This window comes from Leguminivora glycinivorella, chromosome Z, assembly GCF_023078275.1.
Source record: "Leguminivora glycinivorella isolate SPB_JAAS2020 chromosome Z, LegGlyc_1.1, whole genome shotgun sequence".
Classification (NCBI taxonomy): domain Eukaryota; kingdom Metazoa; phylum Arthropoda; class Insecta; order Lepidoptera; family Tortricidae; genus Leguminivora; species Leguminivora glycinivorella.
In genome coordinates this window covers 31,413,151-31,531,620 of record NC_062998.1, presented here as the reverse complement: position 1 = coordinate 31,531,620, position 118,470 = coordinate 31,413,151, and the positions used below count along the sequence as shown (strand labels likewise).

Here is a 118,470-nt window from a genome sequence, read left to right as displayed (position 1 = left end):
GGTTTAGTAGGTCAGTGGCTTGGGTCGACCGCGCACCGCTTATGACATAATATAATTATGACGCAACATACTGAGCAACTGAGGTTTCGCTGTCTCACTCCTCCCTATCGGTTCCGTGATTCACTGTCTCAGATCTCGCAACAAGTTTTTTTGTAAGTTGCATTGTTTTCAAGCAAAAGATCCATAATTGCCATAGAAAATGAAGAATCTGTAGGTTTCTGTGCTATTGTTACTATAGCCGTAATGTACAATGACAGCATTCAGTTGGGGTCAAAGTTGACCGCCTCACTGCAATGCGAAGATGCTTGACCTAGCCCTAAATAACAATTTCGAAAATGAGCATAATAATTTCATAAGGTCGCTTGTCTGTGTCTGTCTGTCGCGTTTAACATTGTGTTCACTCGTTATACTTACTCGAACATTACTTAAAGGTTCCATTTTTTTATTAATTATATTTGAATTGAAAAGTGACAGTTCCCTTTCTTTTAAAATATAAAATAGCCTAATATTCTCCGTCGAGGTTAACTATTCCTTTACAAATTTTCAATTAAATAAGGTGTAAATTATGTAAGATTCAACTGTTAGACAGATTGTGAGATTAGATTAGACACATAGTACTACAAATGGTTAAAATTACTTTCCATTCGTATTGCCAATAACTTGCAATGCATATTATGATTGCGTATGAGTGCCGTCAGATGGTCTGGGATCAATGTGACCTATGTGTTTTATGAGACACTTAAATATGCATGAATACAGTAAAATAAATCGAAGAGTAAAGTTATAACCTGTGAATGAATAGAAGAAATTGAATGACTGAAATGATATTATTATGAACAATTTTGAATTTATATTATGTAGTTGCATACACTAATTAGAATAGAAACGTGTTTTTATTACATAATTATAATATGATCCCCCCAAAATAGGGGAAATATCACACAAGCTAAAGAAACAAAGCTATATACCTAAGATAAAGATTAGGCTGAAGAATCGATCGCCCTTTGAAATATACTAATGTATTTTTTATAATACTAATGTTTTTTTTTTCATTTTATAAAAGTTATTTAATTTACTTATAAAGTAACTTCCTTTGGACAATGAAGCATTTCGTATTTTACCAACATCCCTCGACGTCGCTAAAGCTGATGTAGCAAGCTGCTGCCACGTTGTAGAGCGGCGCGCTGACTGTACGGTTCCCATACAAATGGAAACTGAGACGGACTGATCTAAATTCTTAACTGACCCTTAGTTGAAAGAAACAATAACATCGCTCAGCCAGACAAACACTATGCGATATACGTGATAGTGTCGAGATGTTTGACCTAGCCCTAAATGGGCATTTTTGCGAAAAGTTTTTTTTTTTTTTTTTTTTCAAAATTGGTAAATTTAATGTTTTTCCTACTCAGAATCACTAGCCCTTTCGATCCTACTGGGTAAAAAAAAGAAATCTCTCAAATTAAATTTTTTCACTTCGTTCTTCGTTACTATTTTTCAAACACTTTGTGCAGCGGTTACAAAGTGGAAAGTATGGAAAATACAGTCTCTTGTTTTTGTCCTAGATCGAAAGGGGTCGTGATTCTGAGTAGGAAAAACAAAATTTACCTACCTTAGAAAAAATAGTTTTGATGATTGTTCTCGCGATAATGCCCAAATAACAATTTTGAAAATGAGCTTCTGATTTCATAATGTCTCTAATCTGCGGGCCGATTTTTGAGTCTCACACGTTCGAATTCAGGAAATTGTCACTGAAAATAATAAGCAAGTCACCGTTTTCAACCGGTATTTTAGTGACAAAATCCCGTATGCGAGATTCAAAAATCGCCCCCCTGGGGGCCGATTTTTGAGTCTCACTGTCACTAAAATACCGGTGAAAACGGTGAATTGCCTATTATTTTCAGTGACAATTTTCTGAATTCGAACGCCGTGAGCTTCAAAAATCGGCCCCCTGGTCTGCCGCGCTTAATATTGAGTTTCTTCTATGTATTTGAAAACATCTTGAGGATTCTGTATAGAGGTGTAGGTATTATCTTTTTATTAGAAAAGAGGTCGTTCACATTCCTCTCTAGTATCTGATGATGTTTCCGGTTCACTTGAATCTAAACTCAAATTACCCTATTGCACAGTACAACATAAGGTCAAAAATACATATACTCGTTAACACCTAAATTCAATATAAACTAACACCAAAACACCTTAGTCCCGAAACACCCTAAAAACAAAACGAACTTATCTTGATTATGTACTACTCCGGGCATCGCCTAAATGTCATAAGAGTTAAAACTCGGATCAAACGAATCCCATAATAGACTAATTCTAAAATACACCATTCTCTAAAATAAAACAGTTTTAAAACACGCTAGTATCAAAACACCCTAAATTTTTAAAGCTCATTCCTAATTCTAGAACACTTAGTACAGTCAGTAGCTGAAGTTGACACAACCTTGTTATATTTATGAATCACAGTTTTTTTAGTATTGAGCGTTACGTCCGTATAATATTAGGTCCATGATGTATGTATGTATGTATTTTATTTTATGTAACATGGTTCTAGTTCTAACACATGGAATACAAATATAAGTATAAGTACCTAAGTAATAAAAAATGAATGTTTATAAGTCATAAATGTCATAATCCAATGAAAATATGCAAACAAAATTCTTGCTAATATAATTATCTAAAATAAATAAGAATATATAATAATGTATGATGCCATTTAAAGCTCTGTTGGTTGAATAAGGTATTTATTTTTATTAAAAACTGGGACGGGTAGTTAGGCGCATAAAAACTAAACTGTATTTCAATAAAAATAAATATAATCTTAATCACGATCACAACTGCCACTAAAATAAATAATCTTAATCTAATTACTTAAACCTACGCTGTGTACTTTCAATTACCAAATGCTTCTGGTTTGCTTTGTTGTAGATTTAAAATTAAAGACAATTACAGTACATTAAATTCACAGCGAAACATAATCATGTTCCAAATAGAGAAAAAGGTTTTATAAACAAACAATTGACTAACGGCTTACTCCTGAATCGAACTTGAAAATAGTCATAAAAAATTAAGTCTTTTGTTTCTTAAAATAATATAAGTTGTTTAAATTTCGAACGGCGTTGGTGCTTCTGGGTCAATGACTTTTCCAGCGATGACGACCAAGTTGTCGAGGCGGTCGATGATGAAGAACATGAACGGTCGGTCGACGCTGAAGCGGCGGGGCTCTTTGATGCTGGACAATGGGATGTTCTTGAGGGACTCTTGAACCGCGTTGGATGCTGTAAATTAAACGCTTAATTATGAACTTTTTTTTGTATAATCCTTCAAACATTGACTATAAGTAGTAAGCTTGGAAATTTACTGTATGACACAATAGAGAAAATGGTGCGAAAAAAAAGTTAGTGCACTGATGTTTCTAGTACTTTCTGGGCATTTTCGCGAGAAGAATCACCAAACAAAAAATTTTTTAAGGTAGGTACATTTTATGTTTTTCCTACTCAGAATCACGAGCCCTTTCGATCTAGGATAAAAAAAAACGAGAGACAAAAAAGTAGTCTCAAAATGTTCTATTATTTTGCATACTTTCCACTTTATAACCGCTGGGTTTGAAAAATAGTAACGAATAGGACTTGTGAAAAGGGCTTGTGATTCTGCGTAAGAAAAACATTATATTTACCTATTTCGGAAAAAAAAAACATTTTTTACTTTTTTCGCGAAAATGCCCTACAATATCGGGTGATCTCTTCATACATTTGCCATTACTTTCCAACTAGACGTCTAGGCAAGTACGATGTAACAAGTACCTGAGAGTTGTGTCGCAGACGTGTCGGTGTTGTCGACGCGAACCGCGACGTGTTGCACCAACTCCTGCACGAAGAGTCCCTCCGCTGAAGACACTCCTGACAGCTCGGCGTCACGGCTGAAGATGCTGCTCACTCCAAACTGCAATACATAGATAGATAGATAGATAAATAGGATACTCTTTATTGGCACACCTCAGCAAAAGATACAGTGGAGACAAAACAAATAATTATAAATAGAGGCAGACAACAGGCGGTCTTATCGCTAAAGAGCGATCTCTACCAGTCAACCGTTGGGTAGCGGAAATAAAAACATAATCAAAATATAAATTTATGAAAAAATACTTTCAAAAAATATAAATAAACACTCCATTCTTTCACAAGTGCTAATCGTTAGATTGAACTTTATATAGGTGTCAGGTCGAAAACACAAAAAAAATATATTTTTTTGAACAATAGCCGAAATTGGTATACTTTGGCCCAAGCTCAGCACAATGCTTCAAGATGGTAGTGACAATCCTGCACGGTCAAGCTGGTCATCGATTAGTAAAATACTAGTATATTTAGAATAAAGTCGAGTCTAGATAGTTTTCAACATTAGGATATTTTAGGGTATTTTGGGACTAGCTTGTCTTGAAACTATTGTATTTTGAAAATCGTGTAGAACATGCTTTTATGACAGTAGGCGATCGTGATAATAGTATATAATAGAGATAAGTTCGTTTTGAATTTAGACTTTTAGGGTGTTTTGGGACTTGGGTATTTCGGTGTTAGGCTATTTTGAATTTATGTTTATATGAGAATATGTGTTTTTGACTTTATGTTGTCCTGTGCAATAGGGTAATTTGAGTTTAGGTTCAAATGAACCGGAAACCTGATGATCTTTGCAAGGAAAACACCAACTTAAATACCTGTTTGTTATTTAAAGTTCTTGCTTTGACAATTCAATTCAATAATATTTCATTTGTTTATCGATCAATGTTTAATAACCTTTGACCTTCAGTCAAAGTTTAATTCAAAATTAAGTGTTTTTCGATTGATCTTAAAAACAAAACAAATAAATAGATTCGTGTCCTACGTTTTTACCGTGCTACATAATAAATCAGCAATTCCCGATAAGTTTGTAGTTTGTACATTTGGATCACGGAGGCGATTTCTGAATCTCGCATACGGGATTTTGTCACTAAAATACTGGTTGAAAATGGTGACTTGCTTATTATTTTCAGGGACAATTTTCTGAATTCGAACGCGTGAGACTCAAAAATCGGCCCGCACGTCTCCGATTTGGATAAAAATCGGTAGGCTCATAGGGTCCATGATGCTAAGCAAGATCCACTAGGTTTCCCGAAATGTCCTAGGTTGAATGTATGAAACTTTCCTTTTTTGTTACCGAAAATGTATAAAAATCTGGTAACAAAAAAGGAAGATTTCATACAAACTACATAGGACATTTTGGGAAACCTAGTGGATCTTGCTCAGCATCACGTACTCTATCAGCCTACCATTTTTTATCAAAATCGGAGACGTGATCCAAATGTACAAACTTTTCGGGAAGTGCACAAATTATGTTTCGGTATGTTCTACGAGTATAAATATCTAAATTAATTTCAAAATTAAGTATGAAAAATTTACATGGAAATTACGTGTAATATATTACGGTAGGTCTATATTTTCAGGTGCGTGGTACGAATAGATCGTTTACATTACGATTAACATCAATCTTCAATACATTGAAGTGTAAATAGGTAGTATTTGTGACTGGATTGCTAAGTAATGTTGGACTAGACCAACAAGAAATCTACAAATGTGTTAAGACTGTTCTGAACTTATATTGACCGGGATATAGACCGTGATTACCTTTTTGATTTTTGTCGAGCTCCCGATATTTCGACGCAGTTGCATGCATCATGATCACGGAAAACTGACGAAGGCGGGTGGATGTTAAAGTTGTATAGACAGCGCGCGATCTACCCTCCTTCGCGCGCGTCGGCTGCGTTCACTTTCAGCGTTACCACTGGTCGCGTTCACACTCGATGGTCTGTCCAAACACACTACACTCACAGTGTCACTACGTTTGTTCAATTCTGACTTCACCGGTTTTTTACACAAACAAATCACTGGATTCCATACATTAGATAGTTTGAAGCCATCCTCACGATTGAAATTTTTATATTTGTGAATCTCAATGGCTTCTCTTACCAATCTCTGTATGTAGTGGCGTTCCGTCGAAATTACCTTAGGACTATGCAACTCGATCCAATGATTTGCACCCGACTCAATGAGATGTTGAGCAATAGCAGACTTGCGAGTATCGTTCTTTTTGACTGCAGCAATGTGTTCTTTAATTCTGCAGGCAATAGTGCGCTTGGTCTGCCCTATGTAAGAACTGCCACAACTGCACTCAACTTTGTACACACCAGGTTTTTCCAGAGGAAAATTGTCCTTAGGTGACCGCAAGAACTGTGCAATTTTCCTGTGTGGGGTGAAGATAGTTTTTACAGAGTAATTGTTTAGTATTTTAGAGATCTTATCTGTCACTCCCTTTACGTACGGCATAAACGCTGGTTGTCTCTCTACGCGATGAGTGAGGTGCTTGGGTTTTGCATCCCGTTTATTAACGTTAACTCGGTAACCATTTCTCCTCAGGACTCTCTGAACATGGTTCAACTCCTGTACAAGATGAGAGGAGTCACACAAAGCGTGTGCTCGATTGGTTAGTGATGTTACGACCGAGTTTAACTGTCTGGGATGATGGTGTGAGCTCGCATGCAAGTAACGATCTGTATGCGTCGGTTTCCTATAGACAGAGTGTCCCAGCATGCCCTCGGCTCCAACCTTCAAGCTCACATCAAGAAATGCAATACCCCTATCTTTTTCCATTTCCAATGTGAACGACATGGATCGATGCACGCTGTTCAGGTGTCGTAACAACAGATCAGCTTCCTCCTTGCTACCCTTTATTACGCAGAACACGTCATCCACGTACCTCTTCCAAATTTTAACGGGAACTGGGGGCGCAGCGAGGGCTTTGTGCTCAAAATGTTCCATCCAGATGTTAGCCACAACTGGTGCCACTGGACTGCCCATCGCTACTCCCTCTGCCTGTATGTAATATTGCCCGCGAAACAGAAAATAATTTGTAGTGAGGCAGTGTTCGAGAAGCTTCACGTATTCTGATGGGATGCCATTCTCCTGCATCATATTTCGTACTACCTCAATGCTGTCAGTTACAGGTACATTAGTGAACAGTGACTCTACGTCAAAACTGACCATCACTTCATCTGGTTCAATCCTAATGTCCTGTACAATCTCAATAAAATGGCGAGAGTCCTTCACATACGATTCCGTCCGCCCAACCAACTGTTGCAGCACCTTCGCGACGTGTTTTGCCAAATCGTACGTGGGTGAATCAATCTGACTTACAATGGGCCGTAAGGGAGAATTAACTTTGTGTATTTTCGGCAAACCATATATTTTAGGCGATAGAACATTTCTGGGTCGCAATAGAAACTTCACCGTATCCTCAGTTAATACCTGTTCACACTCCTTGACCAGTGTCAATGTGGCACGATTGTACCGGGCTGTAGGATCGTAATTTACCTTTTTATAGGTTGCTTCATCACTCAGCAGTCCATTTATCTTGCTCTCATAATCGCTGACATCGAAATCGTCGAAATATCGGGAGCTCGACAAAAATCAAAAAGGTAATCACGGTCTATATCCCGGTCAATATAAGTCTAATGAAAATAACCGTGAATCATTCAAAACTCTTACTGTTCTGAACGTCTAGTAGCGCCCTTATTAGTTAGGGGAATTGGGTTTTGTAATAAAACTACTTATTTTCGTATGATTTGTAGGTATTAGGTTGTATTAAAATATAAATAAATAATCCGATTCGTGAAATTCATTAAATCATACCTCCACTACCGGCGATTTAAATTCTACTAACAGAATTGAAAACGAGTGATCAATAGCACTAGATTTCAAAATTCTAGCGCTCGTTTTACAAAAATTGTTATTCACCGTTTTCTGCTGACTTTCGAATGGCGAAATCGTGCAATCTAGATTCAGAAATCGGCCCCCAGTTTTGCTGATTTCCATTTTTTTCGTTAATCATCTAAAAGCAAATGTTGGGCCACAGTTTTTATTTAAGTTTTAATCACAAATAGTATTATGAATCCTAACAAACACAATTTAGGGTAATTAATTAGGATTGCAGATTTACAGTAGGTACCTATTCTTGATTTGAAACGTAATTGTTCAAGGCGATGTAGTTAAGAGTAGCTTAAGGAGGTTTTAATACAAAATTAATCAGAATGAGACCCCCCAAGTTTTATTATAATACCGTTAATAACTTTTAACCGGACTAATTCAATAAGGTCTAGTTTACCCTTCGGGTTGGTCAGATGGCAGTCGCTTTCGTAAAAACTAGTGCCTACGCCAAATCTTGGGAATGGTTGTCAAAGCGGACCCCAGGCCCCCATAAGCCGTGACAAATGCCGGGATAACACAAGGAGGATGATGATGATGACCATTAATAACTTTTAAAATGATGGACTTCATACAAACATAACCACGCCTGTACTCCCAAAATGGGTAGACAGAGCACATGAAACTGCTCGTTTCAATAATACACTTTTTTTTTGTATGAATAGGTAGACGTTTGACCACGATCACACCTGATGGTGTGATGGTGCGGTCTACGGTAGAGCACGCTTACCTATGAGATACCTATTTACTCTTGCTTTACAGAGACCTGGCACTTAGCAATAAAGGAGTTAAGACGATACGGTAGGGGTCAATTCTCCATACAAACGCTCTCGACTATTTCCTCCCTGGTTTTTGAAGATAGAGCAATGTTTTTTTCAACACAGATTGTTATTATTTTTATCTGTGTCGGACCGTTTTGATTTTTTTGATATTCAGCTTTTTTAAAGACTCTTAGAGCCAATCAAAAATTTCCAAAAACGGCCTTTTTCATTGTGGCGCAAAAAAAGGTGTGATACTCAAGATTGGTAACAATTAACCAAAAAAGCTAAACTGTCCGACATAGAATATTTCATTGTTATTCTGATTCTTAAATTTCGTTCCGATTGATTAAGTTTTGACGGAGGAAAAAGTCGAGAGCGGAACCTCGATTTTAAAGATTTTTTTGAAATATCTTTTGACTGAGTTGTTCTTAATGGACAATTGTTTTTCGATAAATCTAGTTAATAACACTTGTATATTTAACTAAAATTCCCAAATTGAAAGGGGGGCTCCTTTCCATTTTAGCATTTTCGCTACCGTATCCTCTTAAAAGTAAAATAGGGTGCCACTGGACGGACGACGGCTGCTTAAATAACACTATCCTGTCATCAGTGTATCGCAACACTAGTTGTAATTTGTTTAGGCACTGGCTTTCTGTGCACCTAGACGGGAACAAGAAATAGTGTACAACTATTTAAAATTGTTTAACTTTTAAGTTTAGTTTTATTTTAATATTAAGTATTCCTTTTGGCTATAAAAATCTAAATTTTATTGATATGGGTGTACAACTGTACGTGTTGCCTGAAATAAAACTTTATTTATTTTATTTTAAGTTCACAAGAACTGCATATAATGACATGACATAGGTAGTAGATGTAAGCGAATTTAGCGAATGCATCTGCATGTGGTAGAACATTCGACAAAATTTGCAGTTGCGATATTTTCCTAATTTACTAAAATGTTCATTTAAAAAAAAAGGAAACATGACACATTTTTAGTGCCAGCGTGCTCTACGCGTTACGAATGTGGGCGTAGCCGATAACATGGAAATGTATACAAGGTGCTCGCGAGGAACCCAAATAACTTTAACAGCGTATTCTTGGTCATATTTTAAGACTAAAATGTCATATAAACTTTTCTAGATTTCGTCTAGTTTCAGAGTTATTGCCAATTAAAAAAAAACATTTCCGTATTGTTACTCAGTAAAAAAGTCTTCTTAACGGCGCTGATGCGCAATTGTGCAGCATAGTCTCACAGTCGTCATTGATAGATGTCAAAATGTGACAAGAAAAACTTCAAAAAAAATTCGTTTTTAGAAAAAGAAATTAAGAAACTCATTTTAATTGCCAACTTTATGGATAAAATTTACTTTTTATGTGAAAATACGTCCAAAAAAGTAAAAAAAAACCAAAAAAAAATTTTTTTTGGCGAAAAATGTTTAAATTCATATAACATTTTGTCTCTCTTTTAGCCTCAGAAACGCGTGGTTCAAGTTATGCGGGTTCCTCGCGAGCACCTCGTAGCAAAAGACGCTTGTGCACACAGAACCCGATTCAGCCGCACTGAATGTGTTAAAGTTACGATATTATAATGAGGGACGAAGGACGACATTCAAGAAAGTAATAAATTTCGAATATAGAAACCACTGAACCAATTTAGTTAAACAGCAAAAAAGTAAGTAGTTTAAGTCAGAATAGGGTGATTGTTATCCTTTTTATATAAGGATACCAAAAGGGGTCGATAATTGTATAGGGTTAGGGGAAACAATGTAGGCTAAACCTAGGATAATTTTATCCCAAAAAACTAAAAAGCAAAAAATAATAAACCTTTGAATTCAGATTTCTTATCGGATTGCAATAATCTAAACATCCAAATTATAAACAAATCAATTATTTTTGTAGTCGGTACCAGACCTGTTCGTCGCCTTGCTATTTCCTGTTTGCTCCGCCCAACCATACGCAGGCTGGCCCCGACTCCAAAAATAATTGATTTGTTTATAATTTGGATGTTTAGATTATTGCAATCCGATAAGAAATCTGAATTCAAAGGTTTATTATTTTTTGCTTTTTAGTTTCTCCGTGTTTTGTAACGCGCTTATTTTTAAAGGCGGTTTTATTTTTTGTTAAAAAGTTTATTTATTTGTTGACGTAAAGTACCTAATGTTAAGGTAGGTTTCTTTTTGCTCAGTGTTGCCTAGCAGAAATTTTTACCAGCCGCCACTGATAGGAATAGGAACTGATAGGAAAATGTCTATGGGAGATGGAAAAGCCCAATCTGTTGTAAAGACTGACTGTAAAGTTACTCTGAAAATGGTACAGCGTACACTTTCTAAAAGTAGCTAAGTGTGGCATAGCATACCTACCTAAAAAGCTGGTTTTTAACTGTATCCTTCCAGGCGACGCGGGATTATTTTTAATAATAAATGTACAAATAATTAAGCTTCATGTTTAGTTTATTTTCAAATACCGTAAATGGCCGCCTGGCGCTGGTGGCCTATCGGTAAGAGCGTGCGACTTTCGATCCGGAGGTCGCGGGTTCGAACCCCGGCTCGTACCAATGAGTTTTTCGGAACTTATGTGCGAAATGTCATTTAATATTTGCCAGTCGCTTTTCGGTGAAGGAAAACATGGTGAGGAAACCGGACTAATTCCAATAAGGCCTAGTTACCCTTCGGGTTGGAAGGTCAGATGGCAGTCGCTTTCGTAAAAACTAGTGCCTACGCCAAATCTTGGAATTAGTTGTCAGAGCGGACCCCAGGCTCCCATGAGCCGTGGCAAATGCCGGGATAACGCAAGGAGGATGATGATGACCGTAAATGGCCGCCAGGGTTTAACAACCACACAAGTCCCAGTTGGGTCTACGGGTGGATAAAGCGGTGTAAACCCTATTTTTTAACAGATCTTGAATTACTCAATGAGTGATATTACGAGTATAACTCTTTAGGGCGGCAAATACACCCAGCCTATCGCAATTTGCAAGTACTCATAGAGCTGGGTAATGTTTCGCAAAGGGCTGCGATGCACGAAACGTACACTTAGGTCTGTTACAATTTCCCACCAATTTCCGTCCACCAAATCATGGTCGGCCTTAATCGTCTGCGCAATGTCTCGACTATTATCTAACGCGTGTAATAGATTACCAGAGGCTAGCAACCATCAATTTTCTTATTCGCACTATGCCCATAAAGCATTAGTGGAGCTGAAATTCCGAGATAACCGCAATTAGTGATGCACTAGAAACTTGTTACTTGGCGAGCTTGATTTAGATGTGATAAAGGTAATTCATACATACAAAATGCCATGGTACTTTTTGAAGTTCCGTGCCAACCATTGACACCCCTAGGACCTTAGAAATATGTAATAAAATTAATTTGTCAGTCTATTTCACTGTTAGGTCTGGTAAAGCCAATTTTGGGACAACTATAAAAATTTGTGAGCTAATGATGGACATGTAACGTAAATAAGCCTTTTGTTTAACTATTGGGACCGTAAGATTAATAAGTTACAGTTAGTTGTGAGCGTCAGGACCCCTGGACCACTACAGATATTTGATGTTTAGTACATACTAAAATTTAGTACCTATTTGATACTATTTGGTACCTGAGTACATATATTTGGTACCTCCACTGATATCGAAAAATCGAGCGAATAAAGTGGCCAGACATTCTGACGTCAGGATGTCTGGACCATTTTTGGTTTACATAGTTCTAGACAACACTACTAATTGATATCTTAGTCAATATTTACTACCTATTTGGTACCTGTCAATATATTTTTTTCAAATTTTTTTGGCATACTTACCAGAAAAAAGTTATGATGGAATTTAAAGTTGTGAGCCCAGCCGTGGCGTTGAAGTATGTAGCGCCTGTCAAAAGAATAGAGGCAAATCCGCCTGCCCTCCTGCGCGTCAACTTGAGACATCTCCTGGCGGAGAAATTTGTAAATCAGTTTACCCCTGACAGCCAATCATTTTTGCGACTGTTCAGCAGCTGTAGAGCTGTATGGAAGATTGTGGTGGCGGCATTGTGGTTGTATGTACTGATAGTAGATGATTGATTTGATGTTTGTATTTAATTCATAATTGACACTAATCGATGCAAAAAACAAATGTTACCGAAAGCAGTGGTTTATTTATATGATAAACCCCTATAACGGAGCTCGTGGACCATAGACTGGTCAACATCATCAAAATACGTCCTATATACCAATATTACCAATGACGATGACGCTGTTAATTATAACAGTTTATGCTATTTCCCCCCTAGAAATTGCCCAACTGTTGCCACGTGTTTAGGTCTCTCAGGAGGAAAATGGAAAACTAGTGTAATTACACTAATTACTTTTATATTTCGACTATATTAATGCCACTAGTCAGTAGTAGAGATGATGTGCGAGTGCCTAAAACTAAATTCCTATTTAAGTTGACGCGCGCAGGAGGGCAGGCGGATTTGCCTCTATACTTTTGACAGGCGCTCACGACTTTAAATTCCGTCATAACTTTTTTCTGGTACGCCAAAAAAATTTGAAAAAAATATATTGACAGGTACCAAATAGGTAGTAAATATTGACTAAGATATCAATTAGTAGTGTTGTCTAGAACTATGTAAACCAAAAATGGTCCAGACATCCTGACGTCAGAATGTCTGGCCACTTTATTCGCTCGATTTTTCGATATCAGTGGAGGTACCAAATATATGTACTCAGGTACCAAATAGTATCAAATAGGTACTAAATTTTAGTATGTACTAAACATCAAATATCTGTAGTGGTCCAGGGGTCCTGACGCTCACCAGTTAGTTACATTCATTAAAAGTTTTAAATCTTTATGTTATGTACCTATAATACATATATTCAATATCCTATAAAAAGCTCATCATGTAATTTAAGCAAGCATAGTGCATCACAAATGAAAAAGCTCGTAGTTCAGATTCCAAACAGACGTGGATATGTATAGGTATTAATTTTAATGATAGGACCTACTACCTTCCTATCATATTTAAGGTCAGTTAATATTTAAAGGTTACTACTGAAAAAAAAAACTAATCCTTTAGGGTTTAGAAAGTAACATCATGAAATTTCAAGCCTGAAAGTAACTCAAAATCTGGATCAGAATCATTTAAAATATATCTGTATCTTCGTGTAAATATCATGTCAAATTGGTTTTGAGCTCTTGTGCTTATATCCTTAAGATTTGTGTTTTCAAATAGAGGTACACACGTCCCATTCTTAGGGTTCAAAGGAACCCTTATGGTGCGACTCTGTCCGTCTGTCATTTTTTCTTTAATTTCTTGCATCTAAGTATATCAGTTTAAATATAATAATTTTACATCAAAAAATGTTTCGTACCCCTGTGACATTCACTACAATATCATCACAGTCGCAAGTCCATAACGCAACTTTAGCAAAATACAGTGTAACTGTGGTCCACAGTCAGTGTCTGCCAGAGCGCAGTGGTGATAGCACGCGCTCCTGTCGAGCTCTCGCATTGAAGGAATACCCCACACGTGAGTACCAATTTACATATAAAGTGCATATGATCAAGTGAACTTTGTAAACATTGATTTAATTCACAAAAACTCACGCTGTGCGAAGTGCGTTGCGATAGTGTTTAAGTAAATAAAACTTTACAGTAAGTTTAGTGCTTTCAAAGTTTTAAAAACAAAAGATAGTGATCTTCGTTTTTTGTTTATACTCGTAATACTAAATGAAAAATCAGCGGTTCTCAAAAAGTTTGTACAAAAATTAAGGAAAAAGTTAAATTTGTTTTTTTATTCCTATTTTGTTACCAAGATTTTTCTGATGAATTGAGATTTAAGTAAGGTTTATTTCGTCATTAAGGTTCTCTAGTATCTATATTTTCTTAATTATAACAATTATCCTGTATATATCTTACGAAAGTCGACTTGTATTTAAAATGTGGTAACAAAATAGAATCAATTAAAATTTGCTAACGTAGCTGTATGTACTTTTTGAGAACTGCTGAAATATGTATTTACGAGTTATGGATAATTTCACTGAATATACTAGCAGTGAGCTGCGAAATTGCATGGAGAAATTATGAATGAATTCGTTGATAAATTCGCCATGCAATTATGCTGTACAGTCACCATCCGATGTTTAGATGTATAGTGGAGGTCAAGGTTAGGTTTTACAGCAGCGTTAAATGGCAATATTTATATTACTTACGATAGATAAGGCCTTTAATATCGGACGTAAATCGTCATAAATTTAGGAGCAATGACTAAGTATTTAATAAATAAATTTGTAAACATGTACTTTCGATCAAACATTGACTTTCGATCCGGACGTCGCGGGTTCGAATCCCGGCTCGTACCAATGAGTTTTTCGGAACTTATGTGTGAAATGTCATATGATATTTGGCAGTTGCTTTTCGGTAAAGGAAAACATCGTGAGGAAACCGGACTAATTCCAATAAGGTCTAGTTTACCCTTCGGGTTGGAAGGTCAGTTGGCAGTCGCTTTCGTAAAAACTAGTGTCTACGCCAAATCACGGGATTAGTTGTCAAAGCTGACCCCAGGCTCCCATGAGCCGTGGCAAATGCCACGTCCCACGGAAAAGTTCAATAAGGCTTGTGATGTTGGCACTTAAACAAAAATATATAAATACTGTATATAGAAAGTACCCAAGACTTGAATATAATAGTAATTATAACATTTTATCAGAGAATTAATTCGTTTTAATCCATAAACAACCCTATCGTTCGACTCTGCGCATGTGCGGCTCGTTTCTTTGTCAGAATTTTGTAGGCATTTAAAAAGGCGGCATTTCGTGAACATCAAAGAAGTGGGCCTTCTGTACTTGTTATATTCTGTGGTATCATACACGGATCCTAAATAAGGCGAAAATTTTGGTGAGCATCGCCTCCCCCGTGAAACTTCGTATAAGTGGTTAACGTAACGACCTTTCAGTGTCCAGCAGCAGCAGTCAGCTGCCATATAGACCAGAGTGCACTCGAGTGGTTTGTTGTGACACTTGTGACATTCATAGAAGAGTGTGGACTTGTCATCGTGACAATATTTATGTCTCCTTCTCCTTCGCAAATCGGACTGATATTGTTAACTAATGAAGTCGAGCGAGCGTGCAGCTATAGTTCAGACGTGTTTCAAATATTTTTAAAATAAATCAAAAATACAGTCGTTCTACAGTGAACTTTATTTCAAGCGCTTTAAAGCTCATGTCTAACTGACCAACAAAGTATTCCTTATCTCGCTAACTGCAGTTCGGCACCTCAAGCTCCAAGGAACTACAATGAGTTTACTACTACGCTCACCGGATGGAGGCGGTATTAGCGGTATCCAGCCACTTAGCGGATCGCAGCCCAATCTCCCAGCGAGTTCGGAACTAGATTACCAAAAGGTAACTTTCCGTAATAAGCGAAAGATGACAGATGCCTCAGATGACATATTAATAGAAATGGCAGACCTAAAAAAACAGCTGGCTGAGATGATGTCGCTTTTGAAATCTTCTACCAAAACCCAAACAGAAAATATCGCAACTCTCTGCCAGGACGTAAGTGCTATTAAAAACCAAATTACTAACATATCCAACAGCATCGACACTATTACTATTGAGCAGAGTCAGCTAAAAACGAATATAACAAATTTGACCGCTTCCGTTAACGCTGCCGAAAATAAAGCAAAGCAAATTGAATCGGACTTGCAGTCGTTGAAATCAAATATTCAACAAGGTTCCGGAACACTGACACCTGACTGTTACAACAACGTTATCGCAGAATGCCAACAGCGAACCATTCGAGGCAGAAACCTTATAATAGTCGGAATCCCAGAAGCAGATCCTGAGACTTCAGACAGAGATGCTTATGACAAAAATGAAGTGGACAAGATTACAAAAATAATATGTAAGGACTACCCCGAACCCTTGAATACCATACGCCTAGGTAAACATGTGGAAAATAAAGTTCGTCCAATAAAGGTCAGCTTCTCATCAGAGGCGACGGTAAAAAGCATTCTCCGGAACAAACATAAAATCATAGCACAAAAGGTTAAAATATACTCTGACCAAACTCCTTACCAGAGAGACTTTCTCAAAAAGGTCCAAGAGGAACTGCAAGCCCGAACATCCAATGGTGAGACCAACTTGTACATTAAATATGTCAAAGGCATACCAAAAATCATGTCTTCACGGCCAAAAAACTAGATAGAAACGGACACGGAAACGAATATTGTTAAACATTAAAGATATCAAATAAAAGTATATATATATAATATAGTTTCAACAAAACGTCTAAATTTAATAATGATAATATTGAATAATATTTAACGCGTGTGTATTTGTTAGGCAAATATCATGTCCACAAATAAATCATACATTACAGTATTGAAATGGTTTAATGAAGTATATTAATGTAAAATTTTCTATAAAAATAAAACATGTATATTACTCAAGAAATTGCGGAAAATAAATTAAAAAAAAAAACATACATACATACATATACATAATATAAGACAAATACATATACAAACATTTTATTTGAAAATAACTAACTGTAAATTCGTAATTCCTTGAATATGTATACATACAAATTAAGTACACCATTGCAACAAATTACCGACTCCACGCTATCGTTTCGTAGCTCACTGACACATATCAAGTTATTTGCTCGGCGGCTGCGAAGAATGAAATGATACCAGCATAACTTCACACCGAAATCTGTATAAATCTTGCCTAACTAAGGACGCCTCTATATTAGTCCTTACAATGTCAAATGGAGAATAGATGCGTTCTGCAAATGTTGGGAATAACAGGCTGGTTGCCAACTATAATTTGTGCGTTTTAAGTTATCTGAGCCGGTTCACTAGTTATTTCTACCTACATTCATTAGAATTGTAACTATTGTTGAACAGTAGTATAAAATAAATGTTTGTTATTTTTACTATGCATTGTCTGCACGTTAGTTTTAAGTATTTATAAAAATATTGTGTTCTCATGTAAGTGAATTTTGTAAATTCTTTATGAGAATAAAGTTCTTAAACCATATAAACCATAACTATACTTTGTACTTTTAGGTATTAAAAAACTGTAAACACAAGGGTTGTTTATCAACTAACGTTTGGAATTTGGAATTTTTTTCGTATTTAGTAGGTACCAATGCTTCAGTCATTGTGACACCTACTGGGTCACTGTCGAGAACTGTTGATTTTACCCTATTTACTAGTAACTCATTTGTAGTAGAAGTCTATGGAAATTCCCAGACAAAAAAAATACGAACGTGCTAAATTCGGCAAGGGACGGTTTGGTGCAACCGACCCTTAAAATTGATAAATATTCATAATATTTATCGAGATAATACAATTAAAAGTAACATAACAACATAAAACACTATAAGTAATAGAAAATATATACAATAAAAAAATACATTAACTAAACTAAACTATGTACTACTTAACTTAAAATTAACTTACAAAAAAATACTCCATAAGTCGTCACTATAAGGTTATTTTGGATAGCCAGACTTAATCTCTGGCCGAAGTAGCTGCCAGCTCTCTGGTCACCAGAAGCATCGACGAGGTGCTGGGATACGTGGTCAATTTGTATGGCCAACCTAGGCTCCAAGGGGGCCATGATGACCTTTCGTATTTATGTTATCATAACATTAATTACATGAGCTGGTTGAAAGTTTTACGGAACCCTCGGTGCGCGAGTGAAAACTGGCATTTGACCGTTTTAATTTATTTTTAGAATCCTAGTTTTATTTAAAAAAATAATTAATAAATAATAATTCAGACCTACGAGTACCTACACGTTCCGTTCATAATTAAAATTAAGAAACTTCAAAAATGGTAAATGTTAAAAACATCAGTGTGTTTTGATATGACCACAATTTATATTTTCTTACTTAAAGCAGAAAGGAATATTTATCATCACATCGTACCTTTATTTTTAGGGTTCTGTACCAAAAAGGTACAAAAGGAACCCTAATGGCGCCGCTCTGTCCGTCTGTCTGTCGGTCCGTCTGTCACATTACTAAATATCTCGAGAACTACTTATGCTATCGATTTGAAATTTGGAATAGTTATGAACATTTTTAACCTCTATAAACTGAAGGTATTTTTTATTTTTATTTAATAATATTAATTATAGAAAATGTCCAAAATAAAAGGGGGGGAAACTGTATATGTCAAGTTACTAGGTCAAGTGGGGTATCGCTAAAAAGAGCTCAAATTGTGAATATCAAAACTATTTTTTATAACTTTTTCGTTGTGGGAAAAAAAAGAATTTTGAAGTAAAATGTAAAAAATAATACCGTCACGTCAATACGTCCGTTATTTTAACTATTGAAAGTTCGTACGGAACCCTCGGTGGGCGAGTCCGACTCGCACTTGGCCGGGTTTTTTTATCTGATAATAACATTCGCATCAACACACCGCGCAATATACCTACAAGTAGGTATCATAGTTTATTGGTTGAACTTTCGCTCAATATGGTTTTTTATATTATGTTACTGTAAAAGCCCGAAGTACGGTAACACTAGTATTTTATACAATCGTGATATAATACAAAGCTTTTAAGCTTCGTGGCCTAATAGTACGGTACGAGAGTGAAAAGCTTAATTATATTACTATTGTATACAATACTTTTTCTACGAGTCATCATCTTCATCATCAATGGACGGAAATATCATCATTCATGCAAGTTAAAATTAATGTTAATAGAGTCGTTCACCGTTGTATCAACATCGAATTACCTAGCAAGGTTTGTAATAACCGTCTCTGATTGGCCGATAACGCGACAGATAAAAAAAAATGTGTTTCAGATGCAGGAAAATTTGCCAGGTATCGCAAATTAGTATAGAAATTGTATGAAGTTCTATTTTTTAAATTATTACAGTTAACTAAAGTCAACTATAATGAGCTTATTATAATTGAGTTGGAACTGCCATAGAGTATCCAACACTGAAAAGTTAGCACTTATAGTTTAGTCTGTGGTGTCCTAATTGACAGATTACAGTCGACAAGTAGAAAAAAGTTTTTTATAGAGCTTCCCTAAAACTTCTACCTGATACAACTTTTCCCGACCGCCGTGGTAAGACCTAGGTTTTACCAAATCGATGTCGTTAAAAGTCCGAAGTAAACAACAGATATTTCTCACTTCGAGATTTATTTATCAATCCGCATCGGTAAAACCTAATAGGATTTCAGTTTTGAAACCTAGGATTTGGACCGTTTTTTTTTTCAAAGTTGTCCACCCCTTTTTTTGGACTTGGAGAATTTTATGTGGTTTCCACTCAGAATCGAGAGCTCTTTAAATCATTCAGAGTATGAATCGCGTAAAATATACCCATGTTACAAAAAAGTGGGGTGGACAACTTTGAATTCCATGCCCATTTACTGGTAATACCTAGGTTTTAACGTACTTCTGTGAAATTATGTCGTGCTGCAAACTGATAAATAAATCAATATATAAATATATAGGACAACTTACACAGATTGACTGAGTCCCACGGTAAGCTCAAGAAGAGGCTTGTGTTGTGGGTAGGTACTCAGACAACGATATGGGTATACACAATATACAAATACTTATATGTATACAAAGAAAACATCCATGACTCAAGAATAAATGTCTCATCATCACACAAATAAATGCCCTTACCGGGATTCCAACCCGAGACCGCGGCTTAGCAGGCAGGGTCACTACGCGCTAGGCTAGGTCATGAAAGTAATTTAAATTTGTTTACATCGTGTGTTATTTCATTCAACTCGACTGTTAGTGTTTGACGCACATTACCTAGTTGAAAAGATAAATTAAAGTTATTTAAATTTAAATAATATTTTCTGAGTAACTAAGTCAACGTACTAGCTACATATCAATTATTAGAAATACTAGTAATTATACGAACATACGATTCATCATTTTGGTTCACTATTATCTGGCAGAAACTTTTTACGCATATATTTGATTAGTTCTTGGCAGAAGTCAAGTTTGGCAGAAACACCTTACGCAGAATATGCTTTGGCACAGATAATTTCGCAGATTTTTGTAATACCGAATCGTCTGTTGTCATAATGTTGATGAGCATAATAGTCTTCTAGTCGAACAATATATTTGCAGTTAATATTTGTGCATAATATTTAGGCGGCATAAAGTTGTAATTTGTTATTTGATAGCGAGTTGGATGTGTTGGGGATGCAAGATACCTAACACTCCTCCTCGCTTCGCTCGTCGTCGTACCTAACGGTGACTCTGGGGCAGTTTTTCTTTTCTGATAGCGAGTAATAATTCTGCTAATGTAATATTATGCTATAAGATTATTATGGTACATACAATTATGCTAAACCAAATTCGACCAAAGTAATGTTCTGTAAAACAATATTCTGCCAAATGTATCTTATGCGTGGTAGTAATAATGCCAACTAAGTTTTCTGCAAAATTACCATTCGACCGAAAGTGTTTCTGCGAAACATGTTATGCGAAGTGTGTTTCGGACTAAAATTATTCTGCCAGATGTGGGTAACCCCATCATTTTACATAGATATTCAAACAAGTGTGAGCAATCCAAAATCGGCTGCCAGTCTTTAAACATCCAGGAATAAAGTTATCAACTTACCAAACATATTGTTACCTTCAGTAAGAGGATGCGACGAGGACGTTACTGAAATGTAATAACCCTAAAGTCTTGCTGGAGGGTGAGCCCTTAGAAGTCGTTGATAAGTTCTGTTATCTTGGATCGTCTGTGTCGAGCAACCTATCCCTAGATGGAGAGGTCAACGTTCGCGTCGGCAAGGCGGCTACAACGTTCGGCAGGCTGCGTACAAGAGTGTGGAATAACAAATACCTTACCATTAAGACCAAAATGGCTGTATATCAGACTTGTGTCTTAAGCACACTCTTGTACGGCGCCGAAACCTGGACGTCTTACGCTAAACATGAACGAAGACTCAACGTGTATCACATGCGCTGCCTTCGAAGTATTCTTAACATCACATGGAAGGACAAGGTTACCGACCAGAGAGTGCTGGAGATCGCACAGGCTGCATAGCATCACCGCAATACTCAAACAGAGACGTTTGAGGTGGCTAGGGCACGTGCACCGCATGAGCAGCACTCGTTTGCCCAGGCAGACTATGCTAAGCCAAGTCGCGTTCGAGAAACGTAGCGTAGGTCGACCCATACTACGATTTAAGGATTGCATAAAGCGTGACTTGGTTGCGTTCGGCATCGACTGTAACACGTGGGACGAACTTGCATCGAACCGCAATGAGTGGAGAAGTATCGTCGCAAAAGGTAGAGAAACCCACGACAACACCTGGTTTCAAGACTTAGCCGTAAAGCGTTCAAAAAGACACAGTCGCGATTCTCCTCGGCGGTGGGGCCTCAATTTACGTGTACGAAATGCGGACGGGCATGTCGCTCCCGGATAGGTCTATATAGTCACGCGAGGCGTTGTCTCTCGCATTCAGACGCTGCTTAAATCATCTGTCAAGATGTAAGAGGCCTTATGATGAAAGTACTTAAGTATTTATTACTTTATGAGGACGACATTCCTTGTGTATATTTGTACAAGTATTCATGGCCGTTGTTTCCTGTGAACGCATATTATTTAAGAATGTTCGAACTGTGTCTTTCGAACATTCTTAAACAATATATAGTAAGTAGGTACAAAATCATCAATATTCACTTGTTAACTGCTAAATTATTATTACATACTATTTAAAATTGGGAGAATTGCGTACGCACTGAGTTGTGAAGTGTTCAGGAACTGATGTTTGAATGTCGACCATTCGATTTCGTGAATTCATTAAATCATATCTTCACTATAAGCCATTTAAATTCTACTAACGAAATTGAAAACGAGTGATCAAGACTACTTAGATTTCAAAATTTTAGCGCTCGTTTTACAAAAAATGCTGTTTACCGATTTCCGCTGACCTGAATGGCGAAATCGTGCTCTCGAGATTCAAAAATCGTCCCCCAGTGCGTTAAATTAGAAATCGTAACGAACCAGATTTTTTGTCAACACTGTTAGAATGTCCGGGTTCACCGAGTTGTTACATATTTTGAAATGAATATAATTTTAATGATATTCATTTAAAAAGTGCGTAACGATACGGACTAACAAGCTTTAACAATTTCTTAACTGGTAGGTACAACGATACGCATTTTTATCGAGATAATTAGTCTCAAGAGCAAGAGCCTTTACTCGTACCATGAATTTTAACGTTTACTACCTACGTTACTCGTTAGCGTGACGGCAGGGACCGAACAGAACCGAACGAAATGGTACATGGAATGCAAGGATTATTTATATAGGATCTAGATTTTCATACTAAGAATCGTACCTCCATTTTTTAGCGCCACCCATTAAATACTATCATAACTACACTGATGATGCCTACAAATTTATTTTTTTCAAAATGTGTATTGACGTGATATCATGATATTAAAATGACGAAATATGTCATTTGTTCTTTAGGATAAAATTTAACGTTCCAACTCTATTGACGTTTGATTTTTGCCATGAGCAATTGAAGGCATGTTTACAAAAACAACATAACTAACATTTTTTGCGGATTTGAGTTTTTGGTATCATAGCATTCGTCTAAGCAGGATCTATACGTAGAGCAAAAGATAGTGTCCAAAAATGACCCCAATTGTCCACACTCAGTCCCCAAAAATATACCCATTTTGCAAAAACTACATATCTACATTGTTTTTTACAAAAAGAACATAACTGTGAACTCTTTTTAGTTTAAGTAACGTTTTAGGTTATGTAACTGGCAAATAAGTGTACGATTTTAAAAAAATGGAAACAAAACTATCGCGTTTGATGTACGTAATAACCTATCCAGAAGTTTCTTTCACATCTTAAAAATGAGTGGAAATAACATTTCATCCCCAGAATCGTTGAAAAGTCTTACCCTAAAGAATATTGCTAAAATTTTTAAAAATTAAGAAAATGCCCAAGAACTTCAATTTAAAACGTGCTTATGAGTCTTCACTTCCCCTTAATCCTCACAAAGTAGGCGACTTGAGAAAATTGATGCAGTTTTTGGTCAAACCATCGAGCCATCAATTCTACCAATCAATTTTGTATAATACGTGTCAAGAATCGTCGTCTCTGGAGGTAGATAACGATGACAACAGCAGCGGATGTGAAGATTAAAGTAGATCCACTGGTTTAGTAAGATAAATGATAGAATACAAAACATAATTTCTATAGAAACTTGTTTTATTTTCTAACAAAAAGAACATAACTAACAAAATTTTACAAAAACAGCATAACTGACGAACTTATTTTTCATATTTTTTCTAAAAATAATTGTCTTTGAGATGTGTAATCGTGTGTTTCGGAACTAATGGCCACTTACTTAAATAACGTATACAACGTTTATGTCCAATAGCTAATATATAAGAAGACATTTAGTTTTTTTCGTTTCCTGTAAATTCATGTCTAGTGTAGTTATGTTGTTTTTGTAAACATGCCTTCAATTCCGCCCTCTGATTAAAAGACAAAAGCACGCAAAAATATTTGTGAAAAATATGATTTTGGCCTATTCCAGGCTCCGAAACAGCGCCGTCCAGTTTTAAGCCTAAAAAGCCCATACATTTCAGGGGTACGTTTTTTTGTATGGGCTTTGTCAGTCCCGTACCATATCGTTCTTGATGGAATGTATGTATTTTTTGGTTCTACTTAGTATGCAAGTGGCACCTAACGGATATGAACCCATTTCATTTTCTGCAAGGTACAATATTTGACATTTTCCGTGTCGTTTACGCTATCGAGTAACAAATTGTAAACCGCTTATAAACGTGATGGAGACTCAGGCGGGGGCCCCTTGGGGGATAATTTAGGTACTTTTTTAGTTATTATTTTTCCCGATATCTCAAAAAATAGTATTGTAATTATTATTTAGAAGTTCTGTGTCCTGATACAGCTGAAAACTGTTACATAAGATTCACCCCATAATTTTCTCAATATAGAGCAAAAATGTCTATCAAGCGCAAATACTGAACCTATCTACAGTAGCCGTAGCACTGTAATCAACTGTAATACCTATTTCGTAAAATAGCACGAGGTCCCAATGTTAATTCTTACATAACGTAAAAAATTATAACGTTGCAAAAGCTACTCGACCCAGTATCTTGTTACTCAACGTCGGGCGAGACGAGACAAGTGGGAGAGCAGCTTGGCTACTCGAATATCGCTCGCCGAAGGAACCAGCCGGCCGCTTCATAAACTTGCTTAGGTACCGACATTTTGATAAACCAGTTTAAATTTCATTTCATACTTGTCTTTGTGCCTATCAAGTTACTACTAATGTTATGATAGCCTGGACCAAAATAACAAAAGATTTATATACGTAGCGAGCAGTTATAAAGAGTTTTGCGGATTTCTTAACATGCGGTTGCGTGCCGTGATATTATCTTACGCCGACGGGCGTGTTGAGAAACGCAGTTGCCGCCGCTGACTCGACGGATGACTGATGTTTCTCTTGCAACTTCCATGACCTAAACAACTTTGATAACTTGGGTATTCATAAGTCGCATGCTTCGTTTCAATATCATTTGTATTAAACACATACTTTATTGATTTTTTTTTAAATTATACAATTAGATTACAATGCAAGCACCCACTTAATTGATACTCTAAATTAAAACTCTTCGTTTACCCCTGCAGTGACGTGCGCGTTATAGTTTTCTTTAAAGTTCTGTTTCATCAATTGATTTTAAAATGATGCATCTTTGACGGGTAATGCGAGTCGGATAAAGCGGTGTAACCAAGATCAACATCCAATGCTTTTTATTATATTAGTCTTATGAGTAAACACATACCCGTCACTTTTACGTTAGTTGATCTGTGTAAGGTGTAAGGTCTCCCCAATATTAATTTATTCATTTATTATATAAAAAAACCGGCCAAGTGCGAGTCGGACTCGCTCATCGAGGGTCCCGTACAAACTTTCTTCCAAACTACCTAGTTAAAATAATCTCATGTTTTCATATAACTCTAATGACTTGACTAGAAGACAAAATTATAGGTACTAATGAGCATTATTGTGTATAGCGCCATCTCTCGGTGAATTCGCTAACTAATTTGCGCGACCTGTATACTATGTTGGTTTTTAGGGTTCCGTAGTCAACTAGGAACCCTTATAGTTTCGCCATGTCTGTCTGTCCGTCCGTCCGTCCGTCCGTCCGTCCGTCCATCCGCGGATAATCTCAGTGACCATTAGCACTAGAAAGCTGAAATTTGGTACCAATATGTATATCAATTACGCCGACAAAGTGGTAAAATAAAAAGTGGAAATAAATGTTTTGTTAGGGTACCCCCCCTACATGTAAAGTGGGGACTGATTTTTTTTTCCATTCCAACCCCAACGTGTGATAAATTGTTGGATAGGTATTTAAAAATGAATAAGGGTTTACTAAAATCGTTTTTTGTTAATATTAATATTTTCGGAAATAATCGCTCCTAAAGGAAAAAAATAGTGCGTCCCCCCCCCCCCTGTAACTTTTGAACCATATGTTTAAAAAATATGAAAAAAATCACAAAAGTAGAACTTTATAAAGACTTTCTAGGAAAATTGTTTTGAACTTGATAAGTTCAGTAGTTTTTGAGAAAAATACGGAAAACTACGGAACCCTACACTGAGCGTGGCCCGACACGCTCTTGGCCGGTTTTTTTTCAGGGATAATTCTTTATAATGTTAACCGATTTAAACAGTTTTTACTTTATTGGAAAGAAGACGGTTTACGTAACATCTCGTATTAATTACGATATTATATTATTAAAATTGAAGTACGATATACATTCGCAAGGGTGGGTAAATTGAAAGTAAAAATATGAAAAGTTTTTTGTAAATAAAAAAAGTTTCCAAGATACAAACACGATTATATTTTTCCTGTAATATTTAGCATAAAACCAATGTTTCCTAAAATTTTCATAATTTTTAGTTGGTAAACTTCGGAGATAAGGGGGGGGAACGGTATTTTTTTTTACATTTTCCTTCAAAATTCTTTTTTTTCCACAACAAAAAAATTATAAAAAATAGTTTATTTACGTTCAATTTGCGCTCTTTCTAACGATATCCCACTTGACCTAGTAACTTGAAATTTACAGTTTGCCCCCCATTCATTTTGGCCATTTTCTACAATTAAAATTCAAACCGGAACCCTAAAAGAAAACATTTTGACCCAGGTTATTACAACCACCCAGAATATCTGTTTAAAAAAATTGTTAATTAAAAACCCTCTTTTCCTTATTTCCAGTAAACCATCAAGATGTCACGAAGACTGACGAAACGCTACCTCCTACCCGCCGACGACTACCAATGCAAGCTGTCAGCGGAGACGCAGGCGATCGCGGCAGAGCAACTGCGGGAAACTGAGAGCTCCCGCTCGCAAGCGCTCGCCTCGCTGCGGAGCTGGATCGAGCAGAACCCCAAGTTCATGACCATCCGGCTCGGTGAGTTGCATACCACATACGTTACTTAACTACTTATGTAATTACTAGCTGACCGTAATAACTACACTAGCCAAGAGGAAGGATAGCAGATATCTATTGGTAATGCATATCATGTTTTATCCATATCAAAGACATATATAACTCGGTATAGACAGATAAAGTCTAAGAAAAAAAAGTACCTCAGTACCATACAGAAAAAGGTACGGTGACCTAGATGGCATTACACCTTCGGGGTACGCTCAGCTAGATGGCGCTAATATTAATAATTGACGTTTTAAATTTTAAAACACATATCAAGCTAAGAATATGGGCCAAATTTTCAAAACTCAGGTTCAAAAGTTTTAAGCCTGTGTCAAGAGATGGCAGTCTACTTATGCACTGTGATTACACATTTTTACTTCGACAGTAACTCCCTATAATAACTCAATCCTCTTTGATCCATATGATAAGTTCCCATAACATGTTTAGAAGCTATAGCTTAGGCCTATAGGTAATGGCCTATATTAACAGACTTTTATATCTCTGCAACCCTGTCTGTATGTCTGAGGTTGTCTTGTAAGGTTTTCTATAAGGTACCGACTATTGATAATAATTAAGTGATTCGGTACTTACATTCTTTAGAACAATTTTCAATTCTTGATTCTCATTCCATGATCAAAAGTGGATTATTCTAAACAGCGACCAATCTTGAATACTGGGAATAACTGTAAATTAAAGTAGGTAATAAATATTTAGCATACGTAAATACATAATAGAAAACCCATTAAAAAGATGACCTACTTAGATTTGAAGTCTGTTAATAGTTTTCATGTGTAGACTAGGAACCTACATTATTTATTACCTCAAGTAACTTATTGTTTCGATGTTTCCAGATGCAAACTATCTTCTCCGCTTTCTCCGCACGAAAAAGTTCAGCGTACCTATGGCCCAAGAGGCCATCGAGCGATACATTCTGCTGCGTCAGTCTTGGGGTATTGCCTTCAACCAGCTCGACTATAAGCTTCCCGTCATGATGGAACTTATAGACCTGGGGTATGGATTTATTTTTGTAATTTTTACTTTTATATCGACAGACGAGTGAGGGAGAATAATGCACGATATCTAGGACAGCATGCATGAACAAGGTAGCAAAGTGCAGAACTAGAAGAGTCATACAAAGCATATTATGCTTTGTATATACATATTCTGTAATATAGTATTGGCTTCGCACTTTTACATGCAAAGAATGCAGGGGTATACTTTGCACATGTCTGTGAGTAACTGTCTATACAAGGAGTCCATCTTCATGTTAATATGACAAGAGCAATTTTTCACTAGAAGGGCCAAATCGTACTATGAAACAATTGCTTATCAACCATTTTAAAATCTCTTTATGTTTCAGGTACATTTTTGTGAGCCCATTCAAAGATAAGAATGGTCGTCGAGTTATCATATACAGGCCTGGTAGATATTATCTAAGACTATCCTAATATCACCAGTTATGTTATTCACGTAGTATATCTTCATCGCATAATATGAATTATTAATAATTATTTTAGTATCAGGATATCGCTATTTAATATTTAGTAGATACTTTATTTATTATTTACTTGTGAAATGTTTATACACTATTCAGTTGGCTTAGGTTTCGGTTTGACGCGTCGAAACTGCTAGGGCCCAATTTTATAAAAGGTTTCTTACCTCTAATCGATGCCGACGTCTGTTTCTAACAATATATATTTGTTATTATTCTAGTAAGAGAGTAAAATAGGGCTTACAGGTAAAATGTCTTCTTACCACTGTTGGTTTGTATGATTTTCATATTCGATCACAGCCTGATAAAACAACCTCTATTTATGGTAAGCAGTTTTGATGATGATGATACTTAGATGATTTTAGACATTCCAATTGGCCGTGAGTATCGAAGTAATTGCTGTCGAAAAAAATATACAAGTTCAGTACCTACTAGGTACTCTACTATCTTCGAGATATTACTAACAAAGACAAGCACAAATATCGACGGTGAAGCAACAAGAACTCCTAAGTACAGTCGACTACAGAGATATGTATCCACTTTTTCACCTTATTGCATTGTAATAAGGTGAAAAAGTTATACATATCTTTGTAATCGACCTGTACTTAGGAGTTCTTGTTACTTCACCGTCGATATGTAAGGTGCGTTGTATTCTATGGCCATCTCCTGTGTCCATTGCCTGGTCAACTCGTTGGTTGGTACAATTAACATTGCATTGTCAATTTGTCACCCAATTTGATTTTATCGTAAGTTTCTTACCTACATATTATAAGCAAACAGCAAGCTAAATAAAATTCTGTAAAAATTAATCAATAGCGACCCTATAACGCCCCATGCGTTAAGTTAAACAATGAACAGTTATAAAAGATATATAAATATAACCAATCATGAAATATTATTACCTATTTATATTGAATCATTGACTACATGCCACTGAGAATTATGTAATTTGTAATATAATAATATGTTTCAATATGTATATAAATTACACACTTCATGTATATACATGTTGTACATTCACGTGGTTCGAAACTCGAAATAATGAGGAGAATATTTATTCAAACCATAACTAAACATACTAATTTCTCCAAGCGTAGCATGGTGTCATTCATTAATTTTATTTCGAGCGTTCGAAACATGTTAATTGCTACGTTATGAAAATGTCACTACCTAATTATTCGCTTGTATAATGTAAAGAATAGCTTTACGTCGATTTATAACTACCTCACTGCTTTTCACCCCATTGCCCATTTTATTGCAGCACAAGTGGATTATAATGACTAAAACATGAATACCAATTTTTTCGCGATGACAATTTTTAAAGTGGCATTGTGTTCGTAGGTGTATTCGATCCTTATAAGTACACAAACCAGGACATGTGTCGGGTGATGGCGATCTGCTACGAGACCCTGATGGAGGACGAGGAGGTGCAGGTGCGCGGGCTGGTGCACTACGCGGACGGCGGCGGCGTCAGTTTCCCTCACCTTACCCTCTTCACTCCCAAAGAAGCTGTGCGAATTGTCAAGAATGGAGAGGTAACAACATCAACTGTCTTCCTTACCTTAACGGCACCTCAACTTTGGTTTCATATATTCAAATATACGATATACGCACGGTAATATATCAACATACCACACAACATGAAGACCCCGTCATCCGACGTGAGTGCTCGCGACGACTACACTTCGTGCACCGTCCGTGTCTGAATATGTCGCATGATAGTTTATCATTCTGCTTTCGTTTCATGATGACTTAGAATCTTGTGGATGATAGGTATATATAATGATTCACTTGCCATTTTCCATTCGTTTTGGGTCAGCGCAGCAAATTTTCGTCTTTCTTATCCCTCGCCCGTCATCTAACCATTTACTTGCTTTCGTTTCATATCATCTCTCACTATGCGATACATATTTCTTGACATACCTTTAAGCTAGATGGCTAGTTAAACCACGTGTATAATTTCAGAGAACTATCCCGATGCGACACAAGGAGATCTACGGAGTCAATGTTCAATCAACAATCAAATTCGCACTGGACTTTGGAATGGGATTAATATCTGAAAAAATAAGAAAGCGAGTAAAGCTGTACACATCACCCGAAGAAGTAGAAATCGATAAGAAGCTGCTACCTCAGGAGTACGGCGGAGAAATGCCAATGAAGCAGATGATAGGTAAGTTTAATATACCTAATAAAATATAGGTAATTTGTACATTACCGGGCAATCCAATAACAGTTAAAACAGCTATTTAAGTAATAGAATGTGGATTACGATACAATGAGGAAAGCTTCAGTGTAATACTTTCATTTAATGGCCTATTTTAGATTTAAGTTAGTCTTTCCCATCACGGAACAATGGTATTCCGGACCTTTGGGAGGCGTGCGCGGGGCCGAAGCCAACACGTAGAGGCCCTTTCGACATTTTAATGAAATGTAAGGGGTACACCGAGCGGATGTTGCCCTTGCCCGTATCATGGGACACACGCAGAGGCAACACCCGCCAGGGTGTAAGGACTATTTGAGAGTTAATGGAATCTAAAATGAACTGGTCTATTTAACCCCCGACGCAAAAACGGAGGGGTGTTATAAGTTTGACGTGTCTGTCTGTCTGTCTGTCTGTCTGTCTGTCTGTCTGTCTGTCTGTCTGTCTGTCTGTTTGTCTGTGTGTGTGTCTGTCTGTGGCACCGTAGCTCCCGAACGCATGAACCGATTTAGATTTAGTTTTTTTTGTCTGAAAGCTGAGTTAGTCGGGAGTGTTCTTAGCCATGTTTTTTGATGAAAGTGATGGACTAAATACTGGGCTATGGATAAAAAACCGGACGCCTGCCTAATAAATAAGGCAGTTAGTTATTATTATTTTAATCACACTCCCACAGTAAATGTTCAATTACACGTAGTCGGAGCAGGAGGTAGAAAAATCATTCTTGTACGTTGCACAATGTGCTACTGTAACTTGTACAGATACATAAGAAGATATGGTAAACCGTTCTTGTAACTAAATACATAAATAAATGAATTATAAAAAACTTAGTAAATCGTTTTATGAATAACTCTATTACTCTCAAAATGAACATCTCATATAAACATATTGGTTATTTATAGAATTATGGAAGGAGGAGCTGGCCAAGCAACGCGACACATTATTGATGAATGACAAAATGGCGGTCCGGCTCGAGCTGTACAGCGAAGCGGCGCGCGAGGGCGCCATCTCCGCGCTGCGCGCCGGAGCCAGCACCTGCGCGGGCGCCGACGCCGTGGGCGACGCCATGCGCGGCCTCACCGGCAACTTCAGGAAACTCGAGGTCGACTGACACCCCTGCCTTCCTACCTTACTCATACTCCAGACTGAACTTAGTGAATCGTGAACAATCTCGTTGTTTAGTTTTGTACATAACTGAATCATTGATGAGTACAAATCGTAAGCATGTTCTTTTTCTATGAAAACTTATGAATTATTGTTAGACAGTTTTAGTATTATTACCAAAATAGATGATTTAATTAGTTGTTATGTTTTTGCCTATTAGTTTGTTTATTTTATTGAATAAACAGTTTATTACTTTACACGTGCGTTTAGACGTTAAGGGTAAAATCTGGTGAGAATTACTTAAATTGTAAAATAAAAACTTTACCAGTTATTGTGTTATTATTTATTAAAAAACTGTTAACTACCTAAATGGTAGAAATTAATACAGGATACGGATTTTCACATCGTCACTTATGTCATTTTTATGCATAACAATGGTCAAACATAAATGCAACTCTTAACCCATTGTCTTCTTAAAAAACTTATAAAGAATCCTGAAGTTAATTTTTTTAAACCGGTTTACTTACTATAACTAGCTATCACTATACTAAACACTGCAGGCCACACCAATATTAAAAACGACTGACAAAAATCTTCAGCAGAATTCAACGAGTAATAAAATATCATAAATATATTCTTAATTCTTTGTTGTTAATTTTTATTAAAAAAGCAAATGTATACAATCGTCTCTAGTCATTTAATCTATTTCATTTATAAGTGTGCCTACATTATAGACTGTCAAAACTGCAACTATCTACAACGTCGGAATTCATACATAAAGTACCTACGATACTAATATGGATTCATTACAATTTGAGCGTTATAATCATACTTAATTTATAATCTGAAATATTACTATTTCAGAGTAGGTAACGAGAGCTAGATAGATATCACAAACCAATACCATAGCGTAACAATGTCAACAAACACCCAACCACAAATAGCTCTGGAAGCAGTGGAGCATAACGAAAAGTTTCTTCATCATTTCAATAATATATTTTCACTGATTCGATTGTCACTGCCATGGCTCCCTCTTTTTATACTTGATACTTTAGTACCTATACTAGTGTGTACCATAATAATGCATACAAATATGAGCGAGATCATTATGAACATGTCAGTAACTATTACAAATTCACAAAGACTGGTTTGAGGATTATACTCATAAAGTCCATCCTCAATTCCCCATCCATAGCCTGTCAGACATTGTGCACTAGAATATTGGTCTACAATAAGTACCTCTGTCTGAATGTATCAGTCATGAAAAAGCAATTAAAGGAAAGATTAAACTTATTTTTAAAATCTTAGATATACGTTTTCTTTTTTAGACTATTATTATTTTTCGTACATGCTATAAATTCAAACGAACGATTAGTAATCGAACAATGGTACTACATTTTCTGGTTTGGCATATAGCTTGGTTCTACAAAACGAACGGACTTCCGTAACGGACAATGAAAATAAATTTCAAAACTTGGCACTTCGTTTTATATATAGTAAGATAACAACGTATAGTAAATATAATAGAATAAATTCTTGTGAATTAAATGATTGTATGTATGTAGGTAACGAACAATCATTTCAGGTAGAAAAAGGTTTCATTGAACTAATATTGGCAAGAGTTGATACTGTCGTTTGGCACAAACGTTTTTTTTTTATTCTACTCACTCGTTTACATTTGATACGAGGTGTGTCGAACAACATGCAGTCAAACACTAACTTATTTTTTTATAAGGAAAGTTTAAACTGAAATTCCAAAGATTGATGCTTAAAAATCAGTGAAAACCATAAACCGTATATTTTACGAAGTGATAATTATTATGTCAAATAGTATGCACTTAATCCGGAACACCCTGTATTCAATTTTACAGGCTACAGTTCTTTACTATTCATGGGCGCGTACTGAAATTTTATAGCGTTTATTTAAAATCATACACAAATGAAGGTTTATCAAATATATATAAAATTATGTTATATCACAATATTTTTTTTTTGTTGTTATTGTATAATTTGGCAACATTCTATAATTTCAGCATTCAATGGAAAATAATAATCCAATCTATACTAGAAAGTAATCATTTCAGTAATCTTTCTATCTGTAGACCCCTCTTTGTAAGTGGACTAAATTAATTCAGATACAATAATTATTAATGCAATGCATTTTAAAATAATTAAAGCATTAGTTTAACTGTACTGTCGATAATTGACATGTGATTACTTTTCGAAAATGTTAAAAAAGTGCTACAAGACAAGATTGAAAGAAAAAAATTAGTTATCTGTAAAGTCGGTTTACGGACGGTAGTTTGACGTTGTCACGTCAATGTGTATTTAGCGGCAATATAGGTAAGTAATTCATGCATTTAAAATTCTCATTGTTTAATCTATACTACTGTAATGTTTAAAGTTGTCACGTCAAACTACTGTTCGTAAACCGACTTTACCCTTTTAAATTTTAATAAATAATTATAATACAGTTCTTATAACAGTTTACTGTGTCCATTATAAAAAATATTGGTAAGGTTGACAAAATAATTATAAATATGTGAGGCGATGTCTCAAACAAGATCGGTTTTTATCAACACCACCGAGTGTGGACATTTTAATGGCTTATGCCCACCATATTGGCCTTAATTTGACTAACAATTTTGTTGACAGTCTCACAGAGATAAAAATCCGTTTTGAGGAATATTTGTAAGTACTAAAGTCTTTCCTTGTGAAGAACTTTTTAAAGAAACATTGGCTAAATAGATGAAAGATTTTTCCTACAGTTTACTTCAACATCATTAAATATGATATAATAATAAATAATATGATTGAGACTTAAACCTCTTAATAGAACGTACATAAGATTAATTTTAATAGTAATTGAACTTAATAATTAGTTTTTAAATCAAGCTTAAAATTATATACTAATCATTAAAACTTATAACTTGTGTATAAATGTATTCTTAGTAGAACTTTGGCACGGTCCTTGGCTTAGTTTAGGGTAAGCACTTCACTAAAATATACCGTGAAGTGAAAAATCTTACACGCTCGTTACATACAGTGACAGTAGGTTCTCTGTTTACAGACCTTGCCACAACAAATGTGTTTAGTTGTATCTCTATATTTATAACGAAGACACAACGTTTATATTATGTCTCAGGTAAATATTTAAGATGTGCAACGACAAAGAGTCAGTACTTAAATAGGACTTAACGCAGGATCTTGTCAACATTTTTATATGAGAACAAATAGTAGAACAAACAAATTGAAAACATAAAAATCTGGTACATAAAAATAAAAATTTATAAAAATTTAATGTACAAATATATAATACCAGTCCCAACAGATAGTAAAATAACCTTCATATTTTTAAGCATAGGTCATTTAAATTACTAAATATTTTCTATAATTTAGAAATAAATCATTATAATTGCGTAGAAATAGCTAAAAGTTAAAACGTATACAGATTAGGTATCGTATCGAACACTTCGCATATAGCAATAAATGTATTCGTATTCCTTCCCAGATATATCATAAGGACGGTGTCATTCGTGCAAGCGTCGTAGGAACAAAACGTTCTCCATTCTAAACAAAATGATCCGTACATTGGTTTCTAGTTGTATTCATTTACTGCTGTAATTTTCCTAACAACAGTTGATTTAGTAGGTCTAACGCGAAAAGTTGCAATGTTTTGTTGAGATACCTATTCTACTATTTATGAAATATTCTTATGGATAAGGGTGTGTGACCAAATCTGCAAACTTCTCTAATATTAACCTATAGTGCTCAGTCTTGGTATTTGACCAAAAATTAAATCTAGATTCTACGTTTATTATGTACTTCAGGACATCCTCGCATAAGAAAAACAAAAACGTACCTATTAATTAATTTAGGTAGCACAAGCCTCACTCTAGGTCTTTAAACATTACAAGGATTAAAAACATCGCTTATTGGTTTTGTATTCATGATTCCTATGTAATGAAAATGAGAGGCCTTTTGATGTTAATCGCAAACGAAAAGTAATTTGTTAGATTTTTATTATGTTACTAGTATTGTAGTAGTCAAAACTGCCTTGATCGCCAACGGCCCTGTCAGAAAGTCACTGCGATCTGTACCCGCCTGGGGCCGTTGTTTACCCTTCGTATCATTTACTATTAACTATACAAGTATACATTCATACGCCGACCCGCAGAGAAATGAGCTCATTAACAACCTTCATCTTTCACACTATTACAATTAAACAATTTGGCACCACAATTGTAAAAAACAGCGAAACGCTAACTTACATTACACTTAGGCCACACCCACTCGCAACAGCGACCAACTCCATGGCATAACAAATGCCCGTAAACATATTTATTCGGTTAAATTGCTTATTGTTACGAATGTGGAATTCCTAGGAACATGATTATTACAGTATTTTTATTCAATAGTTTTTGGTTTGAGTAGGTAAAGAGCTCAGACTGCTCAGAGGGTTACCTCGCAGTTTTCGTGCTTCTTGACTCCGTAGTTGCTGAGCAGGAAAGGCGTAGGAACAAAGTCGGCGTAGCGCCGCTGCGGTAGCCGCCGGTTCAACGTCACGCAGCCTTCTTCGTGCGTCGTGAGGATTACTGTAATGTGTAGGTACACTATTTATATAGACACATATACCTAACGAAGATCTGCGTATCAGCTTGGGCCAAAATGCTTTTAAATGTCCGGATGTTCTCCTTTACGGGACGCATGTCTGAACTGATTCTGTTGATTTTTGATCTACATATTTCTAATTGTAAAATAGTGATATTTTATTTTTCGGAAAAAATCTAAATGGCAATTTTGTTTCTGGGGCCATAATAGAGCGTATGTGTGGAACATATTGTAAGAGGCGAATGTAGGATTACCTGGTCGAGGTTGCCTGGGCAGTGTGAAGGTGTGCGTGGGTCAGACCCAGTACTGGTTGCGACGCAGCATGGGGTTCGCCGGGGCTGCCCCGGGCGCCCTGATCGGGTACGCGGTCTCGCTGGCTTCGTAGCTGCTCCAGTCTTCCGCCTGCCAAACGATATCGTTATTTACTATACAAATGTGAAAAGCAGACTTGTTCAAAACGTGTGTCGCTGTTAAAACACAAACGAAGTGAGTTTATTGCCTCATATTTTTTAACATTACGGGTATGTGTTTGCAACATAAATTAAACTCGACTTGGAGTTATTGAAAGCAGCCGCCCGACGCTTTCATATCGCGTAAACTGACCTCAGACCACGTCACTTACGTCCTGTGGGGTCTTCGGGTGCCGTGCGTTGAGGTCGGGCAGCGGCGTCACCTTGCACGCCACACTGCCACACGACAGTACAATATATCAAGTAGTGAAATTTATACGTCTGTGTGGTCTTCGGTGCTGTAGGGGTACCTCGCATTGAGATCTTGCAGCGGTGTCACCTAGCACGCCACGCTTCCACCCGATGGCATGATATATCATGTAGAGTGACGTCACACTAGGTTACTTACGTCTGTGTGGTCTTCGGTGCCATAAGGGTACCTCGAGTTAAGAGGTTGGGCTGCGGTGCAGCTTGCACGTCACACTGCCACACGACAGCACAATATTCAAATCATGTAGTGACGTCACACCAAGTTACTTACGTCTGTGTGGTCTTCGGTGCCGTAGGGGTACCTCGAGTTGAGGTCGGGCAACGCCGCGTCTGCTAGCGGCGTCACCTTGCATGCCACGCTGCCGCCCGAAGGCAGCGGCGTGCTAGCACCCGTGTGCACAGACTGCTCCGATGACACGTACCTGTAAATAATCATAATCAATTATTTGTTGCCACCATACACCATATCAGGTAGCAGAACTCACACATATGAATTTTAGTGTGCATCAGAATGACTGACCAAAGTGGCAGATCGATGTTGGAGTACCATCAGCATTTACTACCTATTTGCTACTATTTACTACCTATATTGACATATTTGCTACCTAAGTTAGAAAAAAGATTTTCCAAAAATAATGTGGGCAGTCATTCTGACGTCAGGATGACTGCCCAAACTGAGTATGTCGGGATTGGACCCCCTAATTTGCAACAATGTATATACTATGATTTACTAAGTAACTATTTGCTACCTACACATATATTTTTTCCAGACTTTTTAGGTAAAAAATAACGATTTTATGAGCAAAGTATTATTTTTAGAGATTTCTTCCATAAAGTGGGCAGTCATTCTGACGTCAGGATGACTGCCCAAACTGAGTATGTCGAGGTTGGACCCCCTAATTTGCAACAATGTATGTACTATGATTTACTACCTATTTGCTACCTGCACATATATTTTTTTCGGATTTTTTAGGCAAAGAATAACGATTTTATAAGCAATTAGTTTTTTTGTAGAAATATGTTTCATAAAGTGGGCAGTCGTTCATACTTCAAGTTGGACCCCCTAATTTGCAACATTCTATGTCCTATGATTTACTACCTTTGCTACCTACATATAATATCTATACATTTTCATTTTATTTGTTTATAAATAAAATCTGAAAACATACATATAATATTATGTAGGTAGGCAAATGGGGCCTTGGGGCCTATATTTATTTCATTTTATTAAATTTTTCATATTTAAAAAAATCTGAAAACATACATATATTATGTAAGTAGGCAAATGGGTAGTAGTAAATCATAGGACATAGAATGTTGCAAATTAGGGGGTCCAACTTGAAGTATGAATGACTGCCCACTTTATGAAACACATTTCTACAAAAAAACTATTTTGCTTATAAAACCGTTAATCTTGGCCTAAAAAATCCGAAAAAAATATATGTGCAGGTAGCAAATAGGTAGTAAATCATAGTACATTCATTGTTGCAAATTGGGGGGTCCAACCTCGACATACTCAGTTTGGGCAGTCATCCTGACGTCAGAATAACTGCCCACTTTATGGAAGAAATCTCTAAAAATAATACTTTGCTCATAAAATCGTTATTTTTTACCTAAAAAATCTGAAAAAAATATATGTGTAGGTAGCAAATAGGTAGTAAATCATAGTATATACATTGTTGCAAATTAGGGGGTCCAACCCCGACATACTCAGTTTGGGCAGTTATCCTGACGTCAGAATGACTGCCCACATTATTTTTGGAAAATCTTTTTTTTAACTTAGGTAGCAAATATGTCAATATAGGTAGTAAATAGTAGCAAATAGGTAGTAAATGCTGATGGTACTCCAACATCGATCTGCCACTTTGGTCAGTCATTCTGATGCACACTGAATTTTACATTTAGATCGCATCAATGCAGGCAAAATGCGCATAGCCATTTTTATACATTCTGTGATCACAAGCGTCTGTCATATAAAATAACCGAGCGCTTATACACCGTGTCCAATAAGTTTGAATACAGCACAAATAGCCAATAAAACAAAATGAACAAATAGTTACTACATTATTATTATATTTTATGAATGGCACTCTTATTTACTACATTCACAACAAATGTTTTGGAATAAATCCAGCATTAACTTGTTTACCAGCCTCAAACGGATCACACGCGGCACGCACCGTTTTCTTCACATTTCATCCCAAATACTCTCGATAACCTTTTTGAAATGATCTAGGTTTATGATTTTATAAAAGTTTAGTCTTCAAAGCATGTATGACCATACAAAATAGTCTAATACGCCTAAACCTGGAGGCCTGGGTGGCCACTCATGTTTCGGATAAAAAACTGCCAAATTAGTCTGAAACTACGCTAGAATACCATTTGCCGAATGTGCTGGAGGTGCGTCTTGTTGGGACACATGATACTCATTCCCAAGCATCCTTTTTAACTTTAAGGCATTTTTTTCTCCAAAACCTTGGTTTTAAAGAAAAAAACGTTGATTTTAACGCTTTTATCTGTAAGTACTGAAGGTAGTTTATCTCGCTTACATACTGCATCCCACACCTGGGCCGATGGTGAGCTCTGGAACCTAGGCACATTTTTCTAGTTGCCTGGAATGTTATCTATCCTCGGTACCCATAATAGTTTATTTTGGACACGTGGCGTCTGTTTTATCACATACAGATTCTCCTTATAAAAAATAACTCGTCACCTGCGTGCCGAGCAAGTATTTTGTTGGCACTTTACCCCTTTGTTTTTCTTAGACACTTCGGAAATTTCATGTACTTTGTGCTTGTATTTTATTAAGAGGAATATACTCTTTAGTTTAAATAAGAATTTGATGGCCTGTGATCCCTATATCTTTAGAACTGAGGTAAAATGTGAGTATTCGGACTTATTGGACACGGTGTATTAAAAACACTAATACGGTACAACATTCAAATCGCGCATGTTTTATTTTAGACTGCTTAAAACAAAGCATACCTCTTGTTATACATAAAGGCCAGTTGCATCAACCACAGTTAACATCATCAACGTCACTCAGCAGAAGTCTATGGGAAGTCCCATACAAAAAGGAATTGCGAACGCAAAATCGGTGACAGACGGTTTGTTGGTACAAACCACCGTTAAGGCGTCGGAAGGTTACTCGTAAACGCATTATACAGACTTGGTCACAACACACATTGCCTCGAAGCTGCATTCATCTACTTTAACACGTACCGTTTTATGGGTGGCGTGGGGTGCGCCGGCGACGGCATGAGATGGTCGGGCGGGCGCGGCAGCGGGATGGGCGCCACGGCGCCCTGGCTCTGGCCGTGCGCCTTGGCGCGCGCGCGCCGCTCGCCTGCCAGGCAGCGCCGGCACCGCACCAGCGCCAGCAACACCAGCATGGCCAGCACCACGCCAGACAGCGCCATCAGGATCGTCAGGTAGTACGAGGCTGAGTCGCCGTTGGCCACCTAGAGTACAACCGTAATACAGTTCACACTAGTATGGGGATCAGCGTGCGTAGCCAAATGCACAAACACTCACGAAACGCGTCGTCGTAGAAATGCCATTCGGCTACGGGGCCAGATGACATTTTTGGTTTAGTACCATAATAAGAATGTAAGAATTGTAAGTAGAATAAGCACCTTTATTAACTCAATGAATCTTTTAGCTTTATCTTTATCACTTGTGTAAGACTATCAAAATTGTATTGCAAATTACGTCAGTGCAAACTAATATTTCTTCAGCTAATTTATCAGTTTTTCCATGCAATTACAATATAAACAACACGAATTAACGAATTAAGCAACACGAGTAACCCGAAAAATGTTAACCACGCATACTTATCTGGGGCAAAAAGAAGAAAAAACTGACCAAGTAAAGTTCGGCAAAAATTGTTTTTTGGGTTTATTTGTATTTTTTATGATCTTTTTAATGTGTACCTAAAAAGTATATGTTTTCCATAAAACTATCAGCTAAAGTAGAATTAACACTTTCATGAAAACTAATTTTTCCAATGTGGTGCTTGATACTTTTCGACACATCTCAATCAATCAAAATATTATATTTCTACCAATAAAGATAGTCAGATTATGCCCCATAATGTCATCAACGCCATCAAACAAGCATATTGTACTAAGAAATAAACAGTTAAAACTCTGAAACAGTAAAGTCTTGAAATATGATCAGGAATACGATGTCAAAATGATTCGGTTGCATGTTACTCAGTATGCCTATTATCTAATAAATAATAACTTACGAGTACTCCCTCGTGACCCTCGGGATCATTAGGCCCTGGCAAGTTCTTTTTCGATTTGCTTCCAAAATAAATTTTAATTTCGCCTGCAGCCGGCTGAAATATCGTCGCCGCCAGTAGGAATCGGAAACTGTCCTCCATGCCGAATAGTTCGTGAGACCTCTTCTTGGTCACGTAGTAAATTACCCCTGCTTTGATATCTTCGTGCGTGAAGTAAGGAACTTCTCTTTCCCTCGCACTGGTATTTCCTCCTGAACTTCTTATTATGTTCTTGACAGTACCATGCCTAGGTTTATTTAAAATGGTATATAATGGATTACTTCCGGTCAACTTAGCTAGACCGGTTGCGTCCATATTACTAAGAGTTATTCTTGACTTGTCACCGTCAACTTTAATATCTTTCAAAACCATGAGAGGCTGAACCAGGACGTTAATTGTGAAAGGATTTGTTGCATTACTGTTGTGGATGTACGCGATGAGGTCAAAACTGTCACTGGCTGCTGTCATATCGTTCTGCATGTAAATGACCACCTTGTCCATCAAATCTCGATGGGAGAAGTAAGTGACTGGATTCCTGCCCACGTATATCATGCCATGCAGAGGTTGTCGAGTAATATTGTACCATACCTTGTACTTTTTGGCATTCGTTTCGATATATATTTGCTCGGCGGTCACCGTAGCAACATTAGAGCCTTGTTGCAACAATACTGGGTGTAATGCGGACGCGTTCAGCGATACAGGCAACACGTCAATCGTGAATATCTTATACATAGGCTTAAACTGTCCGTCCCATACCCTAAAGTAGAAGGTGGCCGTTTGAAGCATGCCAGAATGCTCATATATTACGCGTCCATTGTTGATATCATCTTGAGTGAATTTGTTTATTGATTGAGCATCGTCAATGCTCAAATTTTTGTCCATCATGACGATCCTTCCTTGGGTGGGACCGCTTATAATATCGTAAAGTATGCCAGAGGGACCGGTGTCAGCGTCCTCAGTGATCAAATCTTTTTTAGTGATAGTATAATTCTCGCCCTGCACTACTTGTATCTGCGGCGTCTCAGTCAAAAGTCTAAAAGGTTGGTCGTTGATTGGAAGAATATGAATAAAGATGGTGACGTTACAGAGGAGAACATAGTCAGGCAGAAGGAAGAGGGACATTTCTATCTTGTCCTGTGTAGTGTCGGAGTCGTCGTGTTGGTAAAGCACGGCGCCGGCCTCGAGCTGCGCCTGCGTGAGCGAGGACACGGGCGGCTGCAGCGCGCCGTGCGCCGGCTGCGACCACTGCGCCTCCACCTGCGGCTGCCGCAGCCCGGCCTGGCTCTCCAGGTACACTACTACGTTCGTAACGTTCACTTTGATCGGAACCTTATCACCCTCGTTCACCTTAATCTGAGGTACATGAACATATTTAGCTAAGCCTCCCGAGGATACCGATATATCGATGTTGAAAACTTGATCCGTTATCGGTTTAGCCAGTGCGGCTTCAACCGTAAATATAAAGGAGTCGTTCGTGTGCAAATCTGAAAAAGGATGTGTATGTTCGTAGTAGACGAGAGTGTTATTGACGTCTTCCTGTGTAAACTGCTTGATAGACTTGTGGTGGCTGTCTTCGCTTAGCATAATCAGTCTGCCCAGAGACGGTGTCCTGTCTATTTTATAGACAATGGTTCTGGTATAATCTGAGCACTTAGCCATCAGCAAATAGTTATTTAATGGTTCTCTCATTAGAGGGAAAACCCGAAGATTCTGCTTTCTGATAAGTTTCAAAGATACAGATTTTGTTGTAATAAGAAATGTAATTTTAGACAGTTCGTGTAGGCCATCCGTAACGTTGAAGATCATTTTGCCTTTTGAGCCATCTGAAAGAAATGAATACATCCTTACAGATTGGTTCGATACTTTTTGCGTAAATATTAATAAGACGCTCATGACTTTCACCTGAAGATATACCAACCAATATAAGAATGACTTACTTTTGTGGACGAACACCACATTCCCGTTATCAATGTCAGCTTGCGTAAAGCGCGTGACGGGCTCGTGGATATTCCCCTTCATAGCGATATGCCCAGAAACTATATCAACCACGATTATTGTAACATTTTCTAGTGGTGTATCAATGTCGTTCACATCTGTAAAAAAGAAACAAAGACGTAGAGTTTAGGTTAGGTTACTATAGCCTGTCCGGTTTTTAGATTGAGCTCGGCATAGTGTATAAACTTTGACGAATTTGATCTTGGGAAATCGGATAGGCTTGTTGAAGGAGCCAGCAACTACCAATAGTTTGATACAAAGTCTTGATGATACAATTCCATGGTTTTTTATTTCGAAATATCTATTATTAATATCGTGCAAACTAAAGTTATTGCCTTGTTATGTTGATATTCATAATTATATGTGATTTTTTCAAGAGATTCGGTCGAGTCATTCACAAACTGGTTTTCTCGACGACCACTTAGTAAAGGGGTCCACTGACGGTCAGTCTACCGGTCGGCAACGGTCAGTTAGACCTAAAAAATGACAGAACACGAAAAATGAGGAGGCAAACTCAAAGGTATGACAGATGGCGCCACCTTATTAGTCCCTTGCACAGACGAAGAATTTCATACGTGAGAGCGAGAAGATATTTTTATCTCTCTCTCTCTCACACGTATGAATGACAGTGACATTCCTAGACACTTGCACAGGCGCCGCCTGGCGGGATAAGATGTCAGTGTGTCTCCTCATTGAAGATCGTGAGTAGGCCTTAACTGTGATTAAAGTGTCAAAAAATCTTAAGCACATGATTTATAGTAAGGCGGCGGAATTGAAAAAAGTCGTCTAGTTTTGAAGTTGATGTGACTGGAGAGTATACTGCTGACAAGTGGTATCGTTGTGATCGGTAGACTTTACTGAGTACGAAATAATGACTTGTCGCATTCTCAGACTGTGGGGGGGGTTAACTATGACGTCACAAAGATCGCGGTCCCGGGTTTCAATTTTTTGCCAATTTGTCTAGAACCCCTTATCCAATTTTGAAAAATGAGGTGTCGATTGAAAGCGTATAACATGCTGATTAAGATTTCTTATATGTGAAAAGTATAGTTTTGTTAGTTATTTTTTAATTGACAATAATGCAAAAAATACTTTTTTTTTAATCTCTTTTTTGATTTTTGTGACTCAAAAAGGCAATGAAAACGGCCACTTAGCTAAAAAATATGTTATATAAATCATTTAACTACATTATTAAGCTATCTGTTGCTTTTTAAATTTCTACGATCGGATAATAAATAAGCAAACTACAATCACATACCTGTAGGCGGGGAGTACCGCTTGACACGCGTTCCCATACATTCGGCGTCTACCAAATTACACCTCGCGCAAAATTCGTTTCAAGCAGATATACCTCTAATCTTATTCATCGTAACCTATCAATATTGGTATCATTTGAAAGTACAATTAAAGTAATTTAAGATACAATGTCAATCATTTTCTTAAAATCAATAATCGCCAGTCTGCGGTGGTTACAAAGGAAAAAAGTGGGTATGCAATTTGACTAGTTTCCTAGATTTGATACCCTAGACGAGTTTAAAAGGGGAGGTAAAGGTGACATATGGGTTGTTCTCTGGCCTAAAAGCTATACAGAGGGTCAGGGGAGAAAAAAAACTAGGGTTTAAGTTTAGTTTTAAGTAATTTTTTCTTTTATTTGTTGATTTTATTGTGTTTAATTTTTTTGTAATTTTATCAAGAATACACGTTGGTTTCTTTTGCTGAAAATTCCCTTTTTTATGAGAAATGTTATGCGTGTCAAGCCGAAGCCAATTAATTGAATACTTAACCCTCAAATAAATATGTAAAAATGCATGCAATCATTAGTATAATTACTTAGCCATAAAAGATAGGACTCCTTAACTCAAAAAATCTTTATTAGTTAAGATTAGTAGTTAAGAAAAAACATGTTATTTGTAATTATTTATAGAAATAAACAGTTTAAATTAAAAAAAAAAAAAAAAGCGGTACTCCCCGCCTACAGGTATGTGATTGTAGTTTGTTTATTTATTATCCGATCATAGAAATTTAAAAAGCAACAGATAGCTTAATAATGTAGTTAAATGATTTATATAACATATTTTTTAGCTAAGTGGCCGTTTTCATTGCCTTTTTGAGTCACAAAAATCAAAAAAGAGAGTAAAAAAAAAGTATTTTTTGCATTATTGTTAATTAAAAAATAACTAACAAAACTATACTTTTCACATATAAGAAATCTTAATCAGCATGTTATACGCTTTCAATCGACACCTCATTTTTCAAAATTGGATAAGGGGTTCTAGACAAATTGGCAAAAAATTGAAACCCGGGACCGCGATCTTTGTGACGTCATAGTTAACCCCCCACAGTCTGAGAATGCGACAAGTCATTATTTCGTACTCAGTAAAGTCTACCGATCACAACGATACCACTTGTCAGCAGTATACTCTCCAGTCACATCAACTTTTTCCGAGACCCTCTCGCCGCTCTACTATTACATGAAGCGTAGAACGGGCGATAAATACATAGTTGATGTAATAAAATAACTTCACTTCTTGGTTCGAATTCCGGTAAGGGCATTTATTTGTGTGATGAGCACAGATATTTGTTCCTGAGTCATGGATGTTTTCTATCTATATAAGTATTTGTATATTATATAAAATCGTTGTCTGAGTACCCACTACACATTTACACAAGCCTTCTTGGGCTTACCGTGGGACTGAGTCATTCTGTGTAATAATGTTGTATAATATATTTATTTATTTTTATTTTAACTTACACAGCTCGTTCCTCGTAAAGGTGAAGGTGCCGCCCTCCCACACGCAGAGGCCGGTGTTGGCGGCCACGATGGGCGTCTCGTCGTTCACCGGCGCCACACTCACGCGCACCGTGAACGGCTCGCTCTCCTTGTTGTTCTCTGTCGCTGCCACCAGCTTGAACGAGTCCGATGACTCCTCGGAGCCGTCGTTTACATACTAAAAATAAGAGTTTGAAAGATTCACGGTTATTTTCATTAGACTTATATTGACCGGGATATAGACCGTGGTTACCTTTTTGATTTTTGTCGAGCTCCTGATATTTCACGCGCGCTGTCTCCGCAACTTTGAGATCCACCCGCCTTCGTCAGTTTTCCGTGATGCAACGTGCATGCAACTGCGTCGAAATATCGGGAGCTCGACAAAAATCAAAAAGGTCACCAAGGTCTATATCCCGGTCAATATAAATCTAATAAAAATAATATTATTGATTAGTTTTATATTTGAAGAATGTACAAAAAGAAGAACTTGCATTGAACTTCACCCTACTGCCTTTCAATTCAACAAATTTTGTAATATTTATTCAATTGCAAAAACAGAGCCGAATAATCGAGTCTTCACAGAGTAAGCAGCGTCGCGAGGCAATGCCATGAAGAAGAAATATATATCGATATCAAATGTAATGTAAGGCGTACCTGAATATTTCCAGAATTGAGTTTGAGAACAGGCAGCAAACTCAGTTCCTGATCGCCCATCAAAATCTTTCCATTTTTAGGTTTTTCTAGTACCTTGTAGGCTACCACTTTTCCTCTATAGTACTCTGTTATCGTGCGGAACATTTCTGGTTTAATGCTGATGGCTTCTCCTTCGACGACTGTCAAATTGGATACGGTTACATAAAAATGTTCTGGTATTATTATTATGTTCAACTCAACGTTTCTCAGCCAAACGATGCCATTGGTGACGTCCATGACGATCTTGTCTCTGGTGCGGTTGACGCCGGACTGCGTGTACACGAGACGGTTGCCGTTAATAATGGACTGGTCGAACACGGTCGTGTGCGCTGGTTCCTCGTTTGAAGTCTCAACCTCGACCACGCCTGGGGTGGCGGTGATTTCTAACCACCCATGATACGGGCCTTGCGTAACTTGGAAAATTATGTTCGATGGCTCGATTTGTGGATGCATGACCTGTTGAAAAGTGTATCATATTAGTAAGAGAATATTTTCCGAGTATGACCTAATGGTCATATTCATATAATTATGAATATTTACATTACCTCTAACACATCTTTGGTGATGTTGACACTCGTAGATTCTTCGACTACTAGAGGACGATTAGTCGTTACTTTGAGCGGCTCCCAATAACTTGATGGGAATATTTTGATTGGATATATCCCTTCACCCCAAGCTTCCAGACACTTCACTTTAAACCTTGAACAGGAAAAAAAATGTTAAGTATTTAAAGATATTTTCTCAAACATGCAATTAAATATTGTCTTTACGTTCCTTAAAATGGACTGGGAAGTATCGCTGTTTGGGCGCAACAACTCGAGAGGACTGTAAAGGGATTTCATATTATTTTTTAGGCCTAGGCCTGCAAAGTAACTTTTTTTTATAAAACATTGTCCTTTAGAGCATTTTTTTTTTATTTCATTGTATGTTTGAGAAAAGCACTATACATGCCTCGGCGTGAAAACGGATTCCCGGCCTCGTATCCCTATCCGTCGCACACTCGCTCGGCAGTATATACCCACTTGGTCGGAAATCCTCATTTTCCCGGCCTCTGATGTAATGTACTATTATTAACTAATCAAGTTTGTTGAATTGTAATCACAAGGAAAATGTAATGTATGCAATATGTATGTATAATTTAAGCCAAACATCAGAGTGTAAGTCAAATATGTATGCACCTGAACTGGTCGGCAGGAGTCCGGGGCTCGCGATGGCGGTAGGCCACGCGGCCGGCTGCCACGTCCAGCTGTGAGAACGTCACCGCTCCTTGCCCCTCCCCGACCTCAATAGCGCCATGCTTCGGCTCCAGCGTCACCTCGTACCGAATGTCTTCCTCCAAACAGTTCATGTTCGTGTCCACTTGCATATCCCTCGTCGTAATCACAACCGCTTTACCGTTTTCCACTATTGACCCGTTTGTGGGATACATTCTAATAAACGGCGGCGACGCTTGAATCTCAAGATTTCCGTTCACGTCGAATAAACCATCTGATATCCAGAATGCCATCTTGCCGTACTCTTTACCTTGATGTTTGAATAGTACCAGGTTCTTATTAATATCGTCCTGGGAGAATTGAGCAATCTGTTCGGCGGGATTATCGGCTCTGTATATGCCTCCGTTCGGCGGGTCTTTAGTGAATCTTTGTATCGTGTAGATGATATCTGCCGGCTTCGTGTCCAGGTCGGCGTCGGTGTAGCTCAGGTCCCTGGCCGTGATGAGGCGGGCGCCGCCGTGTACGATGTGAAACACCTTATCGTTCGCCCTCACCGGGCTGTTGTCGTTCTTTAGTATTATATCGATGTGAAACACCCCAACATACTGAAAATCTTCGGGTTCAGGACTAAGAGCCATAAAATGAAAAGAATCGTGTCTACTTTCGGAATCATCGTGTGAGTAGTAAACCCTATCTGAATTTAGTTCCTTTAATGTGAAATAAGTGGTGTTGTCTCTCAATATTTTTAAGCTTTCGCTTATTACTTCGATTTTTCCGTGTCTCGGTAAATGGGTTATATTGAAAACAAGATTTGTAACAGACTCCGTTCGGAAATTAAGATGAGTAGTAGGTATGACCATTCTAGAGCCTTCCATAACCTGTAGTCGTTCTAAAGTCGTATGCACACGTCCCAGCGAATGTTCCGAAGTGGAGTAGGCTGGCGTGTGTCGAATCGTCATTACTCCAGTTATGTTTTCACACTCGGTAGCTCCAACTACAAACGAGAATTCGTCTTGGATGTGAGAGTACGCCCGTCTATGCAGGCGGTACCACAGCTGGTCGGTGTCGATATGTTGCTGAGTAAAGGTGCTGTGTGTTTGCAGATGATACTTCCCGGAAGAAAGGTGCAGTATGCCATACTTGGGCGACTTAAGTATCGTATAAAGAATTCGATCGCTCGGTAAGCCAATCGGCTTCGTTTTGAATTTCAAATGTTGCGCCGAAATGAACGCTTCTCTGGTATTATTTAAAACCAGTTCTTCATTAACCGATTGGTAAAGATCGAGTTTGATGAAAGTCAGTCGAAAGTCGTACAAAGTGTTCGTTCGAATCGTGCCCACTGAAGCTTTGAACTGTCAAATACAAAAATATAAAAATTTTACCTTCCAATAAAATTTGTATTATTTTGCCTGGTATATCCGAGGTCTTTATAGAGAGTACGTCGCAGACGTCGCATCGGACCGATAGATGGCGCCATCGTTCGTTGTAAGTCGCTCCGGCGTCTCACCGCCGCGATGTTGGTAGTCCCGTTTTTCCCCACCTGCAACACAAGGCCCCCCCGCGCCCCGACTCGCCACCAGCCACCCTCATTGTTGAGGAGAAGTGCCGACGGTATATTAAGCCTACCAGGAAGGCATCACTCAGACCTCGGATATACCAGGCAAAATAATACAAATTTTATTGGAAGGTAAAATTTTTATATTATTTGTGCCGTTTGTATATCCGAGGTCTTTATAGAGACCTGTTTATTATCTCCTGGTGGCGAGTCAGCTGGCGCGCAACCCTTTGGTAGCCCTATTGGCATAGCATAGAAGAATAAGTGAATCAGTTGAACCGATTTGACAGATGTATCAGTCGAAATAGCCTTCGATCCGCGAATATCTCGGTGCCAGAAACGCATAAAGAGATTTTCGTGATGACGTTTAGCTTTAGTCAGCGAATAGTTAGAGAAATGACATTATTATACATCGCAGATCAAAACCAAAAAAAGATGTAGGCGAGGCTGACTTGAACAAGATACAAAAACCTTAGATACACTATTATTATTAACAGACACGTTATTTTATCAGGTTATAAACCCAATTTCAGACACAAAGTGTGGAAATTAACTGTAAAAGTAGTGTAACTATCTGTACTGTAGCAGGGTAACGTAATTGATACTGCTTTTGTCAACCCTTCGTAAAAATTATCTAAATCAATATTAGCTTTGATATGACTATTTAAAGTCCAACGTCTTACGTCCATATCAAACACAGAAAAAGGTCATCACTCACGCGCCCAAGGGCTATTTGTTACAATACTGGTATTTTCGATCAGACTATTTCGCGTCAAGCGAGCGCGGTTGCAAGCGAGACTCCTGAACTCTGAACTCTTTTTAGTGAGGGCATTTGAGGATACCGATCGCTCGGTAAAACTAGCCTAGAAGATGAAAAGTACGAGCGCTGTCGATTGCTACTACACTGAACGGAGGTATCAGTCGATTTCTTTAAGTCAGTCATTGACTCTTAGGGTAATCCATTACCTAATCCAAAACCCGATGCGACGGATTTCTACTTCGTGCAATGAAGGTCGACAGAGTAGACTGAGAGGTGGAGACGTCCGTGTCGCATCGCTGGTGGTTGCTGAACACGTCGTGGTAGCAGGTCAAGGGGTGAATTTAACACCGCCACACATGCGCGCTTTAAGAGCGTAGGCGGAGCGCAATAATGGCGGTGCACCGCACTAACGCTGGCGTTGCGCCCAGTGGGCGCTAGCGGGAACGAACGAGCGCTGATAGCGAGCGCAACGCGCGCGGGACGCGAGCGGAATGCACGCGCATTCAGCGCGCTGATAGCGTAGCGTTAGCGAAGCGGAATGCGCTTTATGTGTGGCGGAGGCTTAATACGTACCGTTGTACGGCGTAATGCAGGGCTCTCGCAGACGAAGAGGTACGATGACGGGCGAAGCAGAAGAAGGCGAGGTCACCGAAGGTCACTTACTTGGCTCCCAGGGGTGCATACTGACCTCGTACGACAGTCTGTTGGAGTCAGCAGTTACTGTCGTAGTTACTCGTAACAGAAGAGATGTAGTCCTGCCATCGTACAGCATAACATAACATACAACTGAACTGTGCATAGCATATAGTGCTATGCGAACCTTAATCCGACTGCATGTCACTTCAGTCGCCAGCGCCACCGCCTGTTGAAGATTATTCTCCATCGGAAGAGCTTTAGTTCGTACAATGTTCCGATTATTGAAGGTCTTATCGGGCTGCAGATGCAAGCAAAACAGGGGCGATTGGCCTACAGCTATCGGCAGCTGTACGAGGTAATGCTGGAAACTACAGCGGTGCAACCTTCCTCTGTAGACCACGAAAGTTGTGAAATTTATGAAATCAGGTTCTACGATCGAATCAAGCACTATATCAATTGAGTATAGTCGAGCCAGATGATAACTACTGAAGTACTCCTGAGTTCCTGGCCCCTTTCGCTTTGAGCTGGAATCTGAAGTTCACTAAGGCGAAGCAGGTTTATTTTTCCCAATTTGTTTATTAGAGGCTCGGCGAATAAGTTAATCTCTCGAATGGACAGGGGGCGCCACAAGCCTCCGGGAAATCATCGTGTACTTGGAACCCCCGCGGCCAGATTGCCGATCGGTTTTGGTGTCCGCCCGGTAAACAGACGCACGCTCAGGATGCAGGACGCTGGCTCGAATTCAGATCTGGACATTCTGAAAGGGATTTTTTTTTTTTTTCCCCGCAAACCTTTACGATGTCTTTGACCTACACAATGAGCGATGTACAGGAATCACAGGGTCTTCTCGCGAGGCGCCTCTCCGATTAGATAGCTCGCGAACATCGTCAGGACACCCTCGCAGCAGTGCGGCTCCTCGTCCGGTTATTGACGTCTTACCTCGTTCAACTATGGGTGTCCAAACCACGTTAGGACGTAGCATCTTTAGAATTTATCTGTTCTCACTTCGGCGACGGAGGAGTCCTTGGTCAAAATAGAGTGTAAATACAGTCGTACTTCACGGGAACTGGAAAGAGAAGAGTGGATACCATAGTGTACGGGATGTCAGCTGATAGCGGCGCCCGGCGTCACATTGGAGGGTAGTATCAGCCTGGTCAGCAACAGAGTCTGCAACGATACCGTAGCAGACGGAGCCTGGATAGTCGTGGTCGTGGCACCATTGTAGGGGAAGACAGTGTTCGCGGTGAGCGTGACATCTTAGGCGCGACGGGCGTTATCAGCGTGGCGGCTAGCAGCACCAAGGGCCCACATCAGCAATCTTACCAGCTTGTCACTGCAGCAGACGCTGTTATGTTCGGCGGTGAGATTGAGACGGCCGTCGTCAGCTCGAAAGGCGTCTCGATGCCCTGTCGCGTCACGCAGTATCGTGCTCGGTGGCCTTCTCGAGGTGGCCGCCGTCAGCGCGGGAGGCACCGGCGCAAGCGTGGCAGTCAGCTACATCGGTGAACAGCATCAACAGAGTTCGCGGCGTCGTCACGGCAAACGCGGCAGGAAAATTAGCGACGCCTTCGCGGTAGCCGCAGTATTGCGCTCGGGGGCGCGATGAAGGTCGCCGCGTCTACAATCTTACCTCGTGCGATCGAGGCGACATCAAGGCGCCAGCATGAGCGTGTCGGCCGACGACACCGGTGGAAAACTTCAAGTAGCTTGCGGCGTTGTCACGGCAGACGCAGCAGAAGGATTGCGACGCCTGTGCAGCGGTTAACAGTATTACGCTCCGCATCACCACTGAGGCGCCAGCATAAGCGTGGCGGCCAGCAATACTGGTGGACAGCTTCGGCAGGGTCGCGTCTCGCGTCGTTGTCACGGCATATGAACGCTCTACATCACCATCGAGGCGCCAGCATAAGCGTGGCGGCCAGCGATACTGGTGGACAGCTTCAGCAGGATCGCGGCGTTGTCACGGCAGATGAGCTCGCTGCATCACCATCGAGGCGCCAGCATAAGCGTGGCGGCCAGCGATACTGGTGGACAGCTACAGCAGGTCAGCAGGATCGCGGCGTTGTCACGGCAGACGAACGCTCTGCATCACCATCGAGGCGCCAGCATAAGCGTGGCGGCCAGCGATATTGGTGGACAGCTTCAGCAGGCTCGCGGCGTTGTCAAGGCAGACGCACGCTCTGCATCACCATCGAGGCGCCAGCATAAGCGTGGCGGCCAGCGATACTGGTGGACAGCTTCAGCAGGATCGCGGTGTTGTCACGGCAGACGAACGCTCTGCATCGTCACCATCGAGGCGCCAGCATAAGCGTGGCGGCCAGCGATACTGGTGGACAGCTTCAGCAGGATCGCGGCGTTGTCACGGCAGACGAACGCTCTGCATCGTCACCATCGAGGCGCCAGCATAAGCGTGGCGGCCAGCGATACTGGTGGACAGCTTCAGCAGGATCGCGGCGTGGTCACGGCAGACGAACGCTCTGCATCACCATCGAGGCGCCAGCATAAGCGTGGCGGCCAGCGATACTGGTGGACAGCTTCAGCAGGCTCGCGGCGTTGTGGCGGGGGCAGAAGGTGGCCGCGCTGGTAGCCTGCGTATTGACGACTGATCACTAACGGCACGGCGCTCGCGTCGGGGCAGCAGCAGACATACTTACAGCGTCGCACGCGACGCCTATGCGGCGGCCACAACGTTGTTCGGCGGCACCGCAGAGATGGCCATCGTTAACGAGGAGGCAACTTCTACGTAACCTCGGCGGCGCCGACGCGCGGACAACACTGCCGCGGTCAGCGGCGCTATCGCAGCGCTACAGTAAGTTTCGGCGTCGACACGTGGCTTGGGGCCTCCGCACCGAATCGGAATTCTTTCTAAAATAATATGAATCCGCTCACCCATTCGTCGGAGAAATTCAAACCTCCTTGGAGCGCGGTATTCCTCCACCGCGCCCGCCGCCGCCGCCGCCGCCGCAGCCCGCAGGTCGCGCAGCCCGCGGTCGCGAAGCACGTGGTCCCCGGAGCACGTGGTCCCCGGCGGAGCAACTTACCTACGTTACCGCTTATATTCTCGCGCGAAACTTTTAATACGCGGATAACACTTCCTACTTTAGTCTCGGAAATGCGAATAGTTTAAAAAGAAAACTGATTAACGGTAACGATTTTTGCAGCATGGAACTTTCTTACAAAAAAGTGGGTAGAATCATAAAGCACCGCTCGTTCATTTCTATAGTGAGAACCCCGAAAGACGAATAATGATCGCTAGCGAGGCATAATATATCTCATTATTCAAGACGAACGAGCGCAAATTAAAAGGGAAGAAAGAATTGACGGATGAAATTGAAAAATTTCATAATTCCGAAACGTTATAAGCCACTTTTTAAATAAAAACACGAATAACTCTGGTTTGACCAGAAATAACAAGGAAATAGAAACTAAAAGATTAATTTCGAGACACCATGCTGTAAAAATGTTCGAACGGAATACGCGACAACCGGTCACTTCGGCGTTCGACGAAACAATGAGGGTGGCTGGTGGCGAGTCGGGGCGCGGGGGGCCTTGTGTTGCAGGTGGGGAAAAACGGGACTACCAACATCGCGGCGGTGAGACGCCGGAGCGACTTACAACGAACGATGGCGCCATCTATCGGTCCGATGCGACGTCTGCGACGTACTCTCTATAAAGACCTCGGATATACAAACGGCACAAATAATATGGTATTAGTCTAAGTAGAGTATAAGAGAACTAAAAGCCAGATAAAAATATTAAAAAATGTGCATACCTTGAATTCGTCATGGGAAGGGTTTCCGAGCAGATGCATGTAGCGAACGCGGCGGAAGGTGACCATCTCACTTGTGAACGAGTCCACTGTCTGCCAAGTGCCGTCCAAGACTCGCAGTCGTTCTATCACTCCAAACTGAGGAGGCTTGACTATGTCATACCTACAAGATTAAATTACAAGTGAACTTCATAGCATATGTATACTCTATATATTGAAACCGGACTTTCTTTTAAGCAGTATATAATTTTTATGTGTATGCAATGATTGAAATTAATTGAGAAAGTTCGTATTCTAAGCTGTCTAGAGTTTCGGATGTGGTGTATTTGAGAGTTAACCTGGCTGCCGCCTTACATTCTGAGTACCGCTCTAAATTGTCTATCTAACTCCAGTTCCTTTGAAATACAACTTCTATCACTGAACCAGGTAAGTATATAGTTTTAACATTAGGTACTTTATTGTACTAGGATTGCTTACAGAGTAGCGGCTTTTTGGTGGCAAGTGTAGATTAGTTAGCCTTTTAGATAAATTAGTAACAACTTACTTGACTTGCACATTGCTCTCGTCAGCATTGGTGGTGAAAGTGAGGTTGTCAGCTGTGATGATGGCGAATGAATTGTGCACAAGCTGTAGGCCAGTGTTGTTTATGAGGCGCACTTGGAGGGGTACTATTGATATGCGCAGAATCGCCGGGCCGCTGGTTTCAATGCCGTCTGAGACCTGTCACAGAATGCAAAACTTTAATAATGCAAAATTTTCCTGGTCACAGATGAGGTCTTGGTGGATCTAGAGACAGTGAGTTTAAACATCCAAGACAGTAACGTATTCACTAGATGAAAAGTAGACGTTTGGTACCTACGCACCAATTCTGACTCGTACCCCATTCAGTGCTAATCACGACACATTGTTGTTTTGGCTCTACGACGCATTTTCGCTACATACGGGGAAGCCTTTTTACGGCCTTTTGGTTATCATTATAATATTTTCTTCGTGTTTGCTGCTTGTAGTGCTTTTATAAAGCCAACCAACTATGTATAATTATAATACCCACTTATGTATAGAGGAACTTAATCATGTAATAACATTATAATTGATGCGTATAATTGATGGAAAACCTTTTGATCATCCTGCTCAGTCGTTGTTTCAAAAATATGAAATTCTAATGTTGCCATCCGTATACATATTGACTGTGTGCATGTATGTAACAGCAGCGGCTGGTGCATACAAGCCGATTCCCACCGGCTTGCCTAAAATTGATTACTAGTAAAGTACCTAATGTTAAGGTAGGTTTCTTTTTGCTTTGGTGTTGCCTAGCAGAAATTTTCACCAGCCGCCACTGGTATGTAAGGTCCAATATAATTAACTTTAAATGTAGCTCAAAAGTATCCTGCACTCAGTCGCGTAGACGACCAAGATTTCAAATCCCAAAGCAACGACTCGCGAAGTCTCGACTATCGCTTGACGTCATGGGACCGATTGCATACAATTCTGTGCCTAATGCCATCAAAGACTCGACAAGTGATGCCATATTCAAAAAGAAACTTAAATCGTTTCTTATATAGATAAGGCATACTATTGTATCGCCGACTTTATAAATGCTCCGGTGAGTAATTGACCCAGCACCGTCTGATAATCAGGTTTTTGTAGTAAAGTAACTACCTACACTTTTTTTTGTTTATAAATAATTTAGTTCTGTGAACCTAATGTATAATAATGTCTTAAATTTGTTTTAATTCATTTAAAATGGACGAATTAAGTGTAATAGTTTTAACTAGTTTTAAGGCTATTACGTGTAATATGTATATTTTATATTTACCAATAAAGTCTGTATATCTGTATTATAAGATAACAGACAGACAGTTACTTCCGACGTTTGAACAGAACTGGGCTTTCTCCGTGGTATCAACAAAGGTCAATAAACTTACCTGTAAGGTGACTTTCAGTGATGTTTTATTCAGTTGTTTCTCATTATTCGATCCGTGGACGTATGAGATGACTCCAGAGTCAATGTCTTGCTGTGTGAAAGAATCTACTGGTTGTCCGGACATCTCAATATGACCACTGAAATAGGGACATAAATGACATAAGTAAATGCTTCATTTATGTAGTTTATTAAAAATTTCACATGACTGCATTTATATTGTCACATGGGCATTTTCGCGAGAAGAATCACCAAAAATATTTTTTCTAAGGTAGGTAGATTTTATGTTTTTCCTAATCAGAATCACAAACCCTTTCGATCTAGGGCACAAAACAAGAGACAAAAAAATGGTCCCAAAATTTTCGATTTATTTGCATACTTTTCATGGTAACAAAGTGGAATAATTCAATTTGGGACGCTTTTTTCCGCGTAGTAGGATGGAAAGGGCTCGTGATTCTGAGTAGGAAAAACATTAAATTTACCTATTTTAGAAAAAAGGTTTTTAAATATTTTTTCGCGAAAATGCCCACTTTACATATTATTTATCACGAATATGTCTCAGTTTACCTCTGCAGTTCATTTTTTCCGTGCAACACAGTGTATAGCAGATCCTCCGGTAGCGTGTCAGGGTCTTCCGCCTTTAGAATATCTGAAGTGATAACTTTACGCGTTCCCTGAAATTGAAAACTTACTGAGAACCATTGTTAGGGCCAGTTGCATCAACCACATTTGACAGACACATCATCGTCACGCAGCACATGTCTATTGAACTTCCCATACAATAAAATTTAACGAACGCTTTAACGGCGACAGGCGGTTTTATGCTACTGGCCCTTAATAATTAGATATTTTCCGTAGATATTTTTCCCTCTGGATATTGACAATATGGATATTTTATAAAAATGTATATTGAATAACTACATTCTGGAAAAATAGAGTAGAAATTAATAGTGGCGCTACCGTCTATGTAAACAGTTTCGCATGCGTGAACTATTGAGTCACTTTTGACTCTTTTGAGTCTCGTATGACAACAGTAAACGTCGCTATGATATAAAAAAAATTATAGCATTTCTACTCTTTTTTGCTAGGCTGTATAGCTACTAACTACGCCTCTTTGTCAGACTATTTTATTTCTTATGTAGGCATGTTTTTAGATGATAACTTGATAAGAGGTCTCACAGTCATATTTGTCACACGCATCTAGGCAGGTGATAGTTCACCAAGCCCACCAAGATACCCTAAGACGAGGGCGGTAGGCCTAGACCTAGATGAAAATGTTGATGAGAGTTATAATAATATATTAAGTATGAGCATGCGTTGTAAATAGTAAAAATTAGAGATGGACCGAATATTCGGTACGGTATATTCGGCAAATTTTTCGATGTTCGTATTCGGCCGAATAATTCGGTTGTATTACCGAATATTTATCGAATAAACAAAGTAAATAACTAATGAAGATCTTACGTATTCCATTGGATAATAAGCTCCTATTTTAGTAGCTTTTTAAGGAATAGGCTACTTGACCCTTTTTCAAAGTATGTCTTATATTATTAATTACTGTCTAATTAAACGAAAAAAAATAGTACCATATTTTATTACGACTTAAAAACCTGCAAAAAAAATATTTAAAGTTTACTTTTACGTGATCAGGCAAAAACAACACCAGCCATATTAATCTATATTCTATAGAATATCTATGACATGACGTCAGTATATTTAGAAAAAAATTTGACACTGTCACAGCTGAGCAACGACTATGAATTTTAATACAATAGAGGTTGCTTCTATGGAGATTAGATTAGTACCTCTAATTTCCATAGTTGGTTTGAATTATGTGACGTCACTCCAATGGCCAACACCGTTTTCGGAGTCCATAATTTAAAAAAAAACATACACTCATCTTTAATTAAAAATACGCAGTCATCACGCACTTTTAATCCCCGCAAGCTATAAATATTAATTTCTTAAGTCAAATACTACAGAAAACAATAACTTGATGTGCTAAATTCGATACGAGTCTAGTAGCCTATTGCTAAAAAGAGAAAATCTATGCGTCAGAATATAAATACAATTGTTTTGTAAAAAAGTTAAAAAGAGAACAGTTTGCGTTGTTTTAACTAAGTTTTAATTATCCACTAAATCATAAAAACATAATTGTAGTAACATATGTAGCCATTATCAATCATTTAATAGTTTTAATGAACATCCCCTTTAAAAATATTCTTATTCGGCAAAGTCCATATTCGGCCCATCTCTAGTAAAAATTGAAGTCTACAGCATTCAAATACTTACACTCTGTTAATGCGGCGTGCTTCTGCACAGTATCTCAAAACTCATGCAACTACGCAAAGCAAAATTAATCCAACTAAAGATAATTTAAAATTAGATTCGTGGGTTAAGTAACACTTCTGGGATTAAAAATGTATGCGTATGCTATACAGTTATACATAAAACACAACACTGAAGCAGCGGGAGTACTCTGAAAAAAATAAAACGTAAAATAACTTCCATTCTAAAATTAAAAGTTAACTAAATAATCTCACACAAAATGCACCTGTCTAATATTTAATACACCTTACATTTTTAGGTCTTAAATTTCGAAAACAATATTTGTATTTTAAAGCTTTTTAGCCTTGCGATTAATAAGTGTAATAACTCTACATAAAACTCGTTCAAAGGTGTACTTCTATCCATAGTTGGGAGATACAGTAAATTTGTGACATTTATAATTTTATCATAACTTTTGACACAAAAATAATAATAATTTTGTGGGACATACATAATTTTATCTGCTTAAATTGGCATTCAATCGATTAATCAGTCACATGTTTATTTCTGTGGTGAAATGTTTTAACATCTTATGCCGGTACTAAACGGTACTAAATTGTATTCAGTTGACGAATGCGACAATGTCTAACTAATAAAGAAATGATTTCAAAAAATACGCATGCGGGTTACGGTTATTGCGCTACTAAATAAATAAAAACGCTCGGCAAAAATAAAATAAATCTGAAAATTTTATCTACTGTTAAGTAGGTATTTTAAGTAATGAGGTCAATGTGGGAAAGACCAGCATATATAGTTTAGGTTGGAATGTAATAGCTCAAGAACTTGAAAAGTATAAGCTTCTATAGCTTGTATAGTATAAGTTCTGTGAGTCGAGTGCGTAATGCGTATACGAAGTACGAACGCAGAGTTAGAAGCGACAAAAGAGCATGTAAACAATATTCTCTCACATATACGATCTTCTTCACATTGATCTTTATTATTCTGGAAACCGTTACATTTTCTGCCTACCTGTGTCAGTCTTAATACTTTAGCCGGAAGCAAATTGAGGACCGGAGGGTCATTGACCGGAGTGACGTTGACATGTAAGACAAAAGTATTCCTTCCTTGCAAGTAGCTTGGTAGAGTAAATTTAGTCTCTGGAATAAGCTCCATGTCGAGTACAATTGAATCTTGATGATTCTCAGAACCGTCATGAACGTACCTAACCTGCAAATACGTAAACAGACTATATTATTACTAGCCATTTTTAAATTTATATGATTCAGCAAATGCAAAAGAGAAACAATGAAATCTTGACTTTTATTTGCCAAGCAAAATACATTGGCATAGTATTCTCGGCTAACAAGACTGATGTTTGTCAGAGAAAGTTTAAAAGGTCGCGAGCCGAACGTGCAAGAAAATTGGGCGATACGCCAATACCACTGCTTATAAAAGAAAAAAGAACAATATTACGCACCTTGTCTCTTGACAAATTCATGAGCGTAAAGAATTGCTTCATCTTGCCGTCGCCGTCAAGATAATTGGAATACTGTGGAGAGTTCCTTTGCGGAGACAAATCGATAGCTATCCTCCCGTGTTGCGGGGACTGGGTCAGATGGAACACGACCCCTGAGGGTCGCACGCCGTACTTGTGGTGGTCTAACACTACGTCGATGTTCTGCGTCGTGATCACAGCCACCCCGCCTTCTAGCACTGTTAGAGGATACAGTGATACCAGCTCTAGTTCGCTGCTGGATTTTGAGAATACCTAATGAACAAAAATCACATAAGATAATACATTACAGATTCATCTGTTTGTATGTAACTTAATTATAGTTAAGTTCATGTGTACAACGAGAACTGTCTATGAAACTAGTCCAAAAAGAACAGTTCATTGAAGTCTAAATTCTGAATAATGAGTTTATGTTGTATGTGTGCTTTCTAAACTTAGAACATATTGTTCTATTTAATAAAATTATATTTTACGATTTTTTTTAAATATATGTTATTAAAAATATCGATATAATTTAATTTATATATAGTAGTGTGACTACTTAAAAAACAAAAATCAAAATATTTGTAAAAAATAATTTAATTTGTTTCCATAGTTGCGTATATCTTATCAAATTTCAGCTTTCTAGCACTAAAGACTGTAAGTATGAAGACAACTTTGAGTAGCCGTATTTATTTGCTATTATTTTGTTTTCTTATAACAAGACGTGGGCTTAATAAGTCACATAATAAGGTACGCATTTTGTCCTAGAAACTCGACGTAAAGCATATGGTTTAGACAGTATTGACTTAATCCTCCCAAGTACCAATTACGATTTCGGACAAATGCTACTAGAAAATTCACAACCTCAACTACACAAGTACACATGATCCACAAAGCAGAATAACTGGACATAGTCTAGCCACTGTTATTTAAAAAAAATAAAGTTTAGGATTCTGTGTATGGCGGCCATTTAGAGAATGTGGAATGGCGCTTACACTAACTCCGACTTTGATTTCGAATTTATCTATCATACAGTGTTTATATCGATCTGGTTTAGGGACTGTTCAAACACCATGAATATCTATTAGACTTTGGCCTATGGCTAATTTTTTTATCTGTTTCTCTCATCCTGCTTGCATCAAAAATTTACGGCAATCCGAAACATTGCTCAAAAATGCGTTTTTTTAAATTACATATATAAATTCACCGCATTTATTCTGCAAGGGCCCAATTAAACAACCATGAAGAGGACTCTTAAAGAATATATTTTGGCAGCATATTAACCTTTGTTTGTTGAAATCGTACAAAGAGTCATTGGAATATTCTCAAATTAAGCCAGATAGGGGTTGTCCGAAATTTATTCGCTAGACCTTAAGGAAAGTACCATAAACTCCCTAAAATAAAATAAAAATCAGACCTCCTTATATCAAAGATGATTAGCCTTCAGATCATAGTCTCGGAACATAATAATACAAAATTATGCACATGTCAACATTTAGACCAGGTTTTTTTGTCCTTATACTTAACGATACAGTCCTTACTATCACAGATGAAACTTATAAAGGAAGTAAGACAGCTTCCAAACTATTGTTACCTTGTACTTTTCAGCATAGTCAGGGTTAATGCATAGGTCAGAGTCGCATTTGCACGTGAAGTGATCGACGCCATGCTGCTCGCACACGGCTTGTGGCACGCAAGGCGGGTTTGCGGGGCTGGCGTGGCACGGGTACCACCAAATGCACTTAGGGCTCACGCCGTAAGTCACCACCGAGTTTGGCAGCCCGTATATTTTATCATCTACCTCTATCGGTTTTATGCAGCCCTGTAAGCATAAATAATGAATTAAAGACAAAATCGCGAAATGAAATAATCGAAGTGTCCAAGAAGCGACAGTGTGTGAGCTTTTAAAAGGGCTTTCCGATTTTACAGCGATAATACGAATAAGTCAACTTAGTGTCCACCTTACGGTTATGTCCGATTTCATTTGAAAAACGAAGACCCTTTTGAAATCTCACAGGCTATAAATTTAATAGTTTACCATTATACTGGAATCAGCTGCTTTGATTCCTTTAGCGAAGGCCCTCTGACGCTTGTCAGTTTCGATGCCTCCAAGGTAGAAGGAGTCAGAGAGATCTAAATACCGAGTACCTCCACTCTCGATTCTTGTACTCATTGCTATATTATCCACAGAGAGCTGCAAATCAGGAAATGGTTACATAGTATAAAATGTTAATTAATCATAACATAAAGTACTTAATTCATAATCAAAGTATATTCTTGAAAGATTTGTGCAACAAACAACCATTCAAAAATGAGCAGAATGAAACAGGCACGGAATATATGTTAATTGTTAAGTATATGCTGTGCTCCTAGATTGATTATTATACTTCATAAGAGTCATAATAAAAGTCACGCTACTAGTGAGAAGGCAAAGAAATAGTTGAATATTAGACAGCAAATAAATAAGGAACTGTAGCGTTTTGAAAAATATACTAGACGTCATGAAATTGATCAAAGCTACGCCACATACAAAACCATTAAAAAAAATTATAAATACGTGCATAAGGTCAGTGCGGGCAAGACCGGCATAGTTTATTTGAAATAAAGTTTGAGTGGATAAAACTCTATAATTAATGCAGTCTGGCGTAATGCGCATGGTCCTATGGGATAGCAAATATTATATTTTACAAAGCTTTTACAGTATTTTGGTGAAATAAGGTACTTTTAAGTGATAAAAATCACATCTTTTAAGGCTCGGCGGGTTGACCGTTCTCCCGCGATGAGCACGGAAAGACCGTCTAGTGCTTGTTGTCGCGTAATTTCATATGAGACTAGGTTCCAAAATCATGATCATTGTTATTTTACATAATAGCGGGGCAGAATGTGCTAAATAATTATTAAAATAACGTTGAAATTTTGAACATATAAGCATTTTTCTATTTATAAGGCAAGACCGGCATATGTCCCGTAGATGGGGTTCATAACCTTTTCTTTTCAGGTATAATACTGTTTTTCTAACGAACACCTGCGAATACAATTTAGTCACGATATTACAGGCTCATATAAATCCAACTACTTATCTGTTTTTGAAACTATGTTATTAAGAAAACGTAATAAGATATACGTGAATTAGTTTGGTAACATTTCTTAGCAATGCTTGGTTTTGCTATAGTCACTACAGTATGAATGTTCACGTTATTTTTTTTTTTCATCATATTCGCACACTAAATGTGATTTCGCACGCAGGTGGAGCGTGAGTTATAGAAAAATCGCTCTCCCAAGGGAGTTAAGAAATTTCTAGTACCGTATTTATTTATTTTTTATCTTTTTACATAATTTTATATTGCAAGTGTGATGAAAAACATTGTGTGTAACTCGGGGAGTATGAATATTACAAACTCGAGTCTTTAAATCGCTCTGGCATGCCGCCGCGATTTAACTTACTCTCGTTAGTAATATTCAAGTTCCTTCCCTTGATGCACAATGTACTATTAAATGTTAAATAAAAAAATACTACCCACTATTTATCCATTACAGCCTTTGTTAAAATAAATCAAATTGGCATTGTTAATACCAAGTTATTTTTTTACAAGGGCGTTTTAAAGTCGTTATTTAATCGCAAGTAGGCTTAGTTCTGTTGACCACTTATAATTCTTCACAACTATGTCATTTTTATTTAATACTTTCGAATGATATTAGTAACACCATACGAATCATTACCAAAACTGTATTTCGAAGTTAAAATCAAAAACGGTACAATTATCATAAGCCAAAAACGTACCTATATATTGATATTGTTTACACTCGACTTATGTCCAATAAAGCCTAAAAAAGGTTGGCATTAACTCCTTGTTTATCGTATGCCGGTCTTGCCTTTCTCTTTTATGCCGGACTTTCTGAGTAGGCACAATTTCTAAGTTACATATTTCAGAACATAAAACAAGAAATTGAACGCGTTTTGAGTAGATTAATAGTACTAGTCAGAAAGAACGGTTATTAAATGACTACGTTACATATATGATATACAAATATTCCGACTGCTTCTATTTTATTTTAATTTTTTGCGGAACCATGTTGAACTCGATGCTCGAGTTCGAAACACGAATCAAGTTTATTGTTAACTAGTGTTCGTCCTAGGGATATGTATTGAAGACCAATGGCTTAAGGATGAAAAACTGATATACCTTCGGAGGTGTGAGAGGCATAGATATATAAACACAAAAGTTATAGTCAATGTCTACGGTCTTTCCGGGTAGACGGTCTTCCCCACACTGACCTTATATATACAAATGAGGCAAATCGAACGAAAGTCAAGACTTTTCATTATAGGCTTACTGGGGATTTTTTTTACTAACAATCTATGGCCATTGTGTCCCAAGTACACAACCCAAGTAGGTAAAGCATCTTAAATCAGGTATACAACCAAAATCCTGAAACATACGTCAAACAATACTTTCGCAATGCAGCAGAGCGCATGAGCAACTAACTTGCCTTTAATGACAGACTACAGAGGGGTGGAAGAACTAATAAGGTCATAGTGCAGAAGTGAAAGATGCAAAACTATATTCCCACAGTGGCAAAACTTTCTAAATCCTGATCCCTCACGCAATATTCCTCTCTTGCAGCTCAATACATACTCTGAGATTGCAGGTGTATGGGACCCCATGAGTTACCATCAACCCAATTGTTTTGTTTGTGAGTTACCAAACCCAGTTTTAAATAAACCAAAGCAGCGGGCTAGCTGGTTACACAATATTTAATTCTAATAACTTCGACATATTTGTTAAAACACTGCACATTTTATAGGCCTTGGGCACAGCCTGTTATAGTCACCCGGAAAATGACTAATGAAGGTTGTATTGGCAATACTAGTGTAAAAGCTTTTTAGCATAAGAGAAATGTAAAAAGAAAACCACAAAAATTATATTAAGACATGGAAAAAAAAAACATTATATTAAGAAGAAGCAGGTCATCATTTTTTGTACATAATTGTATTTAAAAATAGATATAACTTCTAATTAACGAGAACGTCTTTCAATTAAATTTTGCGCTGCGTAAAATGCAAATAGCGTAAATAGCAGTAAGTAAATAAAATATAACATTGTAAATACCTCTATCAGAGAAGGATTGAACAACAAATGTATTTTATGCCACTGCCCATCGCTGACTCTCACAGTGTGTACGATTTGTCCACGCGCCATTTTGACCCTGACCACTCCATCCAATATTTCAACGCCAAGGAAATCCGACACTGAGCCTCTCCCTCCTCCAGGATTGTACAGAATTATGGCATTAGGTGTTATTGTCTTGAATTCAATCTGCCATCTAAAAGCAAATGATATTAGGGCACTGTTTTATAGTATAATATCACTGATCATAAGCAGTATTTATTTTAGTATAAACAGAATATTATAACAAAATAAGAGCCAAAAATATACTAACCTTCCTCCAGCCCTAGAGTTTATCTTGGGGAGTATAAGATAGGCCCCTTCATCAATAAAACTGATGTCCGAATTAATGTCTGCATCAAATTCGGGTGCACAGTTCCAAGTGACACCCTCCACATGCACTGAGGCACTGCGACTTCTAGCTTTTTCTATTATTTTAACACCATTATAAAATACCTGTCGAAATGATATAAAAATAAGGTTAATGAAGGAGACAGGTATGTCATACATAATTACAGTTACCATAATAAAATAACTGAATATATTCTTGTCTCTCTGCCGTCTGCCATACTTACAATCTCTATTTAGTCAAATGGTGGATTCATAGAATGTTAATATTAACACCAAGACGGCAATTAGTTAACAATGCAATAGACTAGTTTCCTATAAATAAATAAAATAAATAAATATTATATAGGACATTCTTACACAGATTGACTGAGGCTCACGGTAAGCTCAAGAAGACTTGTGTAGTGGGTACTCAGACAACGATATATATAATATATAATATGCAAATACTTATATACATAGAAAACATCCATGACTCGGGAACAAATATCTGTGCTTATCACACAAATAAATGCCCTTACCGGGATTCGAACCCGGGACCGCGGCGTAGCAGGCAGGGTCACTACCGACTGCACCAGACCGGTATTCAAATACCTATACTTAAAATAAAATATTTTATGCAGTGCATGAAATAAAGCACCACATAATTATATGAAAAACATGGACAGTTGTTATGTTTAAACATAATTTCTATTTAATAAGTCAAAGAGAAAGATATAAAGTAAATGTATTGACCATAACGTCACTCCTCAGTATTTCATAGTAATTCCATATTAGCAAATTGTTTTGACGGTTCTTAAAAAGAAGCTGATTTGACTAGTAGGAAACTAGCCTATTACCCATACCTGCATTGGGCTGAATAGATCCAATACCAGAATGAGTGTTCATCAAGCATGAACAATGCCACTTGTACTTATTTTATATTTGAAGTTAGTCCATAAAGTTTAAATAAATAAAGCCATATTATACAAAAATAAGGCCATACAACAACGTAATAAAACTCACATCCTCCATGCAGCCTCTGAAGTTTTCCATGTGGCCCAGAAACAGTTCAGAGAAATCACCCTGCCCTCCCAGAAATACTCCAAAGTGAATGTTCAATTCAAAAAATCTTCCAGGTAGTCTTTTTCTCACAGTAGTATCATCAACCTATGAAAATGTTAAACCTTATTATAGAAATATTGCAGTCATGGTAGGCAAGCATGGTCGCGCGTTAAATGATAAAACATTAGGCCGTCCCTATCGAACATTTAAATAGTGCGATAGGGACAGCCTGATGTTTTATCATTTATCACGCTAGCATGCCTGCCTGCCAGGATACTCTACTGTAGTAACAAATGCTTTTATGTTAAATATCTAATACTTTCTAAAACTGACTTAATTAAAAGTGGGAGTGAATATTCATGAGGTTAATTATTAGTCAGAATAATTACATACCAAAGTGATATGCATTAATAATGAACAATGTTACCTTCATAGTTAAATTAGCTTCCCTCCTGACGATGCTGACATGGTGCCATTGAGTGTCATTGAGAAATATTCCTTTAGGGGACGACAGTTCACTTTCACCAGCACCCAGGTTTATATGCAGTTTTATTCTCCCAGTCTCTAACTTGATCTATAATCAAATATTCTAGTTAGATTTGCTACTTTGCATAATATTGTATCCACTGACTTACATTTTCATCATAATTTTAAAATAGATTATTAGATTGATACAAATACTCATAAAAAATATGTTTGAGACCTACCATGCAATAGTCAGTTTTCCCTGCGGCCAGGAGCAACAATGCATCAGACAGATGTGTTCGAAATCTAAAACTGATGTCCGTGACACCCTTTGCTTCTTGTAGTGGGTATGTTATAAAGCTGGCTCCATAGAATGATGCTAAAACAGTCACGAGAAAATTGATATTGAACATAATTATAAAAGAATAATATACAAATGATACAGACGAAAAGATACAATGGCTAGGATTTGCTGCAATACTTTATGATTAAGATGAAGTCGTAAACAAACTGTTTTATATTAACATTTTAACGATCGTAAACCACTTTCAGATAACCTGGGTCTAAGCCTGGCTCAGTTTTGCTTACCTTTGTCGTAAGCCAATCCCAGAGGGATAATAGCCAAAATAAGAATAAGTTCCATCTTCATAAACATAGAGACACGAAAAAATTTATCTGTTTTCTTAACGCATAATGTGTTTCCTAGTTACAGTAGAGAACTAAAGATTAAATTAGTTACTCGATAATTCAAATGTGGTTTCACAAAGTAAGAATACATTATCCGAAAGTCAACACTGTAACCACTGAGGCGTGGCGTCAAACAAAGACTCAAATGTATAATAAGTTCTAGTTTTCATATCTAACACTGATTTTATTATTACACTTGCAAAATAGGACACGAGCTTTTAACTTTTGTTGCAATTATAAATAACATTATTGAATAAACACATCGTTCATCTCAAGTTCATCTGCTTTTAATATTTTTTTATCATAAATCTTGTTTTTTTTTTCTTGAAGAGTTTTGCCACAGAATCTAGCTTATTAGCTAACTACTGAAGAAAACCGGAAACAGGGTACGTAACCAAATGCACAAACGCTTTCTATAATATGGTTATCGTAACTAGCTATCTCTATCGCTCTACCAAGTGGTGCGACAGGGCAAGACTGCGTTTCGATCGGCGTGTAGAGTCAACGATTATAATTCTGGCTAGGCTTTGGCGTGCTTCCATGGACGGACCATATTTTGCCATCTTGAAAGAAAAAATCATACAATCGTTATTTAAATTCTTGAAGAGAAAATACAGATCTTGAAGTGTCCTGAGAATCGAGCCAAATTATTTATTATGTCTGTCTCTTTCAGTACATGGATGAGGTTCCTGATGTGCTTTCATAATAGTGCTAACACTACCACGTACTAGTCTTTCAAACTGAAAACGAGGATATTACTGGATCATGGCTGGATTTCCAACCACTGAACCAAATAATACATAAAATATTATAGTTATTGTACTGGCAAAGGTAGTACAAAAGTTAAATGCGAGAACGTAGCTCTGGAATAGCCGGTTTGTGGAATAGCCCGATCGTAACAGTATCCGAGCACTAGTCAAACATCCTGTTTGATTAATTTAAATGTTTTCAATCGCCTCATAGTAAATTCGAATATCGCGCCTTTTTCTAATGACGGACTTATTTGACCGGCTATAACTCCGTTATAATTAAAACCTGCATTACACGCTCAATACAAAAAAAGGAAGACAAGAGAAGAAGAATGGGGAAATATTTGAACGCGTCGCACAGCTTTTGGCAGGTGTTCCATTCCATTGCATTTTGATGGTACTCAAATAGTTCCGATTGTACTGTACGCCCGGTTTTGCAATTTGCTTTTGCTTCTGTACACCAGAAGTGAAATCAATAATAATATTGCAACTTCTGCGTAAGAGGGTGTAGGTAACTTCAGTGACACGCATAAATATTCATTATAAAAATGAATAACTCTGCTGCAAAGGTTAGTGTACTACAGTATCTACCTTTGATACGCTAATTTTCTTTCGTATTACCTTTTTTGTTAATTTGGTTTGCCAGGTTGGAGAGATTTTTCGGGAGGCCGGTACAGCTTTTAACAAGCTTTCTGAAATGACTATGCTGTTACATCCTGTTGGTGACTCGCAGCCCGGGTATGTCAAATCCGTACTAACGACTGGTAAAAAAATGTATCAAGTGATATATCACTCTTTAGACCTTTGAACGTAATTGAACGTATCCAAATTAAATACTGTAGGTCTCGGGTATTTTGTTCGTGTATAGTAGTCATTTTATTACCTTTATTATGTGTATTTTGTAAAGCATTGGTAGCTTAGCAATTGCTTTGTTATGCAGATGATGGTATTAATGTTGAACTAACATTAGCCGGCATTGAATGTGTTAATTACTGGTAATTATGAACAATCCCTACATTAATCCATTAATACTAATGTTTTGTTTTTATCGATGGTGATTTTTCAATTTATCAGAGGCAAGTGGACAGATGAAGAGATAGAAATGCTCAGGTCTTGTGTTCACCGTTTCGCTGTGGACCTCAACAAACTTAGCCAGCATATCAAGAATCGGACAGTGTAAGTAAATGTATAAGTACTACAATAACATAGTAATATAGCAACTGACAGCCAAGTTTCTTAATCAATCTAAAGTTCAGAATTAATGTGTCTTAGTTAGTAGATTTTATGCAAAAAAAATGTTACCTTATACTATTAGCATAAAAAGTAGCCAAGTTTACTTGATCTTGGTGCCCAGTTATTATTTCAATTCTTTTGTTGGTGAAGTTGACAACAACACATACTATTAATATTGGCTTCCAATTCATATTTATTTTTTAGATGCTAAATATACCATCAAATCTCATTCTTATTATACCATAACAATGAGATTTGATATATAATCAAGTGTCTCACTTAATTTTGCAAATTTAAAATACTTAACATTATGATATTTAACCACTCCAATAATCTGTTTCAGAACTCAAATCCGTACTACTTTAAAGAAGAAGGCTTTTGAAGATGCAGGTATACCTGTGAGGCAGGTAAGCAGTACGGTGACCAGCCACAGCCAGCCACCCCAGCCGCCTCAGGTAGCCACTCAGTCTCCGCTCAGAGCCCTCAACCAACAGACGGTGTTAGGAAAAAACGCAGAGGTTCAAATCTTCACTAACTACTTAGTGCAAAATCTTTGTCACTTATTATCAGTTGTTGTGTTTGTCTTTTGATTTTTGGTTAGTGAAGTTTGAATATTTTTTAAATGTTTTTTTTTTTATATTGAATCTTTGTTTCCCACTGGGCTGTTGATTGCATGTGCTGATATTTTAAAAATATTTTTACTTAGTTATTATGATTATATTTTTATGATATATTCTGTCTTTACAATGTACATATATACAGAGTGGCCTTAAATAACAGGAAGAATTACAACCATATTTTTTTCGATGTAGCGAAATAGCTAGAGATATGACTGTAATGTCTATCCCTATTGTGAGAAATATGCGGTTGCAGTTTATCCTGTTATTGGAGTCTACAGTGCAGTAACGGAACATATCGTTAACAATCCGTACATTTAGACTGGACATGCTGCTCCATTACGTACATTAAGATATATCAGTAAACTCAGTATATAGATGTGGCTACAATATTTGATTAGAGGTTAACTTTGGTTAGTGGCTTTAATGTTAGCATGGTCTCAGTTCAAATATCCATACAGTTTTGATGTTATCCGTCATAAATATTTTAACACTGGATTTATTAACAGCGTTATAATATTTAAAAATGTAATTTCTTATCCTCGTTTTAGTAGGTATTAGATCACAATCTAGACTAGTACATACATATATTTATCTAAAACGCTTTGAAAAATTGTCGAAAGTTATTATTTATTTACGTAAAAGAATAATTTTATTAAATACAAATTTATATCATCATCATCCGCTTGCCCTTATCCCAATTACTTGGGGTTGGCGCAGCATGTCTTCTTCCATACATACCTCTGCCTCTCTATCGGACGTCATATGTATATTATGATTTATCTGTAATTGCTAAATATTCCATGACAAATTTTTAAAAGCGTTTTTCAATAAAAATGCACTTATCATCCTTCTAAGGCTTATAAAGAAAGTTTCAATTGAATTTGGAAAAGAAAACAAATTAACCATTTCTCGCATGGTCATGTACAGTCGACTACAAAGAGATGTATCCACTTTTTCACCTTATTGCATTGTAATAAGGTGAAAAGTGTATACACCTCTTTGTAGTTGACTGTACTCGTGCGTATAACTTTTCGCTGTAACTGTATGGACATATGAAACTGTGGCATGGCAGTGTAAGTTAAAGGTGAGAGAGAGATCACTTGGTCTAGGAACTTTCTTATTCGAAGTCTATTTTTAAACTTTATTTGGTTTTGAATTTCCTTTAGACATGTTTCATTTGTTTAGAGTTGATTGATAAGATCGCTCCCTGACGTTGAGTGAAAAATGGTGCACGAAACTTAATACAGCGTAGAAATAATTGTTAACCCTTAGACCGTTTTCACATTATCCGATCCGATGTCGGATGTCGGAAGGATTTCAATAGAAAAAATCCAAGATGGCGCCGGTAATGTATGGGATATCGGTCCGACATCCGATATCGGATCGGATAATGTGAAAACGCACTTAAATTGGCCATTGGGATTTTGACGAGGTTTAAACTTAGGGTCTTGCTTGAACTACGATATAAATATAGCAATCGATTCCTAAGGGACCTTAGTTTCATGACTACTATTGCAATTGTAGTAAGAGCTCTTCAGTAACATTTGGACACCTCTTTAACTATTTTAGTTAACAATTAGTTATTGCTTCAAGGCTAAAGCGAAATATAAAATTGAGATATAGGTATTTAATAAACGTTAATATTTTATGTAGACATTGGCGAAGATGTAGTTATGCTACAATTCAATAGCGGATTCAATTGTCGGCTTCAGTAGATTACTATACTTAAGGACACTTGCACCAACGAAAATGGCGAGTTAACCCGAGGGTTAACCTACCATTTTATATGGAATTTGACAGATGACAACCCAGTAACCCTGAGTTAAGTTACTAAGTAGTTGGTGCAAGTGGGCCTTAAGTAAAAATATGTTGCATGTCAATAAATTATTTTTGTTATGTTACATTGGTTGTAACATGAGGCTCATTTTTAAAATAAAGCTAATTACTATTTAAAATTGTGGAATATTGTTTGATGTATCATGTGTAGATGCACTATCAGCCTTTTATTGCTCGATGTCCAGAGGTGCTAGTAGAAGCTTTGTTCTCGTCTAAAATAAGTTTCCATGTAATGGAAAATTTCGATAGTTTCATCTAGCGAAATATTCGAAATTTTCCAGGCAGATTTTTCTATTATAACTTCGTTACAGGAACTATGTTAGGCAATAAGTATCTGCAATTACAATGGAGAGTATTATTGCAATGCTTTGTAGTCGGAATACAACACTGACACAAAAAGTAAATTCCTTAGCTTTCAATTGCAAAATGACGTCACCTATGCAGAGCTCTAAGTGATATTCTATTGAGTAAGGTTTTACATCAGTATTTTGAAACAGTGTGCTCGTCTCCGTCCAGCGCTAGTTTTAGCATTTGACGAAATTTGAATCAACTTTCTTTGCTACAAATTATATCTATCTACATCATTACTCATTACTTAATTTTGCAAATAGCCTATACTAATTTCTTTAAAAATAATTGTTAATCCGTTTGTAGACGCAAACTGACTAATATGGACGCAAACGAGCACAACGGCCTTGTCACCCCCGTAATATATGTCACCAACTCACTTTATGATTAAAACATGTCCTTGTACAGGTAACGCTGAACATGCTTAACGCGTCCGAGAACGAGGTGGACGTTGAGGGTCTCGGCGGTGACGTCAAGTTGGAGTTCGAGGCCAGCACCGAGGAGGTGGCCACCTGAAACATGTTTGGCTTTTCCTTCTATTAAGCAGGAAGGATTTAACGCCCCCCAATAGACTATGTGCAAGACAACCATTACTGACAATCCCGTGAGTGTACAGACCTACTCCTTTCTGACTTTGATAATCTATTTAGTAGCAGATCCGTAACTGGGAATTTGTAAATAGGTAAATCGGCTGCAGCATATTTAGGAAAGCCGTTAGCCTTCTTAAGTAGGTACTCCTATATTTGCTATCCTATTTTTTCAATGTGAAGCGGCAATATCACGTTCGATTAGCCAGGCGTTACTTGTAAGATGATTTGGCCGTACCTTTAGCACAATCGAATGAATACAAAGATTTTAAAATAGTCCTGTAAATAATCATGTTGATATAAGGTCCGGTTTATCCAGATTAGACGTTTAGGGATATCGATTAACCTCCTAAGAAACTGTGCTTTATTATGTTAAAATCTTTTCCCTCTAAATATAGTCCGCATTTAAGTCTAAGTTGAAAGTACACTTAGTCCTTTTCCGACTGTGCACTGTTGAAAAAAATGTGTTAAGAGATTGTGAGAAAGTAAATGGACGCTACAATTTACAAGTCCACTTTATCTTGGTTGTCATTGTCACTAAATTAATTGTAAATAATATAAAGCGTATCCAAGGGGCGTGCGTTATAAACCAAAAGACTGCTTCAGTGTTAGTGCGTAGGTAATTAAATCATAAGGTGTGCGTTGGCGACCAGTTAATACCGGGTGAAGTGAAATATACGTGAAGTGCATCCAGATTATAAGTAACGAAGATGGAGCTGAGAGAACCTGGATCAGGCTTCAAAGAAAAGAAGTAACAATCAATTATGTGCCGATCGAAACGCAACTGGCTCGGTCGCGCCAATATGGAAGAGCTATAAAAAGAGCTAGCTACGATAACGACGTGGTTTATGGACTTCCCGAAGAAGTGATCATTGTTTGTAGGTACAGTCAGTATAGTCCATCTATGTTATTATTAATTACTATGGTATCAGAGCGTGTACGTGTTACTATTTTGAGGCTGACTGTATACACTTCACGTAGTTTGTGTAAATGATGAAAATGTACTTTCAGTAGCGGCAAAAGTCACACTGCTATTTTTGGCAGACATTCTGAAATTCAATTGAATACGATAATTAAGATCCTAATGTATCTGAAAAAGTATGATAGATTAGTAGCCGCTACTGTATGGCATTTTCTAAAAAGGAACGAGATATTTAGTATTCAGTACCTTGTAAGGGTCTCCCCATACATATCGACGGGGAATCGGCTTTCGACGACCAATAATTGAACAATTCAACATAATGCGTATCCTCTGTTGGGCAAAGTGATAATAACATATAATATCTCAATTTTGCCCGGGCAATCGGCTTTCGACGAGATTGGCCAGGTTCAGCATTGAACAATTTCAACAAACTACAAAGGACACAGCCGCGAGCCGCCTGCAGTGCCGTAGGACCTCTCGATGTCAAGGATGGCTAAGATAGGACTTATAATCGATGATTTAGAGTTAAACGACAAGTCCGACATAGGCCACAGAGCAGAGCTCGCCTCCAGCCTTAGTGAGACATAGATGATGTCGGGGGAGGGCAAGAGGAGAGCCATAAGGCGGTAAGCGCTATCATAAAAGTGTACTTTCACGATTGGCAAAGCTGGTAAATAGAATTGTACCATTTGCAAATGGTGGTCATTCGCTTAGTCGGGTTCTGGTACTCTCGAAGCAGAAAAAGAGGGGTTGACTTATTACGGGCAGCTGCAGTATCATAATGCCCGGGCAATGTGATAAAAAATGGCGTTCAGGCAAACTTGTGAAACTTATTATCAAATTGCCCAACAATCACGTAGCAGTATCATAATGATAATGCCCGGGCAATGTGATAAAAAATGGCGTTCAGGCAAACTTGTTAAACTTATTATCAATTTGCCCAATGGTCATGTAGCATTATCATAATGACCGGGCAATGTGATAAAAAATGGCGTCTAGACAATCAACAAGTGATGATTAATCACTTTGCCCAATATGGCTAGGCATTATTCATAATGCCCGGGCATTATACATAATGCCCTTATTAATCACTTGGTCCATAACATATACACAATATACGCATGCGTCACGCGACGACGACGCGTAAGCGTCTTCATGCTGACGAGCGATTTTTGGTCGGCCAGAGCCATTCTGCGTCGATAGGTTTGGGTTAGGGAGACTCTTAAGCATTGTTTCGAAACACAATTTAATGCAGGAAATGTTATGTAGGTATGTCGTAAATTTGTTGTTCTTAGAGTAATGTTATAGAATTAAGTTGTAGTTCATTTAAGCAGAGATTTCCTTAGTTACATCATACACCATATGCAACACATGGAAAGGGAAATAGTCTAACGTAACGATTTGATATATTATGATTCACTTATATTCTACCTCTAATTTCAATAAATCCAATATTTGCTTTTTAAAAGTAGTGATACTCAGTAGTTACGACTATATATCAGTATATCGATAGGTACAGTCAGCGTCACAATGTAGACGGCCAAGGCGCCAAATTTATCGTAACGCACCTTTGTTAGCATAATTTAAAGATCTATTCCGGTATATTTGACGCTTTGGCCGTCACAGTGTGTTTGACGCAGACTGTACAGGCGGGTGTCACTCAACAATCAAAGTTTTGTTCATTCCATTTCTGCTAACTTTCATGAATTCACCCATCATATACTGATGATGAAACATTATTGAATATAAGATGTATCATAGATAGGTAAGTATATGTATTATAGTTCGGTTAAGGAGTTGTTCTAACAAGATATTATGTAGCTCATTATGGTAGTTATACAACTAAGAGCCATTGGCAATACGATTCTGCATTGATATTGATGTGGTTAAAAATATCCTAAATGTATATGTAGATAGGCAATACAATATATTATCAATTATCTACTTATAAATGGATAAGAATTTTATAAAATCGTGTCCAAAAATTACAATATCTGTGTTTGATCTAGAATTTTAGCCTACCTTCTGTAATATAATATAATAATAGGAGTAATATTTTGAAGTTGTAGGTCGAAACAGGATGTACATAGCGATTACAACTGGATTGGATTATAGCTCCTATGGTCAACCTTTTTTCTGAGGGCCATATAACTATTACCATAGCCTTGGGCCACAAGATGAATTTTCTTAAAATGGCGTAATTATACGTGGATTACCTATAAAACCCCGAGGGGCGGCGGTTTGAGCATCGCTGCTGTAATCCTCCTGTACTTACCCATAATATACATTAAGTAAACGAAATTAGTGTTATTTTTAAGTAGTTACATAGTTAAATTGAATGTGGTTCCGTAGCAAAGTTCTTCCTATGAATTCCTCAGGCCTAGGCTAGTTCTATCCACTTGTACAATAATGGTAAAAAATATCAATCGCGTTCTGGGAATTTGTGTATAACTTAAGTATACATCAGCAGGGCTACCACATTGACGTGACAGCATCTCGCCGCAACATAGGTCATGCGATGCGGTATAGCACAAGTTTCGATCTCGCGCGCGGGACTATATGGACTTGTGCGGAAGAACGTTAGACCTTGTGTCTTTTCTATTTTTTATTATTTAAGGTCATAAGGACTCGTAGTCTATCTCGCACCATTAATGTGCTAGCACTACTACAGTCATACAATTTTGTAAAATACCGTTTCGCCTGTGAGTACTAAAAATATGATTGTTTTTGTGACAAAAAGTAATGAACTACATTTTGAATCAAGTTGCTAATTTTACGAGTCGATTTTTTGTACCTATTTGATTTAAGTAATCAAATAAAAGGCTAAAAGGCGTTTCAACACTATATCCTTTAAATATTGTACCTATTATCGAAGTGTTTTATTGTAATATATCGTAAAAATAAACTTCTAAAATATCAATAACTCTATTATTACTTTATATACACCGTTACCAATATAGCAAATACTCAAAATTTGGTGTCATGTGCAGCTTGGCAAAAAGAAATTGAAAATGGCAACATGGTAGCGTCGTCTCGTTTTCTCACTCCCAATTGATTTGAAAATGTCGACTTAGTTATACTTCCGTCACAGTATAAAAAAGAGTACTATCGTACAGTATGGCTACTCCGCTCCCCGCTGAAAGTGCCGCCCACCCCCTCTCGGTTACCTCACAGTTACCGCCTGTCAAAAACGCGAACAGTTGACCTGTCATATGTCACTCATACAAGCATAGCACGCGTTCACCTACACGAACCGTGATGTCGACACTACAATGTTGCCACTTTTTATTTTTTATTCTTTTTTGCCATATTGCAATTCACAATGATACCTAAACGAAGCTTACTGGAACTCTAATACCACTGCCGTGCTTTATCTGTGCAGTAGGCAGCTGCCGAAAAGTATAAAGATGTAGTCCCACGACGGTTCTGTCGCTTCTACATCCTGGCAAAAAAGACTAGGAATTCAAATTAATTTATTATAAAATAATCAAATGAGGTTACTTGCAATGTTGCCACTTTTTAATTCTACGCTTTTGTATTCTGTATTTTCCCCCACCCGTCGCCTTTTTCCTCGTAACAGTTCTAGATGTCGCTACGAGCCACTGTTATACATATAGTGTCATGTCATGTGGTAAAGTTTCATCCTTGAGAAAATGAGGTCTGGCGGCTCTGGGCTCTTAGTCTAAAAGCTTTTTCATGAAATTACTGTGATGTAACAGATCACCCTATCCTCTTGCCGCCCAATGTACAATCAGATGTACATTTGGTTGCAATGGAATTTCTACTTTCATGTAAACAAATAAAGTAGAATTTCTTTTGTTTCTACAAATTTTCGAACAAATGAAACTCAACTCAATTTCAAGTACACCTAGAATCAAAATCCCTTAGAAAATTTTTGTATGGTGGGCGTTACGAGCCTATATATTATATAAGTCTTTTTAGTTCTGTACAATTTATAAAATAGAATTAGATTACACAAGTCTCTTTTCGTTTAGATACTCAGTGTGAACGTTTTATTTGTCTGTTTCTACTTAGTTCAGTTAGCCCGTAGTTATATTGCTATTTTTACGTACACTTAGCTGCATCAATATTCGGTGTTTCATTTCTGTTGTAATCGATAGGTGAGTGACATCAAACGTGCTATTGCTTATTTGTAGAAGCAATTTTCGTATCAGGTGCCGTAGCCGAATGGCATTTCTGCGACGCGAAACGAAAACGTAACACCGCGAAAGGTAGTCTGGCTCTGTCGCGCCAATACGCAAGAGCGATAGAGATAGATATCTACGAGCGTTTCGTTTCGTGAGCGTTTGTGCCATTCGGCTACGTACCCTGTACTGGAATTAAGTAGCGGCCTTTCTCTTCAAGACCGTTTGACCATATAAATTATATTTAAGTACTTAGGTACTCATCAACTTTTCACCAAGGTTCAAAAGCGACATCATGATTGTGATTATTATACTTAGCTCTTCTTCTTCTTCTCCTACCCTTATCCCACGTTATGTAGGGTCGGTACAACATGTCTTCCTCTTCCGTTCTGGCTATCTTTCGTCATCTCAACACACATCTTTCTTTCTCATATCCTCTTTCACACAATCCATCCATCGTTGTTTGGGTTTACCCTTCCCTCTCCATCCATCAACATTCATCTCCAACATTCTTTTGCCTATATTACACTCATCCCTCCTCATTACATGACCGTACCACGCCAACCTGCCACTCCTCATCTTTTCCGTTGCACAACTTTCAAACTTCCCATAATATACTCATTCCTGATCCGATCCATTCTGGTCACTCCACACATCCATCTGAACATTCTCATTTCCTCTACGTGCACTCTCCTTTCATCCTCCACCTTTGTCGCCCCAGCATTCAGATCCATACAATACAACAGGCCTCACAATCGTCTTGTAGATTTTCCCCTTAAGTTTAAGGGGCATCCGTCGATCGCATGTTGTCCCTGAGACCTGTCGCCATTTCATCCATCCCGTATTTTTCACGTCACGGTCGATGCTTCCGTCATTTTGGAATAGTGACCCAAGGTACCGGAAGTCGGAGCAGACTGGTAGGTATGCACCATCTAAGGCAATAGGGGAAAAACTAGATAGACCACCGAAATCGCAGAACATCTGTTCAGTTTTGGTTCTGCTGATTTTCAGTCTCACACTTTCCAGCCTTTCTTGCCATTTTCCCAGCCTGTTTTGGACCTCAAGTTCATTTTCCCAACGAGAACAATGTCATCGGCAAACACCATACACCAGGGTGCTTCCTCCTGTATGTCCGATGTCAGCATCCATAACCAGGAGGAACAAATACGGACTTAAAGCCGACCCCTGGTGTAGACCTACTATAGCTACCTACATTTATTTATGGTTGTTGTAAGTCGTAGCCGGACCACTCGTGCTCCATAACTTCAACAGTACAATAAAACAATGGCGTATATTTATATTTTAATTTACATCCATTTATAAAATTACCGCATGTGTCTAATAAAGGTACAAGTAAAATTATTGTACAAGTCTCTATGTATATAAATTAGATCTCAGTTACAATATGTTTAGATCAGATACCTAGTACATCTATTTTGATATTCAGAACCTCGTCGTTATTTGTCAGCAGGGATCGAATAAAATAATTATTAAAGGCCTATTTACACGGTGTCAGAACTCGGTTACCAGTATTATTACATTGTGGTATTTGATTGGTGTTCTGAAATTTACCTCAACGGTTTGCAATGTTAGAGAGCGCGTACACGGGCAACTTTTGGCGGCGACTTTTTTGTCGCTCACATCATCGGTCTATGGGCTAGTATGAAAGTGCGCACACGAAGCGACGCAACTTTTCATACAAATACGTAAGTCGCCGAGCAACTTTGTTGCCCGTGGGCGCACACCCTTACTGCAATCGCACGGAAGTTCGCACGCCGCCGTTTAAATGAGCCTTAATAGTGGTGCTGGTGATTTTAATTTAGGTACCCGTTTAATCGAGAAGTTCTGGTTAGCAAACTAGAAGTTATCGTACTGTGGCAAATCTATTATACAAAGAGATTGAAAACCAACCTGTTGACTAGAATATTTCTTCGGTCTTAACTCTTAAACAATAAATAAATATTATTAATATAGTATACCTACTCAAAGATGACATTCCTAGACAATCAACCAGCTGATTGTTCTGAATTAACAATTAACATACCTAATAATTGGCTTGTAAACAATTAGTTATAGTTTGAAAGCATTCATATTAATTTAAAAAAAAAAACTTTTATCGTATCTCCCCATGAGTGAAACTTATTTAGTTTTAGACAGGTAGAAGAACGAAATTGATTTTTATTATATAGGCACGTGAGCAAACAAAGTTCATGAAATTTTTGACTGAAGCAGAGGTCTCCGTTTCAACCTGAGGAAAAAATGACTTTCATATGTCCCGTCAGTTCTGTGCACGTTACATTTGTTGCTATGAGCAGGGCTAGCACATGATTGTTGAGAGAATATGTCGAATATGACATAGACTACTCGTCCTTATGTCATTAATAGAATTAGAAAAAAACGCCATTTAATTGACGTGCTATGCTAGCCCTATAAATTCTAAATGTAAAGAAACGTTCTGTTTTCATTAAGGCTTTTTGTCATTGAGGAAATCAACTTATAAGGTCCTTAAGTTTTTCGATATTAAACCAATTAGTAGGTATGTAATGTTCTTGAGGTAAAACAACTGCATCAAGCCGACGCACGTAGCATTATTTATATATTTCCTATTTAGTCTATTGGACGCATGCTATGTATTTAATTTATTAAACCTTTAAACTACTAAACGGTGACACGTGAAAAGCTCATGAAAATGTCAGCCCAAAAATCATGCGAAATTATATGCCGGCCTAGCCAAGGTGACGATTGGTTGCACTACGAGAGCAAAACGCTTTCTGTCTCTGTAATTCTTTCAGGTTGGAAGATATTGACAGTGGCGTCTCGTTCGCTACTTAGTGTGAGCTATTAGCACATTGGCTACGCACCCTGGTATTAGTAGATGTATCTAAATAGAGTATATTACTTTGGTATCTACTTACACTACATTCTGATTAATTTTTGGTGACTACGATTTTCCTAACATCTAGCATCCATAGCATTTTCATTTTAATTAGGTAGGTATAATGTTAAACCATAAAATAAATCTCATAAAATCGAATTAGTAGGTATTACACAATTAAGTATATACAATTGATACAATTATATATGTTATGTAATATGGCCTGTAGTTATAGGCATCTCGAATTTCTCTTTAGTAATCAGCATTAAAACAAGTACCTGTTTTACACACTTTTTTATGCACGGCAGGTACCTGTTTTACTGATATACCTTCGTAGATGCCTATTGCATACAATGTAGTAGGCATAATAATTAATACAATTACCGTAGATAGACTGCGACATACATTACATATATATCTTACTAATATCTACTCCTGGTTTAATACCTATGTACAATATATACACTTTTACTCGTTCTATGTTTTAAATTTTTATTAATACATTTTGGCGCCTATACCTATTACTAATAAGGTTTTTTCTTAGAAATAATCATATGATGTAAACATATATTTTAACACTGAATGAGTTGGTAACTAATTCGGCACTGAAAACTTATTATCTACAATACTCACGAAATTTTTGGAAAGTAAGTAGGCATATATGTGTAATGTTAGTATCTTTTTTTACATCTGGTAAGTACGAACATTTTATACAAATATACAGATGTTACAAGTGCACCGCATTTACTGATCAGCATTTTCTTGTTTGATAACTTTGGCTCGGAGAGATTTATTAGATTAGTTTCAAAATAGGCATGATGCTAACCTATGCAGTAAAATATTTATCCGAGTAATAGTTATTCAAGTCCATGAGCGAATTCCATAGAGAATGGGATGTTGCATTGATGATACTTTGGGGTTGCGTGTTGGGCGCCGTGGCCGACGCGGACGGTCCTCGGAGCCGCCGGCGGTGCCGTCGGGCCGCGCCTCCTCTCCCGAATCAGTGATCAGTACTAAAGTACGAATTCTGCATAAGGTATAACTTGTCTATAGGATTCACCACCGCGCCTGTGCCTAAGTTCAGGGGCTCGTGAGCGGTGTGCCCGCCGTGCTGGTGAGAGTGATGTTGTACTTCTAAATTCTGTAAACTCATGGTGTCTGATGCACCTTCATCGAGTTGATCGAAATTGCTACCGTCTAGGGAAATGTCTGAACTGCAAAAGCTGTCTCCGGAATGTGCTGGATAGTCTGCAACACACAAAAGAATTCTATAGGTCATTGGAACAAATGAAATTGGTTCAAAGTTAGGGTGTTATGGGGCCTTCGTTTGCTGTTAAATTAACTTGCGAATTCTGGGTACAGTAGGTAACTATTAGTAACAATACCCGTCGCCCAGTAGATTTTTCAAATCTAACCTTTATTGACACAATGATTTAAGTACTAGAAGTATCTATAGAAGGGACGGCTTGTAACGTATACCTGGGGCCCGTTTCTCGAAAGGTACAAGCCTTGTGATACGCGCGAACTGTCAAATCGTATGGGTTTCCATGGAAACACACTTTTAATACAAGGCTTGTACCTTTTGAGAAACGGGCCGCTGAAATCAATTTTTTGCTGTATTTTATTATTGGGATTGTGTTTTAAATTTAACGTGACTTCCACAGAAATATAAGTACTGATTTGGTTGACCGTCGACCCGCGGGTCTTTTTTCTTGACTTACCATCGGGAGAGTACGGTAGATTCGGATTAAGGGGTTGACTAGACGCTGAATACGATCCGTCAAGCCCTAAGTAGTTGCCATGCTCGCTCGACGGAGATTCCTGCTTGATACTTTTCTCGTCCTTATCTTTATCTTTGTCGTTATTTTTATCTCCCTCTTGTTTAGCTTTTCTTTGGATTTTTTTCATTTTAGCTCTCTGGTTTTGAAACCATACTTGTACTACTCGCACGCTCAAGCCAGTGTCTTTTGCGAGTGCTTCTCTGACTTTCCGGCACGGTTTGGGACTGACTTCGAATGAAGCTTTGAACTGCCTTCTTTGGGCTGATGTTAGAATAGTGCGAGGGCGCTTCGGTCCTCGGCGTCCGTCTCGCGGACGCTCCGAGTCGTCTATAATCATGTCATCTTCTGCGTGCTGCATCAAATACATTTCTTTTTCAAAGTCTTGTCGACAGAATATCTGGCCAGCCCTTATCACATATTGTTCGCCTTTTTGAAGGGGTTGGCAGCACATGACACACACGAAGCACTGAATGTGGAAAACATACTGTTGAGCTCGCATGACCATTTCTTGGGGAAGGAGGCGATCACCGCATCTCGTGCATTTAACTCCAAACAACCTAAAGGACAAATATGAAATAACACTAATGAAAATCCGTTAGAAATACATATTATTACCTAATGGTGACAAAAAAATATATAAATTTGCAAGAAACAGTCGCATATGGTTCGCATAGCATTGCAATTCGCGTGCACTTCGCAATAATGCCTAAGATACTTAATGATAAAGAACTTAGGTGCATCTATATTAATGATGGTAATAACATTTAATACATATAATTATTTGTAAATCGGGACTTAATCGCGTATGACTACAAGTGCGGGTAGTTCGAAAAACTCGCGCAGCTGTCAGAAGGATGTTGATGTCATTTCAAGCCAGTCTTCTCCGAGACTACGGGGACAACGCCGTCCCTGAAACATTGGAGGTCAGTTTAATATGTAGTCATACGCGATTAAGTCCCGAATTAAAAATAATTATGAGTAATAATCGTGAAATTTAAAATAGATGTTTTTGTACCTGTCGTAGTCGGGTTTACAGTAGAGCTTGGCGTTGCGCGTGAAGCAGGTGTGCGCGAGCGGGCAGCCGCACACGCAGCAGCTAAGGCAGTGCTCGTGCCACGACAGTTCGCCGACCCGCATTAGGTATCTGTCTTGTATCTTCTGACCGCATCCCTCGCAGATTTCCACTATTTTCTCTCGTTTGATACTTGCGCTGAGTTCTGAGGAAAGAAAGCCTAAGTTAATAGCTTCTTGAAGGTGGAAAATGCTAGAGGTAAAGTTTACTATAACACGTGATGTAAATTTGTAAGCACCAATATTATACATAACAAGCATTCATTAAGTTTACACAAAAAAAAATTGCTATAATTCGCCAAAGCAGCATTATGTGTAGGATCTAAATATGTAAAATGTAACATAACGATCATTTATGAAATAAATCATACTCGCATGTAATTGCACATCCAAAACGAACTACCTAATATTTTTCTTTGTGATGGGGTAAGATACCTTTTTTTGCCGGCCTTTACTTATTAATATAAAATTTATCTCATTTGACACAACAGTTAATATTCGATTCAATAATAATGTCGGTCATTTTGAGAACTCATATTGTTGAACATCATTTCATAATGTTTTCATTATTAGTAGGTACTTTATGCGACTGCGCATAATGAAAGGCATTAAAACACAATTGTGGGTTTAGGAAACGAGCCTACGGCGAGTTTCATAACAGCAACACACGAGTGTTGTAATGCCTAATTATGTATAGTTGCATGTTACACTACTTTAACTACCCAAATATCATAAGAGCTCCAAGTTCAGGGTTCAGAAACTATAGGAAAATGACAATGGCGGCGTTTCGAATATCTGGCAAACAAACAAAGTCCCTATTTTTGTGTCACTCGAGATCAAAACGTCGTGCAATTTATAGTAAAAAAAATACTGAATTGGGATTTGGTATCGATATCTGTTTTACTGTCTATAGATACTAGAATAGCACACTCAGTTGAATTTGACAGCTGTTCCAAATTTAAAATCTTAGTGCGTTTTCACATTATCCGATCCGATATCGGATGTCGGACCGATATCCCATACATTACAGGCGCCATCTTGGATTGTTTCTATTGAAATCCTTCCGACATCCGATATCGGATCGGATAATGTGAAAACGGTCTTACTCGTGACCTACTGTTTTCAATAGGTACTACCGATTTTATTACCCATCTGTTGATAATTTGAAACAAATATTTTTTATTAAAAACTAAAGCCATGTTTTTGTCTATTTACAGTATGTAGATAGACAGTAAGAGAAGGATTTATTCAAACCTGTTAATTTATAGATCACTCACATTCTAAATCACGGAAATTTGGTTATAATTTGTTTTACAAGGGGGCAAAGTTGTTGTTTAACCGCATGTGCCAATATATACCTACCAGAGCAAGCGAAAGATTCTAATATACATAGAACCAAGAGCGTAGCGAGTGAGTCTAAAAGTAGAATTTTTAGCGATGCCAGTGTTTCAAGGCAACTAAGGTTAAACAAATCTTGCCGCCGCGTGAAACACAATTTTTTCACTTCCTCATCACGAAGAAAATACTAACTGTAGAACATCAAACTAAATGGAATCCATTTAGTAGTTTATTATAGGTACCTACATTTATGATTGAAAATCATAATTTAAAGGTCACTTCTATCATCATTCATCAACATCATCAATATTTTACAAGGACATCAAGTTAAAAGTTGTATGAGTCAAATGCTCAAATGTCTCAACCGTTTTCGAACAATTGGTGTAGGTACCTAGTAAAAAATGTTTTTAAATTTTCAAGATTTCGGGGATGATCTAGTAATACTTGTTTCATTCAGTTACATACCTACTGTTACCTTAAAAATTATAGGCATATCGTAAAACGGTTGTCTATTGTTTGCCCGACAGTCATTTAACATAATATTCAGATGCCCGAATCTAACTTGCCTGAATTTCATTTGCCCGAATGATTTGTTTACCATAAAAATTGTATGACATACTGGTTGTTTATCCGAACATTACCTTCCACAATCATACAATGCCATAATATTTGTTAGCCATAAGTGCAATAATATGGTTTAATATAATATTCAAACGCCATAAGCAATTATTGCCATATTAATTGTTGCCCATATTATTACCTAACCTACTTTCTGATAGCAGTTTCATTTTCCAGGGGGTCACAGTTCTAACCTAACCTAACCTACTTTTCAAGCAGTTTCATTTTCCAAGGGGTCACAGTTCTAACCTAACCTAACCTACTTTCTGATAGCAGTTTCATTTTCCAGGGGGTCACAGTTCTAACCTAACCTACTTTTCAAGCAGTTTCATTTTCCAGGGGGTCACAGTTCTAACCTAACCTAACCTACTTTCTGATAGCAGTTTCATTTTCCAGGGGTCACAGTTCTAACCTAACCTAACCTACTTTCTGATAGCAGTTTCATTTTCCAGGGGTCACAGTTCTAACCTAACCTAACCTACATTCTGATTTATTCTCTAGTGCTTCTAGTAGTGTCGTCTCTGTAATAATTACGCATTTATGATTCATATTGATGATTCTGCCAAATCACATTATGGAAATTGACTTTTCTGGTCACAGAACTAAATCAAGATAGAAGGAAAAAGTGTATCTACTTCGCGTGCGGAAAAGTTAAATAGCGAGCAACATTGTTCGCCGCGCAAGTCAGTCTGCTCCCGACCGCTGCCCGCGAGTGACATACAGTGAAAAATACAAAATGGGTCGGTATTCGATAATTAACTGTTCAAACACCACCAATAAAAGCAAGAGTGTTAAACAAAGTGTTTCCTATCATCGGTAAGTACCATTTGTCCTAAAATATTTTTATTAAATAAAAAACACGATTTTCCTATTTTTATCATCAAAACATTAGCTGACGTACGGCCGTCAAACTAGTTTTCCATTGCGGCTTTAATTTGACGAGTCCGACTTGGCGTGCGTTTAAAACAAGCGATATAAAAATAGGCTATTCAAACTGTCGAGACAAAGTGAAGGTAGATTTGTTATTTTGTCCGTCGAACTCACGTCGAACTTAAGAATAGTGGTGCACCACGGAACTATATCGTCATGTATGCTGCGATTTCCTTATTCGATTTAAATCGATTTTGCGAAGCAGTGGAAATTATAATTATGTTTTTATATTGTTATGAAACTATACATATAAAGTACGAGTGAAAAGTAAATTTAACTTTAAAATAAGTTACAGTTACGGTATTAACGTTGAATTTGTGGTCGGCAGAAAAACAAATAAAACTAAAAATAACTCTAAAAATGTGTTAATGGTTAATTATATTTATATACATATTACTAAAAGTTGTAACAAATAACATGAGGATAATGAAGTGAGTACATGGTCGATTTTCTTAAAAATATTACGAAATATTAACTAGTATTAATATCTACCTACTAAAATCTTTGTTCCTGGCCTTAGGCAAATTTTCTGGTCGCTAATTTGGATGACAAATGATGGTATGGAATGTGGTAATTACTGATTTCGATGATTCTGACAAATGACATTATGTTAACTGACTTTATGGGAAACAAAGTTTCTGGCACTTGATTAATATAGTTAACAATGATTATGGCATAAGATGTTATGAGAAACAATATTATGATTGTTGAATATGGTGGCAAATAAAATTCTGGCAAATGGGGGTATCCCTCGTAAAACCTTATCATTTTCCTACTTGTGACATCTGAGGAAATCTAATGAACCTATCCCGCCCAGCTAGTGGTTTATGTGACTACGATTAACATTTTAGTATACAATTGGCCTAAACATAGTATTGCAATTAGCCACCGATATAAATAAAAATTCTTGATGTTAGGTAGGTACCAATAAGATGTCATTAAAATCAAAACCAAACCAAAATGATTTAATAAGTTTGATTTCAATTACACTTATTACATATATTTGGAATATAATTAAATTATGAACAACACTACTATAAGTATTTCAGAAATATTTTAAGTAGCATCTAATTATTTACATTTGATTGAGATAGGTACATTGGGACACTTTTGCACCTAACTGTATAAAGTGTATTGTATAATGTACAAGTAAGGAAAAACGGAGTCTTTAGAACTCTTAAAATGGTATAATCTAGTCTTGAGTGCAGTCAGATATTATTGAATAGGTACTCAGTTATTAAAATGACAACATTAATTAAATATTCCTTATCCACTGTTCATAGAAACAAAGTAGAATGAAATCAGGTAGCAAAATGAATACAGAAAAGATCTGCACATTCTAACTAAGACAGATTCTGAAAAACGTAAGTCAAAGGAGAAATAGCATAGCGTTGGAAGCAAAATATAAAGCAGAGGCGCCTCAAAGCCCTCCTTGGAATGGTGGGGATGCGAGGGGGGCCCGCCCAGAGGGAGGGGCGTGTCCCGGTCACCCGGGTCGCGGCACCGAACTCGTACAAAATGCCGGCGCGATGCTGCCTTTTCGAGGTTACCACTTTCTATAATTATCATCCACAGGATAGTTTCCTCGCAATTTCATCTGGGAGCTCCTTATATTAGTTTACTCTGATAGATTTTACTTCCGTTCATTTTGATATCCGTGTGATAATGTTAACCATAAATAAACACTATCTAGGTATAAATACTTTAGATATCATTAGATCACTGAACCAGACAATACGAGTAGATACCAAAGGTTAACTTTTTTAATCTCTGGTTCAAAATCTCTGTGGAGTTGTTCAGCAAATACCTTCGATCTCGAAACAACGTAGCAACGAGCGATGGTAATGAAATTAATGAATGGCACCGTGCGTTGTTGACCTCGGACTTTAAACATTTTACGAAAACTCTATTCATTGTAAAGTTCAATCAGATTTTTGTTTTAGTTACAAACAAAACTAAATAAAATGGTTAATAGTACAGTATCGGCAAATACACCACTAGCTTTTAATGAAAATGTACCTACAATGATCATTACAACCTAACTCTGTTACAATACAATATTGTAAACTGAAATAAATGTCATATACAAAGAAAAAATGACCAAGGCCTCCAAGTGTCCGATGCTGGATTCGAACCAGCGTACTCCGTTATAGCCACGGATGCCTCAAACCACTCGGCCAACCGGTCACGGCGGCAAGGGTCGAAATTTTCAAATATGACACAATTCCGAAGCCTTGACCTGTGTGCCATCTCTGAGGTAGAACCGAAACTAGTTCGACCTCCTAACTGAATCAAACCATGTGATTACGAGTTAGCGAAGAGAGATGGCGCCACCATATTCACTCTAGTAGTGTTCCCACCATATTCACTCTAATAGTAGTGTGTCTACTAAAAAAAAAAAAAAATTTCACGAAATTAAAATATGTATTTCCTATGAAATAATTTAATTTGGTCTTAAAGTGAACACAATATTGTTTATTATGTTATATTATTACAATAGGATAAGGGGTCACAGCAAAGTACTAAAACAGCTCTACAGAAATGGTTTTACTGTGCTTTAGGTATTTACATGAAGTTCATCATACTTCATCATCATCATCATCATGTCAGCCCTTTATCGCCCACTGCAGAGCATAGGCCTCTCTTCTAGTACGCCATGTATCCCGGTCTTGAGGTTATACTTACCTTCATAAAACAAAATATGTTTATGAAAATTATGAAAAAAACATTTTCACCTCACCAACTGGTAAAGGCTCTCTTTTGAAAAATTTAAGTTTGTACACAAGAGTGCAAAGTAATTACTAATTTCATACAAATTTTAACTTGATGTCTAAAGACGGAAGTCAGTTTTAGCTATAAATGGTGCTCGGTAGCAGTTTGTTTAACCTTCGTGCCTTGAAACCCTCACAACGCTCAAGATTCCACTTCTCGAACCACTCGGGAACCTTCGTTTTTTTTTTGGTATTCATATTGACACGTGCGGTTAAACAACAATTTTACCCATTTGTAAAGAAAATACATAACTATTTGATCACACTCGCTCAGTAAGTGTGCAATTGCATGCTGGCGTAGCGGCAGAAAGAAGAAAAATGTTTCTTCCGGGGGAGTTATGCAATTTCAAATAAGTACCTACCTTAATTAATTTGTTTATCTTTTATTATGTCTGTTGCATTTGTGATGACTAATGATGGATTATAAATGTTGTGTGTATCTCGGGCAATCCCTTCCACTCTACTATACAATTTACTATAAGTACGTACTCAATTAATAAAAAAAAGTTCTATCAAGCGCGGAGCCACCTTCGTGCCCAGAGGGGGGGGGGGGGGGGGGGGGGGGGTCACATGGTTTATTTGTATGGCCAACCTAGGCTCCAGGGGGGTAGGGGGTCATGACCCCCATGACCCCCCCCCCTAGATCCGCGCATGACTTCTATCGGAAAACTTGGACTTTATACATATTTTAAATTGTGCTTTATTATAAAAATATAAATAATCAGTTCTCCTTCAATCTTATTTAATTATACAGTTTGACGATCTTATTGTGAAATGATTATCATTAAGATTTACAGTAGTTCATTGATTCAATGTAGTTAACAATATTGCTCATTGCACCAATGGATAGCTCTGATATTTAGAATAAGATGATACTCGTAATTGTACATTGTAGACGGTTTAAAAGTGCTTACGATAAGCAAGGCCTATTTTAATAAATAATATTTTGAATTTAATTGAAATTAACTTTATCTGAAACGGAATATGTTTAAGTGGGTACTATTTAATTATCCGCGTTCCTAAATTTAGTACAACCATATAACGCATGGTTTATAGATTTCATGTAATTATTAGTAACTGTGGTTGAGATAGACTCAGTCAAGAGCCTTTAGCCGCCAGACCTTCCTAATATTAACAAGAATGAACTTTGGGATAATGTAGAGTTCGTGCCTGCATATTAGCTAGTTCGGCCCGACGGCAATTTTTTTTGCATATTTTCTTTAGCTCAATTAGTGTTTCAAGGCCATTTCCGAAAGTATCAATTTTTTTATAGCTATGTAAGATTTTTAAGAATTGATTTAATTTTTGATAAATATGATAAGCAGTAGAAATAATTAAAAAATGAATCTATTTCTTTATTAAAATTTTATTCCTCCGAACAGTCCGAACTTTTTATACTCTCACAAGTCTCACAGTTACGAAGACTCGTAGAAGATTACTAGACATATGTAACATAAGTACCTCATACCAACCTAGAGTATTAGGTATCCACATGAAGTGGGTTCTAGAGTGTAAGGCGTGTTATATAGATACCATCACGACCTTCAAACGTTCAGTCGAGAGAAGCCATTTTATAATTTATATTTTTTTTATAATCATAAGATTCATTATAACGAAGCACATACCGATATAAGCGTGCAGAAAATCAGAAATAAATTTAACGAGTATTGTCGAGGATTTTTGTTTATTAAACAATATTTTGTCATATTTGATAAAATTTGCACAACACAAAATGTATGCAAGAAATATAAAATAAAATATACATATTTACTTTAGTTATTGGCTACAGGTATTTCTATCAACTTTTTGACTGACCCTCTTATTTATGTCCGTTTTTGATCGGGATTCAATATCGCTTAATGAAAGGTAGCAAAATTTCATGCTAAATGAAATTAAACAGCCTATTTCCTAGAATCGACGTAATTAACAAAGCAGACAAGAAATGTTAATTACATAGTTTGTGTGCAAACTAATACCACAGATATATAATAAGTTACTAACGTAACAGATCCTTCACTTGCCCGCAAAACTACAAATACCTACGCTTTATCTTATACTTTTAAACGAGCAATTCTTGTATATTTATTTATTTATTTATTTATCTTATACTTTTAAACGAGCAATTCTTGTATATTTATTTATTTATTTATTTATTTATATATATATTTTTACACTGACGATCTCGGAAACCGCTCTAACGATTTCGCAGAAATTTGTTATGGGGGTTTTTGGGGTGAAAAATCGGTCTAACTTATCCTTAGGTCCCGGAAAACGCGAATTTTCGAGTTTTCATGCGTTTTTCTTCGCGCGCCATCTCGTGTGCAGTACTTGTACTGTTAAGACAGAATTCTTTCGGTCGATGTAAGTACTATTTATTGCAAACACTAGATGGCGACACAGGTCAAGGCTAAAACGAATAGAAAATACACTATTTGAGTTTTTGTGGCGAAATGCGCGCCATCTCGTGTGGAGTAGTTGTGTTGTTAAGGCTGAGAATTCTTTCGCTCGATGTAGGTACTATTCATTTTTGAACTAGATGGCGACACATGTCAAGGATACGAAACAGAACCGAGCGAAGCTCGGTTGCCCAGATATTTTAACTAATACTAATAAGTTACTACGTAAAACAGAGGAATGGTAGGTACGTGCCATGCCAATACATACCCCGCCTGCGTGGTGCCCCTCGGTCACTTGTTCATTCGAATGAACGGCTAGCTTAAAGCAAGGAACACACTACGCGGACGTCCGTCGTAAATCGACCGCGGACGGGAATCTGGACAATGGAAATACACATAACCGTGCAAACTATCGGTCGACGGACGCGGACGTGGCCTTGAGCGCACGGACGTCCGATCGAAATCTGGCTCTCTGGATGTTTTGTTCCGTGCACACTGATAGGTCGCGGTCGCGGTCGTTTTACGACGGACGTCCGCGTAGTATGTTCCTAGCTTAACGCGCGACCGCGAGTGAATGACGTAGGCCTGCTAATACTTAATCGGTAACTAGAAGTCTAAAGTATTGATAATAGGTTATAATACTTACGGCTGTAAAAACATAAAAACATTTGAAAAAATCAATGCATAAATCTGATAAGGAATCGCCTTCACGTCAATATTAGTGATGGCAGTGCTGCTCATACTTTTTAGGGTTCCGTACCAAAAAGGTACAAAAGGAACCCTTATGGTGCCGCTCTGTCTGTCTGTCTGTCTGTCACATTACTAAATAGGTATCTGGAGAACTACTTATGTTTATATGTATTATACATATATCGATATGAAATTTGGAATAGTTATTAACATTGTTAACCTCACTGAAACAACTTACAAATTGAAAGAATTATTTTTTCTAATTTAATAATATTAATTACAGAAAATGGCAAGAAAGAAAGGGTGTAAACTAAAAATGTGTCGCTTGACTTCTAACTCGGGTAAATCCATTCTGCTATAAAGGTTGATTCTTTTCATTTTTATACATAATCAGCAGGGCCCTTAACCCTTTACCAGGCGAAGGTATGTATTCCTCCCACACCTTATATCGGTTACCGTAGTCAGGTTTTAACTCCAAACCTCCTACAAAATATTTTGTGAATCCCTGAAAATAGTATTTTATGATCTACATTCACAACACGCTTCTAAATTGTTGGCTTCCGTAGCTCAATTGGTTAAGAGCCTTGCACGGATTGCAAATGATGCGGGTTCAAGTCCCGCCGGAGGCGTAAATTTTTCCATTTTTTCCTTTAATATAAAAATGTTTAGAATCGTTAGCAGACGTTTCTGCTTGTTAAAAATAAATTTAGTATGGGTTAGCACATTGTTACTGGTGAATTCTCAATATAACTTGAGACTCCAGTGCCGTTACAAGATGTAATAGTCTGTCGGTAGATGGCGCTAGACGTTACCCCAAGACGTGTGTACATAAGGAAAGGCATGGAAAGATTTGCGATGTCCGGCGTGGCTTCCGTAGCTCAATTGGTTAAGAGCCTTGCACGGATTGCAAATGATGCGGGTTCAAGTCCCGCCGGAGGCGTAAATTTTTCCATTTTTTCCTTTAATATAAAAATGTAAAGTAATATTATTTTAACTACCTATTGAAAGTGGTACTCGCACTTGGCCGGGTTTTTTTTTTTCAATTATAATACTTGTATTAATAATCCATTTATTATAAACTAGCTTTTGCCCGCGGCTTCGCTCGCGTTAAAATAAAAAATTCGGTATGATAAGGTTACCACGATGAATGTCGTACATTGAACCGTCTGTTCCTATCTCTATTGCACGCTTATAACTTTGCGGTACGGCTCGCGCAGAGTCATTGTCCGTCATCATGAGCCAGAAAACAATAAAATTACGCGCCCGAGATATACAGAATGATTCATTAGTTCGAAATCATATTTAAAATAATCACTTGTTGTTAATGTTGTTATGCTTTTCGATAATTGAAAAATACATACATACATACATACAATCACGCCTGTATCCCATAAAGGGGTAGGCAGAACACATGAAACTACTAAAGCTTCAGTGCCACTCTTGGCAAATAAGGGGTTGAAAGAAAACGAAACTGTGACATTGCAGTGACAGGTTGCCAGCCTCTCGCCTACGCCACAATTTAACCCATAATTTAACCCATATCCCATAGTCGCCTTCTACGACACCCACGGGAAGAAAGGGGGTGGTGAAATTCTTAACCCGTCACCACACAGGCAATATTAAATATGGGTATATTAACATTTTAATCAATAACATTGACACCTCCTTAACTGTTATGACAGCAACTGTTATGGTTTTGATTATGAAGGAACCAAAAATAACTTCAGTGAGTTACGATTTTTTAACGGTAAGTTCGTTTGTTGACATAATATTTGACACTTGTTAAGTTGTCATGACTGTGGAAAACTAAGGCCCACTTGCACCAACCACTTGACTCAGGGGTAGTGGGCTGTCATTTGTCAAATTCCATGTCCATTGTCGTTGGTGCAAGTGGCCCTAAGAGTATTGTCAATAATAATAAGTTAACTAATTTAAATCACCCCATTTATAATGTCGTAAATAAATTAAAACATTGTAACAATGATAAAATTAAACATCATGTATAAAATATAATATTGTCACTGACATAGGTTAAGAATAGCAATAAGATACAAATAGAATATGGAAATTTATTTCTGAAAAAAAGAGATATTATTTAATTTATCAAACACTTTTCCTAGTACCTAGTCTAAAACAGTTTCTCAGCTAAGTATTCCTGATCACAACTTGCAACTTCACTAGTTTAATGTGCTCTGCCTACCTCTTTATTCCCATAAATATAATAGAGGCGTGTTGTATGTATGACATGTGTATAAGTATGTGTATTCTTGATCACATTGCAAGAGTAAAATCAAAGAGAATCGAGTATTATAGAGAGTTACTGTCGAAGTAAAATGTATAATCACAGTGCATGGACTGCCATCTCTTGACAGAGGCTTAAAACTTTTGAACCTCAGTTTTGTCAATTTTGCCCATATTAGCTTAATATGTGTTAAAATGTCAAATATTAATACTAGCTCCATCTAGCTGAGCGTACCCCAAAGGTGTAATGCCATCTAGGCCACCGTACCCTTTTCTGTATGGTACTGAGGTACGTTTTTTTCTTAGACTTTATCTGTCCATACGGAGTTATATACGTCTTTGGTAAAATGAATAAACTTTTCTGCATTTCAGTTACTTTCAGAGTTAATAACATAACATCAAAAAAATTAACTACTCCGTATTTCCTGTACAAAATGCTTTTATGGCATAACATTTTTTCCCTGTTGTAAACTCAGAAATGCAATATCTACTTATAATATGCAATATCCGATCCATATTGTATCTAGAGCTAATTAATATTTTTTTTAGTTTATTTAGAAAACAGACAGCCATTTACAAATAAGTTTTACAGAAAGATATATAAATAATCTAGGCCTAACGTTCCCTACATTACTGACAAATTAATTCCAAGTCATGTAAAAATAGTAAATAAAATAAAATTACTCGGGCATTTTCGGAATTTGGGACCCAAAACTAGTGTAAGTCGCTTACAAAAAATAACTCGCTGTCAGGTTTGTGACGATAGTTAAAAGCATGAAATTTCAATTAAAAAATTGTTTTAGTGTTAATTACATAAACTTTAAGCAATAATCTACATCCAGAACATAAAAAAAAAAATTCTGTCGAATTGTGAACCTCCTCCTTTTTTGAAGTCGGTTAAAAAGTAAATTTTCACACAGATTTTATGCTTAATTGTTGTCACAAAACTGACAACGAGTTAATTTTTGTTAACGCAGTGACACACGCAGTATTTAACGCAGTTTTGGTGTATTTGAAAACTTCCAATTGGAGCGCATATTTAAGGTAAGTAAATAGAAGAGAAATGATGTAAGAATTCTCAATGAGATAACATTGGAAAGAAAACTAACTAAGTAGTTACGTAAATAGTCGTGCAAAGCTACGATATGCTACGCGCCGTCCAAGCGACGGCACGCGTAGAGGCTCTACGCGCAAACTACGAGCTTTGCGCATAGAAGATGCCTTCAATCGAGAATTATAAATAAATAAATTAATATTATAGGACATTATTACACAGATTGACTGAGCCCCACGGTAAGCTCAAGAAGGCTTGTGTTTATGCAATTTGTAACTTCATACCTCTCGCTATAATATGCCAATACTAGCTACAAATATAAAGAGTTTAAGTCAGTGTTGATACTGTCAGCGACTCGTGGTAAGGTTACTGAAGTTAATAAGTAATCGACTTGAAACTACCAATTTTGACAAAAGGGCTATATCGTAGTAAATAAAAACAAAAATATTACGGATGAAAAGACTATAAGTAGAATACAGCTAGGTACTACTTACTCGTACTTATGACATATTTGATTCATAACATACTAGCTTTTGCTCGCGGCTTCGCTCGCGTTAAAAAGAGACAAAAAGTAGCCTATGTCACTCTCCATCCCTTCAATTGTCTCCATTTAAAAAATCACGTCAATTCGTCGCTCCGTTTGGCCGTGAAAGACGGACAAACAAACAGACACCCACACTTTTAGAATATTAGTATGGATTGTTTACTTAAGTAAGGTAAACGTACCAGTACTCGAAACGCTAATGCCCAATATAAGACACCCTTATGTCACATTGATTAAAATTGAAATAGTTTTGTGCTACACAGTCATACTTATTTGTATTAAGTATATAGGTTTTGGATGTGCAATACTTGGATAGGAATAATTACCTAGGAATCTCCATACAAGTGCAACAAAATTTCGTTTATATTTTTTTACCAGCAATCAAATACAACAGACAACATAGTCACATCAAAATAAAATTGTACAAAGTTATGAAAAGACATACAATTATCGCACATAAATTGTTATTACTTAGTAGGTTGCAGCTAAGCTGAGATTGAGAAGAAATGAGATGTCGGTACTGACCTGTCCTGCCTGAGCACGAGAGCGGCGGCTGCATCCCGTCCTGCATCAATCCCGCGTTCATATTTGTGTAAAATTCCAACATTTTGTCCATACAGTCCACGTCACTGCACCCGAGACACGCGCGCCGCGCCGGCCGAACTCACAATGGCGAGCCTGACAGTCTTCGACCCACGCCGCGGCGCCTCTCTCTGTCCCCCTTCAGCCACCCGACCAATCGCGAGCCACCCATTACGAATAACTCCGCCTTTATCATCCGTAACCCAACCTACCCAATACAGATCAAAGCTATGATATTTGCCGCTTGGCTGAAACGGCACCAACAAATCGTATTTATACGCTTGAAAAAAGCCTATGTGTTTCGCACCAGACAGCGAATAGTGATAACGGTGATGTCACTGACTTTACTGTATTTTTGCGATGGAATGGCTATCGTTACAGCGAGCTTCATTGTACACAACTATTCGAATTATTTATTATTGGAAAAAATCATAATGTACACCTAATTGGTCCCATAATGATATTATTGACCTATCTTTAACAAGAAACTTTCAAAAATTAAAAACATACCGTATTTTTATATATTATAAATGTATCTTGCAAATATTCCCCAACAATACTCTTGAGAGCTTCCGACGAAAAATTACAATCAAAACTCGTTATCTGCCGTCGTCAGCCTTCCGTACTCGTGCGATAGGCAGTCGAAATATCAATTTTCGTTTTTCGCGGTGTGCCCTCTGATTCATAATAAAAATAGGTAAGTCTCCATAACCAAAGCTATGAACAAGGTCAGTTCTAAATACTGAGAGAAAAGTACTATAGTTAGTGTTGTGAATTTAAGCTTTGAGGCGTAAACTACAAAACTCGAGTCCCGACTTCCGAGTCTTGAAGCCTCGAACCTTAAAGCCTCGACTATATAAGCCTCAACTTAATTAGTTCGCGTTACTGCTTACCGAGCACAAAAACCTCGAGTCTTCAGGCCTCAAGCTTTAAAGCCTCTTAAGCGTTGAAGGTTTAAGTCTATAAGGTTTGTAGCATTTAAGTCTTAAAAGCTTTTAAGCCTGAGGTCGACAGAAGTAAAAACCGGCCAAGTGCGAGTCGGATTCGCCCACTGAGGATTTCGTACTTTTTAGTATCCTGAGATACATGAGATACAGCCTCGTGATGTGACCGGATTGACGGACAGCGGAATTTTAGTAATAGAGTCGCGTTATTACGCTTTGTGTACGGATCCCTAAAAACTACCACACCGGACACCGTCAAATTAAGGGTTAAAAATAAATACACAATAATACTTTTTGCCTATAACGCTCGTTGTTTGAGCTCTTGACGGTTGACCCAGGTCTTCGAGGTTAGGGGGTTTGAGCTCTCTATGAAGCCTGAGTCTTAAAGACTTACTCTTAAGAGCTCATAAAAAGCTTGAGTCTTTAAGGTTCTGAACCGTTTTTGAGCTCAAACCTTTAACGCTTGAGCCTTCAAAGCTCGAACCTTCAAGGTTTGCAAGTCTTTAAGGTTAAGAAGTCCTCAAGGCTAGTTTATTAACAACACTAACTATAGTTAAACCTCAATATAACGTATTGACAATGAAAAATAAAACAGCTAGACAAAATGGCCTTTTTATTTAATTTTGCATATTTTCAGTTAAGCGGGTTTGATACTAGGCAATTAAGGGAATGAAAAAAATAACTTAATTATATATGACATCATTATACATATAGGTACCTGTAACTAATATATGCAGAAATAGTTATTAGAAAATAGGAACAGTATTTGCCTTACAACATTCCCCGCCCCTCCCCCTCGGCTCATGCCCAATTTTCATTAAATTCATTCAGCCGTGTGCTACAAACAGTAGGATACGGTATATTTGCCATTTATGAGTCCTAGAGATAATTTGTCATACAATTTGTCATATGAATGAAATCGACGTGACATGTAGCAGGTGCATTTTAGCCATATTATTTAAATATAAAAGGACAATCACTATTTCCATCATTCCAATCATCATCATCATCACTATTTGCCTACTACTTATAACACTAATTGACCTAAAATATTTTCTTCTATGTTACTTAGTATTTACTTATAAGTTTTTACTTCATAAAATATTTTGATTGGTGAAGAAAAATGTTAATATCTCACTTACTACCGATTCTCGCTTTAAAAGAGACGAAAAACTTACATTAGTTACGATCCTATCAATCACGATGACTGGCAGATTTTGGTATAAAGTCTAACGTTTAATGCGACACGAACCAGAGCACACATATTCTGAACCCCTAGACCTATTATAAGAAATGTCACTGTTCTGGACGTAAATGCATGCTTTTCCTTTAAAAACACAAGAATCACTATATGTAAGCCTTTCAGATTTGAGGAGTTCCCTGGATTTCTCCAGGATCCCATCATCAGAACTGGGTTCTGATAAAAATGGGACCATTTTGTAATTCTGTATGCATATACATTAAATAAAAAAAAAATTCAAAATCGGTCAAACATTAAAAAAAAACTGACAAATTGAGAACTACCTTTCTTGAGATTTAAGGGTGGCGGTTAAAAAACCAGAGAAGGAAGGAAGTGAGAACTTTTATTTACGCATTTTCACTACCTAGGTACATATTTGTATAAACTTGTGGCTGAGTCAGGTGTAAACTTTGCGATAAGATTAACATGTAGATAAATCGTCACACAACGCAGTCCTTTACTGACGCTCAGTCAATCAATCTAAAGCGGATATATTCGACGAATCGTGTCACTATCTACCTACCTACCCACCTACTATTAGGTAAACACGTGCCGAATTTTCTAAGCACGATTGATGAAAAATTATGTTCAAACAATTGATAATCACCTACTTTTTTAACGGACCTTCTGTGAACTGTGAATTAGCTGTGCATATCATTCAAGTTGCGCACATAAAGCAGAGATCTGCACCAGGGCCTAGCAGGAGCTATCAGTTGGAGTTGGAGGAGCTTTTGTGCTTCGAGTGGGCCAATTCTCCCATTGAACCCGTACTTGCGCCTTCCGCCGTGTAAACAAACGAGCACGCTCATTTTTGGATGCGGCACTTTTTGGTCAACACTTTATTTAAATGGGTAGGATTCTACGATTTTTTAAAGACTTCTTTGTCGATTATGTCATTAGCGTTAGGTACTACACTTTAAAGTAGCCTAACAAATAATACCCCTGACCATATTTCTACATTCGTGCCAATCTAATTTCGAGTCAAATCTTGTGAGCTAAATTAAACCCAATTCTCATTACATATTTGATTAAGCTGAGATTTCCCACACGTATGTAGATTGTTTCCTGTTAAAAGAAATACGTAATCAGCGATAAAACCTTGTAATATTTGTACACAGCTATTTCTTATAGGTGCCTATTAAATCTGCAACTCATGCATTTTCACTCATGGTGATCATTTCGAAGTAGAATTTCTGAGTGAGACAACGAAATAAAAATAATATTTTTGCTAGACACAAATTCACATTTATTTGGATTAATATTTCTCAAAAGAAGATATGTATATCTTCTCCCAGTTAATTTATTTACCCCTGGTGGATCGGACTTCGGAGACGTTAAATGCGTTTAGCTTAAAGCGAAAAGTTATTTTTGAAATGGTAAAAGATCTGCGTACTTACTCGTATCTACAAAATTACCGCGTCCAAATGGTCCATACGCTCAGTGGGCATGTGATACCGTGGAATTATTATTGTGTTTTCGTTGCTCAAGCGCAATGAATAGCACCGCGTGTGTTTTTTGCCCCATTGTAACCGCCTGGCCACTTGAAGTCGAACGCTATGGTGATCACGAAAAATGCCAAACGTTGACGGGTTACCATTCGGGGTTTTGTCCGCAGAGGAAATATGCTTGAATCAGCTCAATGCAGTTATAATAGTGTTGGTTATACAATCGTAATTTCTATTAGAGCTTCTAGGGCCGTAACATTTTAAGTTTTTTAATAAGCCAAACATTTTTGTGGGCACTGACAAAAGTTGTGGGAGCTAGCAGTTCGCAGATTTGACGAATTGAACTTATTTCTTGATGTTGAAAAGGTTTTTTATTACTATGTCATGTTAGCAACATAACTGTAAATAGGTACCAGAAGTTTGAGATGTCTTGTATCCAATATGACCTGTAACTATTTTAGACTAGTATGTATATTATTCCTAATGAATATACCTAATATTATTTTAGCAGACGAATCGTATGACGGTTATTGCCATTCCCCAAAAGAGTTGTAATATTGCAAGTCTTGTAACGAAAGCACCATATTTCAGGTCTCGTATCAAGAATCGGAAGTAAAATGACTAACAGACCAGCGAACGTAAGTACATCTCATAATCAGTGGCCATGAGTGTTCATGTATACTCGGTGGCATGTTAGCTACGTGGTCTGGTCTAAATAAAACGAACAGGAAAATTTTATCATTGCATGCACTGATACAAAATCGATATTAGAATATTGGAATCAGTTCGATAATAAATGTGTAGGTATAGTAGATATGTACATAAATGTAAGTCATATGTACCTAATGGCAAAAAATACTTAAATTATTAGGTTTTTTAATACACACTGTTCAGCTGACAGACAGGGTTTTTGCATACCAATAAAGAGGGGTACGTATTTAGAGCAGGTGGAATTTCATTTGCCCCCTTCGAGGGAGGGGCAAGTTCGCCGTCAATAAAGGCCGTGCACCACACGTGCCACCGATACGGAAAATTCCGGTCGTTTCTAACTCGCCACTCTGATGTGGAACTACCCTTATTGTAAGAAGGTTTAATTTAGTGTACTAGAGCTGGAATCTTATGTGAATAGGGACCCGCTTTCCCCAACGTAAACACAGGGTCGTATTTTCTTGTAGATCAGTTATCGAACAGAGGAACTGCTTTCAGTGAAAAACGCTTTAAGGCCTTTGGCGGATCTAACTTAATTCTGTATTATACAACCTGCCTTTATTGGTTTCTGTTAACTTTATGAGAAGGTTATTTAGGACAATTACAATGATTTTTTCTAAGAAACTAGTGTGTTAACTCTTACAGTTACACTAGTGTGTTAACTCTTATGAAGTTATGACTTATTCAAAAAATAAATTTAATGGTTCAATAAGTGTCGTACAGTTCTTGGACAACTAAAATTGTTTCCAAAGTAAATGGTTGGTCCTGATAACGAACCTAACGATGTGTCGAAGTTAATGGAAAGTTAGAAACCAAAAAAACACCGTGTAATTATTTATAAGTTAAGGAAATACAGAATAGGCGAGACATTCAATATGCAGATACTCATGAGTTTATATGTGCATACTGCTTTCAAATAGGCTTCTCTCTATAGTTGTTGGGATCGATTGGCACTGAAAAAGCAATGTGAAAATAAAAGTTCTCGTACAAAATTACATTTGTACCAATGGGAAAAGTTTTATCGATTTGTGGGTTTGGTCTTAAAGTTTATTTGGTCCGATACAAGCTTTTTGATCCGGGATAGGAAGGATTTTTTTTTAATTGCACCCGTAGGTATATCAACCGCATCATTTGATCATTTGCTAAGCAAAATTGGAGTGATTATTTATTTATTTATTCGAGAAACTAACGTTCAAAGAACTAAATGACGGTGTTTTTGCGAGCCACTTGGGCCTCAGATCCATTGCAGTAATCACAGTCGAATGCCACCAAACACACAGCAGACACAGCACAAAATAGAATAGATACACATTAATAATAAAGTAATAACATAAGTGCTCGTATCATGAAATTATATACGTTAATACACCAAATAACGTACCTAAATATCAACGAAGGTATATTAACAATCGCTGCCTAATATGTATAAATAAATAAATACCATTGACAACATTAACAGCTCATAAAATGATAGTTTCAAATGTCTGCTTCTTTAGGTTTTTTAAGATGCAACCTTTCCAGAACTAAATTAGGAAATTGTAAATAATACAGACTAAAACAAATACTTTCAAATTAAATATCAAACACCCTTTTATAATTTTAGTGTAGAAAACAATAGAGTATTTATAATTTTAGTGTAGAAAACAATAGAGTATTTATAATTTTAGTGTAGAAAACAATAGAGTAGTTTAAAACTTTAAACATAATTACTGTCCATATTTTTCTTCTAAGTATGTGGCGCTTTATTTCGTGCACTGCATAAAATTATTAATTTTAAGTATAGCAAACTAGCCTATTCTTTCAATTGAAAACGAGGGAAAGTCTGACCATTTTCGCAAAGCACACTATAGAAATACACCCTGTAAAAACAATATTAACATGTATTTTACAATAATTATGAGAAACAAGTATATTTCATAAAATATTTAGGCATAATTAAATTAATTTTACTACTACTTCGTTTACTACAAGTAGGTATTACAGTTATGTATCTAAGTATGCCCATGTATTCATATGGAGGCACTCACGAAAAAATTTTTACATGTAATAATACCATGTAGTTACACATTAAGGGCCAGTTTCACCAACCACAGTTAAAGCGCTCTCCACACGCGCGCGTATCAAGGCGCGACGCCGCGAACTTGAGTGTGAATTCGACACGCAGAAAGTTCCACACTCGAATTCGCGCCGTCGCGCCGCGATACGCGCGCGAGTGTGGAGAGCGCTTAACAGACACAACAACGTCACCCAACAGAAGTGGAAAGGAATGGATGTAGTTTTGCAGTATGGGAATTCCCATACAAAAAAATTACGAACGTTAAATACAGTATCGGACGGTTTGACGCAACCAACCTTTGGTGAATATTTCGTTCGAATAAATTAATATCTTTGACCAGAATATATTTGATGATTTTCTCAGGTATTCCTTTTTTATTACCTAACCTAATGGCCGCTGTACACACATGGCCAACAGTTCCACCAACCCCCTTGGCCATGTGTGTAGAGGGCTACTTGGCCGTAAGTTGGCAGTTGGCGCTTGCGCTTGCCGGCCAACCGATTCGTGTCGGTTTTTTGTCCACACATCAAAGGATCTTGGCGCCAATGGCCAACTGCGTTTACACGTTGGCGCTTCATTCAGTTGGTCGTCAGCCGTCAGAGAGGACTAGTGATATATTTACGAAAATAATAAGTTTATTTTAATAGGTTTATGAAATAAAATAACAAATGTTTAATGTACAAAAAAGATAAATGCTTATCAGAATATTCAAAAAATGCAAATAATTTAATTTTACTACGCTGCAACGTTATGACCAAGAATTGATTTTTTCATTAACGTCCATCTTTCATGGAGCAACTGATTAACGTTTACGTAATTTACGTTGTTATTGACAGTGATCAGGACAGTCATGCTCATGCATTGGTCCATAACTACGCAACTGATTAACGGTACATTACGATCAGGCTTAGCATTACATTACGAAGGTGTCAAAATATTTACAGTAATCCGGAGTTTTTTCCAAAATTAAAAAATTAAGTCAGAAATAATAAAATATTACTTTTAATGAGTCTATGTATATGCGTTAACAACTGATACCTACTAATGTTCGGTCCGGCTCCGTCTGGGTGTAAATAAGTTGTTTAAAAATGAGGACTACATTTTTATTGGCTGTCTCGTACTTAGATTTCGTTTTCGTAGGTACTTCAATTTGTAACGGCATGCAGTTACAAACTGCAGTTGCTGTATCTGCCCTAAAACACAATATGGACCTTGCGAGCTACATAAAAACTTGTAAAGTATCAGTGACTATACCTTGTACTTTTGGCACTTGAAAAAAGTGTAAACAAACCTGAGCTGTCAAATTTGAGGGTTGTTTATTAGGTAACGTTTGGTTCCTGAATTTTTTTCTCTATTTAAAAATAATTGAGCTCACTACTATTTTCCATTTCATTCCACTAACATGTAATTTCGTTTAATTTGACGAAACGTATACACCTTCACGAATATAAAAATATCGTCATTACATTTAATGAATATTATTATTTTCTTCAGGGAATCATCAACCAAAAAGTACCTAATTTTGCAGAGGTTTAAAACTTATGGTTGCATTTTAATCTGGGTGTAACTCCGGTTTCACATTATCCGATCCGATATCGGATGTCGGAAGGATTTCGATGGAAAAATCCAAGATGGCGCCTGTAATGTATGGGATATCGGTCCTACATCCGATATCGGATCGGATAATGTGAAAACGCACTAACTCTACTAAAATATAAAGGTAGTACAACTTACGCGATTTTTAATTTTATATGTCTAACATTTGCCATTGCTTGTTATCAATCATCATCATCATCATCATCTGTTCCGAGTTCGATATTTGTGTTGATGATTGTTATATTTATGTTTTTTAGGGTTCCGTACCAAAAAGGTACAAAAGGAACCCTTATGGCGACGCTCTGTCTGTCTGTCTGTATGTCTGTCACATTTCTAAATATCTCGAGAACTACTTACGCTATCGATTTGAAATTTGGAACAGTTATGAACATTTTAAACCTCTACAAGCTGAAACTATTATTTAAAAAAATATATTAATATTAATTATAGAAAATGGCCAAAATGGAAGGGGGGCCAACTGTAAATGTCAAGTTACTAGGTCAAGTGGGGTATCGTTAGAATCCTTATCTCCCGAAGTTTACCAACGAAAAATTATGACTTTTTACGAAATATTGGTTTTAAGCTAAATTTTACAGGAAAAGGTTTCTGGCCTTAAAAGGTTCACTATCCCTGGATCTGTCAAATTTGACGGCTCCGGTTTGTTTACACTTTTTTCAAGTGCCAAAAGTACAAGGTATAAAATTCGCGTTCGTATAAATAAATCCTAATTTATATTTCTACGTCTCCAAACCGTTTTGTTATGAAAAACAATAGGTACACGAAAGGAGCACCGGGTCTCGTATATTACACGCGCCGCCGCGGGGTGATCCGAACGGTCACGGTCTCCCCTACAAACGATCTAAACTGAGTATTTTCCTTTTGTGCCTACTACCGCTTGCGATACAATCAATATTGAACTTTATGTTTATAAGACAAGGTTACGCTTCCAATATGGTGGCTTTATGTTATACGAGTTTTAGGAAATTATTGCGGAATTCTAAGGGACGCGCAGCATATTTGCAGCATCCTCGCCTATTACTTTATTGCTAACACACGCTGGCTATCGGTTTCGATGTCGGTCGCAAACGCTTCCGTCTATGAACGACCGTCATTTTATTTTCTATTAGCCCATTTAGCAATGAATCACTAATCTCGTTATCACAACTAAAATCTTTATCAATTCGATTGCAGTTAGATTTTACATAATAGTAAGTATAGGTTAACCTAAAAAGCAACATATTAAATCTACGTAGGTATTAGTGGATGTAATAAGCATAGGGTGGGTGTTAAATATACCTACTACTCGTAATATCTCGATAGATATCGCTAATAAGTAAAAAAGCTACCTCACGCTATTAAAAGGTAAGAAGTGCGGTGTAGCAAGTGAACAATATCATTTATCTATGTATAGTTTCTGAAGTTTACTTCTGAGCTCAAAGTATGTAAATATTATCTATTGGAATAGGTACTACAAATACACCTAAAGACTTACAAAACATGAGGAAACCCGTAAAACAGTGGGTGATTTTATAGACTCAACTCAAGTATATATATGTATGGTATATATTTGTCGCCCGCAATTTGCGGGCCTCGGGTTAAACTCCTGTTCCGGGACGCAACAGAGCGCGTTTATTAAAACGGCTAAAGGGAAATGTTTTATTCTTCTCGACAATATCGGAGTCAACCGGTATAGCCTGACAGCCAATATTGAGGTTGTCGGTGCCAATTTGCAGGTGTTTTTTTCGGCCGATCGTTTTTATAGCGTCATAGGTTTTTATGTTTACGTTTTGACAAACGCAGTTTGTGTTTTCTATTGGTTTAGGTGTTCGGTTGTAGACTTTAGCTTGTTTCGTGTTGAACTGTAAAAATATTGGCGAGCAGCATCATGCTGTGATTCGTTTAATTTTGTAAATATTTTGCCTACGTATCTCTTTTGAACTGCTTGAAATACTGGACAGGTATTTAGTTCAAAATGTACCTATCTACCTATTATTTAGATATAAGGCTTTAAGGAAGCTTAATTTCAACAACACTTAATAATCAGTGCACACTGCACAATTTATATCTGTTGTTCAAGTATTTCGGATACGGACTCGGTCAGCTGGACTAAGAGCCGCCAGACGTTCCTCATTTTCTCAAGGATGAAACTTTGGGACAATGTAGAGTTCGTATCGACGTTTAATGTCTGTATATCAGCTAGTTCGGCCCATCGGACATTTTATTAATATACAATGAAGATTTAAAAAAAACACTAACTTTCCTTAAATTCTCAATCAAGGCTTTTATATTTGTGTTAGAAAAGACCAAGAATCTTATATACAGTACTACTGATATTGCAAGCCGAACATTACTTTGAAGCCAGAAAATATGACCTTGAATTACGTCACACCGGTCTTGCATCTCTTTCTTTAGGGTGGCCATGATTAAGCATACATTAGGGATATCCCGCGGAATTTGAAGTATTAAGTTTATACGACTGATTGATTTTGTAATTTATTAAATCTTGTTAAATCCAAATCCGATCAACCGTTTTATCACGAACGTGAACATCCATCCTCACAAACTCAAGTAAAAGGTACTTACTAATTTGTCAGTCGTCAATAAGGTCCATTTCTATGCCATTCTGTAGTTACTCGACCTTACTGATGTCCGGCAAAAGGTTACCTTTTCCTAAGAACGCCACAAATACGGTACAGTTTTTACCAGTGGTAAACTACTGGTCTTTTTCCCACCTCCAAACCTAGGGGCGGTAACACTGGTAACCATGCACTGGGAAATCTTATACTATTAAACGAGCAATTCTTGTATATTTATTTATTTATTTATTTATTTATTTATTTATTTATATATACCGACGATCTCGGAAACCGCTCTAACGATTTCGCTGAAATTTGTTATGTGAGGGTTTTCGGGGTGAAAAATCGATCTAGCGTAGCCTTAGATCCCGGAAAACGCGAATTTTCGAGTTTTCATGAGTTTTTCTTTCGCGTTTGTAAGCGTAAAATATGGTCCTTAATTTCGCCGCGCGCGCATCGATTCCGCTTAGCTCAGTCGTACGAGGTCGGTCTAATGTACGCAGATAGATCGTAGGTGTCAGGGTTTCGAATCCCGGCCAGAAATTAAGTTTTTGTTTTTTGTCTTTTTTTTTGTTTTTGTATTTATAAGAGTTTTTTTTTAATCTAAAGACGTGATATATTAAAATACAACCGAGCGAAGCTCGGTCGCCCAGATATTAGTTATGTTATACAAGGGGACAACGTTGTACGAGGGCGGGATGATATGTAACTAGCCTTAGCCATTTAAAAAGTTAGAATTAAAAAAAAAACTGCCTCATTTTTATTACCGTGTCTCTGGCTATCTGTGTTCGAAATTTGAATTTGTTGGCGCGGATATTTTATTATTTTTCTATTATTTGAAAATTTATTGTGTCGCTTGTTTTCAACATGGACAAAAATGAACAAAGAGTTGTGATAAAGTTTCTTTATATGAAGGGTATGAAGGGGATGGATATACATGAAGAGTTAAAGAATGTTTTGGGTGAATGTGCACTTTCTTACGCCACCGTAAAAAACTGGGTGGCTGAATTTAAACGCGGTCGTACAAGTGTCGAAGACGAAGCCCGCCCTGGACGGCCGAAAACCGTTACGAGTCCGGAAATGGTCTCCAAAGTACATGACTTGGTTTTGGCCGATCGGCGATTAAAGCTATCTGAAATAGCTGACACTACAGGTATGTCAAAAGAACGGGTACATCATATCCTGAGTGAAAAATTAAACATGAAAAAGTTATCCGCCCGTTGGGTGCCGCGATTGCTTACACACGATCAAAAAAGAATTCGGGTGCAAAATTCGAAGGAATGTTTGAGTCGTTTTCAAGGGAATAAAGCAGATTTTTTGCGTCGATTTGTTACAACCGATGAAACGTGGGTTCACCACTACACGCCAGAATCAAAAATCCAATCAAAACAGTGGACAGAATCTGGGTGTTCAGCTCCTAAAAAGGCTATGTCTGTAAAGTCAGCTGGAAAAGTGATGGCTTCCGTCTTTTGGGATGCAAATGGAATTTTAATGATAGATTACCTTCCCAAAGGTCAAACTATAAATGGAGAATACTACGCAAATCTTTTAGATAAGCTTCATGAAAGTATTCAGCAAAAACGACCAGGCTTATCCAAGAAAAAAATAATTTTTCATCAAGACAACGCCAGGGTTCACACATGTGTTAAAGCTATGGCAAAAATCAACGAACTCAAGTACGATTTGTTGCCCCATCCGCCTTATTCGCCTGATCTCGCACCGTCAGACTTTCACCTATTCCCTAAGCTCAAAACTTTTTTGGGTGGACAGAAGTTTGCCTCCAATGATGACGTCATAGCCGCTGTAGAGGAGTATTTTGCAGGCCTCGAAAGAAGTCATTTTAAGGAGGGCATTGCAGCTTTAGAACGAAGATGGAATAAGTGCATTGAGCTACAAGGAGACTACGTCGAAAAATAAAATATTTTTTTTTACACTTTTATACCCTTTTATTTATTAGGCTAGTTATTTATCATCCCGCCCTCGTATTTTAACCGCGAGTGTGGAATGGAAACACGAGCTAGCGAATGGATTCTAGGGTTGAACCGTTCAAGAATATAATCCAGAGCGTGACGAGTGTTGCAACATGAGGCTTAAAATACAACTTATCTTTTACTAACTGACACCTGTGTTTATTAAAGCATGCAATGCAATATATATTTTAGTGTTTCGGTCACTTTAAACCATCACAATATTATAATATTTTGGTAGTAATTACTGGGAAAACTAATCCCAGTCAGTTACCAACCCCCGGTTTGGTAGTTAACAATGTGGGAAAAATCCCCGTAGAATAAGTACAGGTAAAAACTTAGTGGTAACTAGTGGGAATAGCCACAAAAATATAAGGGAAGTATTTGTCAATGGGGAAAAAATGAAATACTAGGATGTTTTCACTTGTTTTGTCTCCACTGTATCTTTTGCTGAGGTGTGCCAATAAAGAGTATTCTATCTATCTATCTATCTTTATTTTTAAGCGCCTCGCCAAATCTCAAGGAAGGTGGTTCTCAATTCGTCTGTATTTTTTTATGTTTGTTCCACGATATCTCCGTCGTTCCAATTCTAAGGGACGCGCAGCATATTTGCAGCATCCTCGCCTATTACTTTATTGCTAACACACGCTGGCTATCGGTTTCGATGTCGGTCGCAAACGCTTCCGTCTATGATCGACCGTCATTTTATTTTCTATTAGCCCATTTAGCAATGAATCACTAATCTCGTTATCACAACTAAAATCTTTATCAATTCGATTGCAGTTAGATTTTACATAATAGTAAGTATAGGTTAACCTAAAAAGCCACATATTAAATCTACGTAGGTATTAGTGGATGTAATAAGCATAGGGTGGGTGTTAAATATACCTACTACTCGTAATATCTCGATAGACATCGCTAATAAGTAAAAAAGCTACCTCACGCTATTAAAAGGTAAGAAGTGCGGTGTAGCAAGTGAACAATATCATTTATCTATCTGTGATTCGTTTAATTTTGTAAATATTTTGCCTACGTATCTCTTTTGAACTGCTTGAAATACTGGACAGGTATTTAGTTCAAAATGTACCTATCTACCTATTATTTAGATATAAGGCTTTAAGGAAGCTTAATTTCAACAACACTTAATAATCAGTGCACACTGCACAATTTATATCTGTTGTTCAAGTATTTCGGATACGGACTCGGTCAGCTGGACTAAGAGCCGCCAGACGTTCCTCATTTTCTCAAGGATGAAACTTTGGGACAATGTAGAGTTCGTATCGACGTTTAATGTCTGTATATCAGCTAGTTCGGCCCGTCGGACATTTTATTAATATACAATGAAGATTTAAAAAAAACACTAACTTTCCTTAAATTCTCAATCAAGGCTTTTATATTTGTGTTAGAAAAGACCAAGAATCTTATATACATACTGGATATTGCAAGCCGAACATTACTTTGAAGCCAGAAAATATGACCTTGAATTACGTCACACCGGTCTTGCATCTCTTTCTTTAGGGTGGCCATGATTAAGCATACATTAGGGATATCCCGCGGAATTTGAAGTATTAAGTTTATACGACTGATTGATTTTGTAATTTATTAAATCTTGTTAAATCCAAATCCGATCAACCGTTTTATCACGAACGTGAACATCCATCCTCACAAACTCAAGTAAAAGGTACTTACTAATTTGTCAGTCGTCAATAAGGTCCATTTCTATGCCATTCTGTAGTTACTCGACCTTACTGATGTCCGGCAAAAGGTTACCTTTTCCTAAGAACGCCACAAATACGGTACAGTTTTTACCAGTGGTAAACTACTGGTCTTTTTCCCACCTCCAAACCTAGGGGCGGTAACACTGGTAACCATGCACTGGGAAATCTTATACTATTAAACGAGCAATTCTTGTATATTTATTTATTTATTTATTTATTTATTTATTTATTTATATATACCGACGATCTCGGAAACCGCTCTAACGATTTCGCTGAAATTTGTTATGTGAGGGTTTTCGGGGGTGAAAAATCGATCTAGCGTAGCCTTAGATCCCGGAAAACGCGAATTTTCGAGTTTTCATGAGTTTTTCTTTCGCGTTTGTAAGCGTAAAATATGGTCCTTAATTTCGCCGCGCGCGCATCGATTCCGCTTAGCTCAGTCGTACGAGGTCGGTCTAATGTACGCAGATAGATCGTAGGTGTCAGGGTTTCGAATCCCGGCCAGAAATTAAGTTTTTGTTTTTTGTCTTTTTTTTTTGTTTTTGTATTTATAAGAGTTTTTTTTTAATCTAAAGACGTGATATATTAAAATACAACCGAGCGAAGCTCGGTCGCCCAGATATTAGTTATGTTATACAAGGGGACAACGTTGTACGAGGGCGGGATGATATGTAACTAGCCTTAGCCATTTAAAAAGTTAGAATTAAAAAAAAAACTGCCTCATTTTTATTACCGTGTCTCTGGCTATCTGTGTTCGAAATTTGAATTTGTTGGCGCGGATATTTTATTATTTTTCTATTATTTGAAAATTTATTGTGTCGCTTGTTTTCAACATGGACAAAAATGAACAAAGAGTTGTGATAAAGTTTCTTTATATGAAGGGTATGAAGGGGATGGATATACATGAAGAGTTAAAGAATGTTTTGGGTGAATGTGCACTTTCTTACGCCACCGTAAAAAACTGGGTGGCTGAATTTAAACGCGGTCGTACAAGTGTCGAAGACGAAGCCCGCCCTGGACGGCCGAAAACCGTTACGAGTCCGGAAATGGTCTCCAAAGTACATGACTTGGTTTTGGCCGATCGGCGATTAAAGCTATCTGAAATAGCTGACACTACAGGTATGTCAAAAGAACGGGTACATCATATCCTGAGTGAAAAATTAAACATGAAAAAGTTATCCGCCCGTTGGGTGCCGCGATTGCTTACACACGATCAAAAAAGAATTCGGGTGCAAAATTCGAAGGAATGTTTGAGTCGTTTTCAAGGGAATAAAGCAGATTTTTTGCGTCGATTTGTTACAACCGATGAAACGTGGGTTCACCACTACACGCCAGAATCAAAAATCCAATCAAAACAGTGGACAGAATCTGGGTGTTCAGCTCCTAAAAAGGCTATGTCTGTAAAGTCAGCTGGAAAAGTGATGGCTTCCGTCTTTTGGGATGCAAATGGAATTTTAATGATAGATTACCTTCCCAAAGGTCAAACTATAAATGGAGAATACTACGCAAATCTTTTAGATAAGCTTCATGAAAGTATTCAGCAAAAACGACCAGGCTTATCCAAGAAAAAAATAATTTTTCATCAAGACAACGCCAGGGTTCACACATGTGTTAAAGCTATGGCAAAAATCAACGAACTCAAGTACGATTTGTTGCCCCATCCGCCTTATTCGCCTGATCTCGCACCGTCAGACTTTCACCTATTCCCTAAGCTCAAAACTTTTTTGGGTGGACAGAAGTTTGCCTCCAATGATGACGTCATAGCCGCTGTAGAGGAGTATTTTGCAGGCCTCGAAAGAAGTCATTTTAAGGAGGGCATTGCAGCTTTAGAACGAAGATGGAATAAGTGCATTGAGCTACAAGGAGACTACGTCGAAAAATAAAATATTTTTTTTTACACTTTTATACCCTTTTATTTATTAGGCTAGTTATTTATCATCCCGCCCTCGTATTTTAACCGCGAGTGTGGAATGGAAACACGAGCTAGCGAATGGATTCTAGGGTTGAACCGTTCAAGAATATAATCCAGAGCGTGACGAGTGTTGCAACATGAGGCTTAAAATACAACTTATCTTTTACTAACTGACACCTGTGTTTATTAAAGCATGCAATGCAATATATATTTTAGTGTTTCGGTCACTTTAAACCATCACAATATTATAATATTTTGGTAGTAATTACTGGGAAAACTAATCCCAGTCAGTTACCAACCCCCGGTTTGGTAGTTAACAATGTGGGAAAAATCCCGTAGAATAAGTACAGGTAAAAACTTAGTGGTAACTAGTGGGAATAGCCACAAAAATATAAGGGAAGTATTTGTCAATGGGGAAAAAATGAAATACTAGGATGTTTTCACTTGTTTTGTCTCCACTGTATCTTTTGCTGAGGTGTGCCAATAAAGAGTATTCTATCTATCTATCTATCTTTATTTTTAAGCGCCTCGCCAAATCTCAAGGAAGGTGGTTCTCAATTCGTCTGTATTTTTTTATGTTTGTTCCACGATATCTCCGTCGTTCCTGGGCCGATTTTTAAAATTTCTTTCTTTCTTTCTTCAGGCTTAAAGTGCAAAGCTGCAAATTGTCGAACGCTCTGAAACCATTCCTTTTATCGGTACAATCGACAGCCAATACTGCCTCCTTCTTTCATCTTTTGGAACACTGAAATGTTTAATATTATTCATGTTAATTGTAAAGACACAAACAATAAATTTGGTATTATATACCTACTATGATATGAATTATGAACATAGAAACCGTACTAAGTTGATAGATTTAGCTCTATTCAATAAGAGTAAATACCGTGCATGAAAAAAGATTGGTCACCTTAGTCGTAAAACCACACATAGCAAAATTTTCTCTTTAAAGGTCATATTTATCGTTCTAAACCTATTCGTGGGAATTTTGATATAATTTGAGACAATGAAAACAATATAATGATAAGAACTAACCAAGATTGCAAGCAAAATAGAAGAAAGTTTATGAACATTTTGGTAAAATAAGTACTTACGTGTGAAATTTTACGTCGGATTTCGGTTTCCTTTTACTTCTACAATGCTTCACTATGCAATAGGTAAGGTGGTTGACAGTGGGTCGCTGGTGCACAATAGGTCACGCACACTACGACGAATTCAAATACACTATTATTAATTTATTACGCGCCGTGGATACCTCTGGCCAACACGTACCTACTAGCTCAGTGCCCAGGGGACCGCGCGAACAGAACGTTGTGTGCAGGTGTGAACGTGATATCACTCCGCGGGTAGCATATTTACGTAAGTTGGAATTTATCGTATAATTTCGAATTATATGCCATTGAATGTCTTGTTATCGTTTTAATTACTACCTTGATTAAAAAGCTATTGTGTGTTTTAACATTTTCCGCTATAAATATTTTTTTTGTATTTGTTTTTAATTATTTAATTTTTTTGGCGTGTAGGTTGACATTGGGTCATATGGGTCAAGTACACAGTGGGTCAGATTTAGTACACATTCCTATGTTACAGACTGCCTCGAAAAAGGGTCACACCTGTAGAAATGAAGGAGGAATACCAAACGAACGAGTGGAAAAAGCATAGGCTGCCATAAAAAAATCTTGGAAGACTATTTTTATGTGGCTCTTACTTATGTTGTATGGTCAGAAATGTTCATTTCAGAAATATTGATTCCATAAAAGCATTTTGAGTAGTTAATTATTTATATACGCATAATAATTATTGGTCTAATTTTCTTACATTATAAAGTTTAAGTTAGATAACAAGAAATATTTATTTTTGTTTTATTGTATGGCTGTTTACTAAGCTTGTATGGCCGAAAGTGGAAATTCTTACAAATTGGATCTTTTAGTTAGATGATCAGTACACCTATGTTACTAGGTTTTGATATTTAGTATTGAATATTTTAATAAAAATTAATACATGTTCTGTTTCATTCTTTTTCCCCTTATATTTCTGATATGATTCTCTTTGGTCCACTGTGGACCACTGGTATATCCATTGTTCACACCCCTGTTGCACAGTGGATCAAATTCCATTTTTTTAAAAGCGTTAGTGACCATACATGTCTCATAATATAGCTTTTAAACCACAACACAATAAATCTTAAATAAATGATGTATATAAGAGTCCAAACAAAATGTAAATATGTCAAACCTTTCCTGAGATATGGCCTCCGAAAAATTGAGTGATCCACTGTCAACCATCTTACCCTACATAGCGCATAACTCAAGTAAATCAAGAATTTTGACAATTCTGATATATCGGGCATATTTTTAGGGTTCCGTAGTCAACTAGGAACCCTTATAGTTTCGCCATATCTGTCTGTCCGTCCGTCCGTCCGTCCGTCCGTCCGTCCGTCCGCGGATAATCTCAGTAACCGTTAGCACTAGAAAGCTGAAATTTGGTACCAATATGTATATCAATCACGCCAACAAAGTGCAAAAATAAAAAATGGAAAAAAATGATTTATTAGGGTACCCCCCCTACATGTAATGTGGGGGCTGATATTTTTTTTCATTCCAACCCCAATGTGTGATATATTGTTGGATAGGTATTAAAAAATGAATAAGGGTTTACTAAGATCGTTTTTTGATAATATTAATATTTTCGGAAATAATCGCTCCTAAAGGAAAAAAAAGTGCGTCCCCCCCCTCTAACTTTTGAACCATAAGTTTAAAAAATATGACAAAAATCACAAAAGTAGAACTTTATAAAAACTTTCTAGGAAAATTGTTTTGAACTTGATAGGTTCAGTAGTTTTTGAGAAAAATCGGAAAACTACGGAACTCTACACTGAGCATGGCCCGACACGCTCTTGGCCGGTTTTTTTTATTATGAGTGTTCCCATAGTACGCAGAAGGTAAATACCGAAGAAATAAGGTTTTTGATTGGATTCTCTTTTGTATATACAAAGAAAACTAAGTCAATTTGATTGAAGAATGTTTTATACTTTTTTTAAATAACTAATCTGGCAATACATCACAGTACTATCGGAAAGAGATAGAACATAGGAGTAAAGGTGAATGAACCTGGCTTCAACTCATAGTTCGGCATGCAATATCCAGTATGAATATAAGATTCTTGGAAAAGACTGTAAGGATTTGATAATCATCAGTTCCTTACCATTTCCACCGGCCGTAACTTTTACCAAACGTTTGAAAGTCTAAGAAAATGATGATTTTCAATTCCTAACAGTATTTTCTGACACATATATAAAAATCAGCCTTGAGAATTTAAGGAAAGTTAGTTTTTTTTTAAAAAACCTTATAGGAAAAAATTGGACGATGGGCCGAACTAGGTAATATAACAGGTACATTAAACGTCGATACGAACTCTACACTATACTAAAGTTCCATCCTTGAGGAAATGAGGAAGGTCTGGCGGCTCTGGGCTCTTAGTCCAAACGTTAACCCCTGTCATTTACTAAAATTATGTAACATCAGTTTCTCTTTACGTATATTATTAAACGTTGCAACTCAATATTAACTGATCGAGGTTTCTTAAAAAAAATACAGTTTAATTTGGCACAATTTATCAACTAAAAAAAAAACATTTCTTGTCTATGCGCGTCTAATATTGTGAACGCAAGCGGAGGGTGGCAGCTCACGCCGCGGGGGTTATCCTTTAATGCCCTAATAATAAAATCCCCCGGACCGTACCTGTTTGAGCAAACTTATAGATGTGTGTGCTTACTCGCTAAGCTGTGATATGCCGATATGTTTGCGCTGCAGATACTTTTGCACGTTTGAAAAATTCGAAAAAGGAACACTGCCGTAGACAACCATGTCCCACCAGGGCCAGCGCATGATTGGGCCGGTATTTTGTCGCCGCGAGATAGACTACCGGTAGTACGCATCCTTTATGTCATTAATACAATTAGAAAATAACGTGCCATATATATCGAGCGAGAAACTGTTGTCGCAAACACTAGATCAAATGTTAGCCCGAAATGCATCTCGTGTGGAGTAGTTTTTGTTAAGCAGTTACCTACCTATAATTACCTATTAGGACATTTAGGACCCATTTATACAGCGTGTGAACCCGCATGCGGTTTTAGTTTACCTACAGTAACAAAGCGGATAGTTGAGGTTACATACAACTCGGCTCACCAATTGAATAACGCAATTCAATGAAACTGGCATGCGAGTTCTTGCACAGTGTAAATAGTCCCTAGAGTCTAGTCGTAGAATAACGTACCCTTTATCTGAATTTGATATAATGTAAAATGTACTGATAAATAACGATAAATTATTCACATTATGATTTAACATTTATAAAATCCCGATATTAGTAATTTATTGAATAATTCATGAACCCAAAGTCAGCATCAAAACCTTCAATTTTAGTTTCGCCTATTTGACCCATATAACTCATAATCATAATCATAATCGTTTATTGCACCATGGTGAATAAATACAAGCTGTTACAAAATAATAAATAATAGGTACATAGTTCCTCATGGACCCTGGTAGGGTATAGCAAATATTTCCTTAAATTAAGTATATATTAAAGAATAAGAAAACTACTAGTTACTAACTTTAATATTAAACTAGTACCTACTTATGCTGTTACTTTAGGTTGTTTAGGAGATAAATATTATTGACAAAAAACTATCAGGTTACGGAATAATAAGCATTCTCGGCTAGGAACTACTTATAAGTTTACCAATTGGGAATCCACTGCATC

At 37.4% G+C, this 118,470-nt stretch overlaps 4 protein-coding genes across 5 annotated transcripts; 2 read left to right on the top strand and 2 right to left on the bottom strand.

Annotated features, from left to right (window-relative positions):
• The first annotated feature begins 13,951 nt into the window (after positions 1 to 13,951).
• Positions 13,952 to 32,136, top strand: LOC125240651 (retinaldehyde-binding protein 1-like). The gene is made up of 7 exons (XM_048148650.1): positions 13,952 to 14,052; positions 26,798 to 26,993; positions 27,866 to 28,025; positions 28,375 to 28,436; positions 29,848 to 30,041; positions 30,472 to 30,676; positions 31,606 to 32,136. The coding sequence occupies exons 2-7, from the start codon at positions 26,810 to 26,812 to the stop codon at positions 31,812 to 31,814; spliced, it is 1,014 nt and encodes a 337-aa protein (XP_048004607.1). The 5' UTR covers positions 13,952 to 14,052; positions 26,798 to 26,809; the 3' UTR covers positions 31,815 to 32,136.
• LOC125240650 (chondroitin sulfate proteoglycan 4) lies at positions 32,136 to 68,463 on the bottom strand. The gene is made up of 24 exons (XM_048148649.1): positions 68,112 to 68,463; positions 67,766 to 67,902; positions 67,486 to 67,632; positions 67,020 to 67,163; positions 65,941 to 66,122; positions 65,610 to 65,823; positions 62,537 to 62,692; positions 62,093 to 62,320; positions 60,481 to 60,771; positions 60,033 to 60,230; positions 57,303 to 57,409; positions 56,740 to 56,875; positions 55,359 to 55,534; positions 54,818 to 54,977; positions 48,059 to 49,446; positions 47,426 to 47,579; positions 46,842 to 47,336; positions 46,170 to 46,365; positions 43,360 to 43,515; positions 41,387 to 43,245; positions 40,360 to 40,598; positions 37,409 to 37,559; positions 36,673 to 36,820; positions 32,136 to 36,402 (listed from the first exon to the last, which is right to left on the bottom strand). The coding sequence occupies exons 1-23, from the start codon at positions 68,176 to 68,178 to the stop codon at positions 36,713 to 36,715; spliced, it is 7,089 nt and encodes a 2,362-aa protein (XP_048004606.1). The 5' UTR covers positions 68,179 to 68,463; the 3' UTR covers positions 32,136 to 36,402; positions 36,673 to 36,712.
• An 896-nt stretch (positions 68,464 to 69,359) lies between these two features.
• On the top strand, positions 69,360 to 74,822 carry LOC125241326 (chromatin complexes subunit BAP18-like). Of its 2 annotated transcripts, none has more exons than XM_048149740.1 (5): positions 69,360 to 69,528; positions 69,606 to 69,697; positions 70,034 to 70,135; positions 70,536 to 70,647; positions 73,405 to 74,822. In XM_048149740.1, the coding sequence occupies exons 1-5, from the start codon at positions 69,508 to 69,510 to the stop codon at positions 73,510 to 73,512; spliced, it is 435 nt and encodes a 144-aa protein (XP_048005697.1). In that variant the 5' UTR covers positions 69,360 to 69,507; the 3' UTR covers positions 73,513 to 74,822. The 2 variants fall into 2 exon arrangements, with proteins under 2 accessions (XP_048005697.1, XP_048005696.1); XM_048149739.1 differs by having other exon boundaries at positions 70,536 to 70,710.
• A 5,147-nt stretch (positions 74,823 to 79,969) lies between these two features.
• On the bottom strand, positions 79,970 to 97,607 carry LOC125241318 (LIM homeobox transcription factor 1-beta). Its single transcript, XM_048149731.1, has 4 exons — positions 97,485 to 97,607; positions 84,322 to 84,523; positions 83,247 to 83,863; positions 79,970 to 82,773 (listed from the first exon to the last, which is right to left on the bottom strand). The coding sequence occupies exons 1-4, from the start codon at positions 97,573 to 97,575 to the stop codon at positions 82,526 to 82,528; spliced, it is 1,158 nt and encodes a 385-aa protein (XP_048005688.1). The 5' UTR covers positions 97,576 to 97,607; the 3' UTR covers positions 79,970 to 82,525.
• Positions 97,608 to 118,470: the final 20,863 nt, after the last annotated feature.

Coding starts and splice junctions, on each gene's coding strand:
- LOC125240651 (XM_048148650.1), top strand. CDS start 26,810: ATGTCACGAAGACTGACGAAACGCTACCTCCTACCCGCCGACGACTAC. Junction 28,026..28,374: donor ATGGAACTTATAGACCTGGG/GTATGGATTTAT, acceptor TTTATGTTTCAG/GTACATTTTTGTGAGCCCAT. Junction 30,677..31,605: donor GCCAATGAAGCAGATGATAG/GTAAGTTTAATA, acceptor GGTTATTTATAG/AATTATGGAAGGAGGAGCTG.
- LOC125240650 (XM_048148649.1), bottom strand. CDS start 68,178: ATGTTTATGAAGATGGAACTTATTCTTATTTTGGCTATTATCCCTCTG. Junction 62,693..65,609: donor TCAATCCTTCTCTGATAGAG/GTATTTACAATG, acceptor CCTGATTTGCAG/CTCTCTGTGGATAATATAGC. Junction 55,535..56,739: donor CACTGAAAGTCACCTTACAG/GTAAGTTTATTG, acceptor ATTCTGTGACAG/GTCTCAGACGGCATTGAAAC.
- LOC125241326 (XM_048149739.1), top strand. CDS start 69,508: ATGAATAACTCTGCTGCAAAG. Junction 70,136..70,535: donor CATATCAAGAATCGGACAGT/GTAAGTAAATGT, acceptor AATCTGTTTCAG/AACTCAAATCCGTACTACTT. Junction 70,711..73,404: donor TGTTAGGAAAAAACGCAGAG/GTTCAAATCTTC, acceptor GTCCTTGTACAG/GTAACGCTGAACATGCTTAA.
- LOC125241318 (XM_048149731.1), bottom strand. CDS start 97,575: ATGGACAAAATGTTGGAATTTTACACAAATATGAACGCGGGATTGATG. Junction 84,524..97,484: donor CTCGTGCTCAGGCAGGACAG/GTCAGTACCGAC, acceptor TTCTTTCCTCAG/AACTCAGCGCAAGTATCAAA. Junction 83,864..84,321: donor TGTAAACCCGACTACGACAG/GTACAAAAACAT, acceptor TTTGTCCTTTAG/GTTGTTTGGAGTTAAATGCA.